Source organism: Salmo salar, unplaced genomic scaffold (assembly GCF_905237065.1).
Source record: "Salmo salar unplaced genomic scaffold, Ssal_v3.1, whole genome shotgun sequence".
Taxonomy (NCBI): domain Eukaryota; kingdom Metazoa; phylum Chordata; class Actinopteri; order Salmoniformes; family Salmonidae; genus Salmo; species Salmo salar.
Window position 1 is genome coordinate 1 of NW_025548817.1, and position 113,381 is coordinate 113,381.

Here is a 113,381-nt window from a genome sequence, read left to right on the forward strand (position 1 = left end):
CCTGGCCTGGCCTGGCCTGGCCTGCGGGGCTGTTGAGCGCCTGGCCTGGCCTGGCCCTGGCCTGGCCTGGCCTGGCCTGGCCTGGCCTGGCCTGGCCCTGGCCTGGCCTGGCCTGGCCGGCCTGGCCTGGCCCCTGGCCTGGCCTGGCCTGGCCTGGCCTGGCCTGGCCTGGCCTGGGGCCTGGCCTGGCCTGCCTGGCCTGGCGAGCCTGGCCTGGCCTGGCCTGGCCTGGCCTGGCCTGGCCTGGCCTGGCCTGGCCTGGCCTGGCCTGGCCTGGCCTGGCCTGGCCTGGCCTGGCCTGGCCTGGCCTGGCCTGGCCTGGCCCTGGCCTGGCCTGGCCTGGCCTGGCCTGGCCTGGCCTGGCCTGGCCTGGCCTGGCCTGGCTGGCCTGGCCTGGCCTGGCCTGGCCTGGCCTGGCCTGGCCTGGCCCTGGCCTGGCCTGGCCCGGCCTGGCCTGGCCTGGCCTGGCCTGGCCTGGCCTGGCCTGGCCTGGCCTGGCCTGGCCTGGCCCGGCCTGGCCTGGCCTGATGGCCTGGCCCTGGCCTGGCCTGGCCTGGCCTGGCCTGGCCTGGCCTGGCCTGGCCTGGCCTGGCCTGGCCTGTGCCTGGCCCTGGCCTGGCCTGGCTGGCCTGGCCTGGCCTGGCCTGCTGGCCTGGCCTGGCCTGGCCTGGCCTGGCCTGGCCTGGCCTGGCCTGGCCTGGCCTGGCCTGGCCTGGCCTGGCCTGGCCCTGGCCTGGCCTGGCCTGGCCTGGCCTGGCCCTGGCCTGGCCTGGCCTGGCCTGGGGCCTGGCCTGGCCCTGGTGGCCTGGCCTGGCCTGGCCTGGCCCTGGCCTGGCCCTGGCCTGGCCTGGCCTGGCCTGGCTGGCCCTGGCCTGGCCTGGCCTGGCCTGCTGGCCTGGCCTGGCCTGGCCTGGCCTGGCCCTGGCCTGGCCTGGCCCTGGAGCCTGGCCCTGGCCTGGCCTGGCCTGGCCTGGCCTGGCCTGGCCTGGCTGGCTGGCCTGGCCTGGCCTGGCCTGGCCTGGCCTGGCTGGCCTGGCCTGGCCTGGCCTGGCCTGGCCTGGCCTGGCCCTGGCCTGGCCTGGCCTGGCCTGGCCTGGCCTGGCCGGCCCTGGCCTGGCCCTGGCCTGGCCTGGCCTGGCCTGGCCTGGCCTGGCCTGGCCTGGCCTGGCCTGGCCTGGCCTGGCCTGGCCTGGCCTGGCTGGCCTGGCCTGGCCTGGCTGGCTGGCCTGGCCTGGCCTGGCCTGGCCTGGCCTGGCCTGGCCTGGCCTGGCCTGGCCTGGCCTGGCCTGGCCTGGCCTGGCCTGGCCTGGCCTGGCCTGGCCTGGCCTGGCCTGGCCTCGGCCTGGCCTGGCCTGGCCTGGCCTGGCCTGGCCTGGCCTGGCCTGGCCTGGCCTGGCCTGGCCGGCCTGGCCCTGGCCTGGCCTGGCCTGGCCTGGCCTGGGCCTGGCCTGGCCCTGGCCTGGCCTGGCCTGGCCTGGCCCTGGCCCTGGCCTGGCCTGGCTCGGCCTGGCCTGGCCTGGCCTGGCCCTGGCCTGGCCTGGCCTGGCCTGGGGCCTGGCCTGGCCTGGCTGGCCTGGCCTGGCCTGGCCTGGCCTGGCCTGGCCTGGCCTGGCCTGGCCCTGGCCTGGCTGGCCTGGCCTGGCCTGGCTGGCCTGGCCTGGCCTGGCCTGGCCTGGCCTGGCCTGGCCTGACTGGCCTGGCCCTGGCCTGGCCTGGCCTGGCCTGGCCTGGCCTGGCCTGGCCTGGCCTGGCCTGGCCCTGGCCTGGCCTGGCCTGGCCTGGCCTGGCCTGGCCTGGCCTGGCCTGGCCTGGCCTGGCCCTGGCCTGGCCTGGCCTGGCCTGGCCTGGCCTGGCCTGGCCTGGCCTGGCCTCTGGCCTGGCCTGGCCTGGCCTAGGCCTGGCCTGGCCTGGCCTGGCCTGGCCCTGGCCTGGCCTGGCCTGGCCTGGCTGGCTGGCCTGGCCTGGCCTGGCCTGGCCTGGCCTGACTGGCCTGGCCTGGCCTGGCCTGGCCTGGCTGGCCTGGCCTGGCTGGCCTGGCCTGGCCTGGCCTGGCCTGGCTGAGCTGGCCTGGCCTGGCCTGGCCTGGCCTGGCCTGGCCTGGCTGGCCCTGGCCTGGCCTGGCTGGCCTGGCCTGGCCTGGCCTGGCCTGGCCTGGCCTGGCCTGGCCCTGGCCTGGCCTGGCCTGGCCTGGCCTGGCCTGGCCTGGCCTGGCCTGGCCTGGCCTGGCCCTAGGCCTGGCCTGGCCTGGCCTGGCCTGGCCTGGCCTGGCCCTGGCCTGGCCTGGCCTGGCCTGGCCTGGCCTGGCCCTGGCCTGGCCCTGGCCTGGCCTAGGCCCTGGCCTGCGCCTGGCCTGCCTGGCCTGGCCTGGCCTGGCCTGGCCTAGCCTGGCCTGGCCTGGCTAAGCCCCAACCCCAACCCCAACCTAACCCTAACCCTAACCCTAACCTAACCCCTAACCCTAACCCCTAACCTAACCCTAACCCTAACCCTAACCCTAACCCTAACCCTAACCTTGATACCCCCTTACCTACCCAAACCTTTACATCCCCTTATCTAACCCTCAGTTTACCCTTTATATTTCTTTATTAAACCTTTACATCCCCTTAGTTCTAACCTTAAGCCTTATACACTTTTATCTAACCTTAACCTTTATACCTTCTTATCTAACCCTAACCCTTATACCCCCTGATCTAACTTTCATACCCCCTCATCTAATTCTAACCCTTATACCCTCTTGACCCTTATATCACCCCCGTTTGGCCCTAACTCTTGGAGCTGGTGTGCCGTACTTCAACCCCTGTATGTCTATGACCATCCTAATTTCAGGCTGGTGGTCTTGACCTTGGGTTTTGGCTTCTATCCCTTAGGGATTGCATCTTGGGTTGCAAACCTAGGTTTATCTTCCGGGTAATCTGTTTGTAAATATTTTTTATTTTACTTCTTTCCTTCCTCCCCCCTCTTTTTTCTTTTTCCCTCCCCTGTTCTTAATTAAGGTATTTTATACTAGGTTTTTACCATTTATTTAAAGTTTTGCCTGTGCCAGTGCATATCAGATTCGTCAGTTTTTTTCAAACCTAACCTAGCCCGCGCCTGGCATTTTATACATTATTTTGGTATTTAAAAACTTCTTAGACCTGATTATTTCAGTGTGTTTGTTGTCTTAATTCGTTTGGAGTAGCCCACAACGACTGAACACTTACCCCAATTGGGACTGTTGATTGGAGGAGAATGAGCAGATTGATGGAGGACCAAGTAATTGACATGTTTTGGGAAGGATGGTCCCGCCCCCTTAAAGCTTCCCAGACTAACACAGGTGTCAGTGACTGCTCATTAACTGGTTTGTTGAGCAGGGCACAATGATGGAACATTAACCCTGATTAGGACGGTGGATTGGAGGAGAATGGGAAGATTGACGAGGACTGGGCAAAACACATGTCTTGGGAGGTATGGATCCGCCCTCTCAGCTCCCTATATCAACACAGATGTAAGCGTTTACTCATTACCTCTGATGAAAGCGATCTAGCTGAAACGTCAGGTCTTTGTTTGTTTCTTGTTTTTAACTTTTTGAGGGTTCCCTTATTGGGTTCTTAAAGCCGTTTTAATTCCTTTTTGGACTGAAGGATTCTTTTAGAATTGTTTTGGAACCCTTTTTTAACCCCCCTTTTTTTTGGTTGACTGACTGTTTGAATGCAATTTTAACTCCATTGATTTTAGCATACGAAAGCATCTTGGACTAAACTCACTCAAGAGGAAGCTCCAACGAGAACAGGAGGCTTGGAAAGAGACTAAGGTGAAAGAGTTTTTTTTCTTACCTCTAAATATGGCTGCTTTAAATGGAGAGAATCGTTCCGGTCAGTGAACCATTACCAAAGAATTCTTTGGTAGGAAAATATTGAGGGACCTTCATGATTTTAAAATGTTTTTATGTTTTGTCTTTTAAAATGTTGTGATTTGTATTTTTTCCCCCTTTTCTTCCTCCCCCTTTTTTTGCTTTTGCTTTGTTTTAACCTTTAAAAACGATTGTGGTATGGTAGAGACTTATTTGGGGGAATATAGTGTATTATAGTTTTTTTCTCCCCTTCCTTTCTTGGTAGGAGAAAACGATGTTTCCCAGGAGAAATCGGTCTGAGCCCTTGGTAAAGCCGATGGCCCTGGGGGGGAATATACCTACTTTAGGCTCAGATGGCCCCCAAAACCTCCCTGGATCTTAAACTAACGAAACAGTATTTCAAATTGTTGCAGGCCATTCACCATGCAGAGATTCTAGCAGAATTACAGATTAAAAGGTCTTTCCCGCCTGGCATGATGAAGCAGGTGGTGAGACTTACGGCTTTTATCAAACCTTCCTCACCCAATCCCACCGTTTTGGAGCTGGTAAGAGAGAATACGGACCACTGGATGGACACTAATATGTGCATCTTAGTGGACCACTATGATTCAGTTCTGGCAGCAGGGCTACAGGAGGTGGGGAGATTTGATATTAACTGCTTTGATCGAGCTGTTGCTTGGGCAAGGGTAAGATATAGACGTAAGTTTACCGAGTCCTCAGTGGCAACATTACAGGCTATGCTCCCAAAGGCAAATGCTAGCGGGTAGTAGGCCCAGGCAAATTGACTATGGAGGCCTTTCCGCCCTTGTCGGGTGTCCTGTCTCCAGCCCCCAGTAATGTGGTAGGAGTGGGAAATGGTAGTGGAGCAAGTGGCTTAGTTAAGGGTGGGGTAAAAAATAGACTAAAGAGGAGAAACTCTAGGATGCCCCCAAGTATACCAGCCCTTGAGCTGGATTTAGGTCCCCGGGGGAAAACCATCTCGGTTATGGCTGAAACATATTCCCCTAAACCCCAAGTATTGGCGGGAGATCAATTGACAATAGGGCTGGCTCCAGGGGGGGTGGAGATTGGGAAACACACACAGGTGAGGCAGGCTCTTGTTAATGGCCCTGAGAGGGTATTATATAGCAATGTTGTGGTAAAATGTAGTAATACTATTGCCTCTTTGTCTGACTCTGGCCAGGAGGGACCTGGAGTTGGAGGGGAGCGGGACCCGTGTGAGGTTGCGATTGGGAACCGAGAGGGGGAGGAACAGATGATGATAAGTGACGACAAAACGGAATTTTTCCTGAATACGTCCTTGTCTGAGCCCCCAGGGCGGTCCCAGTTTACCGCCGCTCCGGTTTCCCCGCTGCCACTCTCCTCGGGGACTTCTCCTCTTGGCCGAGGTAAGAGTAAAATAGTGGCACTCACATCGGCCGCAGCCTACCCAGGGGTTTCTTCCTCTTCCTCCTCCATCCCAGTGATTAATTTACTTGTTAGGAGGCCGGGATCAATTAGCCTTGAGCCAGTTAGACACCCAAATTCTACCAGGAAAATTTTGGAATGGGAACTTACAATTAGAAAACCAATTGTTATAATTGGAGACTCCAATATTTCACGGATACCTGGGTTTACCGATTCTAGAGTGCAAGCAGATAGCTTCCCTGGCGCTACGTTCCACCATCTAAAAGGAGTAGTAGAAAAACTAGAACAACATCCAACAGTGGAGAAGGTGGTGTTATCAGGAGGGCTAAACAACTGCCTGTCGAAACAGCTGGCGTTGACCTCCTGGAAGCAACTACAACAACTGCTGAAAGTGGCAGAAAGTAAATTTCCTAATGCTACACTCTATGTGCCTATTATTAACTACTCAGATAGATTGGAAAAACAGCAACAGTCACTCTTGGATCAACTTAATCGAAAGATTTTAGAGCAATGTAATTACTTACCTGAGATCAGTAAACTTAGGTTTCACACATTGCCACGGGACCCAGTACATTGGACACCGGAAACAGGAAATACCATCTTAAACTTTTGGTTGGATAATTTAAACATGTAAGGGGAGAACAGTGCTTTGATACAGCTCCATATTCAAATATTACTAATCTCTCACACTCATATATGCTTTCTGAGATAGAAAGAAATGTATTGGAACGGGGATTGTCTTTTATCCCCACTCCCGGAATTTTAGACCGGATGGAGCTTCGTAGGGACCTACACACATATCATAGAAGGCTGAAATTGTTGGATCATTTTAATTATGATACTGACATTCCTTTTGTACCGTTTACAGATCCCTCAGTTTGGGAACCCAGAATACAATCAATATCTCAATCCATCCAAACATTGATTAGGAAGGATCTCGAGGCATTTAGGTGCTTCCGACCTGGGCAGGTAACTGGGGGGAATATGACGGTATTGGAGTCAGAAACCATCAAATTGTTGGGGTCAAACCGGAATATAGTTATTAAGCCGGCAGATAAAGGATCACAGATTGTAATCATGGATAGAGTACAGTACTTATTGGAGGCTAATAGACAACTGAATAACCCCAAAAATTATGTCGCATTAGATCACTCTATTCAATCTGAGACCAAAAACATGATTAAGATGATATTGTTGGAATTGCTTGAAAAAAAGTTTATTATTCCAAAGCAATATACCTATCTTCTGGGCCCAGATGTACCAAGACCGCGACAATTCTATCTCCTCCCAAAAATCCATAAACCTTTGGAAGAGTGGTCGGTGCCATTTCAGATCCCGAGTGGACGCCCAATTGTTAGTGACTGTGGATCGGAATCATACCGAATTGCTGAATATATTGATTATTTCATCAATCCACTATCACAGAAGCATGCTTCCTATGTAAAAGACACATATGATTTTGTTGGTAAACTTAAAGGTCTTGAACTACCATTGGGGGCGTTCTTATTTTCAATAGACATCAACTCACTATATACAAATATTGATACCCCTTTGGGACTGCGGGCAGTTAAACGGGCCTTTGATAGGTTTCCTGACCCTCAGCGCCCGGATAAAGAAATCTTAGAGTTGCTGGAGTTGAGTTTATTGAGGAATGATTTTAATTTTAATGATAAGTTTTACCTTCAGATCCATGGAACGGCCATGGGGAAGAAGTTTGCTCCAGCCTTTGCCAACCTATATATGTGTTTTTGGGAAGAGACAGTGTTTGTGAAGTGTCAGACCCTTCCCTCTTTGTATCTTAGGTATTTGGATGACATCTTTGGGATTTGGGTGAATTCTATGAGGGAGTTTGAGTGTTTCTTGGAATCCCTAAATACACATCATCCTGCAATTACAATATCCCACAATATACAAAGAGAAAAACTAGAGTTTTTAGACACTCAGGTTTTCTTTGTACCTTCGGAGGGGCAGACTAAATCATTGGCTACTAAAGTCTTCTTTAAGGAGACAGATAGGCATGCTTTGCTACATAAGGCAAGTTATCATCCAAAACATACCTTTAGAGGGATAATTAAATCCCAGTTGATCCGGTTCAACAGAATTTGTACATTGGGTGAGCATGTGGAGGAGGCAACAACCATTCTCTTTGGAGCTTTGGGGCCACGGGGATATTCAAAACGTTTCCTTAGGGAGATAAAAGCAGAGGTAGGAGAATTATTTGGAAGGGAAGAGGGTTACAACAAAACAGCAGAAACACATAATCTGATACCATTTGTTGCTACATACTCTGGGAGTCTGGGTGGACTTAGCAGGACGTTGAGGTCTAACTTCCGGGAAGCGCAACAAGCGGTGGAGGGGCTGTTGAATTGTAGAATAATCTCAGCATATAGGAAAAATAAAAACCTTGGGGATAAATTAGTCCACTCTGCCTTCCGGCAGAAAGAGGTACCTAACAAATTGGAAAAATATCTGGAGAGACCAAAATATATTACTAATGCCTTCTCGGGTTTGGGGTTTCCTATAAGACAGAGAATCGAATTGTCAACGACAAACTTGATTTATGTAATCAAGTGCAAATTGTGCCAAAAAATGTATATAGGAGAAACCAAGAATGCACTACAGGCTAGACTAAAACAACACCTATACAATATGGCAAAAGGTAATAAGAGCACGGGGTTGTATTTACATTTTAGCCTTCATGCCAGTGATAATTTGAAAATCTTTGGTCTGGAGACAAACGGGGGCTGGTCTAGGAAACAACGACAGGGGATGGAAAGAATTTGGATTGGGCGCCTCCAAACAATAGATCCCAAGGGCCTGAATGAAAAATATTAAATTTATTCTGGCTTACTTACCTGATGAGAGGTGCCATCTCCAGTGGGATTGGATGAGTGGGGTTTCGCTTAGGGATAGGATGGTGGGGGGCTGTGGGAGAACCGCCCAGGATAAATGTTCGTTTATCAAATAATTTAATAATTTAATTATTTTTACATATATTTTCTAGCACTTATGATCAATATTATGGCACTTATTTTATTTATAGGATTATATTTATGTTATTATTATTTATTTAGTGTGGTGTGGTTTTATCTTTCTATATATACCCCCATAGCACTTATTTTGAGTTTAAAGCACTTGCATATTTAGTGGGGTATGTTTGTTTATCTTATTTATTTATTTATTTATCAAAGCACTTATTTTTATATGTACGTCTTTTTTTAATTGTTTATTTATGATTTACGTTTATTTTTATATGTTTTTTTAACATTTATGATGATATTTATTTTATGTACATTAATTTTTTGCATCTTTTAGTGTGGTGTGGTTTTATTTGACTTTCTTTGGCATATATTTTTTGAGCACTTATCTTAATTCAATAGCACTTATTTTTACACTCAGTGTGGGACGTTGATCCGTCTATTGTGGTCTTGCCTTTGTGTAGTAGCACTTATTATTGCCCTGTATCGGTACTTTTTATTTGTGTGTTTGTCGGGCGGTTCCCCAGTCCTGAAATTCTACTCCTCGAAATCCTGATCCCCTATCCTAGACCCTTATATTCAACCCTAATTCTAAAATCCTAATTATCTACCCTAATTTATAGATCCTCATGCCTAACCTTAACCCCTAGACCCTAGATCTAAACCTGATTCTTGGATTGATCCTAACTTTAACCCCAACCCCTGGTTATTAGGTCCCAACCCTTATTTTTCCATTTTCACCTCAATCTCTGTACCTTTCTTACCTAACCCCTACCCGAACCCTCATATCCCTTTATCTAATCCTCATACCCCTCTAGTTCTGATCTTAACCTTTATATCCCCTTATCTAACCCTAACCTTTACACCTGCTTACCTAATCCTAACCTTGATACCCCGTTATTTAACCCTAACTCTTATACTCCCTTATAATCCTAACCTTAACCTTTTGTATCCCTTTATGTAACCTTTATATCCCCTTAGCTCTAACCTTAACCTTATACCCCTTATCTAACCTAACCCTTATACCTGCTTATCTAACCCTAACCTTGATACCCTCTTACCTACCCAAACCTTTACATCCCCTTATCTAACCCTCAGTTTACCCTTTATATTTCTTTATTAAACCTTTACATCCCCTTAGTTCTAACCTTAACCCTTATACCCTTTTATCTAACCTTAACCTTTATACCTTCTTATCTAATCCTAACCCTTATACCCCCTTATCTAACTTTCATATCCCCTCATCTAATTCTAACCCTTATACCCTCTTGACCCTTATATCACCCCGTTTGGCCCTAACTCTTGGAGCTGGTGTGCCGTACTTCAACCCCTGTATGTCTATGACCATCCTAATTTCAGGCTGGTGGTCTTGACCTTGGGTTTTGGCTTCTATCCCTTAGGGATTGCATCTTGGGTTGCAAACCTAGGTTTATCTTCCGGGTAATCTGTTTGTAAATATTTAAATATTTTTATTTTCCTTCTTTCCTTCCTTCCCCCCCTCTTTTTTTCTTTTTTCCCTCCCCTGTTCTTAATTAAGGTATTTTATACTAGGTTTTTACCATTTATTTAAAGTTTTGCCTGTGCCAGTGCATATCAGATTCGTCTGTTTTTTTTCAAACCTAACCCTAACCCTAACCCTAACCCCCTAACCCCAACCCTAACCCCAACCCTAACCCTAACCTAACCCTAACCCCTAACCCTAACCCTAACCCTAACCCTAACCCTAACCGTAACCCTAACACCTAACCCTAACCCCTAACCCTAACCCTTAACCCTAACCCTAACCCTCACCTAAACTAACCCTAACCTTAACCCTTACCCTAAACCTAACCCCTAACCTAACCCTAACCTTAACCCTAACCCCAACCCTAACCACTCTAACCACTCTAAACCTAACCTTAACCCTAACCTTAACCACTCTAACCCCTACCCTAACCTTAACCCTAACCTTAACCATCCCTTACCCGACGGACGGACGGTTCTAAACCCAACCAACGCAACCCAGGGCACTTCTACAAGTGGGCAACCATGGGGTCTACAACTTTTTCGGGTGCGCCCGGACCCCTCTGGCCAGCGCGTCAATGCTGTGGAGTGCACCCATTCCCTTTCCCCCCCTTCGGCTTCCACGTTTCAGAGATGGAAGTGGATCAACCGACTCAAAACTAGAAACCAAACCAATAGCCCGTCACCGTGGCATTGCTGGCCGCTGGGTCTGGACGCATCAAGCCATTGACCTTTTATCCTGGAACTTTATCTGGGATCTTTTACAATTCTATAACTTTTTTTTATCTTTTTAGATAATTTAATCTGACCTTTAGGAATGATGGGTTGGTGAAAAGGTTAAAATTAGTTATTAGGTTTATCATATAAAACATATCTAAGGCAACTTAAAATTCACTCCATATGGACTCCTCAGGATATCACTTCTGGAATCTTCAAAACCTCTACTTTTTTAACCTGGAAATCTACTACAACGGACGACACTTCTAGATCCACTCACTCTCAAGCTTTCACCACTCCCAATTTTTTGGAAACAGATTCTTATTTTTCACCAAAGATCCTTGAACAACATATGAAACTCCAAGAACTACCTCTTTTTTAAGCTCACCAATTTTTAAACCTCGGATACAAACCTTAAATCTTCACCACGGATCCCTGATCCAACAACCTAATAAGACAATTCTCAATTTCTCAATTCTCTACACTCCATCTTCATACATTTTTTTCTCTCTACACCTGGGAGATAACTACCACGCGATCGGGACTTCACCTTAGGGTCAAAACAAAAATAATTATAAATAAGAATATTAACTCCATCCAACACCATTACACCACACATAACCAAACAAATTACCTAGGAACACTCCTACCCTCGCTACACCAACCAAAATTACGAGCCTGACCAGGAGAGCCTGAAAACTGCGCATTGGATGAACCTACATGGAATATCAAAGAGGAAACATCTAAACAAACCATCTGGATAAATATACAACACCAAAAAATCCTTCTCTCACACAGGTAAGTATCAATATTCAACACCGGTGCCTACCCCAGGTAAGTATTCCCCTTATAGGATGGGTAGCACCAACTTTGGAACAAAATATCACTGGACATAAGCGTTAAAGTGTTTTTCAAATACACCGCCTTCACAGAGGGATCTAATAACCTTCCACATATCACAGGAAGTTCCCGAATGGTTCATTCTAACCCTTAGGACTTCTAGTCTTATCCGCAATTCCACCGGAACCCCTCGGACACCCACAACGCAAATGGTACCTCAAAATACAAGGGGCTACCACCCCATGTAATTCCCCATAGGAATCAATGGAGAAGGCGTCTACCAACACAAACGGGTTAAAAACCCTGCATCTAAAAATAACGGAGCAATCCCATTGGATGATCACGGCCATACCCCTCACATGTACACTGCATGCACGCCTCATGCACCAATAGGATTCCACTCACCTGGTGACCACGCCCCCCTCCTCTCCTATAAAAGAAGAAAATCCCTCAGTCTCAGCACCATTTGGTCGAAGAACTCTTTTGAAGACACTTCCACCTGGACAACATGCAACTTTGATCTCTCAACTCCCAACGAATACATTTCACTTTGGACCACCATTTCTTACTAAACCACCAGGCACCAGCCTCATGCTACACCCGGTATTTTGATATCTCCAACCCGTTTCAATCCTTGCGTCCACGTTTTTTTTTGGGGGGGATCTCTACATCACGGAGCTTATATTCCCACAAATCAACGCCCTTCATCGGACTTCAGACCATAGTGTCTCAACCTCCACGACACTCACCCACATCACACACACACACACACACATAAACCATTTTTTCGGTCCAAAGAACGGCTTTTTCCGTACTACGACCGAGTGCACATTTTTGGCACATTTTTACTTTTTACCTCCCTGCTACCTGATGAAGCCGAGTAAGGCAGAAACGCGTCGTGGCTGGGATACCTCTAGATCCGTTGTGCAGCTGTAACGAAGGCAGGATCCACACGGACGTCAGAGGTATCTCCTTTTGGCTACTTATTTTACTTTGTACTTTTCTCTCCCCTTACTTTGAGTTTTACACAGGGACACACAGCATGGTAAATCCACGACATAGCTGGGACTCTAAAGTCCACCTTTTACCTCAAACGGTACCACGAAACAGGCCCAGAAATTTCGACGGGGCAGAAAGATTAATTTAAGCCCTCTACATCTTTTAAGAGGAGACGCATAGAGGGGCCGGCCGAAAAAAAGTTTGGACCGGTAACCGAGTCTCACTGCGGATATGTCGCCTCCATTACGTACATAGCCATATTTCCAGGCTACAACACACCTAAAAACCCATCCCACACCGGATGAATCTTACCCCTACCTGGACCAATATTTTTACCAACACCACCTAAGGAAAAATATTTCCCCAACAAAACGAAACCTTTCCAAAAAAGCGGCAAACCCCCACCATACCCGGGGACCCAGAGACCCGGCCATACCCCAACCAGGGTGGCACAGGGAGGACTCCCTTTGGGGAAACAAACCCTCCTAACCTACCCCACATCATACCCTGACAAGGGCGATTAAGGGAGAGGAGCAGAGGTAGAGTGTTAAGGTGGCCTCTGAACTTTCATTTCCATCCCATACCCAGACCAGGGTGGTATGGAATGAAAATCAGCAGGAGCAGGTTACAACTCCCCAACCATCTACTTCCATATACTCTTCAAAGTCAACAAAATTCTAACAATCATTATGACCTACAACACATCAAGCTGCCGGGTGGCGACCAGAATTTAGAAGAGGCTACTCTCATAGCAACTACTTCCTCTCCACACACCCATCCTGACCTTCAAAAGAAATGCCAACCTGAGGGATTCCTAGGTACGCAGCCGTTTCCAAAGCCCTCACAACGAACCAAAGAATCTCACCGGGTGACAAATATTTCACCAACTTAATGAGACTGATGAGACTGAGCAATCCCATTACAACACCCCAACATCACTAAAAATTGGATGGAAGAAAGAGAAAAAAAGACCTCCCCAGTTGGCAACAGGACCCCACAGCAAATGTAGGCAGCCACCTCTAAAGCTCCGACAAGAAACCAAAGAATCTCACCGGGACCTACAGGCCTAGGAGGGTCCTCCTAAAAATTCCTAAACAACAAAGCCTCCTGGAAACACACTACACCTACAGAATCCATACTCCACACCTCATAAAAAAGAAAGGGGGTCATTAGGACCATAACAACAGATCTGTAAATAGCCAGAGTTACCGTGACCACGGACTCTCAAAAAGTATAGTTCTTATTGATCACTTGGATCCTTATAAAAACAATTAATTTATATATATATATATATAAATTACTTTTTTCAGTCTCTATACTTGGGGTTACCATGACCATGGACCCCAAGATAAATAGGATAATATAAATATTAACCTAAAAACATCCTCTCACCAACCTACCGTCTTCAGAAAACATTTTAACCTGTTAGGGCTAGGGGCAGTATTGACACGGCTGGATAAAAAACATACCCGATTTAATCTGGTTACCACTCCTACCCAGTAACTAGAATATGCATATACTTATTACATATGGATAGAAAACACCCTACATTTTCTAAAAATGTTTGAATGGTGTCTGTGAGTATAACAGAACTCAAATGGCAGGTCAAAACCTGAGAGATTCCTTTACAGGAAGTGGCCTGTCTGACCATTTGTTGAACTTCTTTTCCATCTCTATCATTTACTAAGGATCTCTGCTCTAACGTGACACTTCCCACGTCGTCCATAGGCGCTCAGAGCCTGGGAAAAAACAGAATGTCGTCATTCCAGCCCCAGGCTGAAACACATTATCTCCTTTCTCAAGTGGCCGATCAAGGGACACTGGCTTATGCGCGTGACCCCGACCGCCCCCGCCTTTGGGATTTTTTCCTCTGTTTGCCGAAAAGGAGATTCCCTGTCGGAATATTATCGCTTTTCTACGAGAAAAATGTCGTAAAAATTGATTTTAAACAGCGGTTGACATGCTTCGAAGTACGGTAATGGAATACTTAGAATTTTATTGTCACGAATTGCGCCATGCGCGTGACACTTCTTTACTATTTCGGATAGTGTCTGGAACGCACGAACAAAACGCCGCTATTCGGATATAACGATGGATTATTTTGGACCAAACCAACATTTGTTATTGAAGTAGCAGTCCTGGGTGTGTATTCTGACGAAGACAACAAAAGGTAATGAAACTTTTATAATAGTAAATATGATTATGGTGAGTGCTAAACTTGCCGGGTGTCTAAATAGCGAGCCCGTGATGCCTGGGCTATGTACTTAGAATATTGCAAAATGTGCTTTCACCAAAAAGCTATTTTAAAATCGGACATATCGAGTGCATAGAGGAGGTCTGTATCTATAATTCTTAAAATAATTGTTATGCTTTTTGTGAACGTTTATCGTGAGTAATTTAGTAAAATATTAGCGAATTCCCCGGAAGTTTGCGGGGGTATGCTAGTTCTGAACGTCACATGCTAATGTAAAAAGCTGTTTTTTTATATAAATATGAACTTGATTGAACAAAACATGCATGTATTGTATAACATAATGTCCTAGGGTTGTCATCTGATGAAGATCATCAAAGGTGAGTGCTGCATTTAGCTGTCTTCTGGGTTTTGGTGACATTATATGCTGGCTTGAAAAATGGGTGTCTGATTATTTCTGGCTTGGTACTCTGCTGACATAATCTAATGTTTTGCTTTCGTTGTAAAGCCTTTTTGAAATCGGACAGTGTGGTTAGATTAACGAGAGTCTTGTCTTTAAATGGCTGTAAAATAGTCATATGTTTGAGAAATTGAAGTAATAGGATTTTTAAGGTTTTGAAAATCGCGCCACAGGATAGCAGTGGCTCTTACGTAGGTGGGACGAATTCGTTCCGCCTAGCCTAGAGAGGTTAAACTTATTTTTGGATATACCCACCTACACCCCCAACGGACGAGAAGTACTTTTTCTCCAACAACTCTGGGGACCCCGACCTTGGGGACTCCCCCGCAGCGATTGCTCTTCTAAGCAAAATAGGCCCTTCCACTCCCCGAAGGAAATCGCAGGGTAAAGTGGATAGACTGGACTCCTTCGGGACCTCTCCGAGACCCGTTGTGCAGACCGACAGACCAACAATCTCAACCCCGCCAAATGAGGGCTCACGTACCGCGCTGGACGACTACCTACCCCAGTTTAGAATTGGATTGGTAGTATGTCCAGTAGCGCGTGTTTACTTCGTGTGGGTAGAGTTCTTTTAAGTTAAGGTAAAATGGTGCTTTGGGAGGTGGGCGGTGCCGCTGGAATTATCCCCTGGCCGGGAGATCCCTGGGGTGCCCAGATGATGTCTGGCGGAGCGTTTCATCCCACAGAACAATTTTTCACTGGGGGAGATCTCGCCCCGCTGTACTCAGCCTGGACAACCGAAACACTTTTTGACCTTTCTGACTACGATACAATCCACTGTCTAGGGATGACATACCACTGGTACACTACGATCCTGGAAGGGAGTAGCCCAATTGGTCACTGCCACCCGAACCACCGGATGACCCAGGACTACACTTGGGGCGGATGCATGACAACTGGGAGGTTTCCTCCTTGAGGGTTTCTTTGTCTGCTGAAACTCACAAGTATGACAGACTGACATGGCTGGTATGGAAACATGGCAACCAATCCGAGAAACCGGACCCTCATACAGTATGCGACTATGGGATTTTGCCTGATCCTTAACCTACCATAAGGTACGCAACTCGAGGGACTTTGCCTGATCCTACGCCGAGTATACCCAAACAGACCAGCTGGATTTGACTAGACATGGGTTGATTGGGAGTTAGGATCCTGGAAGGGAATAACTCTTAATTATACCAATGATTGAAAACATCCAGGACAAAAAGACAGACGGACACGGAAGTAGATACATAGACAACGTGGAGAAAAAAAAGAAGGATCAGATGGGGAGTAACTCCTAGGTTGAACTATGCTTTCCACTTCCGTTGACAAACAGACCTTGAAAAGACTCACCTAAACTAACCCTAACCTTAACCCTTACCCTAAACCTAACCCCTAACCTAACCCTAACCTTAACCCTAACCCCAACCCTAACCACTCTAACCACTCTAACCTTAACCCTAACCTTAACCACTCTAACCCCTACCCTAACCTTAACCCTAACCTTAACCATCCCTTACCCGACGGACGGACGGTTCTAAACCCAACCAACGCAACCCAGGGCACTTCTACAAGTGGGCAACCATGGGGTCTACAACTTTTTCGGGTGCGCCCGGACCCCTCTGGCCAGGCGTCAATGCTGTGGAGTGCACCCATTCCCTTTCCCCCCTTCGGCTTCCACGTTTCAGAGATGGAAGTGGATCAACCGACTCAAAACTAGAAACCAAACCAATAGCCCGTCACCGTGGCATTGCTGGCCGCTGGGTCTGGACGCATCAAGCCATTGACCTTTTATCCTGGAACTTTATCTGGGATCTTTTTACAATTCTATAACTTTTTTTTATCTTTTTAGATAATTTAATCTGACCTTTAGGAATGATGGGTTGGTGAAAAGGTTAAAATTAGTTATTAGGTTTATCATATAAAACATATCTAAGGCAACTTAAAATTCACTCCATATGGACTCCTCAGGATATCACTTCTGGAATCTTCAAAACCTCTACTTTTTTTAACCTGGAAATCTACTACAACGGACGACACTTCTAGATCCACTCACTCTCAAGCTTTCACCACTCCCAATTTTTTGGAAACAGATTCTTATTTTTCACCAAAGATCCTTGAACAACATATGAAACTCCAAGAACTACCTATTTTTTAAGCTCACAAATTTTTAAACCTCGGATACAAACCTTAAATCTTCACCACGGATCCCTGATCCAACAACCTAATAAGACAATTCTCAATTTCTCAATTCTCTACACTCCATCTTCATACATTTTTTTCTCTCTACACCTGGGAGATAACTACCACGCGATCGGGACTTCACCTTAGGGTCAAAACAAAATAATTATAAATAAGAATATTAACTCCATCCAACACCATTACACCACACATAACCAAACAAATTACCTAGGAACACTCCTACCCTCGCTACACCAACCAAAATTACGAGCCTGACCAGGAGAGCCTGAAAACTGCGCATTGGATGAACCTACATGGAATATCAAAGAGGAAACATCTAAACAAACCATCTGGATAAATATACAACACCAAAAAATCCTTCTCTCACACAGGTAAGTATCAATATTCAACACCGGTGCCTACCCCAGGTAAGTATTCCCCTTATAGGATGGGTAGCACCAACTTTGGAACAAAATATCACTGGACATAGCGTTAAAGTGTTTTTCAAATACACCGCCTTCACAGAGGGATCTAATAACCTTCCACATATCACAGGAAGTTCCCGAATGGTTCATTCTAACCCTTAGGACTTCTAGTCTTATCCGCAATTCCACCGGAACCCCTCGGACACCCACAACGCAAATGGTACCTCAAAATACAAGGGGCTACCACCCCATGTAATTCCCCATAGGAATCAATGGAGAAGGCGTCTACCAACACAAACGGGTTAAAAACCCTGCATCTAAAAATAACGGAGCAATCCCATTGGATGATCACGGCCATACCCCTCACATGTACACTGCATGCACGCCTCATGCACCAATAGGATTCCACTCACCTGGTGACCACGCCCCCCTCCTCTCCTATAAAAGAAGAAAATCCCTCAGTCTCAGCACCATTTGGTCGAAGAACTCTTTTGAAGACACTTCCACCTGGACAACATGCAACTTTGATCTCTCAACTCCCAACGAATACATTTCACTTTGGACCACCATTTCTTACTAAACCACCAGGCACCAGCCTCATGCTACACCCGGTATTTTGATATCTCCAACCCGTTTCAATCCTTGCGTCCACGTTTTTTTTTGGGGGGGATCTCTACATCACGGAGCTTATATTCCCACAAATCAACGCCCTTCATCGGACTTCAGACCATAGTGTCTCAACCTCCACGACACTCACCCACATACACACACACACACACACACACACATAAACCATTTTTTCGGTCCAAAGAACGGCTTTTTTCCGTACTACGACCGAGTGCACATTTTTGGCACATTTTTACTTTTTTACCTCCCTGCTACCTGATGAAGCCGAGTAAGGCAGAAACGCGTCGTGGCTGGGATACCTCTAGATCCGTTGTGCAGCTGTAACGAAGGCAGGATCCACACGGACGTCAGAGGTATCTCCTTTTGGCTACTTATTTTACTTTGTACTTTTCTCTCCCCTTACTTTGAGTTTTACACAGGGACACACAGCATGGTAAATCCACGACATAGCTGGGACTCTAAAGTCCACCTTTTACCTCAAACGGTACCACGAAACAGGCCCAGAAATTTCGACGGGGCAGAAAGATTAATTTAAGCCCTCTACATCTTTTAAGAGGAGACGCATAGAGGGGCCGGCCGAAAAAAGTTTGGACCGGTAACCGAGTCTCACTGCGGATATGTCGCCTCCATTACGTACATAGCCATATTTCCAGGCTACAACACACCTAAAAACCCATCCCACACCGGATGAATCTTACCCCTACCTGGACCAATATTTTTACCAACACCACCTAAGGAAAAATATTTCCCCAACAAAACGAAACCTTTCCAAAAAAGCGGCAAACCCCCACCATACCCGGGGACCCAGAGACCCGGCCATACCCCAACCAGGGTGGCACAGGGAGGACTCCCTTTGGGGAAACAAACCCTCCTAACCTACCCCCACATCATACCCTGACAAGGGCGATTAAGGGAGAGGAGCAGAGGTAGAGTGTTAAGGTGGCCTCTGAACTTTCATTTCCATCCCATACCCAGACCAGGGTGGTATGGAATGAAAATCAGCAGGAGCAGGTTACAACTCCCCAACCATCTACTTCCATATACTCTTCAAAGTCAACAAAATTCTAACAATCATTATGACCTACAACACATCAAGCTGCCGGGTGGCGACCAGAATTTAGAAGAGGCTACTCTCATAGCAACTACTTCCTCTCCACACACCCATCCTGACCTTCAAAAAGAAATGCCAACCTGAGGGATTCCTAGGTACGCAGCCGTTTCCAAAGCCCTCACAACGAACCAAAGAATCTCACCGGGTGACAAATATTTCACCAACTTAATGAGACTGATGAGACTGAGCAATCCCATTACAACACCCCAACATCACTAAAAATTGGATGGAAGAAAGAGAAAAAAAAGACCTCCCCAGTTGGCAACAGGACCCCACAGCAAATGTAGGCAGCCACCTCTAAAGCTCCGACAAGAAACCAAAGAATCTCACCGGGACCTACAGGCCTAGGAGGGTCCTCCTAAAAATTCCTAAACAACAAAGCCTCCTGGAAACACACTACACCTACAGAATCCATACTCCACACCTCATAAAAAAGAAAGGGGGTCATTAGGACCATAACAACAGATCTGTAAATAGCCAGAGTTACCGTGACCACGGACTCTCAAAAAGTATAGTTCTTATTGATCACTTGGATCCTTATAAAAACAATTAATTTATATATATATATATATAAATTACTTTTTTCAGTCTCTATACTTGGGGTTACCATGACCATGGACCCCAAGATAAATAGGATAATATAAATATTAACCTAAAAACATCCTCTCACCATCCAACCATCTTCAGAAAACATTTTAAACTTCTTTTTGGATATACCCACCTACACCCCCAACGGACGAGAAGTATTTTTTCTCCAACAACTCTGGGGACCCCGACCTTGGGGACTCCCCCGCAGCGATTGCTCTTCTAAGCAAAATAGGCCCTTCCACTCCCCGAAGGAAATCGCAGGGTAAAGTGGATAGACTGGACTCCTTCGGGACCTCTCCGAGACCCGTTGTGCAGACCGACAGACCAACAATCTCAACCCCGCCAAATGAGGGCTCACATACCGCGCAGGACGACTACCTACCCCAGTTTAGAATTGGATTGGTAGTATGTCCAGTAGCGCGTGTTTACTTCGTGTGGGTAGAGTTCTTTTAAGTTAAGGTTAAATGGTGCTTTGGGAGGTGGGCGGTGCCGCTGGAATTATCCCTTGGCCGGGAGATCCCTGGGGTGCCCAGATGATGTCTGGCGGAGCGTTTCATCCCACAGAACAATTTTTCACTGGAGGAGATCTCGCCCCGCCGTACTCAGCCTGGACAACCGAAACACTTTTTGACCTTTCTGACTACGATAAAATCCACTGTCTAGGGATGACATACCACTGGTACACTACGATCCTGGAAGGGAGTAGCCCAATTGGTCACTGCCACCCGAACCACCGGATGACCCAGAACTACACTTGGGGCGGATGCACGACAACTGGGAGGTTTCCTCCTTGAGGGTTTCTTTGTCTGCTGAAATTCACAAGTATGACAGACTGACATGGCTGGTATGGAAACATGGCAACCAATCCGAAAAACCGGACCCTCATACAGTACGCGAATATGGGGTTTTGCCAGATCCTTAACCTACCATGTATCTACAAGGACGCTGGACGGAACTCCAAGGGCGGATGCATGACAACCGTAAAGAGGGCTTGCCCTTTGGGTTTTTGTCTGCTCAAACCACTGGAAGTTCAATGACTTACCACTCGACAGGGACACATGGCAACCAACTGAGGGCCGGACCTACATAAGGTACGCAACTCGAGGGACTTTGCCTGATCCTACGCCGAGTATACCCAAACAGACCAGCTGGATTTGACTAGACATGGGTTGATTGGGAGTTAGGATCCTGGAAGGGAATAACTCTTAATTATACCAATGATTGAAAACATCCAGGACAAAAAGACAGACGGACACGGAAGTAGAAACATAGACAACGTGGAGAAAAAAAAGAAGGATCAGATGGGGAGTAACTCCTAGGTTGAACTATGCTTTCCACTTCCGTTGACAAACAGACCTTGAAAGACTCACCTAAACTAACCCTAACCTTAACCCTTACCCTAAACCTAACCCCTAACCTAACCCTAACCCTAACCCTAACCCCTAACCCTAACCCCTAACCCTAACCCTAACCCTAAACCTAACCCCTAACCTAACCCTAACCTTAACCCTAACCCCAACTCTAACCACTCTAACCCTAAACCTAACCTTAACCCTAACCTTAACCCTAACTCGAGGGCTTTGCCTGATCCTACGTCGAGTATACCGAACAGACCAGCTGGATTTGACGAGACATGGGATAATTGAGAGTTAGGATCCTGGAAGGGAATAACTCTCAATTCTACTTATGATTGAAAACATCCAGGACTACAGACAAAACTAACACGGAGTGAATGTATGGACAACATGGTGATAAAAAGAAGGATCCGATGGGGAGTTACTCCTATGTTGAACTATGCTTTCCACCTCCGTTGACAAACAGACCTTGAAAAGAATCACCTAAACTAACCCTAATCTTAACCTTAAACCTTACCCTAACCCTCAACCTAACCCTAACCTTAAACCTTAACCATAACCCCAACCCTAACCCTAACCTCTCTAACCACTCTAACCCTAACCTTAACCACTCTAAACCCTAACCTTAACCCTAACCTTAACCATCCCTTAACCCGACAGACGGACGGATATAAGCCCAACTAACGCAACATAGGGCACTTCTACTAGTGGGCAACCATGGGGTCTACAACTTTGGCCGGGTGCGCCCGGACCCCTCTAGCCAGCGCGTCTATGCTGTGGAGTGCACCCATTCCCTTTCCCCCCTTCGGCTTCCACGTGTCAGAGATGGAAGTGGGTCAACCGACTCAAAACTAGAAACCTAACCCCCCTAACCCTAACCCTGACCCTAACCCTAACCTTAACCTCTCCCCAAACCCCACGCCTAACCTTAATGTTCACCATTACCCTAACCAGGGTTCTCATCCTAACTTAACCCCTATCTCCCTCCCTCACCCTAATCCTGACACCCCTCTGGGGGAGTGATCTGCACCAATCACTTAACCGCAACACTTCCTCTGTCTCTTCTCCTTTGTCGTCAATATCCAATCAACAGACAATTATCATCCCCCCTAGTAACCACATTTTCACATAGAATCAGATCCCTACATCAATCAAACACAACTTCTCTACAGTTCAGCACACTTACATACCACTCAAACCATACAGAATAATTTCAGCATTCAGAAAGAACAAAAATTTAAAGGACCTCCTCACCACAGCTAGATTCAGTAGTAAGCCACCACAAGACCCCAAATCTCACAATTCCCATTTTCGACAGATAAAGTTCATTACAAACATACACAGTCATACATCAGCACCAGTACAAGAATCTTATTCACTGAACACACATAACGCTATTTATATCATTACATGCACACTCTGCAATAAACAATACATTGGAGAAACCAAACATACCATAGAAACCAGACTCAAAAAACACCTGTATAACATCAAAAGGGCACACTTACAAACGGCACTCATAACCCACTTCCAGGAGCACCCCATCACTCACCTCACCATATCAGGGTTACAGTCATATATAGGCTGGACCTGTGGGCAGCGAAAGAGGGCAGAACGGAAGTGGATCCAGCACCTACAGACAATAACGCCAAATGGCCTGAACGAGAGGTTTTAGAAAATAGGTTTTAACAGACAGGAAAATGGATGGAGAAGAACATGGTTTTATTTATACTCTATATATTTATGTTTTGTTCAGTTTTAGTTTGGCATCTTCCTTTTTTTAGGTTTTTCCTTTCTTTTAATAGAATAAAACTATAAAACCAACTAAATGCACAATATTGCTTTTATGTTCATATTTAACAACACTATGGCTGAATGAATCTCTCACCACATCGGCTTCTGCACTGTCACCCAGAAAAATAGGCATTTTAGAACTTATTTCAGTTTATTTTATGATCTTAAGAGGACACCTACAGGCCTTTTTAAGTACTACACCTAAATATAACATCATCAGAAGGAGAGGAATGAACAGGAGATAGGCCTGTGCACCGTAAAACAAGCTAGCTGATATGAAACACAATTATATTCAAACCCTAACCCTAACCCCTAACCCTGACCCCTAACCCTAACCTAAACCTAACCCCTAACCCCTGACCCCTAACCCCAAACCCTAACCTTAACCCCTAACCCAAATCAAATGTATTTATATAGCCTTTCGTACATCAGCTGATATCTCAAAGTGCTGTACAGAAACCCAGCCTAAAACCCCAAACAGCAAGCAATGCATGTGAAAGAAGCACGGTGGCTAGGAAAAACTCCCTAGGAAAAACTCCCTAGAAAGGCCAAAAACCTAGGAAGAAACCTAGAGAGGAACCAGGCTATGAGGGGTGGCCAGTCCTCTTCTGGCTGTGCCGGGTGGATGTTATAACAGAACATGGTCAAGATGTTAAAATGTTCATAAATGACCAGCATGGTCAAATAATAATAATCATAGTAGTTGTCGAGGGTGCAACAAGCATGTCCGGTGAACAGGTCAGGGGTTCCATAGCCGCAGGCAGAACAGTTGAAACTGGAGCAGCAGCACGGCCAGGTGGACTGGGGACAGCAAGGAGTCATCATGCCAGGTAGTCCTGAGGCATGGTCCTAGGGCTCAGGTCCTCCGAGAGAAAGAAAGAAAGAGAGAATTAGAGAGAGCATATTTAAATTCACACAGGACACCGGATAAGACAAGAGAAATACTCCAGATGTAACAGACTGACCCTAGCCCCCGACACATAAACTACTGCAGCATAAATACTGGAGGCTGAGACAGGAGGGGTCAGGAGACACTGTGGCCCCATCCGATGAAACTCCCGGACAGGGCCAAACAGGCAGGATATAACCCCACCCACTTTGCCAAAGCACAGCCCCACACCACTAGAGGGATGTCTCCAACCACCAACTTACCATCCTTAGACAAGGCCGAGTATAGCCCACAAAGATCTCCGCCACGGCACAACCCAAGGGGGGGGCGCCAACCCAGACAGGAAGACCACGTCAGTGACTCAGCCCACTCAAGTGACGCACCCCTCCCATGGACGGCATGGAAGAACACCAGCACGCCAGTGACTCAGCCCCTGTAATAGGGTTAGAGGCAGAGAATCCCAGTGGAGAGAGGGGAACCGGCAAGGCAGAGGCAGCAAGGGCGGTTCGTTGCTCCAGCCTTTCCGTTCACCTTCACACTCCTGGGCCAGACTATACTTAATCATAGGACCTACTGAAGAGATAAGTCTTCAGTAAAGACTTAAAGGTTGAGACTGAGTCTGCGTCTCTCACATGGGTAGGCAGACCATTCCATAAAAATGGAGCTCTATAGGAGAAAGCCCTACCTCCAGCCGTTTGCTTAGAAATTCTAGGGACAATTAGGAGGCCTGCGTCTTGTGACCGTAGCGTACGTGTAGGTATGTACGGCAGGACCAAATCGGAAAGATAGGTAGGAGCAAGCCCATGTAATGCTTTGTAGGTTAGCAGTAAAACCTTGAAATCAGCCCTTGCCTTAACAGGAAGCCAGTGTAGGGAGGCTAGCACTGGAATAATATGAGAATATTTTGGTTCTAGTCAGGATTCTAGCAGCCGTATTTAGCACTAACTGAAGTTTATTTAGTGCTTTATCCGGGTAGCCGGAAAGTAGAGCATTGCAGTAGTCCAGCCTAGAAGTAACAAAAGCATGGATACATTTTTCTGCGTCATTTTTTAACAGAAAGTTTCAGATTTTTGCAATGTTACGTAGATGGGAAAAAGCTGTCCTTGAAACAGTCTTGATATGTTCTTCAAAAGAGAGATCAGGGTCCAGAGTAACGCCGAGGTCTTTCACAGTTTTAATTGAGACGACTGTTCAACCATCCAGATTAATTGTCAGATTCAACAGAAGATCTCTTTGTTTCTTGGGACCTAGAACAAGCATCTCTGTTTTGTCCGAGTTTAAAAGTAGAAAGTTTGCAGCCATCCACTTCTTTATGTCTGAAACACAGGCTTCTAGCGAGGGCAATTTTGGGGCTTCACCATGTTTCATTGAAATGTACAGCTGTGTGTCGTCCGCATAGCAGTGAAATTTAACATTATGTTTTCGAATGACATCCCCAAGAGGTAAAATATATAGTGAAAACAATAGTGGTCCTAAAACGGAACCTTGAAGAACACCGAAATTTACAATTGATTTGTCAGAGGACAAACTGAGCCAAACTGATATCTTTCCGACAGATAAGATCTAAACCAGGCCAGAACTTGTCCATGTAGACCAATTTGGGTTTCCAATCTCTCCAAAAGAATGTGGTGATCGATGGTATCAAAAGCGGCACTAAGATCTAGGAGCACGAGGACAGATGCAGAGCCTCGGTCTGACGTCATTAAAAGGTCATTTACCACCTTCACAAGTGCAGTCTCAGTGCTATGATGGGGTCTAAAACCAGACTGAAGCGTTTCGTATACATTGTTTGTCTTCAGGAAGGCGGTGAGTTGCTGTGCAACAGCTTTTTCAAAAAATTTTGAGAGGAATGGAAGATTCGATATAGGCCGATAGTTTTTTATAATTTCTGGGTCAAGATTCGGCTTTTTCAAGAGAGGCTTTATTACTGCCACTTTTAGTGAGCTTGGTACACATCCGGTGGATAGAGAGCCGTTTATTATGTTCAACATAGGAGGGCCAAGCACAGGAAGCAGCTCTTTCAGTAGTTTAGTTGGAATAGGGTCCAGTATGCAGCTTGAGGGTTTGGAGGCCATGATTATTTTCATAATTGCGTCAAGAGATATAGTACTAAAACACTTTAGTATCTCCCTTGATCCTAGGTCCTGGCAGAGTTGTGTAGACTCAGGACAATGGAGCTTTGGAGGAATACCCAGATTTAAAGAGGAGTCCGTAATTTGCTTTCTAATGATCATGATCTTTTCCTCAAAGAAGTTCATACATTTATTACAGCTGAAGTGAAAGCCATCCTCCATTTGCGAATGCTGCTTTTTAGTTAGCTTTGCGACAGTATCAAAAAGAAATTTCGGATTGTTCTTATTTTCCTCAATTAAGTTGGAAAAATAGGATGATCGAGCAGCAGTGAGGGCTCCTCGATACTGCACGGTACTGTCTTTCCAAGCTAGTCGGAAGACTTCCAGTTTGGTGTGGCGCCATTTCCGTTCCAATTTTCTGGAAGCTTGCTTCAGAGCTCGTGTATTTTCTGTATACCAGGGAGCTAGTTTCTGATGACAGATGTTTTTAATTTTTAGGGGTGCAACTGCATCTAGGGTATTGCACAAGGTTAAATTGAGTTCCTCGGTTAGGTGGTTAACTGATTTTTGTCCTCTGACGTCCTTGGGTACGCAGAGGGAGTCTGGAAGGGCATCAAGGATTCTTTGGGTTGTCTGAGAATTTATAGCATGACTTCTAATGCTCCTTGGTTGGGGTCTGAGCAGATTATTTGTCGCAATTGCAAACGCAATAAAATGGTGGTCCGATAATCCAGGATTATGAGGAAAACATTAAGATCCACAACATTTATTCCATGGGACAAAACTAGGTCCAGAGTATGACTGTGGCAGTGAGTAGGTCCAGAGACATGTTGGACAAAACCCACTGAGTCGATGATGGCTCCAAAAGCCTTTTGGAGTGGGTCTGTGGACTTTTCCATGTGAATGTTAAAGTCACCAAAAATTAGAATATTATCTGCTATGACTACAAGATCCGATAGGAATTCAGGGAACTCAGTGAGGAACACTGCATATGGCCCAGGAGGCCTGTAAACAGTAGCTATAAAAAGTGAGTGAGTAGGCTGCATAGATTTCATGACTAGAAGCTCAAAAGACGAAAACGTCATTGTTTTGTTTTTTTGTAAATTGAAATTTGCTATCGTAAATGTTAGCAACACCTCCGCCTTTGCCGGATGCACGGGGGGTATGGTCACTAGTGTAACCAGGGGTGAGGCCTCATTTAACACAGTAAATTCATCAGGCTTAACCTCTATGGGCTAGGTGGGACGCTCGCATATTTATATCAAAAACCAGCTTTTTACATTAGCATGTGACTAGCATGTGACTAGCATTCCCACCGAACACTGCCGAACACTGCCGGTGAATTTACTAAATTACTCACGATAAACGTTCACAAAAAGCATAACAATTATTTAAAGAATTATAGATACAGAACTCCTCTATGCACTCGATATGTCCGATTTTAAAATAGCTTTTCGGTGAAAGCACATTTTGCAATATTCTCAGTAGATAGCCCGGCATCACAGGGCTAGCTATTTAGACACCCAGCAAGTTTAGCACTCATCAAAGTCAGATTTACTATAAGAAAAATGTTATTACCTTTGCTGTCTTCGTCAGAATGCACTCCCAGGACTTCTACTTCAATAACAAATGTTGGTTTGGTTCAAAATAATCCATAGTTATATCCAAACAGCGGCGTTTTGTTCGTATGCGTTCAAGACACTATCCGAAAGGGTAAATAAGGGTGACGAGCATGGCGCAATTCGTGACAAAAAAACGTACTTCGAAGCATGTCAACCGCTGTTTAAAATCTATTTTTATGCCATTTTTCTCATAAAAAGCGATAATATTCCGACCGGGAATCTGCGTTTAGGTAAACAGACGAAAGAAAATAAAGCATTCGGTCGACTCGGGCACGCGCCTAAGCCCATAGTACTCTGATCGGCCACTTGCCAAAAGCGATAAATTGTTTCAGCCAGAGCCTGCCTCGATATCGTTCAGCTTTTTCCCGGGCTCTGAGAGCCTATGGGAGCCGTAGGAAGTGTCACGTTATTGCAAAGATCCTCAGTCTTCAATAAAAAGAGCCAAGATGAAACACAATTTGTCAGACAGGCCACTTCCTGCATGGAATCTTCTCAGGTTTTGGCCTGCCATATGAGTTCTGTTATACTCAGACACCATTCAAACAGTTTTAGAAACTTTAGGGTGTTTTCTATCCAAAGCAAATAATTATATGCATATTCTAGTTACTGGGCAGGAGTAGTAACCAGATTAAATCGGGTACGTTTTTTATCTGGCTGTGTCAATACTGCCCCCTAGCCCTAACAGGTTTGCGCCATGTTTCAGTCAGGCCAATCACATCAAGATTATGATCAGTGATTAGTTCATTGACTATAACTGCCTTGGAAGTGAGGGATCTAACATTAAGTAACCCAATTTTGAGACGTGAGGTATCACAATCTCTTTCAATAATGGCAGGAATGGAGGAGGTCTTTATACTAGTGAGATTGCTAAAGCAAACACCGCCATTTTTAATTTTGCCCAACCTAGATCGAGGCACAGACACGGTCTCAATGGGGAAAGCTGAGCTGACTACGCTGACTGTGCTAGTGGCAGACTCCACTAAGCTGGCAGGCTGGCTAACAGCCTGCTGCCTGGCCTGCACCCTATTTCATTGTGGAGTTAGAGCCCTGTCTATGTTCATAGATAAGATGAGAGCACCCCTCCAGCTAGGATGGAGTCCGTCACTCCTCAACAGGCCAGGCTTGGTCCTGTTTGTGGGTGAGTCCCAGAAAGAGGGCCAATTATCTACAAATTCTATCTTTTGGGAGGGGCAGAACACAGTTTTCAACCAGCGATTGACTTGTGAGACTGCTGTAGAGCTCATCACTCCCCCTAACTGGGAGGGGGCCAGAGACCCTACCCTAACCCCTAACCCTAACTCCTAGCCCTAACCTAACCCTAACCCCCCTAACAACCCTAACCATAACCCCTAACCCTAATTTGAACTCAAACCTAACCTTAACCCCAAGCCTAACCCCCTGGGACTCAAAAAGTGGATATCAGGAATCCCACAGGCCTGAATGAAAAGTATGAGAGCCTAATTCTAACCTTGACACTAACCATCCTAACCCTAATCGGCAGCTTAAATTATAACCCTGGCTCCATAAAGATGTATCCTGAGGAGCCTGGTAATTAGAAAGTATGTGTTGGTGTACTGTCAGGGTGTTTATCCTCTTAGAGGAAAATGTTACTTTTATCTGTCCTTTTTCAGGTATAAACCATAACCCCTTCCTTTGGGGTATATCTCCTAATTTCCTGTAGAATAATGATGTATCGATAGGAGAAATAGAATTAGAGAACATGTGCCTGTGTATTTGGTCCTCCTGAAGGGAAATTTTCTCTTAAACCTAACCCGCCAGAGCCCTGTTCTCCTGCTCCTAATTAGATACTTTTACCCAGAGAAACTTGAATCTCATATATCAGGAGCACTTCTATACTATAATTGGAACCTTGTAAATATGTAAATGATTTTTGTTTTATTAAAGTTGTTTTCTTATATTTTTTCTTTTTTGTTTTGTGTGTTTAGGCCCTGTTTTCTTTTGATTTATTTATTTGGAATTTCTTTAGAGGTAGTGTGTAGTGTAGTGTGGCATGATGTTATAACAAAACCACATTTTCCCTTCCTGTAGATTGGTTTATACAAGGAATGTGAAAAACGATGGGAAATTTGTACAATTAAGGACAGGTGTGTTGGAGGATATAGGATGGACATAATAGTCCACCAATGGAAGGTCAGGCTTAGTAGCTTAACCCCTCCCCTCACTCGTTCTCATACTATATGGGCTGGCCTCTTCTCATTTTCTGTCTATTTTCCTCTGAAGAAGCACGAATTGTGCGAAACGTCAGGAATTTTTTCTTCCTAAATTTTAAACAATACTCCTTTTATCTTTTTACCCTCGAACAAAAAGGTTTGGACTATGTGAATCAGAAGAGGATTACTCTATCTCACTATTCCAAAAGGACACCATTTTTCCTGCAAACAAAGACAAGCACATGGACCTTTGGAGACTTGGTGGGGATGGTATGGAAGAGCTCTTTTCCGTATGAGATATCAATTTTTTCTGGGTTGGTGAGTACTCCCAAAATCACTGTGTACACATGAAGATTTGGAGTGACTTGAAGCTGAACCACTATCAGAATTGAACCATAAAGGAGTGATCACTTTTGAATGGAGTGTTTTTCTCCTACTTGAGTGGGGAGTTTTTTTCTCACCTTTGTGTGTTTTTATGGAGTAACAACCTAACCTACAGTGGGAATTTCCTACGGATTGCTTTTTTGTATACATTCTCCTTCCTCCCTCTCCTCCTTTTTTGAGGGGCTGAGGTCAGTATGAGGCTTAAATGGTCTTCCCTGTGGCTCAGTTGGTAGAACATGGTGTTTGCAACGCCAGCATGGTGTGTGCAACGCCAGGGTTGTGTGTTCGATTCCCACGGGGGGGCAGTACAAAAAATGCATGAAATGAAATGTATGCATTCACTACTGTAAGTTGCTCTGGATAAGAGTGTCTGCTAAATGACTAAAATGTAAATGTAATTGCCATTTCTGGGGTAACCACCAGATGGCAACAGACAATGATTTCTTTTTGTCTTTGGTGTGTGTATATATATTTTTTGGGGTTGATTGGTTCCAATTATATATTGTGGGGGGGATTTTAACCTTTATATGATCCCTTCTTTTAGTTGGGATTTCCAGCAAGGGTTCCTGGTTTTGAACCTTTGCCATGGCAGTGCCACTACATAACCGTTTCCAGGCTCTAGTTATTTTAAATGATCAGGGTGAGTCTACTGGAGAAATTAGGAAGGTTCCTTCTTTGCAAGATATAACCTGCACAAAGGGATATTTCAAGGCTCTACAAGCAATTCATCACTCAGAAATGTTAGATAACTCTGCAGTTAATCATTCTTTTCCAGCAGGGATGGTAAGACAGGTGAACAAATTGTCGGCCTTATATTAAACCCTCCTCGCCTAACCAACAGACCCTGGCAAAGGTAAAACTTAATACCAGTAGGTGGATGGAGAATAATATGCATATCTTGAGGGAGCATTATGATGGGGTAATTGCCTTATGCATTCAGAATACCTCAACTTACAATCAAGAAGCTCTAGATAAGGCGGTGATGTGGGCAAAGGCAAGATACAAACACAAATTTACATCTTCTTCAGTACCGTAATTTCCGGACTATAAGCCTCAACTTTTTCCCCAGGCTTTGAACATCGCGGCTTAAACAATGACGCGGCTAATATATGGATTTTTCCCGCTTTCAATTTATTTATTTTTTTAAACACATTCTGTGACGTGCTCAGTTTTTTGGCGGCATGAAGCTTTCATTACACCAATGAAATTGCCGAACGGGTTAAGGTCAAACATCTTTTTTGTTTACTGTTTAGATTAAATCGAGCGCTCTCAAACTTCCCATCATTCTGATTACGGTAGTCATTTTGTCACCCTGAATCCTGGGGGCACAACAAAGTATTTGCAGCCACTCGACATCAGTGTAAATCGTGCAATTAAGGTGGCGCTCCGTGTTCAGCGGGAGGCTTGGATGACAAGTGGGGAGAAATCCTTCACTAAAACAGGCCGCATGCGAAGAGCAACTTATGGTCAAGTCTGCCAGTGGGTCCTGACAGCGTGGAGCATTGTCAAAAAATCCACTATCATCAACGGGTTTCGAAAGGCTGGACTGCTGCATGTTGAAGAGGGCTCAGCGGGGGATTTGCCTCCGGATGAAAGTGACGAGAGCGACAATGAAAACGATCCAATATCGGATGAAGCAATTCTGAGGCTATTCAACTACGACACCGAAGATGACTTCAGTGGTTTCAGTGCACAGGAGAAGGAAGATGGTGACCAATGACTTTCTTGGTAGGCTACTGTTTACTGCAAATGTTTTATTTTTGTTACAAGCCATGCTTCGTTAAAGCCTATTTATTTTTGTTACAAGCCATGTGTCACGTCCTGACCAGCAGAGGGAGTAATTGTATTCGTTTTGGTCAGGACGTGGCAGAGGGTTTGTGTTGTGTGTAGGTTCTAGGAAGGTTTTCTATGTGTAGGTTGGGTGCTGGACTCTGAATTGGAGGCAGGTGTTTCCTCTGATTGGGAGTCCTATAAACAGGTGTGTGTTTTTCTTTGTGGTTGTGGGTAGTTGTTTGTGAGCACTGCTTTTGTTTAGCCTGCCACACTGTTCGTGTCGTGAGTATTGTTTATTGTTTTTTCCTGTGGATGCTTTGCTCGTGTTTTATTAAAAAAAGATGAGTATCCACATTCCCGCTGCGTATTGGTCCTCCCTTCAACACAACGACATTATTTGTGACACCATGCTTCGTTAAAGCCTGTTTATTTTTGATACAAGCCGTGTTTCGTTAAAGCCTGTGTAAAGTTCATTTGTTTCAATGTACCGGTAGGCACACGCGGCTTATAGACATGTGCTGTTTATTTATTTTCAAAATATATTTTTTTTAATTCAGTGGGTGCAGCTTATATTCAGGTGTGCTTAATAGTCCGGAAATTACGGTAAGTACCTTAAAAAACATGCTGCAAAAACCAATTGACCCACCGGCCTCTACTAAACTGATAACTTCTCATCAGGCCCGTTCCAGTTATGCGGCTGCGGTGACCAGCAAGTCACCGACTGGTAGGGTCTCAATGGGGAGCCCAGGCCCACAGGGACTCTGGAATAGGCAGGAATATCCCAGGGGGCCAGAGTGACACTTCGGTAAGGGACAATATGGTTAATAAACAGGCCTTCAGTAATCCTGTAGATAAACGGATAAACCATATCCAGACTACCAACAGCAATACCACAGGGTTTGCTGTGGGTACACAGAGAAGGGAGGTGCAGGTAGAAGTTCATGTTGGGTCTACTTCTCCTTGCAGAGTGGTTCCTTCGACGAGCTCACCTACTAACCAACTATCTCCCCTCTTGTGGGAAACCTGTCTCACCCCTCGGGAATTAGGCCCTGCAAAGAATGGCGGGACTAGCTTCAGACTTACCCCAACAACCAGGAAGAGCACGGGGATACCGAATCCCCAAACTCAGCGACCAAGAAACAATTTGGCCCAGCCTAAAGTCCCAGCCTTGACCCTCCCAGGTAGAGGGGCCCCGAATTTACTCTTAACAGCAGAGGCGTTGGAGATTACTGTGAATAACGGAAATGGTCTAAAACTACCATTGAATAATGTGGCTGTTTTGATTGATGACATGGTTTTATCCAATTCTACTACAGGTTCACAGCAAGATGACCATCAGGGTAAGGTAGCAATGGATAATGTAAAAGAAACGGGTTCTGGAACAGAACCAATACTGGAACCTGTAAAAAGGGAAAAACTATTTTATCCCACATGTCATTCCAGAACTGAAAGGAAAATAAATGATTGGAGGATTGAGATTAAAAAGCCCGTGGTTTTTATTGGGGATTCCAACCTTGCACGCATTTCTAGTTTTACTGACACTAATACACAGATAGATAGTTTTCCGGGAGCAACCTTCAGACATATTGCAGGAGTGATAGGCAAGTTGGAGACACTCTGGTTTCAGGGAGAAGCCGGGGCGGAGTGGATCACATTTTAGACAAGTAAAATACATTCAGAATAAATGGTCGGGTCTAGGGGCCCCAGTATGGGAGGTATTTCAACTGAAGACCACCAACATTGTATATGGAATTGAATGTCTACAATGTGGAAAATTGTATATTGGAGAAACTAGGAACTCCTTGGAAGCCAGACTCAAACAACATCTCTATCATATAAGTAAGGAGTCAGTTAAAACCACACTATACATCCACTTTAGATCTCATCCAGTAGCTCAGTAAAGAATAGTAGGGTTGGAATCTAACCAGGGGTGGTCGCTAAAACACACACAGATCAAGGAGCGGTGTTGGATAAACAAATTGGGTACTTGTAATCCTACAGGCCTCAATGAAAAGTATTAGAGACCTAAACTTTTCTAACCCTGATCTGAACACTAACCTGAACTATCCTAACCCCAGTTTACTCTAACTATAACCTCAACCCTAATCTAAAACCTTGACTATAACCTTAATCCTAACCCTGACCTTAACCTGAACCTCAACCTTAACCGGAGCAATCCCAATCCTAGCTCTAACCTTAACCCTAAACCTAACCTTAACCTTGATCATAACCTTAACCCTAACCTCAGCCTCAAATCTAACCCTAATCTTAAACCGAACCTTAACCTTGATTGTAACCTTAATCCTAACCCGAACCCTGACCTTAACCTGAACTCTAACCTTAACCTCACATTTAACTGGAGCAATCCCAACCCTAGCTCTAACCTTAACCCCAAACCTAACCTTAATCCTAACCTGAACCCTAACCTTAACCTCACCTTAAACTGGAGCAATCCCAACCCTAGCTTTAACCTTAACCCCAATCCTAAACCTAACTTCAACCCTGATCATAACCTCAGTCCTAACCCCAACCACAATCCTAACCTTAACCCCACTTCAATCCCTAACCCTGAACCTTGACCCCGATTCCAACTCTAATTTGAACTCAAGCCTCAAACCTAACCTTAACCCCAAGCCTAACCCCTGGGACTCAAAAAGTGGATATCAGGAATCCCACAGGCCTGAATGAAAAGTATGAGAGCCTAATTCTAACCTTGACACTAACCATCCTAACCCTAATCGGCACCTTTAAATTATAACCCTGGCTCCATAAAGATGTATCCTGAGGAGCCTGGTATTTAGAAAGTATTATTTTTTATTTATTTCACCTTTATTTAACCAGGTAGGCAAGTTGAGAACAACTTCTCATTTACAACTGCGACCTGGCCAAGATAAAGCAAAGCAGTGTGACACAGACAACAACACAGGGTTACACATGGAGTAAATAAACAAGCCAATAACATAATAAACAAGTAAATGATACAGTAGAAAAAAGAAAGTCTATATACAGTGTGTGCAAAAGGCACGAGGAGGTAGGCAATAAATAGGCCATAGGAGCAAATAATTACAATTTAGCAGATTAACACTGGAGTGATAAATGAGCATATGAAGATGTGCATGTTGAGATACTGGTGTGCAAAAAGAGCAGAAAAGTAAATAAAATAAAAACAGTAAGGGGATGAGGTAGGTAGATAGGGTGGGCAATGTACAGATGGGCTATGTACAGCTGCAGCGATCGGTTAGCTGCTCAGATAGCTGATGTTTAAAGTTGGTGAGGGAAATAAAAGTCTCCAACTTCAGCGATTTTTGCAATTCGTTCCAGTCACTGGCAGCAGAGAACTGGAAGGAAAGGCGGCAAAATGAGGTGTTGGCTTCGGGGATGACCAGTGAGATATACCTGCTGGAGCGCGTGCTACGGGTGGGTGTTGTTATTGTGACCAGTGAACTGAGATAAGGTGGAGCATAGTCTTATAGATGACCTGGAGCCAGTGGGTCTGGCAACGAATATGTAGCGAGGGCCAGCCGACTAGAGCATACAGGTCGCAGTGGTGGATGGTTTAACCCCTGTGCGGCTCGACATCCAGCGAAAAATCATATCGCCATTAGCATAACAAAATTTAATAATTAAAAAAAACACACAAATCAAATTATATCGTTTTATAGATACAACTCTCCTGAATCAAACCACGTTGTCCGATTTCAAAAAGGCTTTACAGCAAAAGCAAAACATTAGATTATGTTAGAGGAGTATATCGTAAAAGTAGCCACTTAGCCATTTTCCGACCAACCACATGCATCACAAATAACCAAAAAACAGCTAAATGCAGCACTAACCTTTGACAATCTTCATCAGATGACACACCTAGGACATCATGTTACACAATACATGCATTCTTTTGTTTGATAAAGTTCATATTTATATATAAAAACAGCATTTTACATCGGTGCGTAACGTTGACTATTTTCCCTCAAATGCATCCGATGAAACAGAGCTACTATTCGAAAACATTTTTAAAATGTAATATTGTCATTCTAAGATTTATAGATGAATATCTCTTGAAAGCACCTGTAATGCCAGATTTAAAATTAACTTTACTGGGTAATCATACTTTGCGATGAAAGGGGATGCGATACTCTGAAAAATAGGCTAACGTTACAGGTCAGCGCCATCTTGGAACAATCGCATATCACATCTAGTCTTGTATACTATTGTCAATAATTCCTTACCTTTGGTTGTCTTCATCAGAAAGCACTTCCAGGAATCCCAGGTCCACAACAAATGTATTTTTGTTCGAAAAAATACTCCTTTATGTTCCAAGAGCTTGTTCTTGTTAGCGCGTCTGAAGGCTGCTCCAAAACTTCCGTCGGCCACGGGACAGCCATTTCGAGAAAATGAATTTTTTCCCATTTAGGTTCGTTCAAACATGTCAAACGTTGTATAACATAAATCTTCAGGGCGTTTTTCAACAAGATAGCCAATAAGATTCGAGGGGGACGATTGCATTGTGTTTCAAAACGTTTCGAAAGGGGAGGGTAACTAGGGGCGTCGGCATCATAATGGTGATGGCCCTCTCCGTGTGACCACGTTCCACAGCGTCTCATTCATTCAGTTTTAACAGTAGGAGACTCAAACCACTTTGTAAAGACTGGGGACATCTAGTGGAAGCAATAGGAAGTGCTCAATGAACCATAGCTCACGGTGTGATTAATAGGCAAAGTGATGAAGTTGAGTTCGCAATTCAGAATTCCACTTCCTGTTTCGATCTGTCTCGGGGTTTTGACTGCCATATGAGTTCTGTTATACTCACAGACACCATTCAAACAGTTTTAGAACCTTTAGGGTGTTTTCTATCCACAATATTAATTATATGCATATCCTAGCTTCTGAGTTTGAGTAGGAGGCCGTTAAAATTTTGTGCCCATTTTATTCAAAAATCGCTTTAGCGACCCCTATCCTAGGGGAACGCCAAGAGGATAAGGTGATTTGGTAACAAAACGGATGGCACTGTGATAGACTGCATCCAGTTTGCTGAGTAGAGTATTGGAAGCTATTTTGTAGATGACATCGCCGAAGTCGAGGATCGGTAGGATAGTCAGTTTTACTAGGGTAAGTTTGGCGGCGTGAGTGAAGGAGGCTTTGTTGCAAAATAGAAAGGCGATTCTAGATTTAACTTTAGATTGGAGATGTTTAATATGAGTCTGGAAGGAGAGTTTACAGTCTAACCAGACACCAAGGTATTTGTCGTTGTCCACATATTCTAGGTCAGAACCATCCAGAGTAGTGATGCTAGTCGGGCGGGCGGGCGGGTGTGGGCAGTGAACGGTTGAAAAGCATGCATTTGGTTTTACTAGTGTTTAAGAGCAGTTGGAGGCCACGGAAGGAGTGTTGTATGGCATTGAAGCTTGTTTGGAGGTTAGTTAACACAGTGTCCAAGGAAGGGCCAGAAGTATACAGAATGGTGTCGTCTGCGTAGAGGTGGATCAGGGAATCGCCCACAGCAAGAGTGACATCATTGATATATACAGAGAAAAGAGTCGGCCCGAGAATTGAACCCTGTGGTACCCCCATAGAGACTGCCAGAGGTCCGGACAACATGCTAACCCTAACCCAAGGTCCAGAGCTTACGGCAAGGATCCGGTGGAGTATTGGGTTCTAGCCATGTTTGGGTGGGGTTGGGGTGAACAACTGAGTAGGCCGGGAGGTGGGCCTCAGGGATAGCTTCGGTACTGGGTAACTCGGTGGGTGCTAGCTAGCTGTGAAGATCAGGAGTAATGGTCCAGGGATTATGGCAGGAATCCGGCGTTGTAGTGGAGAGACAGTCCGATACTGGTAGGCTGGCGAGTATTATCCAAGCTAAAAAAAAAAAAGGGCTGGTATCTGTGCAGAAGGTAAAGGCCGCTAACAGTGGCTAACAATGACTAAATAGCTTGTAGCTAAATTAGCTGGTTAGCTTCTGATGGCTAGGTGGCTCTTGCTATAAGGTCTAAAAATTTAAAATAATAGCGGTTCTGTATCACATTGGGTGAGGCAGCTTACCAGAAGGTATAATTGAGTTAAAATGGAAAGAGATTGAAAATAAAAATCGAAATATATATATATACAAAAAGGACGAAAAATACAAAAGTACACGAGAGGACGAACAAAACACGTCTGCACTGCTACGCCATCTTGGGAAATGTTTATGTGTTGGTGTACTGTCTGGGTGTTTATCCTCTTAGAGGAAAATGTTACTTTTATCTGTCCTTTTTCTGGTATAAACCATAACCCCTTCCTTTGGGGTATATCTCCTAATTTCCTGTAGAATAATGATGTATCGATAGGAGAAATAGAATTAGAGAACATGTGCCCGTGTATTTGGTCCTCCTGAAGGGCAATTTTCTCTTAAACCTAACCCTAACTCCCCTAACCCTAACCCTACCCTAACCCTAACCCCTAACCCCTAACACAACCCTAACCTAACGCTAACCATCCCTTAACCCTACGGACGGACGGTTTTAAGCCCAACCAATGCACCCTAGGGCACTTCTACAAGTGGGCAACAATGGGGTCTACAACTTTGGCCGGGTGCGCCCGGACCCCTCTGGCCAGCGCGTCAATGCTGTGGAGTGCACCCATTCCCTTTCCCCCCTTTCGGCTTCCACGTGTCAGAGATGGAAGTGGATCAACCGACTCAAAACTATAAACTAACCCTAAACCCAACCCTAAACCCAACCCTAACTCTAACCCCTAACCCTAACCGTTTTCTTAAACTTAACCCTAACCCCCTAAACCCAACCCTAAACCCTAACCCTAAACCCAACCCTAAGTCCCAAACCTAAAACCCAACCCTAACCCCTAACCGTTTTCTTAAACCTAACCCTTACCCCTAACCCTATCCCTACCTGGACTTAAAACGGACAAAAGCCCAAGGATGAAGACACCTAAAACCAACGCACCCCAAAACCAACTCTACTAAAGTGGGCAACTATAGGGTTCTACAACCTGGGCGGATCTGTGCCCGGACCCCTCGACTCCCCCATTCGTCAAGAGGAGTGCAACCCTCCCTCCCGGTCTCTGCATTAGCTTGAAGGATCAGATCAACCTTGTGGATTCCTTAACAAACAAAAACCTAACCCCAACCCCCAACCCCTAAACCCCTAACCCCTAAACCCCAACCCCCAACTCCTAACCCCAACCCTAACCCGGAGGAGAGGAGCTGGGTTCTCGCTAAAGAAATCCTGGACACAGCCCTCATCGCCGACTTTCACCGCCGGCACCCCAGTCAACCAGGTATCCGCCCAGGTGGAACGCCAGGTGACATCCCTAAAAGGGGGGAGGGGGTACTGTCATGCCCTGATCTGTTTCACCTGTCTTTGTGATTGTCTCCACCGCCCTCCAGGTGTCGCCCATCTTCCCCATTATCCCCTGGGTATTTATACCTGTGTTTTCTGTCTGTCTGTTGCCAGTTCGTCTTGTTTGTTCAAGCCTACCAGCATTTTGTGTCTCAGTTCCTGCTTTCCAGTTTCTCTTTTTTTTATCCTCCTGGTTTTTGACCCTTGCCTGTCCTGACCCTGTACCCGCCCACCTGACCACTCTGCCTGAGCCTGCCTGCTGTCCTGTACCTTTGCTCCACCTCTGGATTACTGACCTCTGCCTGACCTGAGCCTGCCTGCCATCCTCCCCAACTAATACCAACCCATGGAAACTCATAGAAACTAATATCAACCCATTGCAACCCATAGCAACCCATAGAAACTCATAGCAACCCATAGCAACCCATAGCAACCCATAGAAACTCATAGCAACCCATAGAAACTCATAGCAACCCATAGCAACCCATATAAACTAATATCAACCTATAGAAACTAATATCAACCCATAGAAACTAATATCAACCCATAGAAACTAATATCAACCCATAGAATGTCACGGCTTTCTTCGTCGGAGGACGATATAGCGAAATCGTCCTCTGAAAAGGTGGACCAATATGCAGCAGAGTTGGCGTTCATTTTCTTAATTTATTAACGAACGTTGAACACAAAAAAAACAAGAAAACAATAAGCACGACCAATGACAGTTTTGCAGGCTAACAAAACACGCCGTGCAAAAACAATCTCCCACAAATACAAGACAAACACACCCAACTAATATAGGACTTCCAATCAAAGGCAACACCAAACAGCTGCCTTCAATTGGAAGTCCACCCCAATTAACTCAACATAGAAACACACTCACTAGACTACACATAGAAATACATAAACATAGACCATAACTCAAAACCCGGAAATAATAAATCAAACGCCCTCCTAACTAACACACCACCCTGAACCACATAAAACAAATACCCTCTGCCACGTCCTGACCAAACTACAATAACAATGAACCCTTATACTGGCCAGGACGTGACATAGAAACTCATAGCAACCCATATAAACCCATAGAAACTCATAACAACCCATAGAAACTCATAGCAACCCATAGAAACTCATAACAACCCATAGAAACTCATAGCAACACACCCATAGAAACTCATAGAAACTCCTAAAAAATCATAGCACCTCTCTTTTTTCTCTCTCTGTATGTTTCCCCTATGAAATCGAATTAGCATAATTAAAAACATCGCCAAAAAAATGTCAGTTTAAGCTAGAGATCTCTCTCTCTCTCTGTGTGTGTATGTGTGTGCATGTCTGTATGTATGTGTGCAAGCAGGTCTTCTATCAAATCTAATCCAAGTAAATAGTCAAATGACAATCAAACAATGACGTCATGCACACAGTTCATATCTGTCTATTGATAGTCAAGTTGTATGCTGTAAGGCAGTTAAATGCCTGTCATGATCTCTGTGTGTTTTACATGACTATAAAGCACTTCTCTAGAGAACACTAAAACATTAGAACACTAACCCATAAATATCCAGCAGTTTAAGCTAGAGATATCTACTTACGAACAGGTCTCACAAGACTCGTCTGAGAGACTGTTTTGTGCCAAAATAAGGGCTTGAAAACATGTACAAAAAAATAATAATTACCTGTGTTTTCTGTCTGTCTGTTGCCAGTTCGTCTTGTTTGTTCAAGCCTACCAGCATTTTGTGTCTCAGTTCCTGCTTTCCAGTTTCTCTTTTTTTTATCCTCCTGGTTTTTGACCCTTGCCTGTCCTGACCCTGTACCCGCCCACCTGACCACTCTGCCTGAGCCTGCCTGCTGTCCTGTACCTTTGCTCCACCTATGGATTACTGACCTCTGCCTGACCTGAGCCTGCCTGCCGTCCTCCCCAACTAATACCAACCCATGGAAACTCATAGAAACTAATATCAACCCATTGCAACCCATAGCAACCCATAGAAACCCATAGAAACTCATAGCAACCCATAGCAACCCATAGCAACCCATAGAAACTCATAGCAACCCATAGAAACTCATAGCAACCCATAGCAACCCATATAAACTAATATCAACCCATAGAAACTAATATCAACCCATAGAAACTAATATCAACCCATAGAAACTAATATCAACCCATAGAAACCCATAGCAACCCATAGAAACTCATAGCAACACATAGCAACCCATAGAAACTAATATCAACCCATAGAAACTAATATCAACCCATAGAATGTCACGGCTTTCTTCGTCGGAGGACGATATAGCGAAATCGTCCTCTGAAAAGGTGGACCAATATGCAGCAGAGTTGGCGTTCATTTTCTTAATTTATTAACGAACGTTGAACACAAAAAAACAAGAAAACAATAAGCACGACCAATGACAGTTTTGCAGGCTAACAAAACACGCCGTGCAAAAACAATCTCCCACAAATACAAGACAAACACACCCAACTAATATAGGACTTCCAATCAAAGGCAACACCAAACAGCTGCCTTCAATTGGAAGTCCACCCCAATTAACTCTACATAGAAACACACTCACTAGACTACACATAGAAATACATAAACATAGACCATAACTCAAAACCCGGAAATAATAAATCAAACACCCTCCTAACTAACACACCACCCTGAACCACATAAAACAAATACCCTCTGCCACGTCCTGACCAAACTACAATAACAATTAACCCTTATACTGGCCAGGACGTGACATAGAAACTCATAGCAACCCATATAAACCCATAGAAACTCATAACAACCCATAGAAACTCATAGCAACCCATAGAAACTCATAGCAACCCATAGAAACTCATAGCAACACACCCATAGAAACCCATAGAAACTCATAGAAACTCCTAAAAAATCATAGCACCTCTCTTTTTTCTCTCTCTGTATGTTTCCCCTATGAAATCGAATTAGCATAATTAAAAACATCGCCAAAAAAATGTCAGTTTAAGCTAGAGATCTCTCTCTCTCTCTGTGTGTGTATGTGTGTGCATGTCTGTATGTATGTGTGCAAGCAGGTCTTCTATCAAATCTAATCCAAGTAAATAGTCAAATGACAATCAAACAATGACGTCATGCACACAGTTCATATCTGTCTATTGATAGTCAAGTTGTATGCTGTAAGGCAGTTAAATGCCTGTCATGATCTCTGTGTGTTTTACATGACTATAAAGCACTTCTCTAGAGAACACTAAAACATTAGAACACTAACCCATAAATATCCAGCAGTTTAAGCTAGAGATATCTACTTACGAACAGGTCTCACAAGACTCGTCTGAGAGACTGTTTTGTGCCAAAATAAGGGCTTGAAAACATGTACAAAAAAATAATAATTACCTGTGTTTTCTGTCTGTCTGTTGCCAGTTCGTCTTGTTTGTTCAAGCCTACCAGCATTTTGTGTCTCAGTTCCTGCTTTCCAGTTTCTCTTTTTTTTATCCTCCTGGTTTTTGACCCTTGCCTGTCCTGACCCTGTACCCGCCCACCTGACCACTCTGCCTGAGCCTGCCTGCTGTCCTGTACCTTTGCTCCACCTCTGGATTACTGACCTCTGCCTGACCTGAGCCTGCCTGCCGTCCTCCCCAACTAATACCAACCCATGGAAACTCATAGAAACTAATACCAACCCATGGAAACTCATAGAAACTAATATCAACCCATTGCAACCCATAGCAACCCATAGAAACTCATAGCAACCCATAGCAACCCATAGCAACCCATAGAAACTCATAGCAACTCATAGCAACCCATAGCAACCCATATAAACTAATATCAACCCATAGAAACTCATAGCAACCCATAGAAACTCATAGAAATGCATAGCAACCCATAGAAACTCATAGCAACCCATAGAACCTCATAGAACCTCATAGCTACCCATAGAACCTCATAGCAACCCATATAAACTAATAGCAACCCATCGTAACCCAGAGCAACCCATAGAACCTCATAGCTACCCATAGAACCTCATAGCAACCCATAGAAACTAATAGCAACCCATAGAAACTAATAGAAACCCATACAAACTCATAGCAACCCATAGAACCTCATAGCAACCCATAGAAACTAATAGCAACCCATAGAAACCCATAGAAACTCATAGAAACTCATAACAACCCATAGAAACTCATAGAAACTCATAACAACCCATAGAAACTCATAACAACCCATAGAAACTCATAGCAACCCATAGAAACTCATAGCAACACACCCATAGAAACCCATAGAAACTCATAGAAACTCCTAAAAAATCATAGCACCTCTCTTTTTTCTCTCTCTGTATGTTTCCCCTATGAAATCGAATTAGCATAATTAAAAACATCCCCATAAAAATGTCAGTTTAAGCTAGAGATCTCTCTCTCTCTCTCTGTGTATGTGTGTGCATGTCTGTATGTATGTGTGCAAGCAGGTCTTCTATCAAATCTAATCCAAGTAAATAGTCAAATGACAATCAAACAATGACGTCATGCACACAGTTCATATCTGTCTATTGATAGTCAAGTTGTATGCTGTAAGGCAGTTAAATGCCTGTCATGATCTCTGTGTGTTTTACATGACTATAAAGCACTTCTCTAGAGAACACTAAAACATTAGAACACTAACCCCGAGGAAATCCAGGGCTGGCTGGCTGGCTAACAGCAGTAAGGCCAAAAATCTTTATTAAAATCGTTTTTTCTATATATTTATTGATACTTCAAGGGGTCAATAAATGTAAACTCAAATAGCTAAATTATCCTGGGTATGACCTTCTTAAAACAATTCCATATAGCTTAGTAGGACCCCCATCTGAGACAGAGCTTAGTAGTACCCCCCCCCCCATCTGAGACAGAGCTTAGTAGGACCCCCCCCATCTGAGACAGAGCTTAGTAGGACCCCCCCATCTGAGACAGAGCTTAGTAGGACCCCCCCATCTGAGACAGAGCTTAGTAGGACCCCCCCCATCTGAGACAGAGCTTAGTAGGACCCCCCATCTGAGACAGAGCTTAGTAGGACCCCCATCTTAGACAGAGCTTAGTAGGACCCCCATCTGAGACAGAGCTTAGTAGGACCCCCCATCTGAGACAGAGCTTAGTAGGACCCCCCATCTGAGACAGAGCTTAGTAGGACCCCCCATCTGAGACAGAGCTTAGTAGGACCCCCCATCTGAGACAGAGCTTAGTAGGACCCCCCATCTTAGACAGAGCTTAGTAGGACCCCCCATCTGAGGCAGAGCTTAGTAGGACCCCCCATCTTAGACAGAGCTTAGTAGGACCCCCCATCTGAGACAGAGCTTAGTAGTACCCCCCCCCATCTGAGACAGAGCTTAGTAGGACCCCCCCATCTGAGACAGAGCTTAGTAGGACCCCCCCCATCTGAGACAGAGCTTAGTAGGACCCCCCATCTGAGACAGAGCTTAGTAGGACCCCCATCTGAGGCAGAGCTTAGTAGGACCCCCCATCTGAGACAGAGCTTAGTAGGACCCCCCCATCTGAGACAGAGCTTAGTAGTACCCCCCGCCCATCTGAGGCAGAGCTTAGTAGGACCCCCCCATCTGAGACAGAGCTTAGTAGGACCCCCCATCTGAGACAGAGCTTAGTAGGACCCCCCCATCTGAGACAGAGCTTAGTAGGACCCCCCCATCTGAGACAGAGCTTAGTAGGACCCCCCCATCTGAGACAGAGCTTAGTAGGACCCCCCCCATCTGAGACAGAGCTTAGTAGGACCCCCCCCATCTGAGACAGAGCTTAGTAGGACCCCCATCTGAGACAGAGCTTAGTTGGACCCCCCATCTGAGACAGAGCTTAGTAGGACCCCCCCATCTGAGACAGAGCTTAGTAGGACCCCCCATCTGAGACAGAGCTTAGTAGGACCCCCCCCATCTGAGACAGAGCTTAGTAGGACCCCCCCATCTGAGACAGAGCTTAGTAGGACCCCCCCATCTGAGACAGAGCTTAGTAGGACCCCCCCCATCTGAGACAGAGCTTAGTAGGACCCCCCATCTGAGACAGAGCTTAGTAGGACCCCCCCCCATCTGAGACAGAGCTTAGTAGGACCCCCATCTTAGACAGAGCTTAGTAGGACCCCCCCCCCATCTGAGACAGAGCTTAGTAGGACCCCCCATCTGAGACAGAGCTTAGTAGGACCCCCCCCATCTGAGACAGAGCTTAGTAGGACCCCCCATCTTAGACAGAGCTTAGTAGGACCCCCCCCCATCTGAGACAGAGCTTAGTAGGACCCCCCATCTGAGACAGAGCTTAGTAGGACCCCCCCCATCTGAGACAGAGCTTAGTAGGACCCCCATCTGAGGCAGAGCTTAGTAGGACCCCCCCATCTGAGGCAGAGCTTAGTAGGACCCCCCCCCATCTGAGACAGAGCTTAGTAGGACCCCCCATCTGAGACAGAGCTTAGTAGGACCCCCCATCTGAGACAGAGCTTAGTAGGACCCCCCCATCTGAGACAGAGCTTAGTAGGACCCCCATCTGAGACAGAGCTTAGTAGGACCCCCCCCATCTGAGACAGAGCTTAGTAGGACCCCCCATCTTAGACAGAGCTTAGTAGGACCCCCATCTTAGACAGAGCTTAGTAGGACCCCCATCTGAGACAGAGCTTAGTAGGACCCCCCCCATCTGAGACAGAGCTTAGTAGGACCCCCCATCTTAGACAGAGCTTAGTAGGACCCCCCATCTTAGACAGAGCTTAGTAGGACCCCCATCTGAGACAGAGCTTAGTAGGACCCCCCCCATCTGAGACAGAGCTTAGTAGGACCCCCCATCTTAGACAGAGCTTAGTAGGACCCCCCATCTTAGACAGAGCTTAGTAGGACCCCCCCCATCTGAGACAGAGCTTAGTAGGACCCCCCATCTTAGACAGAGCTTAGTAGGACCCCCCATCTTAGACAGAGCTTAGTAGGACCCCCATCTGAGACAGAGCTTAGTAGGACCCCCATCTTAGACAGAGCTTAGTAGGACCCCCCATCTTAGACAGAGCTTAGTAGGACCCCCCATCTTAGACAGAGCTTAGTAGGACCCCCATCTGAGACAGAGCTTAGTAGGACCCCCATCTTAGACAGAGCTTAGTAGGACCCCCATCTTAGACAGAGCTTAGTAGGACCCCCATCTGAGACAGAGCTTAGTAGGACCCCCCCCCATCTGAGACAGAGCTTAGTAGGACCCCCCATCTGAGACAGAGCTTAGTAGGACCCCCATCTTAGACAGAGCTTAGTAGGACCCCCCATCTTAGACAGAGCTTAGTAGGACCCCCCATCTTAGACAGAGCTTAGTAGGACCCCCCCATCTTAGACAGAGCTTAGTAGGACCCCCATCTGAGACAGAGCTTAGTAGGACCCCCATCTTAGACAGAGCTTAGTAGGACCCCCCATCTTAGACAGAGCTTAGTAGGACCCCCCATCTTAGACAGAGCTTAGTAGGACCCCCATCTGAGACAGAGCTTAGTAGGACCCCCATCTTAGACAGAGCTTAGTAGGACCCCCATCTTAGACAGAGCTTAGTAGGACCCCCATCTGAGACAGAGCTTAGTAGGACCCCCCCATCTGAGACAGAGCTTAGTAGGACCCCCCATCTGAGACAGAGCTTAGTAGGACCCCCATCTTAGACAGAGCTTAGTAGGACCCCCCCATCTTAGACAGAGCTTAGTAGGACCCCCTATCTTAGACAGAGCTTAGTAGGACCCCCCATCTTAGACAGAGCTTAGTAGGACCCCCATCTGAGACAGAGCTTAGTAGGACCCCCATCTTAGACAGAGCTTAGTAGGACCCCCCATCTTAGACAGAGCTTAGTAGGACCCCCATCTTAGACAGAGCTTAGTAGGACCCCCATCTTAGACAGAGCTTAGTAGGACCCCCATCTTAGACAGAGCTTAGTAGGACCCCCATCTTAGACAGAGCTTAGTAGGACCCCCCATCTTAGACAGAGCTTAGTAGGACCCCCCATCTGAGACAGAGCTTAGTAGGACCCCCCATCTGAGACAGAGCTTAGTAGGACCCCCATCTGAGACAGAGCTTAGACTCTTATAAGTTAAAGGACTCTGACTCACTTCATGTTGCTTTCCCACTCTCTCATCTTTTCGGATGCAAATAGCCTTTGGTGTGTGTGTGTGTGTGTGTGTGTGTGTGTGTGTGTGTGTGTGTGTGTGTGTGTGTGTGTGTGTGTGTGTCGCTCTCTGTAGGCTTAAGGTGTGTGTTTGTGTCTGTGTGGTCCTTTGTTAGAAAAAGGAGGAAGAGTGCTGACGAGTTACATAATACACACACACACACACACACACACACACACACACACACACACACACACACACACACACACAAGGTTGTAAGTAAGATTGCTATGGGTAAAGTCCAGTACACTTGTCAGTCTTTAGGTGAAGGTGTGGTTTTATACAGATCTGTTGAACACACACACACAAGGTTGTAAGTAAGATTGCTATGGGTAAAGTCCAGTACACTTGTCTGTCTTTAGGTGAAGGTGTGGTCTTACACAGATCTGTAACACACACACACACACACACACACACACACACACACACACACACACACACACACACACACACACACACACACACACACACACACACACACACACACAGACACACACACACACACAAGGTTGTAAGTAAGATTGCTATGGGTAAAGTCCAGTACACTTGTCTGTCTTTAGGTGAAGGTGTGGTCTTACACAGATCTGTAACACACACACACACACACACACACACACACACACAGAGGCCTTTAGAACAAACAGTGACTCAGTCACACTGAAAGACTCTGTACTGTTCAGTATTATTAGATACATCAAAGATGTTCAACAGATATATCCTGACTGTACCTGGTCTTTGCCTTTTTCAGCTCACTAACAATAGTATAGGTAACCCTATCCCTAACAGTAGGACAGGCTGCATGCAGGGCACAACTGGAGAAGTAGAAAGATGAACTATATTAGACAAACTGAATGCCCTTATATATCTCTGTTGGGTGTTCCTGTCTATATTCACCTGACCTCGTTTATCAAACTACAGCAATTAGAAGTGAACTGCATTCATAACTATACATGGACAAGATCCCAAACATTACCTCCCTCTCTCTCCTCTGTCTCGCTCTCTCCCAGGTAGTGAGTTTGGTCATGTGATCTAGCAGGGTAAAGGTGGACTGTAATTCTGTCCCGCTGACTGATTCCACTCTGACAGCCACTCAGCGAGGTGCCTCAGACGCTTTACCTGACTTAACTTCCTCCCAGCCGGCCTCAACTCCACTGGGACCCCAGCTGCCATGTCCATCAGCCGGAAGAACTGGTCGGCTCTGTCCCGGTAAGAGCTGGTTTACGCCTGATGTTCACCAGATGTATATGCGTGTTGTTTTGCCGGTTGTCTAGCCCACATTTTCCGTACTTGAAACATATGTGCTTCACTTTTTAACTAGCTGAAAGATAGCTAGTTGGAGTCAATGTGTGTCCTTCCATTTGTACCATCGCATGGTAAAGAAATGCACAACTTGAAAATATTGAACGCAGGCAGTACGCAGAACGCACCGCAGCCTAGTGCGGCACCCCAATGTAGCGTTTTGGACTGCTCTATCGACAATGAATGACTTCCACCAGAACGCAAAGAGTTTGATGTGTCTGGTGGACATGAGGCTTTAGTTTGTGGTGACTTTCTGTCAGGATTGTAACGATAACGGATAGCCTTCAGTTCATTTATAGTAGAGCTGCGCTGCGCACTAATAGACACCTGTTTTCGCTGTGAACATAAATCAATGATGATTTAGATGGTTACAACAGAATGTTGTTTAGTTTTTGTAAATAGTGAATGGTCTTCCGAGGTTTGTGACTGCTGTCGTTGATCATGATATTGATAAGGAAAGTGAAAGCTGATCAGATGACGGATCGGATTGAGGTGGATGATGTGGTCCTGTAATGTTGATGTTGTTAACCCCCTAAAGTCAGTTGAAGCTAAAGATATCTGGATGAGATCCGTCTCAATCCACTGCATCCACCTATGTCGTGCTTCTGCATCTGCGATGAAAGGTGACAGATCTAGAGCAGTGTCTGTCAGACCATGAGACAACCTGAAAATTGGTCTTCTGAACGGTTTTGCCTTCAAATTACAATGACCCTCGTAGGCTTCTTGGGACTCGTCTGAAGTCAGTACAGCCGATCTCCCAACTTCTGTCTGTAGCGTCCCAACAGTTTGGGCTACACACTAATAACCCTCAACCCTCTGTGGAAAGGTGAGATTCTCACGAACACAGTACATGTTGGTTGTTTGCTCTAAGACGCCCACAGGCCTCACAAGACTCGTCTGAAGGTCCGTCAGTACCAGTTTGAAAAATGAATGGAAGTACTGTATATATGGTGACTCGACATGTAAAAACAATTATATTCTTGATATGTGTTATATCTCTCAGATATAGGACACACACTTCAGAACAAACTTCCTTTACATGTTTTTGCTATCTAATGTTCCATGTAGTGAATCTGTTATTCAATGCGTTTTGTATGGGCTAATAGCAGTAAGTCCAAATCATCAAATTGTTTTTCTTTGATACTTCAAGGGGTCTTAAAATTGTAAATCAAATAGCAAAATGATTCTTGGTATGACCTTCTTAAAACAATTCCATATAGTTTGGTTAGAATCCCCCCGCTTAGACTCTTATGGATGAACGTGATTTTCAGCATGGAAGCACAGCACACGTCCACGCCAATGTAACCGATGTGAAATGGTTAGTTAGTTAGCGGTGGTGTAACCGATGTGAAATGGTTAGTTAGTTAGCGGTGGTGTAACCGATGTGAAATGGCTAGTTAGTTAGCGGTGGTGTAACCGATGTGAAATGGCTAGTTAGTTAGCGGTGGTGTAACCGATGTGAAATGGCTAGTTAGTTAGCGGTGGTGTAACCGATGTGAAATGGCTAGTTAGTTAGCGGTGGTGTAACCGATGTGAAATGGCTAGTTAGTTAGCGGTGGTGTAACCGATGTGAAATGGCTAGTTAGTTAGCGGTGGTGTAACCGATGTGAAATGGCTAGTTAGTTAGCGGTGGTGTAACCGATGTGAAATGGCTAGTTAGTTAGCGGTGGTGTAACCGATGTGAAATGGCTAGTTAGTTAGCGGTGGTGTAACCGATGTGAAATGGCTAGCTAGTTAGCGATGGTGTAACCGATGTGAAATGGCTAGTTAGTTAGCGGTGGTGTAACCGATGTGAAATGGCTAGTTAGTTAGCGGTGGTGTAACCGATGTGAAATGGCTAGTTAGTTAGCGGTGGTGCGCGCTAATAGCGTTTCAATCGGTGACGTCACTCGCTCTGAGACCTGAAGTGGTTGTTCCCCTTGCGTTGCAAGGGCCGCGGCTTTTGTGGCGCGATGGGTAACGACGCTTCGTGGGGTGTCAGTTGTTGATGTGTGCAGAGGTTCGAGCCCGGGTTGGGGCGAAGAGAGGGACGGAACCTACACTGTTACACCAACACAACTACCAAGAGTCAGAGTCTGAGGTTGAGTCAGGAGATGCCCCGAGTCTGAGGTTGAGTCAGGAGATGCCCCGAGTCTGAGTTTGAGTCAGGAGATGCCCGAGTCTGAGTTTGATATGATGTTGACGGGAGTTGGAAGAAATCTCTTATCGTTTGGTCCTATCCCGTTTCTGTCCCTGTTCTGTCTGTGGTCGCTGTCCATTAGAACATTGGGTTAGTTCAGTCTAGTCAGAGACATTAGTGGTCTTCCCTGTGGCTCAGTTGGTAGAGCATGGTGTTTGCAACGCCAGGGTTGTGGGTTCGATTCCCACGGGTGGGCAGTACAAAAAATAAATAAATACATTTAAAAAATGCACAAAATGAAATGTATGCATTCACTACTGTAAGTCGCTCTGGATAAGAGTGTCTGCTAAGTGACTAAAATGTAAAAAATGTGGGAAAATGTTAAATGAAGCTGGTGTGCCTTTATCAGGTTGATAGGAATTAGAACTGGGTCTCTAGGTCTGAGACCATCTGAGACAGCATGTCACACAGAGAGTACCATCTGAAACAGCATGTCACACAGAGAGTACCATCTGAGACAGCATGTCACACAGAGAGTACCATCTGAGACAGCATGTCACACAGAGAGTACCATCTGAAACAGCATGTCACACAGAGAGTACCATCTGAGACAGCATGTCACACAGAGAGTACCATCTGAGACAGCATGTCACACAGAGAGTACCATCTGAAACAGCATGTCACACAGAGAGTACCATCTGAGACAGCATGTCTCACACAGAGAGTACCATCTGAGACAGCATGTCACACAGAGAGTACCATCTGAGACAGCATGTCACACAGAGAGTACCATCTGAGACAGCATGTCACACAGAGAGTACCATCTGAGACAGCATGTCACACAGAGAGTACCATCTGAGACAGCATGTCACACAGAGAGTACCATCTGAGACAGCATGTCACACAGAGAGTACCATCTGAGACAGCATGTCACACAGAGAGTACCATCTGAGACAGCATGTCACACAGAGAGTACCATGTGAGACAGCATGTCTTCAGTACCATCTGAGACAGCATGTCACACAGAGAGTACCATCTGAGACAGCATGTCACACAGAGAGTACCATCTGAGACAGCATGTCACACAGAGAGTACCATCTGAGACAGCATGTCACACAGAGAGTACCATCTGAGACAGCATGTCACACAGAGAGTACCATCTGAGACAGCATGTCACACAGAGAGTACCATCTGAGACAGCATGTCACACAGAGAGTACCATCTGAGACAGCATGTCTCACACAGAGAGTACCATCTGAGACAGCATGTCTCACACAGAGAGTACCATCTGAGACAGCATGTCACACAGAGAGGACCATCTGAGACAGCATGTCACACAGAGAGTACCATCTGAGACAGCATGTCACACAGAGAGGACCATCTGAGACAGCATGTCACACAGAGAGTACCATCTGAGACAGCATGTCACACAGAGAGTACCATCTGAGACAGCATGTCACACAGAGAGTACCATCTGAGACAGCATGTCACACAGAGAGTACCATCTGAGACAGCATGTCACACAGAGAGTACCATCTGAAACAGCATGTCACACAGAGAGTACCATCTGAAACAGCATGTCACACAGAGAGCACCATCTGAGACAGCATGTCACACAGAGAGTACCATCTGAGACAGCATGTCTTCAGTACCATCTGAGACAGCATGTCACACAGAGAGTACCATCTGAAACAGCATGTCACACAGAGAGTACCATCTGAGACAGCATGTCTCACACAGAGAGTACCATCTGAAACAGCATGTCACACAGAGAGTACCATCTGAGACAGCATGTCACACAGAGAGCACCATCTGAGACAGCATGTCACACAGAGAGTACCATCTGAGACAGCATGTCTCACACAGAGAGTACCATCTGAAACAGCATGTCACACAGAGAGCACCCTACAAAGAGATTTGTTATCCCTAACCCCTGACCCTAACCCCTGACCCTAACCCCAACCCTGACCCTAACCCCTAACCCTGTCATCAGCTGTTCATACTACTGCATCTTCATACAAATGATTTGTGAAGCATGGTGTGGTTATGAAGACTTTATGTCTTCTTTATAAAGCCTTTTTGAAATCTAATGAGAACCTGAAAAGTCCCTGTTGTAGCCTAGGTCACTAGTGTTAACCTGTGTGGGTCTGTGTAGTCTGGCCCGCCAGTGGACAGTGGAGGATGAAGAGGAAGTGGAAAGGGAGAGGAGGAGGAAGGAGAGGAGCTATAGCAGCACTGACCCCGACAATGACCTTTCACCTGAAAACGACCTTTCTCCCCGACACACCCCCGGAAACCAACCCACCAATGACAACGCTCCAAGCATCACCAGGTCAGAGGTCAACCACCTGTTATCACACGCTCACACACACAAACACACACACACTTCAAAGTGCGTTTTTCTCTGTAGAGATGCCAGGGAGAACAGCAGTTCATTATGTGTGTGTGTTCCAGTGCGGAGCTGCTCCAGCTGGACTTTGAGGAGATGCTCAGTGTTCGAGACGAGAGGAGGAGGAACAGACACATAGAGACTCTCAGACGACAGAAAGGAGAGGAGGAGGGGAGAGATGGAGGGGAGGAGGGGAGAGATGGAGGGGAGGAGGGGAGAGTGGAGCTATTGGGGGATGTGGAGGAAGGGGGGGAGACAGACACCTCCAATAGACACCCCCATCCAACCTTCACCCTCAACCCCACCCTCATCCATATCTTCACCCATACCGTCAACCCCTACCAACCCCTTAGACAGACAGGTGAGAGGGAAGGAGGGCTCTATATTGAGTGTGTGTGTGTGTGTGTGTGTGTGTGTGTGTGTGTGTGTGTGTGTGTGTGTGTGAGTGTCAGTAAGGATAGAGTTTGTGTGAGCGTGTGAGTGTGTCTCAGTAAGGACAGAGTGTGTTAGTGTGTATGTGTGTGATTGAGTGTGTCAGTAAGGACAGAGTGTGTGTGTGTGTGATGGTAAAGACAGTGGTAGTAGTACTGTATGTAATGTATAACCTAGTGTTAACTATAACCCTAACCCCTACCATACAGGATGTGTACCTAGTGTTAACCCTAACCCCTACCATACAGGGTGTGTACCTAGTGTTAACTCTAACCCCTACCATACAGGGTGTGTACCTAGTGTTAACTCTAACCCTAACCCCTACCATACAGGATGTGTACCTAGTGTTAACTCTAACCCCTACCATACAGGATGTGTACCTAGTGTTAACTCTAACCCCTACCATACAGGGTGTGTACCTAGTGTTAACTATAACCCCTACCATACAGGATGTGTACCTAGTGTTAACCCTAACCCCTACCATACAGGATGTGTACCTAGTGTTAACCCTAACCCCTACCATACAGGGTGTGTACCTAGTGTTAACCCTAACCCCTACCATACAGGGTGTGTACCTAGTGTTAACTCTAACCCCTACCATACAGGGTGTGTACCTAGTGTTAACTCTAACTCTAACCCCTACCATACAGGATGTGTACCTAGTGTTAACTCTAACCCCTACCATACAGGATGTGTACCTAGTGTTAACTCTAACCCCTACCATACAGGGTGTGTACCTAGTGTTAACTATAACCCCTACCATACAGGATGTGTACCTAGTGTTAACCCTAACCCCTACCATACAGGATGTGTACCTAGTGTTAACCCTAACCCCTACCATACAGGGTGTGTACCTAGTGTTAACCCTAACCCCTACCATACAGGGTGTGTACCTAGTGTTAACCCTAACCCCTACCATACAGGATGTGTACCTAGTGTTAACTCTAACCCCTACCATACAGGGTGTGTACCTAGTGTTAACCCTAACCCCTACCATACAGGGTGTGTACCTAGTGTTAACTCTAACCCTAACCCCTACCATACAGGGTCTGTAACTAGTGTTAACTCTAACCCTAACCCCTACCATACAGGATGTGTACCTAGTGTTAACTCTAACCCTAACCCCTACCATACAGGATGTGTACCTAGTGTTAACTCTAACCCTAACCCCTACCATACAGGGTGTGTACCTAGTGTTAACCCTAACCCCTACCATACAGGATGTGTACCTAGTGTTTACTCTAACCCTAACCCCTACCATACAGGGTGTGTACCTAGTGTTAACTCTAACCCTAACCCCTACCATACAGGATGTGTACCTAGTGTTAACTATAACCCCTACCATACAGGGTGTGTACCTAGTGTTAACTCTAACCCCTACCATACAGGATGTGTACCTAGTGTTAACTCTAACCCCTACCATACAGGGTGTGTACCTAGTGGTAACCCTAACCCTAACCCCTACCATACAGGATGTGTACCTAGTGTTAACTCTAACCCCTACCATACAGGATGTGTACCTAGTGTTAACCCTAACCCCTACCATACAGGATGTGTACCTAGTGTTAACTATAACCCCTACCATACAGGATGTGTACCTAGTGTTAACTATAACCCCTACCATACAGGGTGTGTACCTAGTGTTAACTATAACCCCTACCATACAGGATGTGTACCTAGTGTTAACTATAACCCCTACCATACAGGATGTGTACCTAGTGTTAACTATAACCCCTACCATACAGGATGTGTACCTAGTGTTAACTCTAACCCCTACCATACAGGGTGTGTACCTAGTGTTAACTCTAACCCCTACCATACAGGATGTGTACCTAGTGTTAACCCTAACCCCTACCATACAGGATGTGTACCTAGTGTTAACTCTAACCCCTACCATACAGGATGTGTACCTAGTGTTAACTATAACCCTACCATACAGGATGTGTACCTAGTGTTAACTATAACCCCTACCATACAGGATGTGTACCTAGTGTTAACTCTAACCCCTACCATACAGGGTGTGTACCTAGTGTTAACTCTAACCCTAACCCCTACCATACAGGGTGTGTACCTAGTGTTAAGATGTGTACCTAGTGTTAACTCTAACCCCTACCATACAGGGTGTGTACCTAGTGTTAACCCTAACCCCTACCATACAGGGTGTGTACCTAGTGTTAACTCTAACCCCTACCATACAGGGTGTGTACCTAGTGTTAACTATAACCCCTACCATACAGGATGTGTACCTAGTGTTAACCCTAACCCCTACCATACAGAGTGTGTACCTTGTGGTAACCCTAACCCCTACCATACAGGGTGTGTACCTAGTGTTAACTCTAACCCCTACCATACAGGGTGTGTACCTATTGTTAACTATAACCCCTACCATACAGGATGTGTACCTAGTGTTAACTCTAACCCTAACCCCTACCATACAGGGTGTGTACCTAGTGTTAACCCTAACCCCTACCATACAGGATGTGTACCTAGTGTTAACTCTAACCCCTACCATACAGGATGTGTACCTAGTGGTAACTCTAACCCCTACCATACAGGATGTGTACCTAGTGTTAACTATAACCCCTACCATACAGGGTGTGTACCTAGTGTTAACTATAACCCCTACCATACAGGATGTGTACCTAGTGTTAACTCTAACCCTAACCCCTACCATACAGGGTGTGTACCTAGTGTTAAGATGTGTACCTAGTGTTAACTCTAACCCCTACCATACAGGGTGTGTACCTAGTGTTAACCCTAACCCCTACCATACAGGGTGTGTACCTAGTGTTAACTCTAACCCCTACCATACAGGGTGTGTACCTAGTGTTAACTCTAACCCTAACCCCTACCATACAGGGTGTGTACCTAGTGTTAACTCTAACCCTAACCCCTACCATACAGGGTGTGTACCTAGTGTTAACTGTAACCCCTACCATACAGGATGTGTACCTAGTGTTAACTATAACCCCTACCATACAGGGTGTGTACCTAGTGTTAACTCTAACCCCTACCATACAGGATGTGTACCTAGTGTTAACCCTAACCCCTACCATACAGGGTGTGTACCTAGTGTTAACTCTAACCCCTACCATACAGGGTGTGTACCTAGTGTTAACCCTAACCCCTACCATACAGGATGTGTACCTAGTGTTAACCCTAACCCCTACCATACAGGGTGTGTACCTAGTGTTAACTATAACCCTAACCCCTACCATACAGGATGTGTACCTAGTGTTAACCCTAACCCCTACCATACAGGGTGTGTACCTAGTGTTAACTCTAACCCTAACCCCTACCATACAGGGTGTGTACCTAGTGTTAACTCTAACCCTAACCCCTACCATACAGGGTGTGTACCTAGTGTTAACTGTAACCCCTACCATACAGGATGTGTACCTAGTGTTAACTATAACCCCTACAATACAGGGTGTGTACCTAGTGTTAACCCTAACCCTAATCCCTACCATACAGGATGTGTACCTAGTGTTAACCCTAACCCCTACCATACAGGGTGTGTACCTAGTGTTAACCCTAACCCCTACCATACAGGATGTGTACCTAGTGTTAACTCTAACCCTAACCCCTACCATACAGGATGTGTACCTAGTGTTAACTCTAACCCCTACCATACAGGGTGTGTACCTAGTGTTAACCCTAACCCCTACCATACAGGGTGTGTACCTAGTGTTAACTCTAACCCCTACCATACAGGGTGTGTACCTAGTGTTAACTCTAACCCCTACCATACAGGGTGTGTACCTAGTGTTAACTCTAACCCCTACCATACAGGGTGTGTACCTAGTGTTAACCCTAACCCCTACCATACAGGGTGTGTACCTAGTGTTAACTCTAACCCCTACCATACAGGGTGTGTACCTAGTGTTAACTATAACCCCTACCATACAGGATGTGTACCTAGTGTTAACCCTAACCCCTACCATACAGGGTGTGTACCTAGTGTTAACTCTAACCCTAACCCCTACCATACAGGGTGTGTACCTAGTGTTAACTCTAACCCCTACCATACAGGATGTGTACCTAGTGTTAACCCTAACCCCTACCATACAGGATGTGTACCTAGTGTTAACTCTAACCCCTACCATACAGGATGTGTACCTAGTGTTAACTATAACCCCTACCATACAGGATGTGTACCTAGTGTTAACCCTAACCCCTACCATACAGGATGTGTACCTAGTGTTAACTCTAACCCCTACCATACAGGGTGTGTACCTAGTGTTAACCCTATCCCCTACCATACAGGATGTGTACCTAGTGTTAACTCTAACCCTAACCCCTACCATACAGGATGTGTACCTAGTGTTAACCCTAACCCCTACCATACAGGGTGTGTACCTAGTGTTAACTCTAACCCCTACCATACAGGATGTGTACCTAGTGTTAACTCTAACCCCTACCATACAGGATGTGTACCTAGTGTTAACCCTAACCCCTACCATACAGGGTGTGTACCTAGTGTTAACTCTAACCCCTACCATACAGGGTGTGTACCTAGTGTTTACTCTAACCCCTACCATACAGGATGTGTACCTAGTGTTAACTCTAACCCCTACCATACAGGATGTGTACCTAGTGTTAACCCTAACCCCTACCATACAGGGTGTGTACCTAGTGTTAACTCTAACCCTAACCCCTACCATACAGGATGTGTACCTAGTGTTAACCCTAACCCCTACCATACAGGGTGTGTACCTAGTGTTAACTCTAACCCTAACCCCTACCATACAGGGTGTGTACCTAGTGTTAACTCTAACCCTAACCCCTACCATACAGGGTGTGTACCTAGTGTTAACTCTAACCCTAACCCCTACCATACAGGGTGTGTACCTAGTGTTAAATTTAACCCCTACCATACAGGATGTGTACCTAGTGTTAACTATAACCCCTACCATACAGGATGTGTACCTAGTGTTAACTCTAACCCCTACCATACAGGGTGTGTACCTAGTGTTAACCCTAACCCCTACCATACAGGGTGTGTACCTAGTGTTAACTATAACCCCTACCATACAGGGTGTGTACCTAGTGTTAACTCTAACCCTAACCCCTACCATACAGGATGTGTACCTAGTGTTAACCCTAACCCCTACCATACAGGGTGTGTACCTAGTGTTAACTCTAACCCTAACCCCTACCATACAGGGTCTGTAACTAGTGTTAACTCTTACCCCTACCATTTGTTAATAAGCTACTACATTAACAGACGGGACCTTTCCCCTTACCCCCTGGGGAACACTTTCAGCCTCGCACACGCGTACAGACTAACCCATGTCCACACACACACACTCACACAGCATGAGTCCTGAGAGGTTAGACAGTGTAGAACACTGCGAGGTCTCATTGTTCCAGACTAACTGGGTGTGGTTTGATTTGATCCTGTTGGTTGAGAACTCAGAGGCTCTCTTCTTTAACCTCACCCGTACCCTCTGTTCAGCAAAATGAACTTATCCTCAAAGAGCTTTTACTTTGTTTGTATTGTTTTGCTTGATAATGCCTTCATAACGGCTGTTCTGTAGGAATACAGTCACTGTAAGAGACTAAGTGGATCAGTTAATGTAAGTTACTAACTAAAACAGGCCTGGGCAATTATTTTCCATGGAGGGCCATATTAGATTATATTTTTTCCATCGTGGGCCAGAATCATATTACAGGATTATACATCATGTGTATGACTGTGTTGACAGATATATCTACTGTAAATCACGGCCAGATATGCTACTTATTTTACTGTTTTAACATGTAGAGAAATAAACCACATCCATGTTCTCCTTTTGGTAGGTATTTTCATTATGAAGATCTAGGGAAAAGTACACTGTGCATTCAGCACCACGGACAGAACTCTTGTTAACGGGTTCTGCACAAAAACACAAGAAAAAGAGAGCTCAACATTACATTTAAACTACTCAATCAGTGTGAGGAGTGAAGTCTCTGATGGGCATTGAATAGAGCAGTGAAGTCAGGTATAGTTTCTAACGTCGCTATGCGCAGGATTGCTGAGAGGTGAGAGTCAGTAAGGGATGATCTGTGCCTTGACTTGTTATATTTCATCACTGAAAATGTCTGTTCACATACATAGGTTGACCCAAACAGTACAAACATCTTCTGAGCATGATTCCTAATCTTTGGAAAGTTTTCTTCATCGAGAGATGCATAGAACCTCGTCAGTGACATTGTTTTGAATAGTTCTCTAATCGCTGCATCAGATTGAAGATCGATAAGCTCAAGTTGCAGGTCAGTGGGAGCGTTATCCACATTGAAGGTGAAAGGAGAGGAAACCAACAGCATGTCATTTTCCAACACTTTGAAATCCTCAAAACGACGAGTAGGCCTACTAGCTAGTGGAGGTGCCGGTGGTGATGCTGAACTGCTGGGATTAGCTTCGCTGCTAGCTAAGGCGTCGCCATCAGGAACAGTTTGCCCCTCACTCGTCTCCTCCGTCACTGATAGTGCTCTCGCTCGTTCAAGGTTTGATTCACCATCTTTCTCTGGATCTTTTACTTGAACAAACTCGATTGACTTTATTTTTTATTTCACCTTTATTTAACCAGGTAGGCCAGTTGAGAACAAGTTCTCATTTACAACTGCGACCTGGCCAACATAAAGCAAAGCAGTGCGACAAAAACAACAGAGTTACACATAAACAAACGTACAGTCAATAACACAATAGAAAAATCTGTGTACAGTGTGTGCAAATGTAGAAGATTAGGGAGGTAAGGCAATAAATAGGCCCTAGAGGTGAAATAATTACAATTTAGCATTAACACTGGAGTGATAGATGTGCAGATGATGGTGTGCAAGTAGAGATACTGGGGTGCAAAAGAGCAAGAGAATAAGTAACAATATGGGGATGAGGTAGTTGGGTGGGCTATTTACAGATTGGCTGTGTACAGGTACAGTGATCGGTAAGCTACTCTGACGGTGTCACATCCTGACCCTTGTAAGATGACATTTTCTATAGTAGAGTAGGTCAGGGCGTGACGGGGGGTGTTTTTGGGTGGTTTTCTTGTTATCTGTTTCTGTGGTTTTTCTAGGTTTCTATTTCTATGTTGGGGTTGTTGAGATGATCTCCAATTAGAGGCAGCCGGTTCTCATTGTCTCTAATTGGATATCATATTTAAGTAGGGGGTTTTTCCACTTGTGTTTGTGGGTTGTTCATTTTTGAGTAGTGTTTATTTCTCTCTGCGTCACGGTTTGAAGTTTTGTTGTTTCAAGTATTTGGTGTATTGCAACGTTTCACGGAAGTAATAAATATGTGGAACTACAACCATTCTACACTTTGGTCCGATCCTTTAAACAGCCGTGACAGACAGCTGATGCTTAAAGTTAGAGAGGGAGATATAAGACTCCAGCTTCAGAGATTTTTGCAATTTGTTCCAGTCATTGGCAGCAGAGAAATGTAAGGAAAGGCGGCCAAAGGAAGTGTTGGCTTTGGAGGTGACCAATGATACATACCTGCTGGAGCACGTGCTATGGGTGGGTGTTGCTATGGTGACCAGTGAGCTGAGATAAGGCGGGGCTTTACCTACCATAGACTTATAGATGACCTGGAGCCAGTGGGTTTGGCGACGAGAGCATGCAAGTCGCAGTGGTGGGTAGTATATGGGGCTTTGGTGACAAAACAGATGGCACTGTGAAAGACTACATCCAGTTTGCTGAGTAGAGTGTTGGAGGCTATTTTGTAATTTTGGATTGGAGATGCTGTGAGTCTGGAAGGAGAGTTTACAGTCTAAACAGATACCTAGGTATTTGTAGTTGTCCACATATTCTACATCAGAACCGTCCAGAGTAGTGATGCTAGTCGGGCGGGCAGGTGCAGGTAGCGATCGGTTGAAGAGCATGCACTTAGTTTTATACGCATTTAAGAGCAATTGGAGGCCACGGAAGGAGTGTTGTATGGCATTGAAGCTTGTTTGGAGGTTAGTTAACACAGTGTCCAAAGAAGGGCCAGAAGTATACAGAATGGTGTCGTCTGCGTAGAAGTTGATCAGAGAATCACCAGCAGCAAGAGCAACATCATTGATATATACAGAGAAAAGAGTTGGCCTGAGAATTGAACCCTGTGGCACCCCCATAGACACTGCCAGAGGTCCAGACAATAGGCCCTCCGATTTGACACACTGAACTCTATCAGAGAAGTAGTTGGTGAACCAGGCGAGGCAATCATTTGAGAAGCCAAGGCTATTGAGTCTGCCGATAAGAATGCGGTGATTGACAGAGTCGAAAGCCTAGGCCAGGTCGATGAAGACGGCTGCACAGTACTGTCTTTTATCGATGGTGGTTATGATATCGTTTAGGACCTTGAGCGTGGCTGAGGTGCACCCATGACCAGCTCAGAAACCAGATTGCATAGTGGAGAAGGTACAGTGAGATTTGAAATGGCCGGTGATCTGTTTGTTAGCTTGGCTTTCAGAAAGGCAGGGCAGGATGGATATAGGTCTATAACAGTTTGGGTCTAAAGTGTCTCCCCCTTTGAAGAGGGGGATGACCGCGGCAGTTTTCCAATCTTTGGGGATCTCAGACAACATGAGAGGTTGAATAGGCTAGTATTAGGGGTTGCTATTGTTCCTATGTTAACTGTCTATATGTTGTGTTGTAACAGCATCAGAATGGTTCCCATGGTAACTGTCTACATGGTATGTCTTGTAATAGCAGCAGAATGGTTCCCATGGTAACTGTCTACATGGTATGTCTTGTAATAGCAACAGAATGGTTCCTATGGTAAATGGCTATATGTTGTGTGTTGTAACAGCAGCAGATTAGTTCCCATGGTAACTGTCTATATATTATGTGTTGTAACAGCAGCAGAATGGTTCTCAGGACCCAGGCCCAGACTCCAAACTTCCCTTCAAGTTTGTCAGGTAAGAAAACGGCCCCTAGATAAATTAGTTCTCTAACTTCCTGTTATCTCTTCCTGTGGTTCTATAACATCCTGTTATCTCTTCCTGTGGTTCTATAACATCCTGTTATCGCTTCCTGTAGTTCTCAAACTTCCTTCTCTCTCTTCCTGTAGTTCTCAAACTTCCTGTTATCTCTTCCAGTAGTTCTCTAACTTCCTCTAGTTCTCTAACTTCCTGTTATCCCTTTCTTTAGTTCTCTGTCCATCTCCTTTGATAAGAGTCCCTCCCCAGCGGGCATACAAGTCCCATGAGCCCCCTTTCTCCCACAACGCCGCTGTCCCCCGCTAGAGGAGCTCAGAGCCCCACCCACTACGGACACACAGAGGTAATACACACAGTTGGACTTTTGCCACTACTCACAGACATACAGTCTCTGTAACTGTGCAAGAGCACCCTCTAGTGTTAAAACCAATAAGACTTTAGACTGTACTCTAAAAGACAGCTTTATACACTGTGTTGATGGTATAACCTGTCCATTGTCTGTCCATTGTCTGTCCATTGTCTGTGTGTGTCTGTGTTTAGGGCAGTGTGGATGGATCCTCAGTTAGTTTGGAGCAGACGGCCAGACCAGCCTTCGCCAGACAGAGCTCTAGGACCGTCTCCTTCAGGGTAACTAACACATGCTCTAAACACCTGTGGCTCGAAAATAGGGTTTTAAACACTGGTATGTTGTTCTGTTGGTCAGAATTTGACTTTAAACTGTAGAGTTGGAGTGAATTAAGAACTGTAGAGTTGGAGTGAATTAAGAACTGTAGAGTTGGAGTGAATTAAGAACTGTAGAGTTGGAGTGAATTAAGAACTGTAGAGTTGGAGTGAATTAAGAACTGTAGAGTTGGAGTGAATTAAGAACTGTAGAGTTGGAGGGAATTAAGGACTGTAGAGTTAGTGGGGGTTTAGAACTGTAGAGTTGTTATACGGGGCGGAGCAGGTGAACCCAAGTGCAGACTCAGACGAGGAGGCAGGGATAAGGTGACTAAGGTATTTATTGAACAACGGTGGGAAGATGGGGTGCAGGGGAGGCTCGGGCAGGTAGCAGGGAACCAGGGACTGAGGCTGAGGCAAGGGGAGCGAGGGCAGGGTAAGCAGGTCTGGAGCGGATTCCAAGGAAGCCGTAGAGCGGGGGTCCAGGGCACGGAAGCAGGACTGATGAGACTGGGGACAGGGACCAGAGGCAGAGCGGGCGGAACTGTAGGGGAGGGAAAAGCAGCGTCAGGCTAGTGAAAACAGGCACAACAGGATAACAAGTTCTATGCAGGAACAAACAGCTTGAAACGTAGACTGACTGAGCAGAGATTACGATCTGGCAGCGTGGAAGTGGCAGGGCTGAGTATTTGTAGAGTTCTTGATTATGGAACAGGTTGCAGCTGGTGGGGATCTGCTCTGCCTCAGCACACCTATCTACACTCACACAATCAAAAGCACCCACACAGAGAGGGAGAGAGCACCGGGGGAGTGGCGGCAGGTTAGGGAGACACAGGATGTGAAGTAGGGTGTGGCAGGGGCAGATGTAACACGAGTAGAGTTAGAGGGAGTTTAGAACTGTAGAGGGAGTTTAGAACTGTAGAGGGAGTTTAGAACTGTAGAGGGAGTTTAGAACTGTAGAGGGAGTTTAGAACTGTAGAGGGAGTTTAGAACTGTCCAGGGAGTTTAGAACTGTACAGGGAGTTTAGAACTGTAGAGGGAGTTTAGAACTGTAGAGGGAGTTTAGAACTGTAGAGGGAGTTTAGAACTGTCCAGGGAGTTTAGAACTGTCCAGGGAGTTTAGAACTGTCGAGGGAGTTTAGAACTGTCCAGGGAGTTTAGAACTGTAGAGGGAGTTTAGAACTGTAGAGGGAGTTTAGAACTGTAGAGGGAGTTTAGAACTGTAGAGGGAGTTTAGAACTGTACAGGGAGTTTAGAACTGTCCAGGGAGTTTAGAACTGTAGAGGGAGTTTAGAACTGTAGAGGGAGTTTAGAACTGTAGAGGGAGTTTAGAACTGTAGAGGGAGTTTAGAACTGTAGAGGGAGTTTAGAACTGTACAGGGAGTTTAGAACTGTACAGGGAGTTTAGAACTGTACAGGGAGTTTAGAACTGTCGAGGGAGTTTAGAACTGTCGAGGTAGAGGGAGTTTAGAACTGTCGAGGTAGAGGGAGTTTAGAACTGTCGAGGTAGAGGGAGTTTAGAACTGTCGAGGTAGAGGGAGTTTAGAACTGTCGAGGTAGAGGGAGTTTAGAACTGTCGAGGGAGTTTAGAACTGTCGAGGGAGTTTAGAACTGTCGAGGGAGTTTAGAACTGTCGAGGGAGTTTAGAACTGTCGAGGGAGTTTAGAACTGTCGAGGGAGTTTAGAACTGTCGAGGTAGAGGGAGTTTAGAACTGTCGAGGTAGAGGGAGTTTAGAACTGTCGAGGTAGAGGGAGTTTAGAACTGTCGAGGGAGTTTAGAACTGTCGAGGGAGTTTAGAACTGTCGAGGGGAGTTTAGAACTGTCCAGGGAGTTTAGAACTGTCGAGGGAGTTTAGAACTGTCGAGGGAGTTTAGAACTGTCCAGGGAGTTTAGAACTGTCGAGGTAGAGGGAGTTTAGAACTGTCGAGGTAGAGGGAGTTTAGAACTGTCGAGGTAGAGGGAGTTTAGAACTGTCGAGGTAGAGGGAGTTTAGAACTGTCGAGGTAGAGGGAGTTTAAAATAAATAAATGTGCCGAATACAACAGGTGTAGACCTTACCGTGAAATGTTGACTTACAAGCCCTTAACCAACAATGCAGTTCATAAATAGTCCGGGTAGCCATTTGATTCATTGTTAGGTAGTCTTATGGCTTGGAGGTAGAAGCTGTTAAGGAGCCTTTTGGTCATGGACTAGGCGCTCTGGTACCGCTTGTCATGCGGTAGCAGAGAGAACAGTCTATGACTTGGGTGACTGGAGTCTTTGACAATTTTTGGTCTTTCCTCTGACACCGCCTAGTATATACAGTTGAAGTCGGAAGTTTACATGTACTTAGGTTGGAGTCATTAAAACTTGTTTTTCCGCCACTCCACAAATTTCTTGTTAACCTCTCTAGGCTAGGCGGGACGAATTCGTCCCACCTACGTAACAGCCACTGCTATCCTGTGGCGCGATTTTCAAAACCTTAAAAATCCTATTACTTCAATTTCTCAAACATATGACTATTTTACAGCCATTTAAAGACAAGACTCTCGTTAATCTAACCACACTGTCCGATTTCAAAAAGGCTTTACAACGAAAGCAAAACATTAGATTATGTCAGCAGAGTACCAAGCCAGAAATAATCAGACACCCATTTTTCAAGCCAGCATATAATGTCACCAAAACCCAGAAGACAGCTAAATGCAGCACTCACCTTTGATGATCTTCATCAGATGACAACCCTAGGACATTATGTTATACAATACATGCATGTTTTGTTCAATCAAGTTCATATTTATATCAAAAACCAGCTTTTTACATTAGCATGTGACGTTCAGAACTAGCATACCCCCGCAAACTTCCGGGGAATTCGCTAACATTTTACTAAATTACTCACGATAAACGTTCACAAAAAGCATAACAATTATTTTACGAATTATAGATACAGACCTCCTCTATGCACTCGATATGTCAGATTTTAAAATAGCTTTTTGGTGAAAGCACATTTTGCAATATTCTAAGTACATAGCCCAGGCATCACGGGCTCGCTATTTAGACACCCGGCAAGTTTAGCACTCACCATAATCATATTTACTATTATAAAAGTTTGATTACCTTTTGTTGTCTTCGTCAGAATACACACCCAGGACTGCTACTTCAATAACAAATGTTGGTTTGGTCCAAAATAATCCATCGTTATATCCGAATAGCGGCGTTTTGTTCGTATGCGTTCCAGACACTATCCGAAATAGTAAAGAAGTGTCGCGCGCATGGCGCAATTCGTGACAATAAAATTCTAAGTATTCCATTACCGTACTTCGAAGCATGTCAACCGCTGTTTAAAATCAATTTTTACGACATTTTTCTCGTAGAAAAGCAATAATATTCCAACAGGGAATCTCCTTTTCGGCAAACGGAGGAAAAAATCCCAAAGGCGGGGGCGGTCGGGGTCACGCGCATAAGCCAGTGTCCCTTGATCGGCCACTTGAGAAAGGCGATAATGTGTTTCAGCCTGGGGCTGGAATGACGACATTCTGTTTTTCCCGGGCTCTGAGCGCCTATGGACGACGTGGGAAGTGTCACGTTAGAGCAGAGATCCTTAGTAAATGATAGAGATGGAAAAGAAGTTCAAGAAATGGTCAGACAGGCCACTTCCTGTAAAGGAATCTCTCAGGTTTTGACCTGCCATTTGAGTTCTGTTATACTCACAGACACCATTCAAACAGTTTTAGAAAATTTAGGGTGTTTTCTATCCATATGTAATAAGTATATGCATATTCTAGTTACTGGGTAGGAGTGGTAACCAGATTAAATCGGGTATGTTTTTTATCCAGCCGTGTCAATACTGCCCCCTATCCTAAACAGGTTAACAAACTATAGTTTTGGCAAGTCTGTTACGACATCTACTTTGGGCATGACAAGTCATTTTTCCAACAGTTGTTTACAGACAGATTATTTCACTTATAATTCACTGTATCACAATTCCAGTTGGTCAGAAATTTACATACACTAAGTTGACTGTGCCTTTAAACAGCTTGGAAAATTCCAGAAAATTATGTCATGGCTTTAGAAGCTTCTGATAGGCTAATGGACATCATTTGAGTCAATTGGAGGTGTACCTGTGGATGTATTTCAAGGCCTACCTTCAAACTCAGTGCCTCTTTGCTTGACATCATGGGAAAATCAAAAGAAATCAGCCAAGACCTCAGAAAAAGAATTGTAGACCTCCACAAGTCTGGTTCATCATTGGGAGCAATTTCCAAATGCCTGAAGGTACCACGTTCATCTGTACAAACAATAGTACGCAAGTATAAACCCCAAGGGACCATGCAGCCGTCATACCGCTCAGGAAGGAGACGCGTTCTGTCTTCTAGAGATGAACGTACTTTGGTGTGAAAAGTGCAAATCAATCCCAGAACAACAGCAAAGGACCTTGTGAAGATGCTGGAGGAAACAGGTACAAAAGTATCTATATCCACAGTAAAACGAGTCCTATATCGACATAACCTGAAAGGCCGCTCAGCAAGGAAGAAGCCACTGTTCCAAAACCGCCATTAAAAAGCCAGACTACGGTTTGCAACTGCACATGGGGACAAAGATTGTACTTTTTGGAGAAATGTCCTCTGGTCTGATGAAACAAAAATAGAACTGTTTGGCCATAATGACCATAGTTATGTTTGGAGGAAAAAGGGGAGGCTTGCAAGCCGAAGAACACCATCCCAACCGTGAAGCACAGGGCTGGCAGCATCATGTGTTGGGGGTGCTTTGCTGCAGGAGGGACTGGTGCACTTCACAAAACAGATGGGATCATGAGGGAGGAAAATTATGTGGATATATTGAAGCAACATCTCAGGACATCAGTCAGGAAGTTAAAGCTTGGTCACAAATGGGTCTTCCAAATGGACAATGACCCCAAGCATACTTCCAAAATTGTGGCAAAATGGCTTAAGGACAACAAAGTCAATGTATTGGAGTGGCCATCACAAAGCCCTGACCTCAAGCCTATAGAAAATTTGTGGGCAGAACTGAACAAGTGTGTGCAAGCAAGGAGGCCTACAAACCTGACTCAAATCAAATCAAAGTTTATTTGTCACGTGCACCGAATACAACAGGTATTAAAATGAACATACACCTTACAGTGAAATGCTTACTTACCAATAGTGCAAGAAAGGTATTAGGTGAACAATAGGTAAGTAAAGAAATAAAACAACAGTTAAAAAGACAGGCTATATCCAGTAGAGGCTATATCCAGTAGAGGGGCTATATACAGTAGAGGGGCTATATACAGTAGAGGGGCTATATACAGTAGAGGGGCTATATACAGTAGAGGGGCTATATACAGTAGAGAGGCTATATACAGTAGAGAGGCTATATACAGTAGAGAGGCTATATACAGTAGAGAGGATATATACAGTAGAGGCTATATACAGTAGAGAGGCTATATACAGTAGAGAGGCTATATACAGTAGAGAGGCTATAGAGAGGTTATATACAGTAGAGAGGCTATATACAGTAGAGGGGCTATATACAGTAGAGGGGCTATATACAGTAGAGGGGCTATATACAGTAGAGGGGCTATATACAGTAGAGAGGCTATATACAGTAGAGGGGCTATATACAGTAGAGGCTATATACAGTAGAGGCTATATACAGTAGAGAGGCTATATACAGTAGAGAGGCTATATACAGTAGAGAGGATATATACAGTAGAGGCTATATACAGTAGAGAGGCTATATACAGTAGAGAGGCTATATACAGTAGAGAGGCTATAGAGAGGTTATATACAGTAGAGGGGCTATATACAGTAGAGGGGCTATATACAGTAGAGGATATATACAGTAGAGAGGATATATACAGTAGAGAGGATATATACAGTAGAGAGGCTATATACAGTAGAGAGGCTATATACAGTAGAGGGGCTATATACAGTAGAGGGGCTATATACAGTAGAGGGGCTATATACAGTAGAGGGGCTATATACAGTAGAGGGGCTATATACAGTAGAGAGGCTATATACAGTAGAGAGGCTATATACAGTAGAGGCTATATACAGTAGAGAGGCTATATACAGTAGAGAGGCTATATACAGTAGAGAGGCTATATACAGTAGCGAGGCTATAAGGCTACATACAGACACCAGTTAGTCAGGCTGATTGAGGTAGTATGTACATGAATGTATAGTTAAAGTGACTATGCATATATGATAAACAGAGAGTAGCAGCAGCGTAAAAAGAGGGGTTGGGGGGGGCACACAATGCAAATAGTCCGGGTAGCCATTTGATTACCTGTTCAGGAGTCTTATGGCTTGGGGGTAAAAACTGTTGAGAAGCCTTTTTGTCCTAGACTTGGCACTCCAGTACCGCTTGCCGTGTGGTAGCAGAGAGAACAGTCTATGACTGGGGTGGCTGAGGTCTTTGACAATTTTTAGGGCCTTCCTCAAACACTGCCTGGTATAGAGGTCCTGGATGGCAGGCAGCTTGGCCCCAGTGATGTACTGGGCCATACGCACTACCCTCTGTAGTGCCTTGCGGTCAGAGGCCGAGAAATTGCCACATGCTCGGCGCGTGTAGCGGAGTATATCAGAATGTCATACATAGATGTATTGCTACGTACCCTCACCACCTGGGGGCGGCCTGTCAGGGAGTCCAGGATCCAGTTGCAGAGGGAGGTGTTTAGTCACAGGATCCTTAGCTTAGTGATGAGCTTTGAGGGCACTATGGTGTTGAACGCTGAGCTGTAGTCAATGAATAGCATTCTCACAAGTGTTCCTTTTGTCCAGGTGGGAAAGGGCAGTGTGGAGTGCAATAGAGATTACATCATCTGTGGATCTGTTTGGGCGGTATGCAAATTAAGTGGGTCTAGGGTTTCTGGGATAATGGTGTTGATGTGAGCCATTACCAACCTTTCAAAGCACTTCATGGCTACGGACGTGAGTGCTACGTGGTGGTAAGCAGGTTACCTTCGCTTCCTTGGGCACAGGGACTATGGTGGTCTACTTGAAACATGTAGGTATTACAGAGTCTATAGTTAACACTAGGTACACACCCTGTATGGTAGGGGTTAGAGTTAACACTAGGTACACATCCTGTATGGTAGGGGTTATAGTTAACACTAGGTACACATCCTGTATGGTAGGGGTTATAGTTAACACTAGGTACACATCCTGTATGGTAGGGGTTAGGGTTAACACTAGGTACACACCCTGTATGGTAGGGGTTAGAGTTAACACTAGAAATAATCCTGTATGGTAGGGGTTAGTACACATCCTGTATGGTAGGGGTTATAGTTAACACTAGGTACACATCCTGTATGGTAGGGGTTAGGGTTAACACTAGGTACACACCCTGTATGGTAGGGGTTAGAGTTAACACTAGGTACACACCCTGTATGGTAGGGGTTATAGTTAACACTAGGTACACACCCTGTATGGTAGGGGTTAGGGTTAACACTAGGTACACACCCTGTATGGTAGGGGTTAGAGTTAACACTAGGTACACAGACTGTATGGTAGGGGTTAGGGTTAACACTAGGTACACACCCTGTATGGTAGGGGTTAGGGTTAACACTAGGTACACACCCTGTATGGTAGGGGTTAGTGTTAACACTAGGTACACATCCTGTATGGTAGGGGTTAGAGTTAACACTAGGTACACACCCTGTATGGTAGGGGTTATAGTTAACACTAGGTACACATCCTGTATGGTAGGGGTTAGGGTTAACACTAGGTACACATCCTGTATGGTAGGGGTTAGAGTTAACACTAGGTACACATCCTGTATGGTAGGGGTTAGAGTTAGAGTTAACACTAGGTATACATCCTGTATGGTAGGGGTTAGAGTTAACACTAGGTACACATCCTGTATGGTAGGGGTTATAGTTAACACAAGGTACACATCCTGTATGGTAGGGGTTAGGGTTAACACTAGGTACACACCCTGTATGGTAGGGGTTAGGGTTAACACTAGGTACACACCCTGTATGGTAGGGGTTATAGTTAACACTAGGTACACACCCTGTATGGTAGGGGTTAGAGTTAACACTAGGTACACATCCTGTATGGTAGGGGTTAGAGTTAACACTAGGTACACATCCTGTATGGTAGGGTTAGGGTTAGGGTTAACACTAGGTACACACCCTGTATGGTAGGGGTTAGAGTTAACACTAGGTACACATCCTGTATGGTAGGGGTTAGGGTTATAGTTAACACTAGGTACACACCCTGTATGGTAGGGGTTAGAGTTAACACTAGGTACACACCCTGTATGGTAGGGGTTATAGTTAACACTAGGTACACACCCTGTATGGTAGGGGTTAGAGTTAACACTAGGTACACACCCTGTATGGTAGGGGTTAGGGTTAACACTAGGTACACACCCTGTATGGTAGGGGTTAGGGTTAACACTAGGTACACATCCTGTATGGTAGGGGTTAGAGTTAACACTAGGTACACATCCTGTATGGTAGGGGTTAGGGTTAACACTAGGTACACACCCTGTATGGTAGGGGTTATAGTTAACACTAGGTACACACCCTGTATGGTAGGGGTTAGAGTTAACACTAGGTACACACCCTGTATGGTAGGGGTTAGAGTTAACACTAGGTACACATCCTGTATGGTAGGGGTTATAGTTAACACTAGGTACACATCCTGTATGGTAGGGGTTATAGTTAACACTAGGTACACACCCTGTATGGTAGGGGTTATAGTTAACACTAGGTACACACCCTGTATGGTAGGGGTTATAGTTAACACTAGGTACACATCCTGTATGGTAGGGGTTAGAGTTAACACTAGGTACACATCCTGTATGGTAGGGGTTAGAGTTAACACTAGGTACACATCCTGTATGGTAGGGGTTAGAGTTAACACTAGGTACACATCCTGTATGGTAGGGGTTAGGGTTAGAGTTAACACTAGGTACACACCCTGTATGGTAGGGGTTATAGTTAACACTAGGTACACATCCTGTATGGTAGGGGTTAGAGTTAACACTAGGTACACATCCTGTATGGTAGGGGTTACAGTTAACACTAGGTACACATCCTGTATGGTAGGGGTTAGGGTTAACACTAGGTACACATCCTGTATGGTAGGGGTTAGAGTTAGAGTTAACACTAGGTACACACCCTGTATGGTAGGGGTTAGGGGTAGAGTTAACACTAGGTACACATCCTGTATGGTAGGGGTTAGGGTTAACACTAGGTACACACCCTGTATGGTAGGGGTTAGAGTTAACACTAGGTACACACCCTGTATGGTAGGGGTTAGAGTTAACACTAGGTACACATCCTGTATGGTAGGGGTTATAGTTAACACTAGGTACACATCCTGTATGGTAGGGGTTATAGTTAACACTAGGTACACACCCTGTATGGTAGGGGTTAGAGTTAACACTAGGTACACATCCTGTATGGTAGGGGTTAGGGTTAACACTAGGTACACATCCTGTATGGTAGGGGTTATAGTTAACACTAGGTACACATCCTGTATGGTAGGGGTTAGGGTTAGGGTTAACACTAGGTACACATCCTGTATGGTAGGGGTTAGAGTTAACACTAGGTACACATCCTGTATGGTAGGGGTTAGGGTTAACACTAGGTACACACCCTGTATGGTAGGGGTTAGAGTTAACACTAGGTACACATCCTGTATGGTAGGGGTTAGGGTTATAGTTAACACTAGGTACACACCCTGTATGGTAGGGGTTAGGGTTAGAGTTAACACTAGGTACACACCCTGTATGGTAGGGGTTAGGGTTAGAGTTAACACTAGGTACACATCCTGTATTTTAGGGGTTATAGTTAACACTAGGTACACATCCTGTATGGTAGGGGTTAGGGTTAACACTAGGTACACACCCTGTATGGTAGGGGTTAGGGTTAGAGTTAACACTAGGTACACATCCTGTATGGTAGGGGTTATAGTTAACACTAGGTACACACCCTGTATGGTAGGGGTTAGAGTTAGAGTTAACACTAGGTACACATCCTGTATGGTAGGGGTTAGGGTTAACACTAGGTACACACCCTGTATGGTAGGGGTTAGAGTTAACACTAGGTACACACCCTGTATGGTAGGGGTTAGGGTTAACACTAGGTACACATCCTGTATGGTAGGGGTTAGAGTTAACACTAGGTACACACCCTGTATGGTAGGGGTTAGGGTTAACACTAGGTACACACCCTGTATGGTAGGGGTTAGGGTTAACACTAGGTACACACCCTGTATGGTAGGGGTTAGGGTTAACACTAGGTACACACCCTGTATGGTAGGGGTTAGAGTTAACACTAGGTACACACCCTGTATGGTAGGGGTTATAGTTAACACTAGGTACACACCCTGTATGGTAGGGGTTAGAGTTAACACTAGGTACACACCCTGTATGGTAGGGGTTAGGGTTAACACTAGGTACACACCCTGTATGGTAGGGGTTAGGGTTAACACTAGGTACACACCCTGTATGGTAGGGGTTAGGGTTAACACTAGGTACACATCCTGTATGGTAGGGGTTAGAGTTAACACTAGGTACACACCCTGTATGGTAGGGGTTAGGGTTAGGGTTAACACTAGGTACACACCCTGTATGGTAGGGGTTAGGGTTAACACTAGGTACACATCCTGTATGGTAGGGGTTAGAGTTAACACTAGGTACACACCCTGTATGGTAGGGGTTAGAGTTAACACTAGGTACACACCCTGTATGGTAGGGGTTAGGGTTACCACTAGGTACACACCCTGTATGGTAGGGGTTAGGGTTAGGGTTAACACTAGGTACACATCCTGTATGGTAGGGGTTAGAGTTAACACTAGGTACACATCCTGTATGGTAGGGGTTAGGGTTAGAGTTAACACTAGGTACACACCCTGTATGGTAGGGGTTAGAGTTAACACTAGGTACACATCCTGTATGGTAGGGGTTAGGGTTAGAGTTAACACTAGGTACACATCCTGTATGGTAGGGGTTAGAGTTAACACTAGGTACACATCCTGTATGGTAGGGGTTAGGGTTAGAGTTAACACTAGGTACACACCCTGTATGGTAGGGGTTATAGTTAACACTAGGTACACATCCTGTATGGTAGGGGTTAGAGTTAACACTAGGTACACATCCTGTATGGTAGGGGTTACAGTTAACACTAGGTACACATCCTGTATGGTAGGGGTTAGGGTTAACACTAGGTACACATCCTGTATGGTAGGGGTTAGAGTTAGAGTTAACACTAGGTACACACCCTGTATGGTAGGGGTTAGGGGTAGAGTTAACACTAGGTACACATCCTGTATGGTAGGGGTTAGGGTTAACACTAGGTACACACCCTGTATGGTAGGGGTTAGAGTTAACACTAGGTACACACCCTGTATGGTAGGGGTTAGAGTTAACACTAGGTACACATCCTGTATGGTAGGGGTTATAGTTAACACTAGGTACACATCCTGTATGGTAGGGGTTATAGTTAACACTAGGTACACACCCTGTATGGTAGGGGTTAGAGTTAACACTAGGTACACATCCTGTATGGTAGGGGTTAGGGTTAACACTAGGTACACATCCTGTATGGTAGGGGTTATAGTTAACACTAGGTACACATCCTGTATGGTAGGGGTTAGGGTTAGGGTTAACACTAGGTACACATCCTGTATGGTAGGGGTTAGAGTTAACACTAGGTACACATCCTGTATGGTAGGGGTTAGGGTTAACACTAGGTACACACCCTGTATGGTAGGGGTTAGAGTTAACACTAGGTACACATCCTGTATGGTAGGGGTTAGGGTTATAGTTAACACTAGGTACACACCCTGTATGGTAGGGGTTAGGGTTAGAGTTAACACTAGGTACACACCCTGTATGGTAGGGGTTAGGGTTAGAGTTAACACTAGGTACACCTCCTGTATTTTAGGGGTTAGAGTTAACACTAGGTACACATCCTGTATTTTAGGGGTTATAGTTAACACTAGGTACACATCCTGTATGGTAGGGGTTAGGGTTAACACTAGGTACACACCCTGTATGGTAGGGGTTAGGGTTAGAGTTAACACTAGGTACACATCCTGTATGGTAGGGGTTATAGTTAACACTAGGTACACACCCTGTATGGTAGGGGTTAGAGTTAGAGTTAACACTAGGTACACATCCTGTATGGTAGGGGTTAGGGTTAACACTAGGTACACACCCTGTATGGTAGGGGTTAGAGTTAACACTAGGTACACACCCTGTATGGTAGGGGTTAGGGTTAACACTAGGTACACATCCTGTATGGTAGGGGTTAGAGTTAACACTAGGTACACACCCTGTATGGTAGGGGTTAGGGTTAACACTAGGTACACACCCTGTATGGTAGGGGTTAGGGTTAACACTAGGTACACACCCTGTATGGTAGGGGTTAGGGTTAACACTAGGTACACACCCTGTATGGTAGGGGTTAGAGTTAACACTAGGTACACACCCTGTATGGTAGGGGTTATAGTTAACACTAGGTACACACCCTGTATGGTAGGGGTTAGAGTTAACACTAGGTACACACCCTGTATGGTAGGGGTTAGGGTTAACACTAGGTACACACCCTGTATGGTAGGGGTTAGGGTTAACACTAGGTACACACCCTGTATGGTAGGGGTTAGGGTTAACACTAGGTACACATCCTGTATGGTAGGGGTTAGAGTTAACACTAGGTACACACCCTGTATGGTAGGGGTTAGGGTTAGGGTTAACACTAGGTACACACCCTGTATGGTAGGGGTTAGGGTTAACACTAGGTACACACCCTGTATGGTAGGGGTTAGAGTTAACACTAGGTACACATCCTGTATGGTAGGGGTTAGAGTTAACACTAGGTACACACCCTGTATGGTAGGGGTTAGAGTTAACACTAGGTACACACCCTGTATGGTAGGGGTTAGGGTTACCACTAGGTACACACCCTGTATGGTAGGGGTTAGGGTTAGGGTTAACACTAGGTACACATCCTGTATGGTAGGGGTTAGAGTTAACACTAGGTACACATCCTGTATGGTAGGGGTTAGGGTTAGAGTTAACACTAGGTACACACCCTGTATGGTAGGGGTTAGAGTTAACACTAGGTACACATCCTGTATGGTAGGGGTTAGGGTTAGAGTTAACACTAGGTACACACCCTGTATGGTAGGGGTTAGGGTTAACACTAGGTACACATCCTGTATGGTAGGGGTTAGAGTTAACACTAGGTACACACCCTGTATGGTAGGGGTTAGAGTTAACACTAGGTACACACCCTGTATGGTAGGGGTTAGAGTTAACACTAGGTACACATCCTGTATGGTAGGGGTTAGAGTTAACACTAGGTACACATCCTGTATGGTAGGGGTTAGGGTTAGAGTTAACACTAGGTACACATCCTGTATGGTAGGGGTTAGGGTTAGAGTTAACACTAGGTACACACCCTGTATGGTAGGGGTTAGGGTTAACACTAGGTACACACCCTGTATGGTAGGGGTTAGAGTTAACACTAGGTACACACCCTGTATGGTAGGGGTTAGAGTTAACACTAGGTACACATCCTGTATGGTAGGGGTTAGAGTTAACACTAGGTACACACCCTGTATGGTAGGGGTTATAGTTAACACTAGGTACACATCCTGTATGGTAGGGGTTAGGGTTAGAGTTAACACTAGGTACACACCCTGTATGGTAGGGGTTATAGTTAACACTAGGTACACACCCTGTATGGTAGGGGTTAGGGTTAACACTAGGTACACATCCTGTATGGTAGGGGTTAGGGTTAGAGTTAACACTAGGTACACACCCTGTATGGTAGGGGTTATAGTTAACACTAGGTACACATCCTGTATGGTAGGGGTTAGAGTTAACACTAGGTACACACCCTGTATGGTAGGGGTTAGAGTTAACACTAGGTACACACCCTGTATGGTAGGGGTTAGGGTTAACACTAGGTACACATCCTGTATGGTAGGGGTTAGGGTTAACACTAGGTACACACCCTGTATGGTAGGGGTTAGGGTTAGAGTTAACACTAGGTACACATCCTGTATGGTAGGGGTTAGAGTTAACACTAGGTACACACCCTGTATGGTAGGGGTTATAGTTAACACTAGGTACACACCCTGTATGGTAGGGGTTAGGGTTAGAGTTAACACTAGGTACACACCCTGTATGGTAGGGGTTAGAGTTAACACTAGGTACACACCCTGTATGGTAGGGGTTAGGGTTAGAGTTAACACTAGGTACACACCCTGTATGGTAGGGGTTAGAGTTAACACTAGGTACACATCCTGTATGGTAGGGGTTAGAGTTAACACTAGGTACACATCCTGTATGGTAGGGGTTAGAGTTAACACTAGGTACACATCCTGTATGGTAGGGGTTAGGGTTAGAGTTAACACTAGGTACACATCCTGTATGGTAGGGGTTAGGGTTAGAGTTAACACTATGTACACATCCTGTATGGTAGGGGTTAGAGTTAACACTAGGTACACACCCTGTATGGTAGGGGTTAGGGGTTAACACTAGGTACACACCCTGTATGGTAGGGGTTAGGGTTAACACTAGGTACACATCCTGTATGGTAGGGGTTAGAGTTAACACTATGTACACATCCTGTATGGTAGGGGTTAGAGTTAACACTAGGTACACACCCTGTATGGTAGGGGTTAGGGTTAGAGTTAACACTAGGTACACACCCTGTATGGTAGGGGTTAGGGTTAGAGTTAACACTAGGTACACACCCTGTATGGTAGGGGTTAGGGTTAACACTAGGTACACACCCTGTATGGTAGGGGTTAGAGTTAACACTAGGTACACATCCTGTATGGTAGGGGTTAGGGTTAACACTAGGTACACACCCTGTATGGTAGGGGTTAGGGTTAACACTAGGTACACATCCTGTATGGTAGGGGTTAGGGTTAGAGTTAACACTAGGTACACACCCTGTATGGTAGGGGTTAGGGTTAACACTAGGTACACACCCTGTATGGTAGGGGTTAGGGTTAACACTAGGTACACATCCTGTATGGTAGGGGTTAGGGTTAGAGTTAACACTAGGTACACACCCTGTATGGTAGGGGTTAGGGTTAACACTAGGTACACATCCTGTATGGTAGGGGTTAGAGTTAACACTAGGTACACACCCTGTATGGTAGGGGTTAGGGTTAGAGTTAACACTAGGTACACATCCTGTATGGTAGGGGTTAGAGTTAACACTAGGTACACACCCTGTATGGTAGGGGTTAGGGTTAGAGTTAACACTAGGTACACATCCTGTATGGTAGGGGTTAGAGTTAACACTAGGTACACACCCTGTATGGTAGGGGGTAGGGTTAACACTAGGTACACACCCTGTATGGTAGGGGTTAGGGTTAACACTAGGTACACATCCTGTATGGTAGGGGTTAGGGTTAGAGTTAACACTAGGTACACACCCTGTATGGTAGGGGTTAGGGTTAGAGTAAACACTAGGTACACATCCTGTATGGTAGGGGTTAGAGTTAACACTAGGTACACATCCTGTATGGTAGGGGTTAGGGTTAACACTAGGTACACACCCTGTATGGTAGGGGTTAGGGTTAGTGTTAACACTTGGTACACACCCTGTATGGTAGGGGTTAGGGTTAGTGTTAACACTAGGTACACACCCTGTATGGTAGGGGTTAGGGTTAGAGTTAACACTAGGTACACATCCTGTATGGTAGGGGTTAGAGTTAACACTAGGTACACACCCTGTATGGTAGGGGGTTAGGGTTAACACTAGGTACACATCCTGTATGGTAGGGGTTAGAGTTAACACTAGGTACACACCCTGTATGGTAGGGGTTAGAGTTAACACTAGGTACACACCCTGTATGGTAGGGGTTAGGGTTAACACTAGGTACACATCCTGTATGGTAGGGGTTAGAGTTAACACTAGGTACACACCCTGTATGGTAGGGGTTAGGGTTAACACTAGGTACACACCCTGTATGGTAGGGGTTAGGGTTAACACTAGGTACACACCCTGTATGGTAGGGGTTAGGGTTAACACTAGGTACACACCCTGTATGGTAGGGGTTAGAGTTAACACTAGGTACACACCCTGTATGGTAGGGGTTATAGTTAACACTAGGTACACACCCTGTATGGTAGGGGTTAGAGTTAACACTAGGTACACACCCTCTATGGTAGGGGTTAGGGTTAACACTAGGTACACACCCTGTATGGTAGGGGTTAGGGTTAACACTAGGTACACACCCTGTATGGTAGGGGTTAGGGTTAACACTAGGTACACATCCTGTATGGTAGGGGTTAGAGTTAACACTAGGTACACACCCTGTATGGTAGGGGTTAGGGTTAGGGTTAACACTAGGTACACACCCTGTATGGTAGGGGTTAGAGTTAACACTAGGTACACACCCTGTATGGTAGGGGTTAGAGTTAACACTAGGTACACATCCTGTATGGTAGGGGTTAGAGTTAACACTAGGTACACACCCTGTATGGTAGGGGTTAGAGTTAACACTAGGTACACACCCTGTATGGTAGGGGTTAGGGTTACCACTAGGTACACACCCTGTATGGTAGGGGTTAGGGTTGGGGTTAACACTAGGTACACATCCTGTATGGTAGGGGTTAGAGTTAACACTAGGTACACATCCTGTATGGTAGGGGTTAGGGTTAGAGTTAACACTAGGTACACACCCTGTATGGTAGGGGTTAGAGTTAACACTAGGTACACATCCTGTATGGTAGGGGTTAGGGTTAGAGTTAACACTAGGTACACATCCTGTATGGTAGGGGTTAGAGTTAACACTAGGTACACATCCTGTATGGTAGGGGTTAGGGTTAGAGTTAACACTAGGTACACACCCTGTATGGTAGGGGTTATAGTTAACACTAGGTACACATCCTGTATGGTAGGGGTTAGAGTTAACACTAGGTACACATCCTGTATGGTAGGGGTTACAGTTAACACTAGGTACACATCCTGTATGGTAGGGGTTAGGGTTAACACTAGGTACACATCCTGTATGGTAGGGGTTAGAGTTAGAGTTAACACTAGGTACACACCCTGTATGGTAGGGGTTAGGGGTAGAGTTAACACTAGGTACACATCCTGTATGGTAGGGGTTAGGGTTAACACTAGGTACACACCCTGTATGGTAGGGGTTAGAGTTAACACTAGGTACACACCCTGTATGGTAGGGGATAGAGTTAACACTAGGTACACATCCTGTATGGTAGGGGTTATAGTTAACACTAGGTACACATCCTGTATGGTAGGGGTTATAGTTAACACTAGGTACACACCCTGTATGGTAGGGGTTAGAGTTAACACTAGGTACACATCCTGTATGGTAGGGGTTAGGGTTAACACTAGGTACACATCCTGTATGGTAGGGGGTTATAGTTAACACTAGGTACACATCCTGTATGGTAGGGGTTAGGGTTAGGGTTAACACTAGGTACACATCCTGTATGGTAGGGGTTAGAGTTAACACTAGGTACACATCCTGTATGGTAGGGGTTAGGGTTAACACTAGGTACACATCCTGTATGGTAGGGGTTAGAGTTAACACTAGGTACACATCCTGTATGGTAGGGGTTAGGGTTATAGTTAACACTAGGTACACACCCTGTATGGTAGGGGTTAGGGTTAGAGTTAACACTAGGTACACACCCTGTATGGTAGGGGTTAGGGTTAGAGTTAACACTAGGTACACCTCCTGTATTTTAGGGGTTAGAGTTAACACTAGGTACACATCCTGTATTTTAGGGGTTATAGTTAACACTAGGTACACATCCTGTATGGTAGGGGTTAGGGTTAACACTAGGTACACACCCTGTATGGTAGGGGTTAGGGTTAGAGTTAACACTAGGTACACATCCTGTATGGTAGGGGTTATAGTTAACACTAGGTACACACCCTGTATGGTAGGGGTTAGAGTTAGAGTTAACACTAGGTACACATCCTGTATGGTAGGGGTTAGGGTTAACACTAGGTACACACCCTGTATGGTAGGGGTTAGAGTTAACACTAGGTACACACCCTGTATGGTAGGGGTTAGGGTTAACACTAGGTACACATCCTGTATGGTAGGGGTTAGAGTTAACACTAGGTACACACCCTGTATGGTAGGGGTTAGGGTTAACACTAGGTACACACCCTGTATGGTAGGGGTTAGGGTTAACACTAGGTACACACCCTGTATGGTAGGGGTTAGGGTTAACACTAGGTACACACCCTGTATGGTAGGGGTTAGAGTTAACACTAGGTACACACCCTCTATGGTAGGGGTTATAGTTAACACTAGGTACACACCCTGTATGGTAGGGGTTAGAGTTAACACTAGGTACACACCCTGTATGGTAGGGGTTAGGGTTAACACTAGGTACACACCCTGTATGGTAGGGGTTAGGGTTAACACTAGGTACACACCCTGTATGGTAGGGGTTAGGGTTAACACTAGGTACACATCCTGTATGGTAGGGGTTAGAGTTAACACTAGGTACACACCCTGTATGGTAGGGGTTAGGGTTAGGGTTAACACTAGGTACACACCCTGTATGGTAGGGGTTAGGGTTAACACTAGGTACACACCCTGTATGGTAGGGGTTAGAGTTAACACTAGGTACACATCCTGTATGGTAGGGGTTAGAGTTAACACTAGGTACACACCCTGTATGGTAGGGGTTAGAGTTAACACTAGGTACACACCCTGTATGGTAGGGGTTAGGGTTACCACTAGGTACACACCCTGTATGGTAGGGGTTAGGGTTAGGGTTAACACTAGGTACACATCCTGTATGGTAGGGGTTAGAGTTAACACTAGGTACACATCCTGTATGGTAGGGGTTAGGGTTAGAGTTAACACTAGGTACACACCCTGTATGGTAGGGGTTAGAGTTAACACTAGGTACACATCCTGTATGGTAGGGGTTAGGGTTAGAGTTAACACTAGGTACACACCCTGTATGGTAGGGGTTAGGGTTAACACTAGGTACACATCCTGTATGGTAGGGGTTAGAGTTAACACTAGGTACACACCCTGTATGGTAGGGGTTAGAGTTAACACTAGGTACACACCCTGTATGGTAGGGGTTAGAGTTAACACTAGGTACACATCCTGTATGGTAGGGGTTAGGGTTAACACTAGGTACACACCCTGTATGGTAGGGGTTAGAGTTAACACTAGGTACACATCCTGTATGGTAGGGGTTAGGGTTATAGTTAACACTAGGTACACACCCTGTATGGTAGGGGTTAGGGTTAGAGTTAACACTAGGTACACACCCTGTATGGTAGGGGTTAGGGTTAGAGTTAACACTAGGTACACCTCCTGTATTTTAGGGGTTAGAGTTAACACTAGGTACACATCCTGTATTTTAGGGGTTATAGTTAACACTAGGTACACATCCTGTATGGTAGGGGTTAGGGTTAACACTAGGTACACACCCTGTATGGTAGGGGTTAGGGTTAGAGTTAACACTAGGTACACATCCTGTATGGTAGGGGTTATAGTTAACACTAGGTACACACCCTGTATGGTAGGGGTTAGAGTTAGAGTTAACACTAGGTACACATCCTGTATGGTAGGGGTTAGGGTTAACACTAGGTACACACCCTGTATGGTAGGGGTTAGAGTTAACACTAGGTACACACCCTGTATGGTAGGGGTTAGGGTTAACACTAGGTACACATCCTGTATGGTAGGGGTTAGAGTTAACACTAGGTACACACCCTGTATGGTAGGGGTTAGGGTTAACACTAGGTACACACCCTGTATGGTAGGGGTTAGGGTTAACACTAGGTACACACCCTGTATGGTAGGGGTTAGGGTTAACACTAGGTACACACCCTGTATGGTAGGGGTTAGAGTTAACACTAGGTACACACCCTGTATGGTAGGGGTTATAGTTAACACTAGGTACACACCCTGTATGGTAGGGGTTAGAGTTAACACTAGGTACACACCCTGTATGGTAGGGGTTAGGGTTAACACTAGGTACACACCCTGTATGGTAGGGGTTAGGGGTTAACACTAGGTACACACCCTGTATGGTAGGGGTTAGGGTTAACACTAGGTACACATCCTGTATGGTAGGGGTTAGAGTTAACACTAGGTACACACCCTGTATGGTAGGGGTTAGGGTTAGGGTTAACACTAGGTACACACCCTGTATGGTAGGGGTTAGGGTTAACACTAGGTACACACCCTGTATGGTAGGGGTTAGAGTTAACACTAGGTACACATCCTGTATGGTAGGGGTTAGAGTTAACACTAGGTACACACCCTGTATGGTAGGGGTTAGAGTTAACACTAGGTACACACCCTGTATGGTAGGGGTTAGGGTTACCACTAGGTACACACCCTGTATGGTAGGGGTTAGGGTTAGGGTTAACACTAGGTACACATCCTGTATGGTAGGGGTTAGAGTTAACACTAGGTACACATCCTGTATGGTAGGGGTTAGGGTTAGAGTTAACACTAGGTACACACCCTGTATGGTAGGGGTTAGAGTTAACACTAGGTACACATCCTGTATGGTAGGGGTTAGGGTTAGAGTTAACACTAGGTACACACCCTGTATGGTAGGGGTTAGGGTTAACACTAGGTACACATCCTGTATGGTAGGGGTTAGAGTTAACACTAGGTACACACCCTGTATGGTAGGGGTTAGAGTTAACACTAGGTACACACCCTGTATGGTAGGGGTTAGAGTTAACACTAGGTACACATCCTGTATGGTAGGGGTTAGAGTTAACACTAGGTACACATCCTGTATGGTAGGGGTTAGGGTTAGAGTTAACACTAGGTACACATCCTGTATGGTAGGGGTTAGGGTTAGAGTTAACACTAGGTACACACCCTGTATGGTAGGGGTTAGGGTTAACACTAGGTACACACCCTGTATGGTAGGGGTTAGAGTTAACACTAGGTACACACCCTGTATGGTAGGGGTTAGAGTTAACACTAGGTACACATCCTGTATGGTAGGGGTTAGAGTTAACACTAGGTACACACCCTGTATGGTAGGGGTTATAGTTAACACTAGGTACACATCCTGTATGGTAGGGGTTAGGGTTAGAGTTAACACTAGGTACACACCCTGTATGGTAGGGGTTATAGTTAACACTAGGTACACACCCTGTATGGTAGGGGTTAGGGTTAACACTAGGTACACATCCTGTATGGTAGGGGTTAGGGTTAGAGTTAACACTAGGTACACACCCTGTATGGTAGGGGTTATAGTTAACACTAGGTACACATCCTGTATGGTAGGGGTTAGAGTTAACACTAGGTACACACCCTGTATGGTAGGGGTTAGAGTTAACACTAGGTACACACCCTGTATGGTAGGGGTTAGGGTTAACACTAGGTACACATCCTGTATGGTAGGGGTTAGGGTTAGGGTTAACACTAGGTACACATCCTGTATGGTAGGGGTTAGGGTTAGAGTTAACACTAGGTACACACCCTGTATGGTAGGGGTTAGAGTTAACACTAGGTACACATCCTGTATGGTAGGGGTTAGAGTTAACACTAGGTACACATCCTGTATGGTAGGGGTTAGAGTTAACACTAGGTACACATCCTGTATGGTAGGGGTTAGGGTTAGAGTTAACACTAGGTACACATCCTGTATGGTAGGGGTTAGGGTTAGAGTTAACACTATGTACACATCCTGTATGGTAGGGGTTAGAGTTAACACTAGGTACACACCCTGTATGGTAGGGGTTAGGGTTAACACTAGGTACACACCCTGTATGGTAGGGGTTAGGGTTAACACTAGGTACACATCCTGTATGGTAGGGGTTAGAGTTAACACTATGTACACATCCTGTATGGTAGGGGTTAGAGTTAACACTAGGTACACACCCTGTATGGTAGGGGTTAGGGTTAGAGTTAACACTAGGTACACACCCTGTATGGTAGGGGTTAGGGTTAGAGTTAACACTAGGTACACACCCTGTATGGTAGGGGTTAGGGTTAACACTAGGTACACACCCTGTATGGTAGGGGTTAGAGTTAACACTAGGTACACATCCTGTATGGTAGGGGTTAGGGGTTAACACTAGGTACACACCCTGTATGGTAGGGGTTAGGGTTAACACTAGGTACACATCCTGTATGGTAGGGGTTAGGGTTAGAGTTAACACTAGGTACACACCCTGTATGGTAGGGGTTAGGGTTAACACTAGGTACACACCCTGTATGGTAGGGGTTAGGGTTAACACTAGGTACACATCCTGTATGGTAGGGGTTAGGGTTAGAGTTAACACTAGGTACACACCCTGTATGGTAGGGGTTAGGGTTAACACTAGGTACACATCCTGTATGGTAGGGGTTAGAGTTAACACTAGGTACACACCCTGTATGGTAGGGGTTAGGGTTAGAGTTAACACTAGGTACACATCCTGTATGGTAGGGGTTAGAGTTAACACTAGGTACACACCCTGTATGGTAGGGGTTAGGGTTAGAGTTAACACTAGGTACACATCCTGTATGGTAGGGGTTAGAGTTAACACTAGGTACACACCCTGTATGGTAGGGGGTAGGGTTAACACTAGGTACACACCCTGTATGGTAGGGGTTAGAGTTAACACTAGGTACACATCCTGTATGGTAGGGGTTAGGGTTAGAGTTAACACTAGGTACACACCCTGTATGGTAGGGGTTAGGGTTAGAGTAAACACTAGGTACACATCCTGTATGGTAGGGGTTAGGGTTAGAGTAAACACTAGGTACACATCCTGTATGGTAGGGGTTAGGGTTAACACTAGGTACACACCCTGTATGGTAGGGGTTAGGGTTAGTGTTAACACTTGGTACACACCCTGTATGGTAGGGGTTAGGGTTAGTGTTAACACTAGGTACACACCCTGTATGGTAGGGGGTTAGGGTTAGAGTTAACACTAGGTACACATCCTGTATGGTAGGGGTTAGAGTTAACACTAGGTACACACCCTGTATGGTAGGGGTTAGGGTTAACACTAGGTACACATCCTGTATGGTAGGGGTTAGGGTTAACACTAGGTACACATCCTGTATGGTAGGGGTTAGGGTTAGAGTAAACACTAGGTACACATCCTGTATGGTAGGGGTTAGGGTTAGAGTTAACACTAGGTACACATCCTGTATGGTAGGGGTTAGGGTTAACACTAGGTACACATCCTGTATGGTAGGGGTTAGGGTTATAGTTAACACTAGGTACACATCCTGTATGGTAGGGGTTAGAGTTAACACTAGGTACACATCCTGTATGGTAGGGGTTAGGGGTAGAGTTAACACTAGGTACACACCCTGTATGGTAGGGGTTAGTGTTAACACTAGGTACACACCCTGTATGGTAGGGGTTAGGGGTAGAGTTAACACTAGGTACACACCCTGTATGGTAGGGGTTAGGGGTAGAGTTAACACTAGGTACACACCCTGTATGGTAGGGGTTAGGGGTAGAGTTAACACTAGGTACACATCCTGTATGGTAGGGGTTAGAGTTAACACTAGGTACACACCCTGTATGGTAGGGGTTAGGGTTAACACTAGGTACACACCCTGTATGGTAGGGGTTAGAGTTAACACTAGGTACACATCCTGTATGGTAGGGGTTAGAGTTAACACTAGGTACACACCCTGTATGGTAGGGGTTAGAGTTAACACTAGGTACACACCCTGTATGGTAGGGGTTAGTGTTAACACTAGGTACACATCCTGTATGGTAGGGGTTAGGGTTAGAGTTAACACTAGGTACACATCCTGTATGGTAGGGGTTATAGTTAACACTAGGTACACACCCTGTATGGTAGGGGTTAGAGTTAACACTAGGTACACACCCTGTATGGTAGGGGTTAGGGTTAGAGTTAACACTAGGTACACACCCTGTATGGTAGGGGTTAGGGTTAACACTAGGTACACATCCTGTATGGTAGGGGTTAGAGTTAACACTAGGTACACACCCTGTATGGTAGGGGTTAGAGTTAACACTAGGTACACATCCTGTATGGTAGGGGGTAGGGTTAGAGTTAACACTAGGTACACATCCTGTATGGTAGGGGTTAGAGTTAACACTAGGTACACACCCTGTATGGTAGGGGTTAGGGTTAGAGTTAACACTAGGTACACATCCTGTATGGTAGGGGTTAGAGTTAACACTAGGTACACACCCTGTATGGTAGGGGTTAGGGTTAACACTAGGTACACATCCTGTATGGTAGGGGTTAGGGTTAACACTAGGTACACATCCTGTATGGTAGGGGTTAGGGTTAGAGTTAACACTAGGTACACATCCTGTATGGTAGGGGTTAGGGTTAGAGTTAACACTAGGTACACATCCTGTATGGTAGGGGTTAGGGGTAGAGTTAACACTAGGTACACATCCTGTATGGTAGGGGTTAGGGGTAGAGTTAACACTAGGTACACACCCTGTATGGTAGGGGTTAGTGTTAACACTAGGTACACACCCTGTATGGTAGGGGTTAGGGGTAGAGTTAACACTAGGTACACACCCTGTATGGTAGGGGTTAGGGTTAGAGTTAACACTAGGTACACATCCTGTATGGTAGGGGTTAGTGTTAACACCAGGTACACACCCTGTATGGTAGGGGTTAGGGGTAGAGTTAACACTAGGTACACACCCTGTATGGTAGGGGTTAGGGTTAGAGTTAACACTAGGTACACATCCTGTATGGTAGGGGTTAGAGTTAACACTAGGTACACACCCTGTATGGTAGGGGTTAGAGTTAACACTAGGTACACACCCTGTATGGTAGGGGTTAGGGTTAGAGTTAACACTAGGTACACACCCTGTATGGTAGGGGTTAGAGTTAACACTAGGTACACACCCTGTATGGTAGGGGTTAGGGTTAACACTAGGTACACATCCTGTATGGTAGGGGTTAGAGTTAACACTAGGTACACATCCTGTATGGTAGGGGTTAGGGTTACCACTAGGTACACACCCTGTATGGTAGGGGTTAGAGTTAACACTAGGTACACATCCTGTATGGTAGGGGTTATAGTTAACACTAGGTACACACCCTGTATGGTAGGGGTTAGGGTTAACACTAGGTACACATCCTGTATGGTAGGGGTTAGAGTTAACACTAGGTACACATCCTGTATGGTAGGGGTTAGGGTTAGAGTTAACACTAGGTACACACCCTGTATGGTAGGGGTTAGAGTTAACACTAGGTACACACCCTGTATGGTAGGGGTTATAGTTAACACTAGGTACACACCCTGTATGGTAGGGGTTAGGGTTAACACTAGGTACACACCCTGTATGGTAGGGGTTAGAGTTAACACTAGGTACACACCCTGTATGGTAGGGGTTAGGGTTAACACTAGGTACACATCCTGTATGGTAGGGGTTAGGGTTAACACTAGGTACACATCCTGTATGGTAGGGGTTAGTGTTAACACTAGTTACAGACCCTGTATGGTAGGGGTTAGAGTTAACACTAGGTACACATCCTGTATGGTAGGGGTTATAGTTAACACTAGGTACACACCCTGTATGGTAGGGGTTAGGGTTAACACTAGGTACACATCCTGTATGGTAGGGGTTAGAGTTAACACTAGGTACACACCCTGTATGGTAGGGGTTAGGGTTAACACTAGGTACACATCCTGTATGGTAGGGGTTAGAGTTAACACTAGGTACACACCCTGTATGGTAGGGGTTAGGGTTAACACTAGGTACACACCCTGTATGGTAGGGGTTAGGGTTAGAGTTAACACTAGGTACACATCCTGTATGGTAGGGGTTATAGTTAACACTAGGTACACATCCTGTATGGTAGGGGTTAGAGTTAACACTAGGTACACATCCTGTATGGTAGGGGGTTATAGTTAACACTAGGTACACACCCTGTATGGTAGGGGTTAGGGTTAACACTAGGTACACATCCTGTATGGTAGGGGTTAGAGTTAACACTAGGTACACACCCTGTATGGTAGGGGTTAGGGTTAACACTAGGTACACACCCTGTATGGTAGGGGTTAGGGTTAGAGTTAACACTAGGTACACACCCTGTATGGTAGGGGTTAGAGTTAACACTAGGTACACACCCTGTATGGTAGGGGTTATAGTTAACACTAGGTACACATCCTGTATGGTAGGGGGTAGAGTTAACACTAGGTACACATCCTGTATGGTAGGGGGTAGAGTTAACACTAGGTACACACCCTGTATGGTAGGGGTTAGAGTTAACACTAGGTACACACCCTGTATGGTAGGGGTTATAGTTAACACTAGGTACACACCCTGTATGGTAGGGGTTAGAGTTAACACTAGGTACACATCCTGTATGGTAGGGGTTAGAGTTAACACTAGGTACACACCCTGTATGGTAGGGGTTAGGGTTAACACTAGGTACACATCCTGTATGGTAGGGGGGTAGGGTTAGGGTTAACACTAGGTACACACCCTGTATGGTAGGGGTTAGGGTTAGAGTTAACACTAGGTACACACCCTGTATGGTAGGGGTTAGAGTTAACACTAGGTACACACCCTGTATGGTAGGGGTTATAGTTAACACTAGGTACACACCCTGTATGGTAGGGGTTAGAGTTAACACTAGGTACACACCCTGTATGGTAAGGGTTAGGGTTACCACTAGGTACACACCCTGTATGGTAGGGGTTAGGGTTAACACTAGGTACACACCCTGTATGGTAGGGGTTAGGGTTACCACTAGGTACACACCCTGTATGGTAGGGGTTATAGTTAACACTAGGTACACATCCTGTATGGTAGGGGTTAGAGTTAACACTAGGTACACACCCTGTATGGTAGGGGTTAGGGTTACCACTAGGTACACACCCTGTATGGTAGGGGTTAGGGTTACCACTAGGTACACACCCTGTATGGTAGGGGTTAGGGTTAACACTAGGTACACACCCTGTATGGTAGGGGTTAGGGTTACCACTAGGTACACACCCTGTATGGTAGGGGTTAGGGTTAACACTAGGTACACACCCTGTATGGTAGGGGTTATAGTTAACACTAGGTACACACCCTGTATGGTAGGGGTTAGAGTTAACACTAGGTACACATCCTGTATGGTAGGGGTTAGAGTTAACACTAGGTACACACCCTGTATGGTAGGGGTTATAGTTAACACTAGGTACACACCCTGTATGGTAGGGGTTAGGGTTAGAGTTAACACTAGGTACACACCCTGTATGGTAGGGGTTAGAGTTAACACTAGGTACACACCCTGTATGGTAGGGGTTAGGGTTAACACTAGGTACACATCCTGTATGGTAGGGGTTAGAGTTAACACTAGGTACACACCCTGTATGGTAGGGGTTAGAGTTAACACTAGGTACACATCCTGTATGGTAGGGGTTAGAGTTAACACTAGGTACACACCCTGTATGGTAGGGGGTAGGGTTAACACTAGGTACACACCCTGTATGGTAGGGGTTAGGGTTAACACTAGGTACACATCCTGTATGGTAGGGGTTAGGGTTAGAGTTAACACTAGGTACACACCCTGTATGGTAGGGGTTAGGGTTAGAGTAAACACTAGGTACACATCCTGTATGGTAGGGGTTAGAGTTAACACTAGGTACACATCCTGTATGGTAGGGGTTAGGGTTAACACTAGGTACACACCCTGTATGGTAGGGGTTAGGGTTAGTGTTAACACTTGGTACACACCCTGTATGGTAGGGGTTAGGGTTAGTGTTAACACTAGGTACACACCCTGTATGGTAGGGGTTAGGGTTAGAGTTAACACTAGGTACACATCCTGTATGGTAGGGGTTAGAGTTAACACTAGGTACACACCCTGTATGGTAGGGGTAGGGTTAACACTAGGTACACACCCTGTATGGTAGGGGTTAGGGTTAACACTAGGTACACATCCTGTATGGTAGGGGTTAGGGTTAGAGTTAACACTAGGTACACACCCTGTATGGTAGGGGTTAGGGTTAGAGTAAACACTAGGTACACATCCTGTATGGTAGGGGTTAGAGTTAACACTAGGTACACATCCTGTATGGTAGGGGTTAGGGTTAACACTAGGTACACACCCTGTATGGTAGGGGTTAGGGTTAGTGTTAACACTTGGTACACACCCTGTATGGTAGGGGTTAGGGTTAGTGTTAACACTAGGTACACACCCTGTATGGTAGGGGTTAGGGTTAGAGTTAACACTAGGTACACATCCTGTATGGTAGGGGTTAGAGTTAACACTAGGTACACACCCTGTATGGTAGGGGTTAGGGTTAACACTAGGTACACATCCTGTATGGTAGGGGTTAGGGTTAACACTAGGTACACATCCTGTATGGTAGGGGTTAGGGTTAGAGTAAACACTAGGTACACATCCTGTATGGTAGGGGTTAGGGTTAGAGTTAACACTAGGTACACATCCTGTATGGTAGGGGTTAGGGTTAACACTAGGTACACATCCTGTATGGTAGGGGTTAGGGTTATAGTTAACACTAGGTACACATCCTGTATGGTAGGGGTTAGAGTTAACACTAGGTACACATCCTGTATGGTAGGGGTTAGGGTTAGAGTTAACACTAGGTACACATCCTGTATGGTAGGGGTTAGGGGTAGAGTTAACACTAGGTACACACCCTGTATGGTAGGGGTTAGTGTTAACACTAGGTACACACCCTGTATGGTAGGGGTTAGGGGTAGAGTTAACACTAGGTACACACCCTGTATGGTAGGGGTTAGGGGTAGAGTTAACACTAGGTACACACCCTGTATGGTAGGGGTTAGGGGTAGAGTTAACACTAGGTACACATCCTGTATGGTAGGGGTTAGAGTTAACACTAGGTACACACCCTGTATGGTAGGGGTTAGGGTTAACACTAGGTACACACCCTGTATGGTAGGGGTTAGAGTTAACACTAGGTACACATCCTGTATGGTAGGGGTTAGAGTTAACACTAGGTACACACCCTGTATGGTAGGGGTTAGAGTTAACACTAGGTACACACCCTGTATGGTAGGGGTTAGTGTTAACACTAGGTACACATCCTGTATGGTAGGGGTTAGGGTTAGAGTTAACACTAGGTACACATCCTGTATGGTAGGGGTTATAGTTAACACTAGGTACACACCCTGTATGGTAGGGGTTAGAGTTAACACTAGGTACACACCCTGTATGGTAGGGGTTAGGGTTAGAGTTAACACTAGGTACACACCCTGTATGGTAGGGGTTAGGGTTAACACTAGGTACACATCCTGTATGGTAGGGGTTAGAGTTAACACTAGGTACACACCCTGTATGGTAGGGGTTAGGGTTAGAGTTAACACTAGGTACACATCCTGTATGGTAGGGGTTATAGTTAACACTAGGTACACATCCTGTATGGTAGGGGTTAGAGTTAACACTAGGTACACATCCTGTATGGTAGGGGTTATAGTTAACACTAGGTACACACCCTGTATGGTAGGGGTTAGGGTTAACACTAGGTACACATCCTGTATGGTAGGGGTTAGAGTTAACACTAGGTACACACCCTGTATGGTAGGGGTTAGGGTTAACACTAGGTACACACCCTGTATGGTAGGGATTAGGGTTAGAGTTAACACTAGGTACACACCCTGTATGGTAGGGGTTAGAGTTAACACTAGGTACACACCCTGTATGGTAGGGGTTATAGTTAACACTAGGTACACATCCTGTATGGTAGGGGGTAGAGTTAACACTAGGTACACACCCTGTATGGTAGGGGTTAGAGTTAACACTAGGTACACACCCTGTATGGTAGGGGTTATAGTTAACACTAGGTACACACCCTGTATGGTAGGGGTTAGAGTTAACACTAGGTACACATCCTGTATGGTAGGGGTTAGAGTTAACACTAGGTACACACCCTGTATGGTAGGGGTTAGGGTTAACACTAGGTACACATCCTGTATGGTAGGGGGTAGGGTTAGGGTTAACACTAGGTACACACCCTGTATGGTAGGGGTTAGGGTTAGAGTTAACACTAGGTACACACCCTGTATGGTAGGGGTTAGAGTTAACACTAGGTACACACCCTGTATGGTAGGGGTTATAGTTAACACTAGGTACACACCCTGTATGGTAGGGGTTAGAGTTAACACTAGGTACACACCCTGTATGGTAAGGGTTAGGGTTACCACTAGGTACACACCCTGTATGGTAGGGGTTAGGGTTAACACTAGGTACACACCCTGTATGGTAGGGGTTAGGGTTACCACTAGGTACACACCCTGTATGGTAGGGGTTATAGTTAACACTAGGTACACATCCTGTATGGTAGGGGTTAGAGTTAACACTAGGTACACACCCTGTATGGTAGGGGTTAGGGTTACCACTAGGTACACACCCTGTATGGTAGGGGTTAGGGTTACCACTAGGTACACACCCTGTATGGTAGGGGTTAGGGTTAACACTAGGTACACACCCTGTATGGTAGGGGTTAGGGTTACCACTAGGTACACACCCTGTATGGTAGGGGTTAGGGTTAACACTAGGTACACACCCTGTATGGTAGGGGTTATAGTTAACACTAGGTACACACCCTGTATGGTAGGGGTTAGAGTTAACACTAGGTACACATCCTGTATGGTAGGGGTTAGAGTTAACACTAGGTACACACCCTGTATGGTAGGGATTATAGTTAACACTAGGTACACACCCTGTATGGTAGGGGTTAGGGTTAGAGTTAACACTAGGTACACACCCTGTATGGTAGGGGTTAGAGTTAACACTAGGTACACACCCTGTATGGTAGGGGTTAGGGTTAACACTAGGTACACATCCTGTATGGTAGGGGTTAGAGTTAACACTAGGTACACACCCTGTATGGTAGGGGTTAGAGTTAACACTAGGTACACATCCTGTATGGTAGGGGTTAGAGTTAACACTAGGTACACACCCTGTATGGTAGGGGTAGGGTTAACACTAGGTACACACCCTGTATGGTAGGGGTTAGGGTTAACACTAGGTACACATCCTGTATGGTAGGGGTTAGGGTTAGAGTTAACACTAGGTACACACCCTGTATGGTAGGGGTTAGGGTTAGAGTAAACACTAGGTACACATCCTGTATGGTAGGGGTTAGAGTTAACACTAGGTACACATCCTGTATGGTAGGGGTTAGGGTTAACACTAGGTACACACCCTGTATGGTAGGGGTTAGGGTTAGTGTTAACACTTGGTACACACCCTGTATGGTAGGGGTTAGGGTTAGTGTTAACACTAGGTACACACCCTGTATGGTAGGGGTTAGGGTTAGAGTTAACACTAGGTACACATCCTGTATGGTAGGGGTTAGAGTTAACACTAGGTACACACCCTGTATGGTAGGGGTTAGGGTTAACACTAGGTACACATCCTGTATGGTAGGGGTTAGGGTTAACACTAGGTACACATCCTGTATGGTAGGGGTTAGGGTTAGAGTAAACACTAGGTACACATCCTGTATGGTAGGGGTTAGGGTTAGAGTTAACACTAGGTACACATCCTGTATGGTAGGGGTTAGGGTTAACACTAGGTACACATCCTGTATGGTAGGGGTTAGGGGTTATAGTTAACACTAGGTACACATCCTGTATGGTAGGGGTTAGAGTTAACACTAGGTACACATCCTGTATGGTAGGGGTTAGGGTTAGAGTTAACACTAGGTACACATCCTGTATGGTAGGGGTTAGGGGTAGAGTTAACACTAGGTACACACCCTGTATGGTAGGGGTTAGTGTTAACACTAGGTACACACCCTGTATGGTAGGGGTTAGGGGTAGAGTTAACACTAGGTACACACCCTGTATGGTAGGGGTTAGGGGTAGAGTTAACACTAGGTACACACCCTGTATGGTAGGGGTTAGGGGTAGAGTTAACACTAGGTACACATCCTGTATGGTAGGGGTTAGAGTTAACACTAGGTACACACCCTGTATGGTAGGGGTTAGGGTTAACACTAGGTACACACCCTGTATGGTAGGGGTTAGAGTTAACACTAGGTACACATCCTGTATGGTAGGGGTTAGAGTTAACACTAGGTACACACCCTGTATGGTAGGGGTTAGTGTTAACACTAGGTACACATCCTGTATGGTAGGGGTTAGGGTTAGAGTTAACACTAGGTACACATCCTGTATGGTAGGGGTTATAGTTAACACTAGGTACACACCCTGTATGGTAGGGGGTTAGAGTTAACACTAGGTACACACCCTGTATGGTAGGGGTTAGGGTTAGAGTTAACACTAGGTACACACCCTGTATGGTAGGGGTTAGGGTTAACACTAGGTACACATCCTGTATGGTAGGGGTTAGAGTTAACACTAGGTACACACCCCTGTATGGTAGGGGTTAGAGTTAACACTAGGTACACATCCTGTATGGTAGGGGTAGGGGTTAGAGTTAACACTAGGTACACATCCTGTATGGTAGGGGTTAGAGTTAACACTAGGTACACACCCTGTATGGTAGGGGTTAGGGTTAGAGTTAACACTAGGTACACATCCTGTATGGTAGGGGTTAGAGTTAACACTAGGTACACACCCTGTATGGTAGGGGTTAGAGTTAACACTAGGTACACATCCTGTATGGTAGGGGTTAGGGTTAACACTAGGTACACATCCTGTATGGTAGGGGTTAGGGTTAGAGTTAACACTAGGTACACATCCTGTATGGTAGGGGTTAGGGTTAGAGTTAACACTAGGTACACATCCTGTATGGTAGGGGTTAGGGGTAGAGTTAACACTAGGTACACATCCTGTATGGTAGGGGTTAGGGGTAGAGTTAACACTAGGTACACACCCTGTATGGTAGGGGTTAGTGTTAACACTAGGTACACACCCTGTATGGTAGGGGTTAGGGGTAGAGTTAACACTAGGTACACACCCTGTATGGTAGGGGTTAGGGTTAGAGTTAACACTAGGTACACATCCTGTATGGTAGGGGTTAGTGTTAACACCAGGTACACACCCTGTATGGTAGGGGTTAGGGGTAGAGTTAACACTAGGTACACACCCTGTATGGTAGGGGTTAGGGTTAGAGTTAACACTAGGTACACATCCTGTATGGTAGGGGTTAGAGTTAACACTAGGTACACACCCTGTATGGTAGGGGTTAGAGTTAACACTAGGTACACACCCTGTATGGTAGGGGTTAGGGTTAGAGTTAACACTAGGTACACACCCTGTATGGTAGGGGTTAGAGTTAACACTAGGTACACACCCTGTATGGTAGGGGTTAGGGTTAACACTAGGTACACATCCTGTATGGTAGGGGTTAGAGTTAACACTAGGTACACATCCTGTATGGTAGGGGTTAGGGTTACCACTAGGTACACACCCTGTATGGTAGGGGTTAGAGTTAACACTAGGTACACATCCTGTATGGTAGGGGTTATAGTTAACACTAGGTACACACCCTGTATGGTAGGGGTTAGGGTTAACACTAGGTACACATCCTGTATGGTAGGGGTTAGAGTTAACACTAGGTACACATCCTGTATGGTAGTGGTTAGGGTTAGAGTTAACACTAGGTACACACCCTGTATGGTAGGGGTTAGAGTTAACACTAGGTACACACCCTGTATGGTAGGGGTTATAGTTAACACTAGGTACACACCCTGTATGGTAGGGGTTAGGGTTAACACTAGGTACACACCCTGTATGGTAGGGGTTAGAGTTAACACTAGGCACACACCCTGTATGGTAGGGGTTAGGGTTAACACTAGGTACACATCCTGTATGGTAGGGGTTAGAGTTAACACTAGGTACACATCCTGTATGGTAGGGGTTAGTGTTAACACTAGTTACAGACCCTGTATGGTAGGGGTTATAGTTAACACTAGGTACACATCCTGTATGGTAGGGGTTAGAGTTAACACTAGGTACACATCCTGTATGGTAGGGGTTATAGTTAACACTAGGTACACACCCTGTATGGTAGAGGTTAGGGTTAACACTAGGTACACATCCTGTATGGTAGGGGTTAGAGTTAACACTAGGTACACACCCTGTATGGTAGGGGTTAGGGTTAACACTAGGTACACATCCTGTATGGTAGGGGTTAGAGTTAACACTAGGTACACACCCTGTATGGTAGGGGTTAGGGTTAACACTAGGTACACACCCTGTATGGTAGGGGTTAGGGTTAGAGTTAACACTAGGTACACATCCTGTATGGTAGGGGTTATAGTTAACACTAGGTACACATCCTGTATGGTAGGGGTTAGAGTTAACACTAGGTACACATCCTGTATGGTAGGGGTTATAGTTAACACTAGGTACACACCCTGTATGGTAGGGGTTAGGGTTAACACTAGGTACACATCCTGTATGGTAGGGGTTAGAGTTAACACTAGGTACACATCCTGTATGGTAGGGGGTAGAGTTAACACTAGGTACACACCCTGTATGGTAGGGGTTAGAGTTAACACTAGGTACACACCCTGTATGGTAGGGGTTATAGTTAACACTAGGTACACACCCTGTATGGTAGGGGTTAGAGTTAACACTAGGTACACACCCTGTATGGTAAGGGTTAGGGTTACCACTAGGTACACACCCTGTATGGTAGGGGTTAGGGTTAACACTAGGTACACACCCTGTATGGTAGGGGTTAGGGTTACCACTAGGTACACACCCTGTATGGTAGGGGTTATAGTTAACACTAGGTACACATCCTGTATGGTAGGGGTTAGAGTTAACACTAGGTACACACCCTGTATGGTAGGGGTTAGGGTTACCACTAGGTACACACCCTGTATGGTAGGGGTTAGGGTTACCACTAGGTACACACCCTGTATGGTAGGGGTTAGGGTTAACACTAGGTACACACCCTGTATGGTAGGGGTTAGGGTTACCACTAGGTACACACCCTGTATGGTAGGGGTTAGGGTTAACACTAGGTACACACCCTGTATGGTAGGGGTTATAGTTAACACTAGGTACACACCCTGTATGGTAGGGGTTAGAGTTAACACTAGGTACACATCCTGTATGGTAGGGGTTAGAGTTAACACTAGGTACACACCCTGTATGGTAGGGGTTATAGTTAACACTAGGTACACACCCTGTATGGTAGGGGTTAGGGTTAGAGTTAACACTAGGTACACACCCTGTATGGTAGGGGTTAGAGTTAACACTAGGTACACACCCTGTATGGTAGGGGTTAGGGTTAACACTAGGTACACACCCTGTATGGTAGGGGTTAGGGTTATAGTTAACACTAGGTACACATCCTGTATGGTAGGGGTTAGGGTTAACACTAGGTACACATCCTGTATGGTAGGGGTTAGGGTTAACACTAGGTACACACCCTGTATGGTAGGGGTTAGAGTTAACACTAGGTACACACCCTGTATGGTAGGGGTTAGGGTTAGAGTTAACACTAGGTACACATCCTGTATGGTAGGGGTTAGAGTTAACACTAGGTACACACCCTGTATGGTAGGGGTTAGAGTTAACACTAGGTACACACCCTGTATGGTAGGGGTTAGAGTTAACACTAGGTACACATCCTGTATGGTAGGGGTTAGAGTTAACACTAGGTACACACCCTGTATGGTAGGGGTTAGGGTTAACACTAGGTACACATCCTGTATGGTAGGGGTTAGAGTTAGAGTTAACACTAGGTACACACCCTGTATGGTAGGGGTTATAGTAAACACTAGGTACACACCCTGTATGGTAGGGGTTAGGGTTAACACTAGGTACACACCCTGTATGGTAGGGGTTAGGGTTAACACTAGGTACACATCCTGTATGGTAGGGGTTAGAGTTAACACTAGGTACACACCCTGTATGGTAGGGGTTAGGGTTAACACTAGGTACACATCCTGTATGGTAGGGGTTAGGGTTAGAGTTAACACTAGGTACACACCCTGTATGGTAGGGTTAGAGTTAACACTAGGTACACACCCTGTATGGTAGGGGTTAGAGTTAACACTAGGTACACACCCTGTATGGTAGGGGCTTAGGGTTACCACAAGGTACACACTCTGTATGGTAGGGGTTAGGGTTAACACTAGGTACACATCCTGTATGGTAGGGGTTAGAGTTAACACTAGGTACACATCCTGTATGGTAGGGGTTAGAGTTAACACTAGGTACACACCCTGTATGGTAGGGGTTATAGTTAACACTAGGTACACATCCTGTATGGTAGGGGTTAGAGTTAACACTAGGTACACACCCTGTATGGTAGGGGTTAGGGTTAGAGTTAACACTAGGTAACACACCCTGTATGGTAGGGGTTAGAGTTAACACTAGGTACACACCCTGTATGGTAGGGGTTAGGGTTAACACTAGGTACACACCCTGTATGGTAGGGGTTAGGGTTACCACTAGGTACACACCCTGTATGGTAGGGGTTAGGGTTATAGTTAACACTAGGTACACATCCTGTATGGTAGGGGTTAGGGTTAACACTAGGTACACATCCTGTATGGTAGGGGGTTAGGGTTAGAGTTAACACTAGGTACACACCCTGTATGGTAGGGGTTAGAGTTAACACTAGGTACACATCCTGTATGGTAGGGGTTAGGGTTAGAGTTAACACTAGGTACACACCCTGTATGGTAGGGGGTTAGGGTTAACACTAGGTACACACCCTGTATGGTAGGGGTTAGGGTTACCACTAGGTACACACCCTGTATGGTAGGGGTTAGGGTTAACACTAGGTACACACCCTGTATGGTAGGGGTTATAGTTAACACTAGGTACACACCCTGTATGGTAGGGGTTAGAGTTAACACTAGGTACACATCCTGTATGGTAGGGGTTAGGGTTAGAGTTAACACTAGGTACACATCCTGTATGGTAGGGGTTATAGTTAACACTAGGTACACACCCTGTATGGTAGGGGTTAGGGTTAGAGTTAACACTAGGTACACACCCTGTATGGTAGGGGTTAGGGTTAACACTAGGTACACACCCTGTATGGTAGGGGTTAGGGTTAACACTAGGTACACATCCTGTATGGTAGGGGTTAGGGTTAGAGTTAACACAAGGTACACATCCTGTATGGTAGGGGTTAGAGTTAACACTAGGTACACACCCTGTATGGTAGGGGTTAGAGTTAACACTAGGTACACATCCTGTATGGTAGGGGTTATAGTTAACACTAGGTACACACCCTGTATGGTAGGGGTTAGAGTTAACACTAGGTACACACCCTGTATGGTAGGGGTTAGAGTTAACACTAGGTACACACCCTGTATGGTAGGGGTAGGGTTAACACTAGGTACACATCCTGTATGGTAGGGGTTAGAGTTAACACTAGGTACACACCCTGTATGGTAGGGGTTATAGTTAACACTAGGTACACATCCTGTATGGTAGGGGTTAGAGTTAACACTAGGTACACATCCTGTATGGTAGGGGTTAGGGTTATAGTTAACACTAGGTACACACCCTGTATGGTAGGGGTTAGGGTTATAGTTAACACTAGGTACACACCCTGTATGGTAGGGGTTATAGTTAACACTAGGTACACATCCTGTATGGTAGGGGTTAGGGTTATAGTTAACACTAGGTACACATCCTGTATGGTAGGGGTTAGAGTAAACACTAGGTACACACCCTGTATGGTAGGGGTTAGAGTTAACACTAGGTACACATCCTGTATGGTAGGGGTTAGGGTTAACACTAGGTACACACCCTGTATGGTAGGGGTTATAGTTAACACTAGGTACACACCCTGTATGGTAGGGGTTAGAGTTAACACTAGGTACACACCCTGTATGGTAGGGGTTAGGGTTAACACTAGGTACACACCCTGTATGGTAGGGGTTAGGGTTAACACTAGGTACACACCCTGTATGGTAGGGGTTAGAGTTAACACTAGGTACACACCCTGTATGGTAGGGGTTAGGGTTAACACTGGGTCCACACCCTGTATGGTAGGGGTTAGAGTTAACACTAGGTACACATCCTGTATGGTAGGGGTTAGGGTTAACACTAGGTACACATCCTGTATGGTAGGGGTTAGTGTTAACACTAGGTACACATCCTGTATGGTAGGGGTTAGGGTTAACACTAGGTACACACCCTGTATGGTAGGGGTTAGGGTTAACACTAGGTACACACCCTGTATGGTAGGGGTTAGAGTTAACACTAGGTACACATCCTGTATGGTAGGGGTTATAGTTAACACTAGGTACACACCCTGTATGGTAGGGGTTAGGGTTAACACTAGGTACACATCCTGTATGGTAGGGGTTAGAGTTAACACTAGGTACACACCCTGTATGGTAGGGGTTAGAGTTAACACTAGGTACACATCCTGTATGGTAGGGGTTAGGGTTAGAGTTAACACTAGGTACACATCCTGTATGGTAGGGGTTATAGTTAACACTAGGTACACATCCTGTATGGTAGGGGTTAGAGTTAACACTAGGTACACACCCTGTATGGTAGGGGTTAGAGTTAACACTAGGTACACATCCTGTATGGTAGGGGTTAGGGTTAGAGTTAACACTAGGTACACATCCTGTATGGTAGGGGTTATAGTTAACACTAGGTACACACCCTGTATGGTAGGGGTTATAGTTAACACTAGGTACACACCCTGTATGGTAGGGGTTAGAGTTAACACTAGGTACACATCCTGTATGGTAGGGATTAGGGTTAACACTAGGTACACACCCTGTATGGTAGGGGTTAGGGTTAACACTAGGTACACACCCTGTATGGTAGGGGTTAGAGTTAACACTAGGTACACATCCTGTATGGTAGGGGTTAGGGTTAACACTAGGTACACATCCTGTATGGTAGGGGTTAGGGTTAACACTAGGTACACACCCTGTATGGTAGGGGTTAGAGTTAACACTAGGTACACACCCTGTATGGTAGGGGTTATAGTTAACACTAGGTACACATCCTGTATGGTAGGGGTTAGAGTTAACACTAGGTACACATCCTGTATGGTAGGGGTTAGGGTTATAGTTAACACTAGGTACACACCCTGTATGGTAGGGGTTAGAGTTAACACTAGGTACACATCCTGTATGGTAGGGGTTAGGGTTAACACTAGGTACACACCCTGTATGGTAGGGGTTATAGTTAACACTAGGTACACACCCTGTATGGTAGGGGTTAGAGTTAACACTAGGTACACACCCTGTATGGTAGGGGTTAGGGTTAACACTAGGTACACACCCTGTATGGTAGGGGTTAGGGTTAACACTAGGTACACACCCTGTATGGTAGGGGTTAGAGTTAACACTAGGTACACACCCTGTATGGTAGGGGTTAGGGTTAACACTGGGTCCACACCCTGTATGGTAGGGGGGTTAGAGTTAACACTAGGTACACATCCTGTATGGTAGGGGTTAGGGTTAACACTAGGTACACATCCTGTATGGTAGGGGTTAGGGTTAACACTAGCTACACACCCTGTATGGTAGGGGTTAGAGTTAACACTAGGTACACACCCTGTATGGTAGGGGTTAGGGTTAACACTAGGTACACACCCTGTATGGTAGGGGTTAGGATTAGAGTTAACACTAGGTACACACCCTGTATGGTTGGGGTTAGAGTTACCACTAGGTACACACCCTGTATGGTAGGGGTTAGGGTTAACACTAGGTACACACCCTGTATGGTAGGGGTTAGAGTTAACACTAGGTACACATCCTGTATGGTAGGGGTTATAGTTAACACTAGGTACACACCCTGTATGGTAGGGGTTAGGGTTAACACTAGGTACACACCCTGTATGGTAGGGGTTAGGGTTAACACTAGGTACACACCTTGTATGGTAGGGGTTAGAGTTAACACTAGGTACACACCCTGTATGGTAGGGGTTATAGTTAACACTAGGTACACACCCTGTATGGTAGGGGTTAGGGTTAACACTAGGTACACATCCTGTATGGTAGGGGTTAGGGTTAACACTAGGTACACACCCTGTATGGTAGGGGTTAGAGTTAACACTAGGTACACATCCTGTATGGTAGGGGTTATAGTTAACACTAGGTACACACCCTGTATGGTAGGGGGTTATAGTTAACACTAGGTACACACCCTGTATGGTAGGGGTTAGGGTTAACACTAGGTACACATCCTGTATGGTAGGGGGTAGGGTTAGAGTTAACACTAGGTACACACCCTGTATGGTAGGGGGTAGGGTTAACACTAGGTACACACCCTGTATGGTAGGGGTTAGGGGTAGAGTTAACACTAGGTACACATCCTGTATGGTAGGGGTTAGGGTTAACACTAGGTACACACCCTGTATGGTAGGGGTTAGAGTTAACACTAGGTACACACCCTGTATGGTAGGGGTTAGAGTTAACACTAGGTACACATCCTGTATGGTAGGGGTTAGGGTTAACACTAGGTACACACCCTGTATGGTAGGGGTTAGGGTTATAGTTAACACTAGGTACACACCCTGTATGGTAGGGGTTAGAGTTAACACTAGGTACACATCCTGTATGGTAGGGGTTATAGTTAACACTAGGTACACATCCTGTATGGTAGGGGTTAGAGTTAACACTAGGTACACACCCTGTATGGTAGGGGTTAGGGTTAACACTAGGTACACATCCTGTATGGTAGGGGTTAGGGTTAACACTAGGTACACATCCTGTATGGTAGGGGTTAGAGTTAACACTAGGTACACACCCTGTATGGTAGGGGTTAGAGTTAACACTAGCTACACACCCTGTATGGTAGGGGTTAGGGTTAACACTAGGTACACATCCTGTATGGTAGGGGGTAGGGTTAGAGTTAACACTAGGTACACATCCTGTATGGTAGGGGTTAGAGTTAACACTAGGTACACATCCTGTATGGTAGGGGTTAGGGGTTAGAGTTAACACTAGGTACACATCCTGTATGGTAGGGGTTAGAGTTAACACTAGGTACACATCCTGTATGGTAGGGGTTAGGGGTTAGAGTTAACACTAGCTACACACCCTGTATGGTAGGGGTTAGGGTTATAGTTAACACTAGGTACACACCCTGTATGGTAGGGGTTAGGGGTTAGAGTTAACACTAGGTACACATCCTGTATGGTAGGGGTTAGGGTTAGTGTTAACACTAGGTACACACCCTGTATGGTAGGGGTTAGAGTTAACACTAGGTACACACCCTGTATGGTAGGGGTTAGAGTTAACACTAGGTACACACCCTGTATGGTAGGGGTTAGGGGTTAGAGTTAACACTAGGTACACACCCTGTATGGTAGGGGTTAGGGGTTAGAGTTAACACTAGGTACACATCCTGTATGGTAGGGGTTAGAGTTAACACTAGGTACACACCCTGTATGGTAGGGGTTAGAGTTAACACTAGGTACACATCCTGTATGGTAGGGGTTAGGGTTAACACTAGGTACACACCCTGTATGGTAGGGGTTAGGGTTAACACTAGGTACACATCCTGTATGGTAGGGTTAGGGTTAGAGTTAACACTAGGTACACACCCTGTATGGTAGGGGTTAGGTTAGAGTTAACACTAGGTACACACCCTGTATGGTAGGGGTTAGGGTTAGAGTTAACACTAGGTACACACCCTGTATGGTAGGGGTTAGGGTTAGAGTTAACACTAGGTTATACATCCTGTATGGTAGGGGTTAGAGTTAACACTAGGTACACACCCTGTATGGTAGGGGTTAGGGTTAACACTAGGTACACATCCTGTATGGTAGGGGTTAGAGTTAACACTAGGTACACATCCTGTATGGTAGGGGTTAGAGTTAACACTAGGTACACACCCTGTATGGTAGGGGTTAGAGTTAACACTAGGTACACATCCTGTATGGTAGGGGTTAGGGTTAGAGTTAACACTAGGTACACATCCTGTATGGTAGGGGTTAGAGTTATAGTTAACACTAGGTACACACCCTGTATGGTAGGGGTTATAGTTAACACTAGGTACACACCCTGTATGGTAGGGGTTATAGTTAACACTAGGTACACATCCTGTATGGTAGGGGTTATAGTTAACACTAGGTACACACCCTGTATGGTAGGGGTTAGAGTTAACACTAGGTACACATCCTGTATGGTAGGGGTTAGAGTTAACACTAGGTACACACCCTGTATGGTAGGGGTTAGGGTTAACACTAGGTACACACCCTGTATGGTAGGGGTTAGGGTTAACACTAGGTACACATCCTGTATGGTAGGGGTTAGGGTTAACACTAGGTACACATCCTGTATGGTAGGGGTTATAGTTAACACTAGGTACACACCCTGTATGGTAGGGGTTAGGGTTAGAGTTAACACTAGGTACACATCCTGTATGGTAGGGGTTAGGGGTAGAGTTAACACTAGGTACACACCCTGTATGGTAGGGGTTAGGGTTAACACTAGGTACACATCCTGTATGGTAGGGGTTAGGGTTATAGTTAACACTAGGTACACATCCTGTATGGTAGGGGGTTAGAGTTAACACTAGGTACACACCCTGTATGGTAGGGGTTAGAGTTAACACTAGGTACACATCCTGTATGGTAGGGGTTAGGGTTAACACTAGGTACACACCCTGTATGGTAGGGGTTAGAGTTAACACTAGGTACACACCCCTGTATGGTAGGGGTTAGAGTTAACACTAGGTACACATCCTGTATGGTAGGGGTTATAGTTAACACTAGGTACACACCCTGTATGGTAGGGGTTAGAGTTAACACTAGGTACACACCCTGTATGGTAGGGGGTTAGGGTTAACACTAGGTACACACCCTGTATGGTAGGGGTTAGGGTTAACACTAGGTACACATCCTGTATGGTAGGGGTTAGGGTTATAGTTAACACTGGGTCCACATCCTGTATGGTAGGGGTTAGAGTTAACACTAGGTACACACCCTGTATGGTAGGGGTTAGGGTTATAGTTAACACTAGGTACACACCCTGTATGGTAGGGGTTAGAGTTAACACTAGGTACACACCCTGTATGGTAGGGGTTAGGGTTAACACTAGGTACACACCCTGTATGGTAGGGGTTAGGGTTATAGTTAACACTAGGTACACACCCTGTATGGTAGGGGTTAGAGTTAACACTAGGTACACACCCTGTATGGTAGGGGTTAGAGTTAACACTAGGTACACACCCTGTATGGTAGGGGTTAGGGTTAGTGTTAACACTAGGTACACATCCTGTATGGTAGGGGTTATAGTTAACACTAGGTACACATCCTGTATGGTAGGGGTTAGGGGTTAGGGTTATAGTTAACACTAGGTACACATCCTGTATGGTAGGGGTTAGAGTTAACACTAGGTACACACCCTGTATGGTAGGGGTTATAGTTAACACTAGGTACACATCCTGTATGGTAGGGGTTAGGGTTATAGTTAACACTAGGTACACATCCTGTATGGTAGGGGTTAGGGTTAACACTAGGTACACACCCTGTATGGTAGGGTTAGGGTTAGGGGTTAGAGTTATAGTTAACACTAGGTACACACCCTGTATGGTAGGGGTTAGGGTTAGAGTTAACACTAGGTACACACCCTGTATGGTAGGGGTTAGGGTTAACACTAGGTTATACATCCTGTATGGTAGGGGTTAGGGTTAACACTAGGTACACATCCTGTATGGTAGGGGTTAGGGTTAGAGTTAACACTAGGTACACACCCTGTATGGTAGGGTTAGGGTTATAGTTAACACTAGGTACACATCCTGTATGGTAGGGGTTAGAGTTAACACTAGGTACACATCCTGTATGGTAGGGGTAGGGTTAACACTAGGTTATACACCCTGTATGGTAGGGGTTAGGGTTAACACTAGGTACACATCCTGTATGGTAGGGGTTATAGTTAACACTAGGTACACACCCTGTATGGTAGGGGTTAGGGTTAGAGTTAACACTAGGTACACATCCTGTATGGTAGGGGTTAGGGGTAGAGTTAACACTAGGTACACACCCTGTATGGTAGGGGTTAGGGTTAACACTAGGTACACATCCTGTATGGTAGGGGTTAGGGTTATAGTTAACACTAGGTACACATCCTGTATGGTAGGGGTTAGAGTTAACACTAGGTACACACCCTGTATGGTAGGGGTTAGAGTTAACACTAGGTACACATCCTGTATGGTAGGGGTTAGGGTTAACACTAGGTACACACCCTGTATGGTAGGGGTTAGAGTTAACACTAGGTACACACCCTGTATGGTAGGGGTTAGAGTTAACACTAGGTACACATCCTGTATGGTAGGGGTTATAGTTAACACTAGGTACACACCCTGTATGGTAGGGGTTAGAGTTAACACTAGGTACACACCCTGTATGGTAGGGGTTAGGGTTAACACTAGGTACACACCCTGTATGGTAGGGGTTAGGGTTAACACTAGGTACACATCCTGTATGGTAGGGGTTAGGGTTATAGTTAACACTGGGTCCACATCCTGTATGGTAGGGGTTAGAGTTAACACTAGGTACACACCCTGTATGGTAGGGGTTAGGGTTATAGTTAACACTAGGTACACACCCTGTATGGTAGGGGTTAGAGTTAACACTAGGTACACACCCTGTATGGTAGGGGTTAGGGTTAACACTAGGTACACACCCTGTATGGTAGGGGTTAGGGTTATAGTTAACACTAGGTACACACCCTGTATGGTAGGGGTTAGAGTTAACACTAGGTACACACCCTGTATGGTAGGGGTTAGAGTTAACACTAGGTACACACCCTGTATGGTAGGGGTTAGGGTTAGTGTTAACACTAGGTACACATCCTGTATGGTAGGGGTTATAGTTAACACTAGGTACACATCCTGTATGGTAGGGGTTAGGGGTTAGGGTTATAGTTAACACTAGGTACACATCCTGTATGGTAGGGGTTAGAGTTAACACTAGGTACACACCCTGTATGGTAGGGGTTATAGTTAACACTAGGTACACATCCTGTATGGTAGGGGTTAGGGTTATAGTTAACACTAGGTACACATCCTGTATGGTAGGGGTTAGGGTTAACACTAGGTACACACCCTGTATGGTAGGGTTAGGGGTTAGGGGTTAGAGTTATAGTTAACACTAGGTACACACCCTGTATGGTAGGGGTTAGGGTTAGAGTTAACACTAGGTACACACCCTGTATGGTAGGGGTTAGGGTTAACACTAGGTTATACATCCTGTATGGTAGGGGTTAGGGTTAACACTAGGTACACATCCTGTATGGTAGGGGTTAGGGTTAGAGTTAACACTAGGTACACACCCTGTATGGTAGGGGTTAGGTTATAGTTAACACTAGGTACACATCCTGTATGGTAGGGGTTAGAGTTAACACTAGGTACACATCCTGTATGGTAGGGGGTAGGGTTAACACTAGGTTATACACCCTGTATGGTAGGGGTTAGGGTTAACACTAGGTACACATCCTGTATGGTAGGGGTTATAGTTAACACTAGGTACACACCCTGTATGGTAGGGGTTAGGGTTAGAGTTAACACTAGGTACACATCCTGTATGGTAGGGGTTAGGGTAGAGTTAACACTAGGTACACACCCTGTATGGTAGGGGTTAGGGTTAACACTAGGTACACATCCTGTATGGTAGGGGTTAGGGTTATAGTTAACACTAGGTACACATCCTGTATGGTAGGGGTTAGAGTTAACACTAGGTACACACCCTGTATGGTAGGGGTTAGAGTTAACACTAGGTACACATCCTGTATGGTAGGGGTTAGGGTTAACACTAGGTACACACCCTGTATGGTAGGGGTTAGAGTTAACACTAGGTACACACCCTGTATGGTAGGGGTTAGAGTTAACACTAGGTACACATCCTGTATGGTAGGGGTTATAGTTAACACTAGGTACACACCCTGTATGGTAGGGGTTAGGGTTAACACTAGGTACACACCCTGTATGGTAGGGGGTTAGGGTTAACACTAGGTACACATCCTGTATGGTAGGGGTTAGGGTTATAGTTAACACTGGGTCCACATCCTGTATGGTAGGGGTTAGAGTTAACACTAGGTACACACCCTGTATGGTAGGGGTTAGGGTTATAGTTAACACTAGGTACACACCCTGTATGGTAGGGGTTAGAGTTAACACTAGGTACACACCCTGTATGGTAGGGGTTAGGGTTAACACTAGGTACACACCCTGTATGGTAGGGGTTAGGGTTATAGTAAACACTAGGTACACACCCTGTATGGTAGGGGTTAGAGTTAACACTAGGTACACACCCTGTATGGTAGGGGTTAGGGTTAGTGTTAACACTAGGTACACATCCTGTATGGTAGGGGTTATAGTTAACACTAGGTACACATCCTGTATGGTAGGGGTTAGGGGTTAGGGTTATAGTTAACACTAGGTACACATCCTGTATGGTAGGGGTTAGAGTTAACACTAGGTACACACCCTGTATGGTAGGGGTAGGGTTAACACTAGGTACACATCCTGTATGGTAGGGGTTAGAGTTAACACTAGGTACACATCCTGTATGGTAGGGGTTAGAGTTAACACTAGGTACACACCCTGTATGGTAGGGGTTAGGGTTAACACTAGGTAAACATCCTGTATGGTAGGGGTTAGAGTTAACACTAGGTACACATCCTGTATGGTAGGGGTTAGGGTTAACACTAGGTACACACCCTGTATGGTAGGGGTTAGAGTTAACACTAGGTACACATCCTGTATGGTAGGGGTTATAGTTAACACTAGGTACACACCCTGTATGGTAGGGGTTATAGTTAACACTAGGTACACACCCTGTATGGTAGGGGTTAGGGTTAGAGTTAACACTAGGTACACATCCTGTATGGTAGGGGGTTAGGGTTAGAGTTAACACTAGGTACACACCCTGTATGGTAGGGGTTAGGGTTAACACTAGGTACACATCCTGTATGGTAGGGGTTAGGGTTATAGTTAACACTAGGTACACACCCTGTATGGTAGGGGTTAGAGTTAACACTAGGTACACACCCTGTATGGTAGGGGTTATAGTTAACACTAGGTACACATCCTGTATGGTAGGGGTTATAGTTAACACTAGGTACACATCCTGTATGGTAGGGGTTATAGTTAACACTAGGTACACATCCTGTATGGTAGGGATTAGGGTTAGGGGTTAGGGGTTAGAGTTAACACTAGGTACACACCCTGTATGGTAGGGGTTATAGTTAACACTAGGTACACACCCTGTATGGTAGGGGTTAGAGTTAACACTAGGTACACATCCTGTATGGTAGGGGTTAGGTTATAGTTAACACTAGGTACACACCCTGTATGGTAGGGGTTAGAGTTAACACTAGGTACACACCCTGTATGGTAGGGGTTATAGTTAACACTAGGTACACATCCTGTATGGTAGGGGTTATAGTTAACACTAGGTACACATCCTGTATGGTAGGGGTTAGAGTTAACACTAGGTCACACATCCTGTATGGTAGGGGTTAGGGTTAGAGTTAACACTAGGTACACCTGTATGGTAGGGGTTAGAGTTAACACAGCCACCCTGTATGGTAGGGGTTATAGTTAACACTAGGTACACACCCTGTATGGTAGGGGTTATAGTTAACACTAGGTACACATCCTGTATGGTAGAGTTGGGTTATGTTAACATAGGTACAGTCACCCTGTATGGTAGGAGGTGGGGGTTGGGGTTAGAGTTAACACTAGTACACACCCTGTATGGTAGGGGTTATAGTTAACACTAGGTACACACCCTGTATGGTAGGGGTTGAGTTCACTGTCACATCCTGTATGGTAGGGGTTAGGGTTATAGATAACATGGTACACACCCTGTTGTGGTTAGGGGTTGGGTTAGAGTTAACACTAGTACACACCCTGTATGGTAGGGGTTATAGTTAACACTAGGTACACACCCTGTGGTAGGGGTTAGAGTTAACACTAGTACACATCCGTATGGTAGGTTGGGTTATAGTTAACACTAGGTACACACCCTGTATGGGGGTAGGTTAGAGTTAACACTCGGTACACACCCTGTGTGGTAGGGGTTAGGTTAGAGTTAACACTAGTACACATCCTGTATGGTAGGGGTTAGTAGTTAACACTAGGTACACACCCTGTATGGTAGGGTTGGGGTTAACACTAGGTACACACCCTGTATGGTAGGGGTTATAGTTAACACTAGGTACACACCCTGTATGGTAGGGGTTAGAGTTAACACTAGGTACACACCCTGTATGGTAGGGGTTAGGGTTGTTAACACTAGTTCACACCCTGTTGGTAGGGTTATATTACACTAGTACACACCCTGTATGGTAGGGGTTAGGTTAACACTAGTACACACCCTGTTGGTAGGGGTTGGTTGTTAACACTAGGTACACATCCTGTATGGTAGGGGTTAGAGTTAACACTAGTACACCACCCTGTATGGTGAGGGGTTAGGGTTAACACTAGGTACACACCCTGTATGGTAGGGGTTAGGGTTATAGTTAACACTAGGTAACACCCTGTATGGTAGGGGTTATAGTTAACACTAGGTACACACCCTGTATGGTAGTTGGGTTATGTTAACTTACTAGGTACACATCCTGTATGGTAGGGGTTAGGGTTATAGTTAACACTAGTACACACCCTGTATGGTAGGGGTTAGATTAACACTGTACACACCCTATGTGGTAGGGGTTATTTACTAGTTAACACTGTACACATTCTCTCTGTCCTGTATGGTAAGGGGTTATGTTAACACTAGGTACACATCCTGTATGGTAGGGGTTATGTTAACACTAGGACACATCCTATATGGTAGGGGTTGGGATTAACATACGGCGCATCCCTGTATGGTAGGGTTATGTTAACACTAGGTACACACCCTCTGTATGGTAGGGGTTAGTTAACACTGGTACATCCTGTATGGTAGGGGTTAGGTTAACACTAGGTACCCAGCCATCCTGTATGGTAGGGGTTGGGGTTAGAGTTAACACTAGGTACACATCCTGTATGGTAGGGGTTATGTTAACACTGTACTATGGTGGGGTTATAGTTACACTAGGTACACACCCTGTTTGGTAGGGGTTAGAGTTAAACTAGGTACACATCCTGATGGTAGGGGTTTTTTTGGGGGTTTTTAACACTAGGTACACATCCTGTATGGTAAGGGGTTAGGGTTAGAGTTAACACTAGGTACACACATCCTGTTGGTGGGGGTTATGTTAACACTAGGTAACACACATCCCCTGTATAGTAGGGGTTAGTTAACACTAGGTACACACCCTGTATGGTAGGGGTTGGTTCGAGTTAACATAGTACACATCCTGTTGGTGGTGTTATAGTTAACATAGGTACACATCCTGTATGGTAGGGGTTGATAGTTAACACTAGGTACACATCCTGTATGGTAGGGGTTAGGGTTGGTTAACACTAGGTACACATCATCTATATGGTAGGGGTTGGGGTTAGAGTTAACACTAGGTACACATCCTGTATGGTAGGGGTTAGAGTTAAACACTGGTACACACCCTGTATGGTAGGGGGGTTATAGTTAACACTAGGTACATCATCCTGTATAGTGGGGGTTATAGTTAACACTAGGTACACATCTCCTGTAGCATGTGTGTGTATGTGTGTTATGTATGTATGGTTAGGGTTAGGGGAGTTAGAGTTATAGTTAGCACTGGATGTGGTTAGGGTTAGGGTTGGGGTTATTCTCTAGTTCACATCCTGTATGGTAGGGGTTGGGGTTGGTTAAACACTGGGTGTGTGTTGGGTTGTTGGGGGTTAGTTATACACTGGATGTGGTTAGGGTTAGGGTTATAGTTAGGGTAGGGGTTGGAGTTAGAGTTAACACTTGGGTGGTTGTGGTTGGGGTTAGGGTTAGGTTGGAGAAGTACAACTGGATGTTTTAGTTTTAGTTGGGTTAGGGTTAGAGTTAAGTTAGCACTGGATGTGGTTAGGGTTGAGGTTGGTTAGGGTTAGGTTACTCAGGAAGTGTTGGGGTTAGGGTTAGGGTTAGAGTTGAAGTTAACTGGGGTGGTTGAGGAGTTGATTGGGTTGAGTTACTAGTTTGGATGTTCGGGTTGGGGTTAGGTCTAGGGTTGATGACACTGGGGGTGTACTGGTTAGTTTGGAGGTTAGGGTTGTTCAGGGTTTTCACTTACACCCTGTATGGTAGGGGCCTCAGGTTGGGTTAACACTGGTCTATGGTTAGGGGTTAGTTGGGTTAGAGTTAACACTTGGATGTGGTTAGGGTTAGGGTTAGAAGTTAGGGGGTAGGGGTTGGGGTTAGAGTTAGAGTTAGCACTAGGTATCCTGTATGGTAGGGGTTAGGGGTTCAGGGTTTATTATCCTGGATGTGGGGCTCAGTTGGGGTTGGTTAACACTTGGTGGTTAGGTTAGGGTTAGAGTTAGGGGTTAGGGTGTGGTTAGAGTTAGGGTGGGGTTGGGGTTAGAGTTAGAGTTAGCACT

At 45.5% G+C, this 113,381-nt stretch overlaps 1 protein-coding gene and 1 long non-coding RNA gene across 3 annotated transcripts; both read left to right on the forward strand.

Annotated features, from left to right (window-relative positions):
- Window positions 1-48,287: 48,287 nt before the first annotated feature.
- Window positions 48,288-67,586, forward strand: LOC106573011 (ladinin-1-like). Its single transcript, XM_045712775.1, has 7 exons — window positions 48,288-48,558; window positions 52,926-53,102; window positions 53,225-53,520; window positions 62,415-62,473; window positions 62,706-62,837; window positions 63,035-63,121; window positions 67,575-67,586. The coding sequence occupies exons 1-5, from the start codon at window positions 48,521-48,523 to the stop codon at window positions 62,724-62,726; spliced, it is 591 nt and encodes a 196-aa protein (XP_045568731.1). The 5' UTR covers window positions 48,288-48,520; the 3' UTR covers window positions 62,727-62,837; window positions 63,035-63,121; window positions 67,575-67,586.
- Window positions 67,587-83,057: 15,471 nt separating this feature from the next.
- LOC123733353 (uncharacterized) lies at window positions 83,058-110,989 on the forward strand. Of its 2 annotated transcripts, none has more exons than XR_006763739.1 (3): window positions 83,058-83,133; window positions 110,659-110,690; window positions 110,973-110,989. It is a non-coding gene; the product is annotated as an uncharacterized lncRNA (long non-coding RNA). The 2 variants fall into 2 exon arrangements; XR_006763738.1 differs by lacking the exon at window positions 83,058-83,133 and adding an exon at window positions 104,123-104,213.
- The last annotated feature ends 2,392 nt before the right edge of the window (window positions 110,990-113,381 follow it).

Coding starts and splice junctions, on each gene's coding strand:
- LOC106573011 (XM_045712775.1), top strand. CDS start 48,521: ATGTCCATCAGCCGGAAGAACTGGTCGGCTCTGTCCCG. Junction 53,521..62,414: donor CCAACCCCTTAGACAGACAG/GTGAGAGGGAAG, acceptor GTGTTGTAACAG/CAGCAGAATGGTTCTCAGGA. Junction 62,474..62,705: donor CTTCCCTTCAAGTTTGTCAG/GTAAGAAAACGG, acceptor CCCTTTCTTTAG/TTCTCTGTCCATCTCCTTTG.